The sequence below is a fragment of the Amblyomma mixtum genome, chromosome 5 (assembly GCF_055824585.1).
Source record: "Amblyomma mixtum isolate Tamu chromosome 5, ASM5582458v1, whole genome shotgun sequence".
Lineage (NCBI taxonomy): Eukaryota > Metazoa > Arthropoda > Arachnida > Ixodida > Ixodidae > Amblyomma > Amblyomma mixtum.
Genome location: NC_143016.1, coordinates 104,698,340 through 104,842,518, shown reverse-complemented (window position 1 = coordinate 104,842,518; position 144,179 = coordinate 104,698,340). Strand labels below are relative to the sequence as shown.

Genomic DNA, 144,179 nt, shown 5'->3' with positions numbered 1-144,179 from the left:
TTATGATTACATTGGCTACTGTACAGATTTGTGTAGAACTCTTCGGCTACTTTAGCTATCTTATCCATATTACTAATTACATTGTCCTCTTTGCGCAGCAGAATCACTGCTTCAAAATTAGAATCAGCCCTCCGAAGCACACTTCCGTAACAGAATTCTGTACACAGTGGTCTGGTGTGCGGTTGCATCTTCGAAGCGGCTCATGCAGATTGCTCTGACACACGCCGCTGTTGCAGTTAAAGCATAACTACCGTGCTGCAGCGGCATTGCATTTCGTGTGCCGCAGGAAATCTTTTTTTTTTTTTCATTTTGCAGCTGCAGAGGTTATTACCTCTCACATTGGTTTTTCGGCATAGGGCGTCCGCAGATAAACCTATCATCTCCCCAATCTCCTGGCAATAACCCCCCGCCTACTTCCCCCTCAGTCGTCCTCCGCAGCCGTCCACTGCACCAACTGCAAGCTTTCTTCAAAGAACCGCCCACACCGAAAGAAGCAATGAAGCACATCGAGCACAAAAATACGCACTACAGCGATCACAATTCTATTATCCTTACTCAAAATAAAAACTCCCCTCGAACTATGCCCCGTTTTGAGAAAAACTCCCATCACCCGCGCCAGCTCACTCTAACCATTCTTGTTACTCGTAACCGTTCTGAGAGTTAATTTTTTACAGCGAAAGCTGTTGTATCTTTGGTTTACCCATATAGTCCGGGAATCTACCGTGGAACGAAGAGCATCAACAGCCAGGCCTCAATCACTTGGCGAATTTAATTTCATTTTAAGCAATTAATGGTATTAAATTTCCACCTACCAACCATGGCAAGTGGCAAAGCGGAGAGAGGGAAAACCTCCTCTTCATGTTTAGGGGAAAGAGAGAGAATGTAAATGCGAGGGAGAAGATAGTGAATAAACAGCGCTAAAGACGACGACGAAGAGCAAACAGGACGAGCGCTGTATGTCACCGTACCAACTAGCCCAGATGTCTCTTCTTTTGGAGATGATGGACAGTATTGGGGGCGAAGAGTGGCCCTGTGGTTTTGGAGTTTGCGGCGAGAGCAGCGGATTACGCAACCGTAATGTAGCTGCCCGAGAAAAACCCAGAGGTTGGCGACTTTGGAAAGAAAAGGCAACGACGAGGGTGAAGAAATGCACAACCTGATGGTGGGTTCTACGGCGAAATCCAGGGCAGTATGGCTAAACAATAGCTGTAACAGATTTTGGTGATTAATACACTAAGCCTACCTAAGCTAAGCCTAACTCTACGAATATAATTCAACAGTACTGCATATTGGGCGATGTTATCGCGCCTTCATCCTTTATATTTCTACGTGTTTTCAAATAAACTTCCAGTTATTAGTCAGCTCGTGTCGTCTACTCTTTCTGTCCGTGTTTTTCGCGCTAAAATTTTGCAAGCTCTACGAATGTTTTTACCTGTGGAGATGTGCCATGAGTTTCATTAGAAGGCTGGTTGGATCAGTTGGTGCTACATGGCTACTGAGTGTGTAGTGTTGTAGAAAAGAGACCCTATATCTCTCTTGTGCTCTCTTTCTCCCGCGCTTTATAGCCATCTAGATGAGCCATGCCACAGAATGGTTCATCGCTGACGCGTGGCCAGTTATAGCCGGCGCGGTGGCTCAATGGTTATGGGGCTCGGCTGCTGACCCGAAAGACGCGGGTTAGATCCCGGCCACGGTGGTCGAATTTAGATGGAGGCGAAATTTTAGAGGTCCGTGTAATGTGCGATGTCAGAGCCCGTTATAGAACCCCAGGTGGTCTAAAGTTCCGGAGCCCTTCACTACGGCGTCCGTCATAGCCTGAGTCGCTTTGGGGCGTTAAACCCATGAATCAAATAAAATGCGTTCTAAATGCAAGAACGGAGCGACAACGAGTAAAAATCTTCACAATGTTTAGGAAACTACTGCCTCCTCTGTCTTGACTTCTCAACAAGGCCACCTATTCCGATGCACACATCTACTGAAAAAATTCTTAGCACACCACCAGCAGTCCGTGCTGAACTCACAGTTGTTTGCCAAGCAGGGCCAGTAGGGAACTACGGATGTGGCAGTGGCCGCACAAGTAGCAGCAGCGGCAGCATTAACAAGAACTACACATGGATCCATAGTATACGCGTCCGCCACGCTTATGAGCATACATACCACCGGAGGACATCAAAGCCGCCTTTGTCTGATGCCGCGATGCGGATGGATGTATGAGGCAGAAAACATAGAAACAGGGAGAGCTCCGATTCTCCAGCACCTGAGTACTCGGGAGCTGCCGGAGGCGTCTCGATTTACAGCACCCTAGAGGAACCAGCTGCCTCGCGTAAAAGGAAGGAACGTGTATCCTCCAGAGTCCTGTGGGTAAACAGAAAAAGAATGTATACGAGGAACGCCGAGGAGGAACCGTAGTGCATAAGTGTTACAGCTGAGGACCCGGATGTTTCTTTTTGTTGTGGGTGAATACAGAATGAAGGAGAACGCCGGAAATGAGAGGCAGAGTGTGCGACCTAAAACGGGCGGTGGAGTGCCCCGTCCGGAAGAAAGTTCTGGACTGTAGTACCAGAGTTGGATTACTGATTCCCGCTTTATATATGCGCCTTTTGTGTCAGTGAATGAAATGTGTATACACATATACTCGCGCTTACTTTTAGTATCCTTTCATCCCATTCGTAGCACCTTACTTAGTTTCGAAGCTTGCAGAAATCTTCCGTATTGTGCTGCACCTGGGTTGCTACCCGTGCTCAGCATCACGGCTTTTTTTTTTACTTTTCACCTTCACCTTTTATGTTTTTACCGGTTTTTACCTTTTTTATCTTACATTTCATCTGCAGTGGCAACGTAGGCTAGCATCAGGGGCTCTTCATAAAAGGTGGCTTGAGCAGAGGAGCTTTTAAATCTTGTCACAAATAGCGGAGCCCTCTTCATCGACAGTAGTTTGAAACAAGCTACTCGTTCGGGATTACAAGCCTAGCATTTTTTACACAGAGTGTCTTAAAGCTGGGCTCCGTGAACGAGTCCTCATCCGAGGTCACTTGGGCGTGACCAGTACGTACAATAGTAAGAGGCGATATGATGCAAGTGGAAGGAACTATAAACCAATATAGATCATCTGGTCAAACATTATATCGATAACACCAAGCACGTTTTCTTCTCTGCCCGAGTCATGCCTTTTTTTGTCACGCCCTGTTTATCAGCCCACTTAACTTCCTGTGTATTTGCTCATGTTCTGTTTTTCCCCGTTACTATTATGTCTTATTTATATTTTAATTTTTTTGATCCAATGATTTTCTGCATGTATTTTGTACAGTCGTGATAATTTGTAACCAGCTTTTAGAACGTAACAGTGTTTGTTCCTACGCATTTCTGGTTTTTTTCTAGCTACTGTTGCACATATTTATTGCTTCCACTTTACACAAGGCCTCCAGGAGCCCTGTAAGGTATCTGTAAATAAACAAAATAAAATAGGTTCCTAAAAAATAAAACCAAGGTCCGCGTAATGATCATTCCAGAAACTTACTTTGTCCAGGCTTCCACTACACAAAATGAAAATTAATTGCAGCAAATGACATTCGGATTTGCGCGATCTTCCAAAGTCATTTCCTCGCATGCAATGCTTAGAAAGTTCTTGTCCATTAGGAATCTTCAAATCTGAGAAAGAGAGACATCTGAATTTACTTAGGGAGAGAATGTTCTGTCTTGTTTCTGGAACTTTGGCAGCCAGTAAAAGCACAGATCGGACATTAAAGCAACACGAAAGCATAGAATAACTTTTTGTAGCTTTAAAAATTCTTGTAGAATTTAAACTTTAAAATTTACAAAATAAACGGGCAGATTTGGTATGCATCAACATCTTTGGAATCAAAATACAGGCAACCTTTCTCGCCGCGAGCGCATCAAACAGTGCTCACCACTGTTCCGCACCTTCATCGATTTCTCAGCATGATCGCCATCTGCGTAAGCATAAAAGGCAAGCGAAATTCAGCGGAAGGCTTACATGCCCCTATCTGCCTACTTGTCCTCATTCTTGGCGGTTTATATTTGAAGAAAACTGCGCCATTGAACGACGTGTCGACGCATTTTTGGTTCACTGTGTTTTTGGGAGGAACCAATGCAACTTAGTTCAGTGCAATAGGTTGATATTATTTCAATCTAATTACAATTGAAGTTAACTGAAATTAATTTGCTTTAATTAGCCAAGAACGCTGCCAAATTATGCTGTATGCCGCCGCGTTCTAGTCTACGCAATCCGAGAAATAACGTACGGAAAGGCTTTCATGTTGCTGCTTTCTCGCGGTTCAGCAGAGAGTACACAATTTTGTCCGAGACATTTAAATTTGTCTTAGAGTATTTTACCGAAGCTGGTTATTTACTTGAACCCCCTCCCCTTCACGTTTTTATAACGTGTCAAAAATTAAACTTATTGAACTTTTGCGCTTTCCCGCCGCGAATGGTACATACAAGGCTGTGCCATAGATCTCCTTCCTCATATTGCCTTCGTTCATATTCGCGGTTGCCAGAAGCATCAACCATATCACCACAGACATAACATTCTCGCGAGCTCATTAGGAAGAAGACACCTTCCGAATTATAAGCTAGAAGGCGATTTGCCAACGAAAAGCGATTTCCCAATTTTGACAGGCGCTACGAGCAGACGTTTAGGCTTATGTTCATAAGACACGCTTGGATCACATTTTTTTCCACAAGCAGGCGCCTGCGAGTGCTTATAGCTACGACATAAACGTGAACAACAGAAACAATTCCATTTACACCGAATAATTTTCCTCGTGGAGCTATGTCTGTAGAAAAATAACATCATTGTATCCAGAATAAACTACTGCACATTAAGCGGCCCGCCTCAGGAAGAAACAATTTGAAACTCGAGATTTACCCTACCATTTTTCAACGCTTGCCTGTACTTTAAAATACGCGCCAGCTAAATAGGCCGCTTAGGTACAATGCCGGGAGTAACCGTAGCGAAGTAAATCAGTGAGATGGGAAAGAGAGTTTCAAAAAAATAAAGTGAAGCATGAGTAATAAATGAATAGAAAATGTTCCGGCTCATATTCACGTCCACCTCACGCTATGCAAAACGGACAACGAGCTACCTAGAGCTGCACTCCTTTCAACATCCCTTCAAAGTAGAACACAGCCAAAAGCTTCGAACTTAATCAACGAATAACAACAAAAGCCAGCCTACCTCCTTGCTCTTATAAGTTGAAAAATAAGAGCCGTTCACGAACAGCTTTTAAGCCAACCTCGTACGCCGTCATGTCAGGCGAGCGGAACGGGCCGCTGCGGACACCCTGTCCATTAGCCTGAACGACCGAATGGGTGAAAACATTTAACGAGATGATATTGATCCCCGGCACCAATCAGTGCCTTCCGTAGGAGTCAATATAAAATAAAAAAGAGAGAAAAGAAAAAATAACTGATGAGTCGGATCGAATCCACCTACAAACTTCGCTGACTCTGGAAATTGATTCTTTTTGTGACATGTTTGAACGGCACCCTTTATGCAACTTTTTATCGTCCTCAAGAGAAATCGCCCTGACCTTGTTACAACCTCGCTTCTTATTTAATTTATTCCTTTATCTTTTTCTTCCCTTTTAATGCAGATCCTCCTTTTTTTTATTGACACAGACATAAAAGGTGATGTTGGTGCCTGATTATGACGTCGGCCACTCGCTTGTACATTACAGAAGAGAAACATCTGAACTAGCTACGTAAGGCTCGAAAAGCACAGATACAACAGACACAATATAGAAGACAAATAATACAATAAAATGGACATGCTATAACTGATAACAGAAAATAGGAAAAGAAACCGAAAGTAATGACATTACAAGTGCCATAAAATGAAAATATAAAAACTACAAATTCAGGAAATGAAAAAAAGCATGGATAAAAGTAATTTTATTACAAGTGTCATAAAATGAGAATATAAAAAATACAAATAGAAAATAAAAAGAAGCATGGAGCTGCAACAATAACGATATCTCACACATCAGATACGTAATAGGAACGCATATAAGTGAATGCCAGGAAACTGCTTTTGAAGTATGTGGTACATAATGGCGTCAGGACCGGCAGCAGTCTTTGGACGACAAGAGGGAAAGCACTTTTAACTTCCCCGAATATGAACTCGTGCTGCAGATAAGCATGTTGCCCATGAAAGCAAGCGCATACGTTTTAATAAGCAACAGCCTGCCTGCATTGAAAGTACTGACGTTCCCCGGCGGGTTCTGAGGTCAGAGGGCCCGTATGGACGCAGTACGCAGCGATATATTAAAAAAGCAGATGTTTACAACACTAAGAGCACCTCAGTGTACCTGAACATGTTTGTTTACGGAAGTGAAATATGGCAGAAAAGGGTAAAATGACCGAACAATAATGAAGTGCTCACAATGAATTCCCCAGCTTTTTTTATCCTTTTCTTCGCTGTAATACTTCTTCGCTTCTTAAAACGTAAAAAACCTCCTGGAACGTTTGTTTGCCATGAGAAATTTGCGTTCACCGTAACAAGATCTCCTGGGACTTAAGAGCGAGAAGATAGAGATTTGTGGAAACAAATGCAGTCTGGGAATTAAACGAAAATAACTGATTGGATGATGGCAACCCAAGCGACACGCAAGAGAAAGTCCGAAGCATGCGTTGCTATGTAAGTCCGACTATTTTTGTTAATTGAAAAGCCCTTCTTATGTCTTACAACATCACTTCCGAAAATCCACCTCCCCTGCGACTGATCGCAGCCTCTGGCTGCGTAATTCAATGTATGCATGCAATGTTTTTCAGTTCGACTACCCTGTCTTTGAAAAACAACGCCACCCTCAAGCGGGAGAAATGTAGGCTGTTTTCTGGTTGCTTAGTCTCACTGCAGCAAGTTGGTTCTCACCCTGGCATAAAGAAACGCGGCAAATGAAATGATAAGCTCCTAAACAAAATTTACGTACCTGGGTATTTGGTGTTGCTTTTGAAATGCCTCGCGGGGCGCTTCACTGAGCGATTTTCTTTTTTTTTCGTCGCTTTCCCAACTTCTCCTTTCAAGGCATCACCACAGTCCCTTGAGTGGCAGACTTCAGGCGCTTGTTTTCCAGTGGAAAGGTATTTTCATCCTAAGCAGAGTAAACACACGGCCCCCCTTTCAGGCAGGGAACCACCTTTGTTTTCGCTTGACCGCCCTCCATTCCATGCTCTCCATATGCGCCACGAACGCTACTGCGTCGCTTTTCATTGGACTTTTTTTTTTCTGGCTGTAAGCGATGCCATTACTGCCTGGGTTTCGCTTTTTCAATGAGATCAAATATAGCAGAAAGGTGGAGAGATGGTTTGACTGGTGAGTCTAGTGAAGGAGAGGAGGCCCGGTTGACTGGCAGTGTTTGCATTCAAAACACACTTGACGGCCCTCTGACATGCTCCAAGAGCGGCGAGCATTCACACCCTGACCAAGGCTCCTATTTCTATTCAGGGAGAAATAGCAGAGAAAAAAAAGTTGCGGACTTAGCTCTCGCCTTGCTGAGGAAATCATCGGAGAAACGAAAGAAACTGCCATCGAATAAAAAGTACAAACAAATAAAGTGAAATCCCCAAATCAGATGTTGCACGATAACAGCTAAGTGTGCGAGCAGTAAACGCCATTATGTTAAGCGTGATGACGTCAACTCGTGGCGAGACTGGTGAAGTGTGTATTGGCGTGGAGACGTCTGCCGATATATTCGGGGTCCGTCTGTCAGAATCCTTGCTTGCTTGGTAAAGAGTATGACTCGAAAAGAAGGAGCTGTGCTGCTTGAAGGTCGTACGTCTGCCCTGTGACTAGCGCGGAACCACGTGAATACGTTTCTGCCTACGGCTGATATCAGTTTAGGACGTCGCATTTTTCTCCGACTTCTAAAAAAGTTCCGTGGAGCCCACCTCGCGAATGCGATAAGGAAAGCCGTGAACAGTGCGCCAGACATTTGTTTTTGATGATAAAAACGATTTGACAATTACTCGCGCACTAATGAAAAAAAATACGCAGCGGGTTGTGCTTGCTCACGGAAGAGGTACATTGCAACTGGGATCTTTGATGAGAATACACTTTGTGTTTGCGTACAGCGTCTGTCTGTTTATTCTCTTGCTATTATTCGTTTCCCCGCAAAAAAAAGGAGAAAAAAGATTTAACGCACCTACGCTGTCCCGCAGCATATGTGACAGAAACTATTGTGGCTCTCGCCACACAGTTGGCGCAAAAATAATCATGAAATTATCCGCTGGCTGATTTTATGTAAATCCAGGCGGTTGTCCGCTAACTACATAGCTTTGCCACGGACCTCTACCTAAATGCCGTGTGCGCTCAGTATGTATTCATTACTGCTGATTACATTGGACGATTTTATAATCTGTGCGCTCTAGGTCTCATCGATTGGTTTACTTATCTGTGTTTTTGCTCTGGCTTCTTCTGCTCCGAAGCAACGAAATGGGATTTCTTCCGATAATTGTCCGCACTTTACGTATAATGGTCACACTTAATTCTTGGAGAAAGACTCCAGATTCTACCAGCTTTATTTCTTTACCCTTGATGGTGATTAATTAACGCGCGTTTTATTTTTTGCGTGCACACGGAAGGTACCATTTATTTTCCTGCAACACTTTTGGCGCGGATTCATTAAAGGCCCAGGAGACCGGGGTACATTAGCTAAAAAAAGCTGAAAGTTCTAGAGGTGCTTCAGGGCGCTTTAATCTACACGCCTTGGTCCAGTGAAAGAGACAGGCAGAATTTGTGAAAACACTCTTTCTGAGCGAAAAAAAAAGTAGCAGAAAAGGGAGATAATAAGCACCAATAGTTTATCTTGCATAGAATTGTCGATTACATTTTATCGGAACTGGCTTCTGGGCCAAGAGTGACCATCCGCTACTGCTGCGATGATTCAAAACTAAACTCACCTAGGTGAAAACCTACTCATGCTTTTCATTGGCGCGCCTTTCTTGAAACTCTAGATTTTATTTTGTTGGACTGCAATAATCTTATGCAGGGCGAGAAAAGAAAAAGCCTTCCTCCCGGGGAAAGAAAAAGAAAATCATAATGAAATCGGCAAATCAGCTTTTATTTTATCACATTTTATTCTGTGGCACGCTGTTCATTAATCTCTCACAAGCTATTGCTTGTGAAGTTATTAATTGAATGTTTACCTCACAAGGCATGCGCGCACGCATGCATCCGCCGCAAGCCTGTTTGTTTACATTATCAGGTCTTCTGGCATTCAATCAGGAAGGGATAGCCCGGACAGTTTCCTTGGCTTCGGAAACTGTTTTGGGCATGGCTCGAGTTTCAGTAATCGATTTCAGAAATAAGATGGTAGTAAGAAATGGCTTGAAAACAACAATAACAACAACAAAGAATTATCCCGCGGCATGAGGCCGCAAACGAGAGAGGCAGCAATTTAATCTCGCAGTCCAGCGCACAAGCCATGTTCCCATCATTCCTTTCCAAACACGCCACGGAACTGATGATTACGGCAGTTGGCTTCAGGGAAGTCAATTCAGAAATCTTTCGTTTGTGATGCCAGCCAGCAGGGTAGAAGTTTCGAGGAAAGCGTTGTAAGGTGTTTGATACCGGGGGTCACAGGCGGCGTTTATTGAGCATCGTGCGCATATTTTTGGGGTGGCTCTCGCAACGGTGCGGCTCCCCATCAAGTACGCCACACGAACACAAATAGCGTCCGTGTGCTGTGCGATGTCAGTGCACGTTAAACGCCCCCAAGTGGTCGAAATTATTCCGGAGCCCTCCATAACAGCACCTCTTTCACCCTTTTTTCTTTCACTCCCTCCTTCTTTTGATTTCCTCACGGCGCAGTTGAGGTATTCACCAAGAAGTGAGACAGTTACTGCGGCGTTTCCTTTTGTTCAAAAGAAAGCCATTAATACACGACACGATGTACCGATGGCCAGCGGCTTTTGTATAATGGCGTGCTTAGGCGTGTCATATGCGCTTTATTTCCCATGCGGCATACCATAGCGTTATTCTTTGCCCAGTGTTCGCGTGATTCGTAGCATTTAGACCAAGGAGTTTATATCAACAAGAGGTTGGGTTGGAACGAGAGCGTCCGATTTTCGGAACCAAAAGACTGCGGGAGAGAGACTGACTTCGTTCGCGGCTCGAAGCTACTAAACGGTACGCAATAAAAGAATGAGGCCACTGCCGCGACTGTTGTTCTGGAGGAAAACGCAAGTGCAGTAGCAATAGTTCACAACGAAGGAAATATAATCCCCTGTGAATCAGTGTGCACGAGCACTACACAGGCATCGGAAGAGGTCGCCATAGCTCCAGCTTTGACTAAGGCCAATCGGCAGGGACTGAGTTACTAGATAGCGATGGATTCTCAGGCTGCAGCTAGGGCATACAGAGATGGAAAGATCGGCCGTATAGCCGCTGGGATCCTCTCCGAAGAAAAGCAACGAGGACACGGAACTAACAACACACTCATTCAACACAGCATCGCATGATCATATGGGTCCCTGATATTGGGGTTGAGGGAATTTCACGATAGACACCGAGGGTTCACGACCCAGATGGCAAGTGTTGCCAGCCGAACCCTTCAGCACGCCTGAATCTTACGGGTAGGCAGTGAAGGCGTTGTTGGGAGCGCGCAATAAGTACTCGGCTCCGGCGGACAACCTCAACAGGTTGTCAACCTATGGACAACCTCAACAGGCCACCACGCTCCGATGTCTTCAAAGAGACACCTACCCGAGCAGAGCCATATATCATAAAAAGTGGCCGAATAGATTCGTTAAAGATTGCGTATGTGGGGGCTACGCCACGACGTACCACGTCATCTGGGGCTGTGAAAAAAAAGCCCTTTACTACGCAAGACAACTAGCCCTAGCCTAAAGCAGTGGATGGCCCTCATGACTGACTCCGACCCGAGCACACAGCTTATTCTGGTGACGAGGGCCAAGGCGGCGGCGGAAGCCAACGGGATCCTGGAATAGGGAAGACCGACCACTCCAGCTCAAAATCTATCTCTCCCCCAGCCCCTATGCCCTTACTCTTCTCTTCCGAAATAAATGTTTTTACTACTACTACTGGAAACACTGGCCAAGGATGCACTAGCGTCACTACTACGTTGGCACTGAATCATTGGCCTCACTTGGCGGCTCTCATCTTCAACTCTAGAACTGCTTTGTCCTGAATCCAAACCTTCAATGGGTTCGAGAAGCACTCGCTTGGAACTACATTTGGCATTTTGTGTGTGTTATTTCACTAGAATAACTTACTTTTCTGTCTGTCCGTTCCATCCAAGTTCACGGTCACATTATGAAGGTTAGGTGTTGTGCACAATGGCGTGGTTTGTCTGTTATTGTCATAACGCACTCCTGCATAGATACATGAAAAAAGGGCTCGTGTCTGAGGTGAGCAAAATTTTGTTGGAAAGCCTAATTTTTTAGGAGGTCTGATTTCAGCTTTTATTGTCAGCAACAAGCAAAGTTGAGAATAGAGACCTTTTGCAGGTTTACATAGGCATAAGGCACCATCTTTATATTATTTCTAATGTAAAAACGACATTCGTTTTTTTTTAAGGAGCCTGCTTATTATTCTTCAAAATGTGCCTGCGCATCCTGCAACTCCATAAATTCACAAACAAAGAAAAAATTTCTGCAAGGCGCTTACTTATGAAGAAATCTAAATTGGAGCATAGAGCATAGACTTTTTCAGAATTTGGTGATAATTTTCCTTTTATGCGCGGGTGTCCGATTGCTTTTCCGGTAGCTCTGAAAGCAACCCGCATTCGCGCAAAAGCGCATATATTCTACTTCGTACCTATGAAACCTCGGAACGGAGAGTGTAGGAGATTTCACCTCTACCTGTACCTTCGATCCCGCGGCGCCACGGAAGCTTAGATCACATCCTCCTTATTTAACAAGCGTGAAGTTTTGGAGGCAGATCTATAATTCTTTTTTTCCCGCAGACGTCGCGACACTACCGTTGATCTGGGCCGCGGGAGTCGTCAGAGGTGCAAGCTGAAGGTGGTATACAACTAACTGAGATGCACCTACGGTTAAATATTGCCCCAGGTAAAGAAAAAAAAGATGCCCAGGCTTAGCTTGGTTAAGCCAAGAATGCGTTGCATATTGCGCGGGCTTTTTGCGCGAGGTATTGCTTGGCGGCACTCGACTTTCTCAGCAGCTTTTCCTCCGTGACGTATGGATGGATGGATGGATGGATGGATGGATAGGAGCGCCCCCTTTGAAACGCGGCGGTGGCAACCGCAACCATGCTCAGGCGTCCTTTTTTTCTTTTTTGCCCCTTTGTTTCTTCTTTTTCTTTTTCTTTTTTCTTTTTTTTTCTTTTTTTACGTGGTTTGGTGACGTCACATCACCACGTGACGTCACCAAACCACGTGACGTGACGTCACGTGGTTTGGTGGCATGCCGGCCGCGCCCAAGGGCTGAACTGAGTGATTGCAATATGCTACGCATAAAATACTACGTTCTGGCTCATTTCCTGCTTCCACTCGGAAAGGTAAGGGGAAGAAGTTGTATTCTTGAAGCAGGCATGAAAACCTCCCAGCCTAAAAGAAATAAAGACAGGGTCTAAAACGATATGGGAGGGGGCTTAATCACGCCAGTGATGAGAAAAGTGAAAAAAAAAAAACAAGAATAGAAAAGTTATTTTCCTTTCTCCAGTAACGCCATTCAATTTGGCAGCCGTGTCAAGAAGGAAATATTTTTCACAGTGTCCTCGCGTATAGGGCAGGAAAGAGAGAGAGAGAGAGAAAGTGAGGCTGCAAAACCAGAGCGCAGCCAAAGAACGCCGGAAGCCGAGGCGGCAGAGGTTCGCCTTGGGTGCCGGCGCTTCGATGTCAAGATGAAACGAAGAAATAAAGCTGCAAGGAGACAGTGAATAAGACAGAGAAGAGAAAAAAAGTTGCGGTGGTGTTCTCTGCAAGCATATCGAGGCTAACTTTCATCTCTGTCTTCTTCTCCCGTTCTTCGCATTCGTTCATTCTGTCAGACACTATTATTTTCTTTTTCTTTTCCTCCTCACCTACTACACGTTCGCTGTCGGTGGCAGCGGAAGGATGGTTGTATATAACTCTGCGTCGCGGCTTTCGTCGCATCTGCAGCCAGTTCCCGCCAACCTGCCCGAAGTGCGAGAGAGAGAGAAAAAGAATGGCGGCTCCTCTTCTGTGAGATGTGTGCGAGGCCTTCGACACCGAGTAGCCGAAATGAGAATGCCTGGCACGCCCGTCTTCTTCCACGCCGGCTAACTATTTTCCTTCGTCTTGCTTGCTTGCTGTTCTTCGACCGAACATTCTCGTTCCTTACGGTTTTGAACTGCTGCGGCTTGGAGCACCTCCTTTCCTTCTTTCTTCGATTTGTCAGGCACCTCTTTCAACTGTTGTCGTCTTTCTGTCAGGTCATGAGTTTGAGAAGCCTCGAAGTTGCAGAAAAGGAAAAACGAGAAAGCTCTTCACTCTAACCAAGTCCATCCCCAAAATGAGGTACTCTTTCAGGGTGCAGGCGTGCTTTTAATGAATGAAAAAGTCAGTTATTTTTGCTCTTTGTAAATTTTAAAAGAACACATCCTTAAGTTGTGCTATATGCGTCGAACAGCCCATGAAGATGAGAGCTTCGGCTTTAGAAATCCGACCAAGGCGAAAAAGGCAAGTTGTTCTTGAATCTCATTTAGAATAGATACACAAAGCCGCGTTGAAACATTTTTCTCACGTAATTGAGAATATTGTTGGGGAATAATAACTAATTAAAGTCTACCTTAGCATAGCCGTATTGCTACTCAGCAAAGCTATGCAGCTTTCTGAGAATCTTCGCGGTTCGAGTAACTCGTCCCGGTTAGGTGTTTCCCTAAAATAGATTACAGTGCTTTTAAATATTGTAACTCTCCGCCTGTGGCCATCGAACGAATGCAGAAATGAAAGTAAACATAAAAAGTGGCTTAGAAGATTGGAGTAAGGGATCGCCACGTTTGTGAGAAAAAAAACCTCTTTAAAGTTGTACCACTGGCATCAGTTGGCTCTGGTTGAGGCAACCATCACGCCGACTGCACGTAAAGGGTTTACGACCAGCCCTCACAGGGGTCCTGCTAAGGACAAGTCAGTTGAGAAACTGTAGAATTAGGGAGAAAAGTTTCCTCATTCCGTTCTGTTGCACACTGCACCAATATACCGGCGGCTTTGCAACTTTGTAAATGGAGTTTAAAAAAAAACGGCTCACTAAAAACGTGACGTGACGCAGAAAAAAAACTTTGCTAAAGCCTTCGGCTTCAAGGCTTAGGCATCGAAACTAGTTTCATCATACACGCTGGTTCATACTTGCTTTATTTTCTTCTTCGGTGCTCTTCAGGAGGGCATCGCAGGTGTATCTATCGCGACTCTAGTATTTGCCGTGGGACCTCCGCCCTGCTCTACGTGAAATGGAAGACTGACTAGGAGCCGTAATACGTTTTTCTGCTGCCAGGAAGAAAAAAAAAAAGAAGCGACCATGCGAGTGAAACAGCTATACACCACGGCTGGATGCTCTGCGAACTTTGCTGAGGCAGAAAATTCTGCCTTGCTACGCGGATAAGAGTTTCAAAGCAAGGTGTGCTCTCTTTTGTGACGCCACTTTTTCATTCCTTTGAACTTTTTTATATGATTCAGCATCCAATGCTTCTTGCGTTGGGTCTTTTTGCCGCATAGACCGGTGGCTGATGCGGTCTGCGGTTAGCAGGTTGCAGCTGCCAAGCTCTTCCACGCAATGTCTACTTGCTTTCGATGTTAGTGGAATACCAATGCTATTTTGAAACCCCATAGGCTTTAACTTCGATCAGGTTGAGAGTAATACTTTTTATGGCACTAGGATGCGAGATTTAAGTTCTTTTTTGTCGTTTGCGTAGGTTCAGGAACAACGAACTTCTAATGGAACAGACTCATGAATTATAGATTTCAAACCAACCAAACCAAACCAACCAAACACACAGCATTTTTTTATCGTTTAGTAATTTATTGTTTTCCTCCTGAAAACATTTCTCCCCAAACATGACACCAAAGCACATAAAAAAAGAACAGCTCAGGCGCTCATCAGATTTCACGCACTTCTTGGTTAATTTTTAGCGTATCATTATTCTTACAGAACTACTGCCACCACCCACGCAACGACCACCATAGCACAGAATAAAACTTTCCCAGTGATCCAAAACAGGGTACGAACCAATTTTGGTGAAAATTAAGCAGACCGTTTAACTCCACCTCAAACCATTTATGGCACTCAGCGCAGAAGGCTGCATTTACTGGCGGCTAAATCGACGTGCGAGTAAAATATCTCGCTTTTTTGAGCGCGCTGATGGATGGTGTGTGAAGGCTAAGGTACTGTAAGTTAAGTCACCTTGTTTTCGCACTTCCAAATGCTGCAACGGCACAAGGGAGCTCCATGAGTCAAGAGCTAAGGTATTATGGGTTGAAAGCACTGCGCGGATTTCATGCTGAAAGAGAAAAGGGCTCGACTGCGTTTGCAACCGTACGTTTATGTGACCACACATCAATGTAAGAAGGCAGCCAAGACGGCAGAGAGCCTCACACTGGAATAAGATAATGGGGCGAACGCAGCGGCACGAAAACCATTAAAAGCGGCGAGGGGCGCCGAGCGCACTGTCTAGCTGGAAGAATAGAAGCGGCTGATGGCAACTACTCCCACAGAATACAAGCTCAGACAACACAAGCCAGTAAAAAAGCGGCGCATCAAAAGCTACAACTACGGCCAAGACGTATTGAAAGAGTACGCATACGCGCACCTATGAGACACTCCTGGTTCACCATTTCACGCATGCTCCTACTCCCGTCATTTGGGCAAGATCCAGACGATTTGCCATAATTAAATCACAGCAGAATGTAACACAGTGAATCACTATTGACAGTACACTGACGCACACCATCTCATACCTAGGGGTTGCTTGCAAAAGGTTGCAAACAGCAACAATATGGGATAGTTTCTTAAATTACATCTTTCATATTGCTGTTTGTTAATCTGTCTACAACAAGTGAAATTAAGAGCAGGGAATAGATTTGGGCGGGGCATGAAATGTGCACTACAGATAACTGTTTCACACGATAACATAGAGGATAAGTTTGAATGGAAGAGAGGGGAAAGCAGTAAGAAGCCGCAGAGATTTAGGAGATCAGGTAAATTACGGAAATCTGCTACGATGGCGTCGTCACGGCTCATGAAGAACGGGGAAAATTTAAGACCGATGAGAGAAGCCCTCGTCTGCTTCTTTGACTGAAACACGCCCTTTATAAAATGAACTTCATCTACACATTGCCGGAGGCATTTGTGCAGACATGTGACCCCACCGCTGTCATGGAGGCAGAGGCGGGTGCTGATTCCATAGTCGCCAACTGCCGTATAGCTTGGTGCTCAGGATTTCTGCCACAAATTCCCGAGCTTTGCCGACTTTGACAAAGTAGCCGCGCAGTGGGCTAGGAAACGCAGTAGGCTAAGAACTGGGCTAGGTGAGGAGTAAGCTTTCCTCAAGCGTACTCGCTTCTATAAAAGGAATTGCGCTAGAGAACAGCTTACTCATTTTTTTCCCTTTTATTTATAGTGCAGGATGTTCAGCACCCAGCGCTATTGACGGCGCAGATTTGAGGTCATGTATCTCCGGTTAGGAGGAGATCGCCTCAGATATGAAGCGATAATGATATTTCACGTAATATAGCTGCTTTTTTCTAATAATCAATCGCGCAGAGGTGTAATGTGGAAACACAGTGCACCAGAACGTCAGCTGCCAATGCATATATGTTTGAAAAAGTTTCTAAAAAGAAAACAGGGATGAATACGTTCGTGCATGAAGCTTATTCTCTCACGTTCAACGATCGCAGTCTTCTAATAAAACGGCCATTAAGTACGCAATGACTATTACCTTTTTTGGCAAGGCGCACATTGCAGGCGAGGAAAGAGGACGCAAGAAGGTTAATTGAGAGAGCTTTTAACTATGGCTAGGTTGGTTAGGTTAGGGACCCAGAAAAAGAAGTCGGCCTCGGAAACACTTTCACTCTAGGTGAAAACCTGAGCCGCGCCATGCAGGACAAGTATAGGGTGGGGAATGGGGAGGAGAAAGGCAGCTACCGTCATCAAGGAATGAAACATGAACAACAGCACAACTGTGCCACGAGCAGTAAATTAAGAAGCTCTTAGCCAGGGGAAGCTCATTACTAGCAAATGGGCATTTCACTTCGAAAGCTCAAGGACTCTTCTTAAAAAGTGTTGATCAACTTCGCTTGCACTTGCTCCCCAGGAGCTAATCTGCTCTTGTTTTGTGTTTCCACCTCAGTTTTAGAGCGCAGCTCTTTGGCGTCCGTTCCTGGGTTTCGCGTCGTCGTCGGCGTTGTCGTCGGCCTCGTAACCAGCTCCGCCCCCCTTTCATCCCCCCAGCGCTAGCAGCGACCGACTGATACCGCTGGATGCCGCTGACGCCGCTAGAGAGTCAAGATAACGTGACTGCATAGAACACCGTCGCCGCCATGCAGAAAGAGGAGGAAAGGGTCCCCCCCCCCCCCCTGTTCTTGTGTGGCGGATAGGGTGCTCTTCAGTTGCCGACGCGCCGGTTATTTCACGTAGGCCCCGGCACGTCGACGAATACGCGACCACCTTCCCACGGCTAGACCTGGTTCTTAGCGCTGCGGAAGCGAGGGTATCATATTGTTTGTGTCGGCATCGGCGGCGTTGTCCCTGAAACCAACTCCGCAGCTGGGGTTGACTCACTATCGGCGTCAGCGGCATCAGTCAGTCGCTGCTATCTCTTCCCTTCTCCCTCATGACTGTCAAGAACTGTTAGTGGAGTCTTTGTTAAAGGAATACGTGTGAAAAATAAAAAAAAAATTCTGTGATAGCGCATACATGTGTTGCTCGATTTCTTTGCCTCAATCTATCGAAAAGGTGAAACAGCTTATTTGCTGCGCTCAAATTTCGCATTAGGAAGTAACGTAATCGTCGGTAATTTTTTTCTTTCACGTTTTATTCGTAGCTGATCGTGCACATTACTCGCAGTCAAAGGTGCGCGTGAACGGCTCCAACCCGAGCGCCGTCCGGCATTCGCTACTGGGTACAGCGCCGGCTATCATACCATCAACGTACTTAGCGCCCTGTCTCCGCAATTTTCTTCTTCACAGCTAGACTCTCCTCATCGGGCCGCTTACGGCGAGGGATGTTAGAGCGAGCACTCAGGCTGAGAGAGTAGCTTGCATTCCTACATTTTCTCTGGTATTCTTTCTTTCACTCCAATTCTTTACTTTTTTTTTCTTCTTTCATGTTTTGCTTGCCACCAACATAGCAGCAGCAGTGAAAGGGGAGCACTCTCTGGTATGAACACACTTTTACGGAGCTACAATACATGACACGCGAAAACAACCACGGCGCCAAATTTGAAAAATCAAAATGGTTTATTGAGATAAAAGAAGCTACAATCAGAGTAAATAAATCGATCTTTAGTTAAAGCATCAGATAATTACGCTAATTCAGTAGTTAAATTAACAGATAAAAATAAAACGATAAAGAGAAGCAAAGAGAGGCGACGAGTGCCGAGGAGGCGTCAATGCTTTCGCATTCTCAAAATGCGAGCTGCCGCAGTGATCCTTATAAGTATTCATACGACTCCAGGAGCAGCGGTTAAGCGATGTAAAACTGCGCTGCGATCTTAAGGGCAGCCACTGGCGGAGCTTCTCAGATCCAGGTTGCTCATCTCGAGCAACCTCTCGCGACTAGTTATTAATGTAACTGCAGCTTGCCACGGTGGCTAGTTTGCTCACAATCCGCTGGGCGCGTTGTGATGACGTCAAAAGGTCACGTGAGCTAGGTGGCCGTCCTGCCATCTTGGTTGCTTCCCTTGCGGTTTTTTGTGTAGATTTTTCGTTCAGGGCCAACGACGCCACCTTTTCTGCGACCCATGGTCCTTAACGCTGTCGCATTAAAGCTTGAGTCAGAAGTCGTACTATGAAAGCGCTTCATGCGAGACTCAACCTTGAAGCGAAGGGCGCTATCTATCGACCAGCGGTTCACCCAGGTTCGTATCACCGGGACAGGAGCGTGGCAGCTGATTATCACACGTCACTCTCAAAGTTCGTTATCTACGCTTCCGCTCAGGCTTGCATTTTCAACAGCACAATAGGGGTGACCCCGCAGGCCTCAGGAGCAGCCACAACAGCAGCATTGCCTGGTAGTTAATCGGCTGGGCGGCGAAATTGATCGGTTCCAGAAGACGAGGAGAAAAACTACGGGTGCCAAACTGCACCGCGACCGCAGTCCTTTCTCTAACGTCGCATTCGTTCTCACCGCACACACATACAAAAAAGATAAGACGTCGAGGGGACATGCCGTAAGATCAAAGGTGCGGCAGTATGAAAGCACCACTGTCTCCTCATTTAGGGGCCGCAGATAACCACTAGCCCGAGGAAAACCTGAGCACCAGATCTCTCTTTCTCTCTCTCGCTCTCTTTCACTGCCTGCCTTATCTTTTTGTCCATTTCCAGCTGCCTGTTCAGGATAATTACTTTCGAGCAAAGATCCACAGACTGCGAAAACTGTGCGGAAGGTGAAAGTGACACGCTAAACGAGACACTCAGAATGGATAGAAAAACTAAGGAAGAAATGAAGATGACTAGAAGGAGGGAGTCACAAAGAACGTATATATAGGGACAGAGCGGGATAGGTATATATATATTTATACCTCCGCACACGCGGCATACGTGAGGCAATCCCTGGCGAATATATTGACCCGAAATAGATTTCCAATGATGAGCCGAATCAGTTATGAACGGGAAGACGGCGCTACTACGATCCTCGCTCATCCCCGAGAAACTAATCGAGTCAGCCACGAAACCCATCGCTCGGGGACGAGACGGTGGGGAGGCGGGCCAAGATAACCGGCGCCACCACCGCCACCGAGGGCTAGCCGCGAGCGAATTCGGCTCGGTCTCGACTCGCTGCCGCCGGGGTGGCCGCAAGCTCCCCTTTTTCCCTCCTCCACTCCCTTCCCTTCTTTCCTCTCATCTTCCCTTATTGGCACGTCGTCCCTGGCCCTTTCTTCTTCTCGTTTAACTTCTTCCGCCGGCGCTCTTTGTTTTCTTATTCCAACTCCTTTCTTTCCCAGTCATTCTTTTGTTCTTCTCAGTCCTTCCCTTGGCCAGCCAGTCAGACCAGGCCTTTCCTCGTGAGAATTCCTCCCATACAGCTTTTCCCACTGGCTATGCCGACATCGGTCCCCATACTGGCGCGGCGCGGTGAAGAGGGTAGGGACACAAGAACGGTGCCGAAGAAGGGGAAACGTTCGGCGAATTGCGGATCGCTCTTAATTCTGCCGACTTATTTCTTTCGCCCTTCCCCTTCGTTCTCCTTTCACTCGGCTTCGTCTAGAGGAGGAGGAGGAGAAGGAGGTGCGGCCTGTCTGAGTTCGATGCCGTCGACGAACAAGTAATGAGAACACCTGAGGAGCAAACCTCTTGGCCTGCTCCGCTGTCCAGCTTGGGATTGGATTTTCTATGTGTTTGTAACGAGGTGGATAGCGAGAGAATCGGTAAAGGAGAGGAAAGGGAACAGCAGAAGGTGAGGAAGAGAACAGAAAATTGGGATTCGCGCACACTGCAGGTTGAGGCGTTTGTTTCCCGCTCGCAAGAAGCGTGATGCGTTCAGTCGTAGGAGAAAGGTATAAGGGGGGCGGGAGTGAGAAGAAAGGGATCACGAATTCCCGAGTGGGTTCGCCTGGGTCCAGGTCTCATTTCAAGCTCGAAGGTTCGCCGCGGGCCCTGGACATTGGAGCCTTGCACCGCTTAGTAAACTGCACGGGAGTTGATGCGTGCGCTTGTATGTATCTATCGCACGTGTGTCTCTGACCTTTTGCTCTTCACGGCTAGACAGAGCTTGCACACAAAGGGTAGCAGGAAGGCAGGCTTGTAACTGCGGGCTCCTCTTAGAGATGCTGCAGCGGTGTGAAAATGCGTGTTATCTACTCGCCTCCCTTCGATCGGCATCAAGGGCTAGGTGGTGCTGGTTCTGAATTGCACAGCGAGAACGATATTCTTGGTGTCAGCGTAATGGCCGCTGCCTTCTAATAAAGTTTACGCACCCGCGAACCCGTCTGCCGTTGCGTCACGCTGGCGAAGAAACTCGTTTCTCGCCGATTAGACGAGTCCGTAGCGGTTCTTTTCTGGGCGAGCCGAAGGGCACTTCTGGCGTTGCCTTACAAGAGGGACAGTCTTTTTGTTGTGGAGTGGTTATAATTTTGCCGGGCACCCTTGCGTCTGACGAAGCGCAAGGGTGCCGGAGTATCAATTTATGATGAATATATGCGAATGCTAAAGAGGTGGAACCCAGGCTCCTCTCTGGACGCATGAAGGCAAATACATTGATGTTGCAATGACTCGTTTGATCGCCGTGGTTCCTCTTAGACATGGTTAGAGAAGTGACGAAACGTCGAATCATGTGATTGTCGATGAGTGAAGACGGGGTAACGCAAGGTCACTGCGGCTAGCTGTTCGCAGTAACCTGGACCTCAAGTGGTGAAGTATTGCGGATATGGTGGGTGCGTACTGGTCAGCGTTTCGGAAAATCTCATTTGTACACTTCACGCGCGAGGCCTTTATGGCGGAGTTTTTTTCATGGTCGGCACCTGTGTCCGAAGTGTCTTGAATGTCTTACCTCGTCCATCACTCGTAATGTAAGTTCTTCAGAGATACCATTACCTCACCGCTTCTGGACCAAGTGAAGGCTGAAAAAGATGGCCACTTGTGTCTGTTTCATAAAAAAGAATCTCAGCTACGACATTTACCGCAATCCAACTAAACAAACTACTCCTTCTAGAAAAAATACCCCAGCTGATTTAGGCACTGGCGTGAAGGAACGTGGGCACTATAACAAGGATCATAAATTATGAAGTTCAGACGTTTAAGCATTTTATATTTCATAACAATAGCACCTTTAAGACGCACAAAACCCAGTTTCGTATAAACTTTGGCGGTGCACACGTATTCCAGGTTCACCCTGTTAGTAACTAACCTTGCGATGGTTTCTCTGGTTCAACTGGAATTTTTTAGCTGGCACAGCTACTTCTCCAGCTAGGCGGTGGTCCCAGGTCGGATCATGGACCAGTACGAATGTTCTTTCAAGTGCGAAGTTTCTTGGAAAACTCTACCGCGTTCCTTTGTTGCCATAAGGCAACGCTTGGGTGGGTGCTAAAGAGTAACCGTGCCCTTATTTCAATTTTACTTTACCTTGGAGAGATCTCAGCTTAACTAAACATTGGACTATTACGCGGGTCCTAACCACACGTAAGATTTAGCGCCAGCAGCGCATTCGGTGTAGCCCGTACAACTGTAGCGACTGGGTTGCTTCTGCTCAGCCTAACTTAACTCTTGAAATGAGTTTAACTTTCCACAACCAAGCTAGTTTGGCTTAGTGATTGGTCTATTTGTTAAGCTTAGTAAAGGTATATAAACATTTTTCGAAAGTATATAGCCCGCAGGGCGTGCTTGGACTATGCAGCGTGCCTCCTTTTGCATTATCAGCTTTACAAATCTTTCGGTGGTTCTAAGAACTGTATTGTTCGCGATCATAAAGCTTAGGACTTAACATACACCTCCACTTCCCGGCTTACAATTGATTCCCTTGGGCTGTATATTTTGGCAAATACTGAACGTTGTCATGGAAGCTTCCTGCTGCCGCGGTTTTACTTATGCACGCGAATTCTTGAGAGAACGAGACAACCTAGGATTTAGTGTAGGGCCGTCTGGACAAATGAATGTGTGTTTTTGTTGTGTTTTGAAATAAAATCTGTTTTTTCCTCCTTAACAATTATTTTCCCAATAATCTATCAAGTTGGGTGTTCCGAAACCAAATTTCTGGTGATATCTGTGAAAAAAAAAAACAGAATGAAAAATAAAGAAAACTACAAATAAAGTAGCAATGTACATCGCATAAGTTTTTCCTGCTTTTAAATATATACACTATCATGGGCGAGTAGTTTTTTTGCGTTCTATACGAAGTGAAGCGCCTTATAAAATGCACTGCCACATTATCCTGATATCGATGAGGGAATGAGATTTATGCGACTATAGCAACGCAGAAATTCTCCATTCTGACTTTGACTTTAGTGGAATTTGATGGCCTTCGACTTGGGGTGCCGCTATCTAGTTTCACTTCCCAAGTATGTTTTGCTTTACAGACTAAAACACTCGCCTTTATATTGCGTTCGAAGTATTCATAACTAATATAACGTGACAACAGCTTACCTAAAAATCAGCAAAGAAAAGCGCTCTGGGTTGCAAAGAATTAGATAACAAAATTGGTTTTACCCTTTTTTACTTTAATCTCAGCAAAAAGTTCTCTTCTTTGTGTTATCTCGCATTTTACTGGAATCTGATATTGTCTCTACACAAGCCTTTCAATTGACATGATTTTTTTGCACCGTGTTACCGCGCCCCAACTGATCAGTACAGACTGAAGAATTCTAATTCAGTCAAGAACGCATACCTTGAAAGTGGCGCATATCTCACCACGCCTTGACTGGCACCGAAAGACGTGATATGCACTCGATCAAAGACACATATCTCAGAACGACACCATACATTGTAAAACAAAGGTGCATAAATCCATGCGCTTGTCAGTTCCATACACAAAAAGGCATTATCGACGCGTGCACAAGCAAACTTTTTTAGTTTCTTGACACCTCATCATTTATTCCGGACAGAGGCCATTCCGATCTCGCAAAAAAAAAAAGGATAAACATGCAAGAAAATTGCCGGCGGGTCGTCGCAAGGCTGTATCTTGGTCTTGCTGCTGGGAGAACTTCCCTGCACCCTCGAAAAGCCTAAAGTTCTTTTTTTTTTATCACTGTGCCAGAAAGCTGAAGACACGTTGCTGCTCCTTCAAGATCCAGACATATGTCGGCGATTTGCAAACCGAGCACGCCAGTTTTTTTTAGTCCCGGTCGCCGAGACCGCGGTCCTCGAAAATAGATTCTCTCCCTTCTTGAACCTCCAGCAGCGGCTAACAGACGCCACTAGTATACGCGCGCCATGCCCGGCAGAGAGGACCAATGAGTCGGGGAGGGGCTTAGTGGGACAAGCTAAGCCACTCGGTCTTGGCGCAGCGGCAAGATAAATTGGCGCCACTAAACTGCTCCGGCTTCCTCTGGGGCTATCTATCTCTCCACGGTCTCCGTCGTGTATGCGCCGGCCTATATCCCCACGCCGCCGTAAGCTGCGTCGCACGATGCACCGCTGGGTCAAGACAATCCAGGGTGAGCCCGCGCGCTTTCGTTCACTCCGGCTTGATGCGGGCCATTGGACTGAGCGCTGAGCTCGGAAGGACTCATGGTGGAAAGGAATAGCAGCTGTTCGAACTGGTGCGCCGCTCTAAACGGCTGTACTTTTTTTTTAATATTCGGGATGGTTTATGCTATATCATCTTGAGACTGCTTGAAGCTTCCACATTGAAATGAGCTAGAAAACTGAACCCGACGGTAAAGTTCGGGGCTAAACGCAGGTGAAAATCATTGGACGTAATGATAAACAAAGAACGGTCGCTGACTGTCACGCGATGTTTCTAAACTCAAGTAAGCGTGCAAGAAAAGGCTTACACTTGCGGTGCTCCACGCACAGAAACGTCGCGAAGGACCGGAAAAATTCGGCTTGCAGCTTCAGGAAGCTTTTAATGTTGTTATTCATAGTTACTGTTATTGATAGTTATTGATAGGTCAGCTCTGCATCTAACAGGTTCACGGAAGAGGTATTTGCACAAGTCGGAACTGTTACCTCTGTAAAAGGCTTTGTTTGCTCTCTTACTGGCGGCTTTTTGCACCGCAAGTACCAGTTTGGAGAGCAGTTCGGCGTTGGGAGCAGTAAGGAAACGAGCATAGTCGGATAAAAGCGTGTAAAGCGGCCATACTTTGCACTTGCAAAACTCGTGCCACAAAACACGCGTAAGTGCATGCTGTCAATAATACCAATAGATATATTGCCATGTTCACAAATTGTACGTCATCTGCACTAGCGGCTGCTTTCGTGGGCAGGCTGTTCCAATCCCTAATCGAAAGGAAGGGCGGGTAATTCCTAAATTTCTTAATATGTGCGAATATTGTGCTTAACTAGGCTGTATGATATAGGCAGATTTTTAGCACACAGTGGTGGCTGTATATATGAGCGACGAAAAGATGAGCAAGTATAGAAAATAACGGACACAGGCAAAAAACGAGCACTCTATGCGCTGTGGAGTCAAGTGGCATATAATTAAATCGTCCTACGCTGGTTGGATGGAAATAGTCACGGAATATGAATCCAGATGCTTAATCGTGGACTAATTCTATCAAGATTAATTGATAATTAACCTTCTACCGCAGTGCCTAAGACGATTCCTGTCTTTTCTTCACTGTTCTTAAAAACTGGAAGGTCTCACTCCACCAACATCTTCATCGTAATGGAGTACAGGCCATTTTTTCGTATTGGTTCATCCGTGGCCTCTACTTAAAAGCAGTCCAGTAAGCAAGTAAGCATTTTGCCTTCGTCGAAATCCAGAAATGAAGGGGAGCAAACCATGAACCTAACGCTTTATTCTTTGATTAAAAAATCCTTATTCATCCCCCCCCCCCTCCTCCCGGTGATAGTGATCCCTTTTTGAAAGAATTGCGAAGGCTCTCGAAATAATAATTATGAGTGGAAAGCACAGCTCCGGAGAAACAGCGTCAGGCGTTGTGCCACGATCGGCGGGTTTTATCCTGGGATAAGCGAAGGTCATAGCGTCGTCTTACCGATAACCAGCGTATCGAGAAAGGAACGATCGAGGCTGGGACGTCCCATAAAAAGCGCCAAGAGCGTTTGTCGGAACGCGGCCAGGGAGGTGATGGAGACAATGCTTGACGGCCGCTCGCAGATGCCTAGGGGGATTCCATTGGCGCTAAGTGCGTATCCTTGTCGCGGCTCGATGGCAGCGGCAGACAGCGGTGCCGAAGGCCCATCACGACAAGGCTCGGCGGAGAGCTCATAACGTCATCCGTCACCTCCACCGCCAAGGATGGCGGTCGCGACGCCCACTGACGCCTGGCACGTCAAAGGCGGATACGCGGTGGGCGATCGGACTGCCGCTTCGAGCATCTTCGTTCGGAATTCCAGCGTCTTCATTTATCTTTCCGTCATCACGAGGGGGAATGAATAACGACCGCCACTCGACGTGTGCAGGATGTAAACAAAGCACAGCTGTCAGGAGGCGGAGCCCGAATGACACTTTCTTGCGGTCAGTGCATCGAGCTCGGCTCATATAGTGCAGCTACGCAGATGCGGAGCGCTGCGAGCTTTACGGCGGCCGCATTGTGTTCGGCGAAACGTCCATAGTTGGTCACTTCGCCTCAGCTGATGATTCTGATTATGGGGCAGGATGAGCCAGCAAGAAGGCTGAAAAGTTGGACGCGGAAATGTGTACACTGCCTGCTTTATCAGCATTGGAAGAACTGTTCTCAACTGACAATACACATCTAAGGTGGGAGCCAAATTGAAAAAAAAGTACTACAAACACGATCTCGAAGCCGTTCTTGGTACGACCCATCCCTTTCGCAAATATTATTAAGCAATCGCAATGAGAGTTAGCAGGAAAAAAAAACTCCACTATGTTATGCATGCACTCCATGCGTAAGAAATGTGCAACATAACCCAGTGCGACGGCAAACTTTAAACAAATCGCTACTTTGTGACTGTACTGGACTGTACGGGAGTCTTGCACAACGAAGAAAAAAAATTACGTTTGGAATTTCTTTACGGGCTCTGGAATCAAGATCTTGACATTAACCCTGCCCCATATGTGTCGCTTTCAACGTCGGGGTATACACGCCACCATCATCCTAATTCTCTGACGCCGCATCTTGCACGAACAGATTTATTGAAGTTTTCATTTTTTCCTCGTACTGTAACCGACTGGAATGATTCCTTATTGCCTTTCGCCCCACTTTAGTGTTTATTAACATTTTTATTATTGTTTTGTTTACGATTTAACCTACGCTGCTTGGACGTGTACAAGGTTTGCAGTACTGAATAAAGAAAGACTTAGCGATGAAGTCTTCGTGGCAGCTAGGCCTGTACTATTTGATCTAAAATCACAACTAAAAAGCATTTAAAGGCGAAGGTAGTTGTTATTCGTATGGATAAGAACCAGATCGAAAAGTGCAAATAACAGCCAATGCAAATAACTGCCAATCGACGGACGAAAAGAATCGTGAAGGCACAGTAAGTGGTTCGGTTTGGTTTGGTTTGGTTTCTGGGGTTTAACGTCCCAAAGCAACTAAGGCTATGAGAGACGCCGTAGTGGAGAGCTCCGGAAATTTCGACCACCTGGGGTTCTTTAACGTGCACTGACATCGCACAGTACACGGGCCTCGAATTTCTCCTCCAAAGAAATTCAGCCGCCGCGGCCGGGATCGAACCCGCGTCTTTCGGGCCAGCAGCCGAGCACCATAGCGACTGAGCCACCGCGGCGGCAGTAAGTGGTTCCTACATACTTTTTTCCTAGAAAGAACACAGAAAAACAATATGAAAACTTTAATACAGTATATTCCAACCCCCGCACGGGAGCGATACATTTTGTCTTAACAAGATGAACCACCGATTTCTCTGAAACATGCCAGTTCAAATAAAAACGCCAGATAACTAAATCATGAAGACGGGATGGGGCAGTAGCCTTATGCTGTTTTGCATACGCGCATACTTTGTTTAAAGACAGCCTCAAAAAATGTAGGTAAACAGTTCAATTCCCGTATCGAAACCACCAAGCGACCACGCGTGCGCCCTCGCAGGTGGTAAAACAAAACGACGAATGGTATCCAGCAGATCTAGAGCGCTGCACTGAAAACAGGTCACTCAAAATAAAATACAAACTCGAGAATAACCTCTCCTGCTTCGTACAGTATTCCCCGTCTGCAAGCATATCGTAAATCAATTACTGTGACGAGGATACTAGAATTTTTCCTGATATCGGATTAAATGAAGAACTCTTCAATCAGGATAAAAAAAACCGTTATATTAAGCAATTCTGGATATTTCCAGAATAGTTCGGAACTGGGTGGCACTCACAAGCAATTATCTCATCAAAGGTGGGCTGCAACCATCCCTTAAAAGCGACCTGAATTGAAATACGCCGTATTCTAGATCACTGGAATGCATTTCGGAAAATGCGTAATTTCTCTGAACGCTTGAAAGGACTTTGATACCTTATTTTTTGTCCACCAAATTTTTCACATTGTTCTTTCTCGGTTGCGATAACAACAGTCATTACAGTGAGCAATTATGGTTCGTTGGTCTATGATTTGGTTTTACAAAAGAAACCTAATACAATAATATTGATGAGGGAAAAATATTGTTCCTTATTGAAAGTTGCCGCCATTATAATAAGTCTCTGGAAAGGTATTAACGTAGTTATGGGTTTTCTAGTTCTAACATGCATTGTTCATCAAGCTTAATTCTCAGGATATCACTATCGAAGTGCATTCAATGAGGGCCTGGTTGGAACTTTATCTGCCTATTTTTCCCATCTCGTCTCAGCAATCGAATACAACCACTGTCACTTCAGAAATAGCGAGGAGTGTAGGGCTTCACTTCGCAATCATCTTAGAAGTTAAAGGTCAGTATTCTCAAATGCCTATGGTGAGCTGGTACCTTGGGCTGCTTCAAACAGAAACATTGCAGTTTTGTGCACTTTGAGACAGGATTTTAATACAAGAACACTGAAGTAGCAGTCACGCCAAAACCTCGCGGATAATAGCTGACATAAAATTCGCTCATTAGTCGAGAGAGGTCGCGAGACCACATGACGCCATCACAACCGGCACACCGTGGCATGTGGCCACTTGGCCACCCGATCGTGAGCAACCTGCCCACTGTGGCGGGTGTAAAATAAATTAATGACTTTACGAGAGAAGTCACGTGGTCTTGTGACGTGATCACAACCTCCCTACCCAGTTAAGAGCAACGTAGCTTCTAGACAGCAACTTAGATCAATACCTGAAATAAAAAAAAATAAGAAAAAACTGGAGAGAACATTTAAGCTCCGCTTGAAAGGGAAACTGCACAACTTTTAGAAATCAACGAACTTAAGAGGGTCGAATGTGTGAAACTTGCAGGTAAAGCATGCGAAGTCTTTTTGAGCTAGGACTTGAAATAGTGAAGTAATCGCCGATTAAAATCCGGACGCCCTTCAAGCTTCTCCGCAGCGCACAACGCCAAGGGGGGGAGGGGGCATGATGACGTCATCAAAGGTATCTGTACCTTTCTAACGCCCAAACGCCTGCTTTGAAGGAAAAAACCAACGCCGCCGAAGGCAAACCCTGCCGAGAGTTGTTTGCGGCGTCTAACGGGATAGGGGAAAGTGTGGCCGACGACAGCGGTAATTTGAAATCATACCTTCCGTGACGTCACACTAATTTTCACTGCAGCCCTTCGGTGCATTGAGGAGAAGTGCAAATTTCAATCGTCAATTACGTCACTATTTTAAATGCTAGTGCAAAACATTTGGCACGCTTTACCTATGGCCTATATAGATTTGAATCCTTGAATATTGCGAATTTCTCAAAATTGCTACAGGTGGCCTTTAAGTTAACGCCCATATACGCGGAACAGATTGCTGGGAGTCCTCACACGAGTCCTTGAAGAGTGGTGCAGCAGTTAAAAGATGAGCCACCTCCCAACAATGGCAGCTACTGCCACCGCGGTGGGGCTTGTGAGAACCAGGTTGCTCTTTCTGAGAAACCCCTCGCGACAAATCATTAATTAAACTACCACGTACCACAGTGGACAGTTTGCTCACAATCCGGAGGGCACATTACGTGACGTTACAAGGTCACCTGACCTAGGTGGCCCACCTAGGTTGGTTCTCTGGGGATATTTAGCTCAAATGCCGCCGCCTTCTCCTCCTCCTCCGACGACGACGAGGACGGCGAGTCCGGTCAACGGGAGCTTTAACGCTATCGCTTTGAAAATGGGGCACATGTAAAATGCCGGCACCGTCTCAGCAACGCAGATACCTGCTACTGCAGCTTACAGTCCAAATATGGCGGTTCATGGAGAGTCAATTGCAATGAAGCTGACGCAAATACACACACGACTTGCAAAATAAAACCCCGCCTTATGTAAAACCTAATGCGACCGCATTCCACTTTTCAAGTAACTTTAGCGTTACCATAGTTTTTTTTTTTCGTGACAGCCATAAAAAAAGTAGTGTCGCCAAAGTAAAAAAAAAGAAAAAGACAAATTTATCTTTTGGGACTCGAACGGGTCCCGTGTATCGAAGTTGTTGTTGTCTGCACTGAAGGAAGGATGAAAGCACGGGCCTGCCCACTGGATCAGCTGAGCTACAATCTCTGCCACGTGTAGACAGAGGAGAGCTGAAAGATGTGAGCAGAATGATTGAAAGACCAGGCGCGTCGCAACGACCGCGTCAACCGAAGTGACGACGCTGGCTGTAACAGATACCCAGGTCACCCCCTCTTGTTCGAAGTTAAGACGGAGAGCGAAGGCGATGGCTGAACTACGACATAGTAGGCGCAATGAACGCGCGTACAGCATCGAATGGTTTCTCCGTATCAGATTTAAAACATGCGTTGCGGTTTTAATCTGAAGTGACAGATAAAGTAGGCGTGATGACTTTATTTCAGGGCACCACCACTCAAACGGCGCGCAATGAAAATAATGCATGAAGCAAGTTTCATTTCGCGCGCCAGAGGCGGGAGACAGAGGATGGAGAATGAACAGCTCTTTTTTTCTTCGTTTTCTTGTCGGTTGTCATATATTATGCAGTGAACAGAATGCGTAAAGAGAAATGTAATGTTACATGGAGGTTTGCTGACTTGACTACTGCCCACTGATGTGAAGCTGGCATTTCAATCGTGGCAGTTCAAGATAACTGTCCTTCTGTGATCCCAGGATATTAAAGCACGACTTGCATCCATGCATGAAGTGCCTCCCTCCTAATGAAGTAAATTCTAAGAAATTCGACAACGATTGATAAATTCGTCGCCGTCTTTTCTCGGGCCTTCATGTATCCATCTCTTCCTTACCCCGAAGGCTGAAGCAGCGCTGCGAGCTATGATAATAAATGCGTTCATAAATAAAACATATAGAGCGTTGCTTCCAGGTTCCTGCAAACTCTGTCGAGAACCAGACGGGAGTCCGAAGAGAATACAGAGTCCAGAAGCTTCTCCCGCTGCAGGCTCGGTCCCGAAATCAGTATACGTCGAGCATTTTTCACACGAAATGGTTTTGGCAGAAAAAAAAAAGGAAGAGTTCCGGCTGAGGAACAGTCGAGATGGATGTGTTTTCCATTGATTTAATACGGTGCGCTCCCTTTGGCGTCCATGAATTATTCACTCGGGCCGGATAAGCGGCCGCGTTCGTATCCGAGGCGCCCTTCGAAGGTGGAGCCGCTGCTACGTGGTGTCCAGTGCGCCGCTTGTTCGATGGTGAACACTCTTGTGCACCGTAATTCCCCCTTAGCTAAGCGCCTCCGTAAATCAAGCGCGAAATGGTTATCATTACCCGAATTCTCCGTGCCTGTGCCCTCATTATACCTATCATTCAGGCCCAACTAGAGTACCTTTTGCAACACACGACTGGCGCGTCTTTTTATCGATTCGGGCAATTAACTTTTAAATTAAACATTGAACAATTAAACAACACCACCGAACGTGATCAGTGTTTGATGCACCTTGTAAAGGGACATGCGTGCAAGCATCTCTTTAATTCTGTTCCTCTCCAATTCTCTCTCTCTCAGTCTTTGCACTTGTTCATTACATTACACGCGCCCTCGTAAGTCTGTGCAGCGTGACTTTGGCGAATAAATTTAATTTCTTTACAACACGAGCACATTATTTCAGATTCAGTGATACACTCCGTGATTTCTGCATTCAGAATTAGGCTGCATATGTCTCTTTTAGGCCGCATGCAATTGCAATCCTGAAATTAAGTTTCTTCGCTAACAATGTGTTTTACAACTCTGTACTGTGTATACGTGTGATTCTGTCAGTAGCCGTTCACTGCTTTATTATATTGTTCGGTTTTAATCCACGCGCACACTTGTTTTCTTGGCATAACTGCTTTACGCGGAAGGTTTTTTTTTTTCTTCCTCGGTTACCTTTACCTAAGCCATTAAGATGATGACGGATGGGTGAGTGGGTCGGCCACTTCTAAGAGAGAAGAAGAGTACCATTATTGCTTTCAGCTTCACCCGATTACGCTTAATATGCAACGCAAATGAAAGGATTGTTTTATCGGAGGTTTAACGTCCCAAAGCAACCCAGGCTATGAGGGACGCCGTAGTGAAGGGCTTCGGAAATTTCGACCTCCTGGGGTTCTTTAACGTGCACTGACATCGCACAGTACACGGGCCTCTAGAATTTCGCCTCCACCGAAATTCAACCGCCGCGGCCGGGATTGAACCCGCGTCTTTCGGGCCAGCAGCCGAGCGCCATAACAACTCAGCCACCACGGCGGGGCGCAAGTGAAAGAAAGGCATCTCTTAAACGTAATTTAAAGCATCTCTATTTAGTGCAAATACACTACCCAGACGTACCAACCCTTAGCGAGAATCTTGTTCTTGTTTTTCCTTGTGCTCCAAACTACCCCAAGCTTACCGGAGTTACTCGGGTAAGCTCGGATAAGTTCCGAGGAGCGTCGCGCCAGCTGCAGGGTTGCTCCGGAATTGCGACTGGCATCGCACAATCCTTACCGGTGACAGTGATGGAAACAGCCACCGGCCAGTGCAGTGGCGCATTTCTTAACAACTGCGGCACTGCTCTGGTAGTGGTATATGAGGACTCGCCGCGATCTATGAATGTGAAGTAGAGAATCACCAATCCCGCATATATGGGCATTAACCCCCTATAGCTAACGCGTCACACCCTTAAGGCGAACCTTAAACGCCTCCTCCGATTTGAGGGCCACCGCGATGGCTCAGTAGTTATGGCGCTCGGCTGCTGACTCGAAAGACGCGGGTTCGATCCCGGCCGCGGCGGCTGAATTTCAATGGAGGTGAAATTCTAGAGGCCCGTGCGCTGTGCGATGTCAACGCACGTTTAAGAACCCCAGGTGCTAGAAATTTCTGGAGCTCTTCACTACGGCGTCCCTCATAGCCTGAGTTGCTTTGGGATGTTACTAATAACAAGAACACTTTATTGGTATGAATAAACAGTACATACATATGAACATAAATATATGTGCGTAAATATATGTAGCATAAATATAAAGTAGCGAAACGGGAGTACAGGAAACGAAAAGAGACGCCCATAAACCATAAATTCAATGAAAATAGTTCAATATTTACTACAGCATCAAATACCAACTTGCACAGCTAGTTGGAGCGCTATCCGAAATCCGCTGTTTGGAATGGGGAAAAACGTGGAATGCAGCGGAAAGTGTGCAATATGGGGAATATATGAGGCGTCTGTGCGATTTTATGTAGGGTAATACTGTCAGGAAAACAGAGAACAGAGCAAAAAACACCCGTAAAGCACTATAGTCTAAAGATAATGGTTGCGAAAATTTCTGTTATCCGGCACACAATCGCGGGGTTCGAAATATAGTTTCTCTTAACGTCTCCAAATAGCCTTTACAAAAAAAAAAGGCTTTTCCTCCCGCACTTCGTCTTGACTACTTATCTCACATAGCACATTTTTTTCACAGGTAGAATATGCTTCTCACTGACCATGCGTATGAATAGAGACCTTTTCGGTTATATTATCGCACACCTCCCAGCCTTACAACCTTCACTGAAATCTGGTCTATTAGAACGTCACATTGAAGTCCTAAGCACACACGACAATACATGGTTGACGGAGTAGTTTCGTAACAATTACAAGCTCCAGTCCGCGGTGCTAGAAGTATTTCGAGCACTGTGGTGCAGTCCTTTAACTCATTCTTCCGTCCTCATTAAACAAATATAAGCATACCAAAAGCAAATGCCTGTTCAGCTATCATAGCTTTTTAAACATTTGCAATCGCGTTCTATTTTTAACTGTATAGATTTTTTTATGGCATTTGCTCATGCCTTTTACTGATTCGAACCTGCTTATAAGTTGCTTCCATAGTGTTACGATATTCACATACGTAGGCTGTTATCTGAGGAGTGCATTTTTCTAGCTGAGTTGCCTGGGTGTGTTCATGCATACGTAAATATCTGCTGTCATTTGATAGCCTTGCACACTTTTTTTTCGAAAATAATATATATTTATGTTTGCGTACCTTACTTATTTTGTTCCCCTGGGCCTGATTTAAAAGCCACCTGGGCTTTGTTAAGCTACTGGAGAATAGCTTTTAGACTCGTAACCCACAAATATTTCTGGGAAATAAAGTTCAACGTTGAGTGTGCAATGCAGTGGCTGGCGGAATTCAGTCTTTTTCGTTGTTTGTATCGTTCCTTATCCTGGCGACTAATAACTGACTAACGTTGGTAAACTACTCAAGTCTTGCGTAAACTGCTGCAGTTCATGACGTAAGACTTGTCAAATGCTAAACCAATAGATATTGCATATTGCTTTGTAGCGTCTCACTATACAGTCGAGCAGGGAAGCAGGTGCGATAGCATATATCGTTATGACGTCGTCATTCCAGAGTATTGCGCATAGTTTAGTGATTTCATTATTTATTTATTTATTTATTTACAGAATACCTGCGTCGCCTCGAAGGCATTACCGCAGGGGAGACAGTTTCAAAACAACGCATTCATTTTCACACAAAAAGCAACAAGAACATTAAGCGAAGTTAACATCAAAGTAAAACAAAACAATAAGTGAAGATTATTAAAGGTAACAGAAATATTGAACAATAGTAAGAAAGGATTAGATTGTCAGGAATACAGTCGACAGTAAAAATCGCGATTATCAAAGACTGAAACACACTCTTCCGGCAGCAAGTTCCAGTCTTTCACAGTTTGTGGAAAGAATGATTTAGAAAAACTGTTTGTGTTAGTATTGTATTCGCGCACCTTCTTGGAGTGGTCGTGCCGAGTCGAGACGTAAGTTGGTTCCAAAAGGTAGTTACGGCTATCAATTCCTGTTTGATTATAGAAGATGCGGTGGAAGAATTTAAGTCTCAAATTTTTTCTTCTGTTGTTTAACGGTTCCCAGCCCAGCAGTGATTTTATCTCAGTGATACTTTGGAAGGGGTTATAATTATTGGATACGAAGCGTGCAGCCTGATTTTGGAGTTTTTCAATTGCTTCAATCAAGTATGCCTGATATGGGTCCCAAATAATGGAGGCATAATCGAGGATAGACCTGACGTGCAAGAAATAGATCCCGCCTTTTTTATCAAAAAATAAAGTGCGTAACCAGCATAAGTTACGCAAGTTGGCTTTTGCACAGTGAGGTGGAGATAGTTTTGTTACTTGTTTACTTCACTGCCATGCGGAACGCCCGCGCCTAGGACATATATTTTTGCTATAACGCTTGCGGTTGTACGCCTCAAAGGAACTCCTGAAGCATTCGAGTGCAAAGCAGAGTTTTTTATTATTCTCCTATACAGAGGTTAGAAAAAAGTAAACGCATAATGCGTCAAACAGCCTGTCTCCGAGAATTTAATACCTGAGTGGCAGTTTTAATTCTTCTTGTATATTCGTCATGTAGACATGGCTAAACGTCGACAGCAATTAAACCTTAGTTGCTTTCTCTATCCGCGCATCCTGAGAAAAAACCTTACCGAATACTTCATAACATTACCGAACGCCATAGCATTAAAGTCAAGTCCTCATCGGTCTGCTTCTCCTCTCTCGTAATTTCTGCTCGCCGCGTACGCTCAGCCTGAGGAGCCGCCGATGCTCCCTCTTCAGCGATATACTTCCGTGGTCGCCCTCTACGCTGGCGGGGATTATCCAGAACGTTAGACACACGCGACGTTGATTCTGGCTCCATGTCAACCTGATGCGCAGGGCTGTCTAGACAGGTTTTAACCACAGCCAAGCGCACCTACCACCGCACTCAGCCATGTCCCGTGACCAGCGCACCTGCCAACTCGGCCAAGTCACGCCTACCGACATCACTTGCTGTTTAGTGACGTCACTGCCGGTCGGGTGATGTTATAATGGTGTTCCAGGTCCTCAACAAATCACCGGTTTTTGTGACACCCCGTGCAGTTTCTTTCTCCGATCGGGCTTCTCATTCTATCGCATTAAAAAAAAAAAATTCTCGGCCTGAAAGGGTAGGAGAACAGTGCTACTTTCTAAGGTCTGGAGCCTTATTTGGGTTAATCTGGAATATAAAGCGCTGGTAGAGGTTTCGTGAGGCGGTGTTCTCCACCACAAATGGCCTCACAGCCCATGTACTCTTGTAATCGTCATGATGACGTCGTACTCATCAGGACAACTCCACTGCGGAACAGTGGCTTTTACCCCTTTTGTCTACCAGTTCGCCCTCCCCTGCACCAGCCAAGACAGCATTAACTCTCCATAATTGGTAGCCTCATCACTTCACACGACTGCTATAGCCGCGAACTACATTTTGCTTGCCGTGATCCTATTAGCGAGACAGACTTTCCGATGTCTGTTCTCCGTGTTGCATGTCCAGAAGAAGTGCGTTACATCCACTTCGCTTTCTCTAGAGCACTAATAATTCGCCTTGGCTCTCTAATCAAAGATGGCCTTTTCTGTTCCTAATGCTACATTGCCGTTCTTTTCCTCCTAAGTATAGAGATAAATTTATGTTCGCAAGAGCGGTAAGCACATCTTAACTCCTCATCCTTGTCTAAGCTGTGAACAAAGACGGTGATGTTGTTATTGTTTCTGTTAATACTATAGTTACCTATAATGAGCTCGCACCATTACGATCATGTGTTCTCTATTTTCACCCTTACGCATTAAAAGACTTTCCTGTTCCATTTCCCAGTCTTTACATTTTGAACCGCTGGGATAGTGTCAGCAGTCCGGAAAATGGCTAACGTTGGGTCTTGATACTGTGGGAGAACCAAATCGTTTTCGCCATCTGTTGCCTTTCAGCTTAATGGCTGCAGCGAGGGAACTCGGCTGCATGCAGATTTCGCTGTGCTGACACTTGATTAATGAATCCCCATTCGCTTGATTAATGAAACAAAAAGCTAGGGAAGCGAAACTTAACTAACGAAGCGCTGTTACGTCGATTACAAAACTGCGTTATAATGGCAGTGCACTTGCAATATTGTTTCACTTGTGCCTGCATGGAGCGAAGATAGATCGAACTCTAGCCGGAAGTTTTCCTGCGAGAAGTCTGAAAGCCGCTGCTTAACGAAGCAACGATCATTATGCTGCAGTGAACGGATCATTCGCTATCTATAAAGCGAGGCACGTAGCAGAGAATCACAGCGTAGTGCAGGTGGTAATATATGTGCGTCTAAAGAAGAAAAAAAAAACATTAAAGAAAGCTAAAGAAGCAATCCGTACAGGAGGAAGTTCGTTTAACAGCAGTTTCCATTCAATTTGGCAACAACATAACTTTGTTTTGTGAGCGACTGAAGCAATCAGAAGAGCAGTGCACGAGAGCCACAAGTGCACTTCAGTTTCCTCCGATAGCCGTGTTGAAGTAACAATGTTAGAGATTGTACACGGGTTCCATAATGCTCGCAATTCTTGCGAGCAAGAAACTGAAAGCGTTTTTTTCGGGGCAAAGATAGCTAGGTAGCATGACAGAAGGGTTAGAGTCGCACGTTAGAAGCTCTACTCGTTTATTACCTGAGTTACCCGGAAGATATAACGAGGCGTTCTACACTGTGCGATAATTTGTCACAGGGACGAAAATTCGCGCTTAAATGCTGTGGTATTTTTCTTTAAGAAATAAGGTATTTTTCGCACACACTGTAATAATTGATGTTCCGAGTTGGTGTACGGCGAATGTGAGCTGGAGCAGTAAGCATCACGAAAGATTCGACAGGGGTGGACTCTAGCGATTGTAGGAAGTGTATTTGTTTTAATCTTACTAAGGGTCTTCTGGCACTAAGAATCCCCTTTCTCCATGAACAACCCACAACCGCCTCCCGGAGTGCCCGGCTAGCGTTGGCTCACATGGAAGCCCAGCCCATGGCCTTGGTGTTCGAACCTCGAAGCTATTGTCATTTCAAGCACTTCATATATGCTCTTAAACGAAGTAAACGCTCTCCCTTTCTTGGCACGGAACCTGAAAGACCGGTGCCCATATTCTTGCAGAGCCTATTCTTCACGAGAAGAACGTCAATGGTTGGAAACTTTTCGTGCGATTGTGAAACAACCACGCTCATTTCTTCTGCGTGAATCTTCAATGCCAAACTTGCACAAAGGTGGCACGTTTGCTCTGTTGTCCGCTATGTAAGGCTCAGTTTACTAGCCCCCTTGTAACGGCTGCGAGTGCATGGTGGCGTCGATGCTATGGCACAGTTGGTAGCGACGTAACGGTTTTGAAATACCGAGAGTAGTAGAAAGGTATTCACCCCGAGTGGAGCTCTTATCATTAAAACGAGACACCTAACGGCAGATAATGAATGCGTGGGCCGAAAGAATAATTTAGACGGAAACTAGTACGTTCATCGCGAGGCATCGAAGTCGCAATTAAAAGTAAAACCAACACCGAAATGAGCACCTTAGGAGTAGTTGCCAAAAATGCTTCTATCCGTTGTCATGACCTTCTAACAATCTGCTAAAAGAGAAAAGAGATCAGTGTCAATTCTCAGAAACCGGAAAGGGTAAAAACCCGCCAGCAGTGGTGCACCGCTGCGAAATTTCTTTGCTATATTTCAGTTCATTGATGATTTGATGCTATTGCACACGTTGCATTCTCTTTCAGCAAACAAAAGAATTTGTTTTTATTCTGCTCAATGAACAAACACGCTAAACGTCCCAAATACATCCAGCTACGTCGATGACGGGATCAGCGGTTTTGCGTGGAACCGCCGCCGATCACCTGGGACATACACGCCGTGAAGAACCGTCTTTCCAAAACGCCAAGCGCCCTCGGCTCTCTTGACTGAAGAGAAGGCCGGTGTAAAATTTCTTACACAACAGCGCCTGTGCAGCCACGCGATGAAGAGAGGTACGGTCAGGAGTCAGGAAGCTTTCAGCAGGAAAGCAAAGCAAAGCAGCAAAACCAGGAGCGGAGAAGTGCAGGGCGAACACCAGCAGCAAAGCAGGAGAAAGGGAGAGAAGGAGCGTCCCACAAGGCAAAAAGGAAATAAGGAAGGCTCTTGTTGTTTGCGACGGTGAAAGACCTGAGACGCTGCAGAGGCGAGGAAGGCAGTTTACTCTTGCGGTCATTCTTCTCGATAAGTGTCCGTCGCGGTCCTCTCGCCTTCTCGATCGCGCCGTTGAGGATCGAGACACTCGCACGGCCCATATACGGCCGCTGGCCGTATCTGTACACACGGGTAGCGCGGGCACGTCGCCGGGAAGATATAGGGACACGCGTCGACGCGGATATCCCGAGGAAGGGATCGAACTTCCTCTCCTCAAGTACGAAGATAGACGCGCCTTCCCTGGCAAATAAAAGTAAATAATTTTCGTCTTCATCCTCGGGCTTATCTCCTTAGCGTCTTCCACTCGGAACACCTCTTCCCCAAGAGCCGTTGCTTTTGACTCGCTTAGGCTGGATTTTGAAGGGTGTTTATCTCATCCTGTTCACTTCCCCATTATTTGTTTATGGTAGTGTGTTTCAGCTTCCTTTCGTGTATTCCTGAATGCCTTCCAAGAATGCGGAGTGTCATTTTTTTTATTTTGTTCGTGTTGAGAAAGTTGGGCGGCATGTCACGTTGTTGTTGTGTTTTGTTTTGTTCCAGCGCCTCTTTCGAGCAAGGCTTTTTTTATTATTTCAATTTGCACCCTTTTTCATCTTGCCGTGGTTCATACCGAGATGAGAGCCGCTTAGGTTTCGCCGTCTCGAGGGGGAAAAACCGGCTTGCGAAGTTGATGTAGCCGTGGAAAAAAAAAAAAAAAAACGTTCGAGGGCAATTCGGATATGGCTATGACTGTAAGGCGCTATCTTTTGCCTGGGGTGTTTTGCCGGACGTGCATTAAAGATGACTAGTCTCCGCATCGCCGAATGAGTGATTTTACACCGATAGTTGTGCGAGAGATTTTTCTTGTTGTAAATCCTGCCACCGCTGCAGTGTATGTTCAACCGAATGCTCTCCTGTTGATCCGCTACGCAAATAGACCTTTCCCAGATATGTTGACACTGAACAGACTTACCGGCTAAAGGGGTAAGTAATTACGAAAAGTGTCATTTCTGAATGAATTTATTTATGTTATTTGAGGCGCTTTTCCTCACGAGGGCGGAAGGTAGAAAAGCACGCGCTTCAACCTATCTGAATTTACGTTTCTGTCTGCACTCTGGTTCGGCGATAACCTGCGATCATGTTAATCGAAGATAATTCGAGCATGTACAGGTGCGTATAGTGATTTCTTCACATACGTGGGCAATAATCGGCAGTTGAAGTCTAGCGTCTCTCCTATGTGTATCAGCTCGCTGTAATTCTGTCATTTGTGTGTATTTTAGCGCTAGTACTATGTTGCAATCTGTGAATCTTGAAATATCATCCGCTTTAAACTGAGCGTGCCCGGGAGCGGCGATGATCCTCTTCTTCAGTGACCGGCAAGCCCATTTGTTGCTGTCGGAATGGGGGAGATTTTCAGTTCTTTGGGGAAGCAAGAGAGCCCTATAAAAAGTTTTTTTTGAAAGCCTTTTACTTTGTCTTCCTGACTGCCGCACTGCCGTCACGCCCACGGGACACTATATGTAGAATTGTACTCTCCACGTTGGTAAAAAGCAAGACTCCAGCTAATTACTTCAGCAGAGCGAAAACAGCAGTATACAGGTATGTGGCCGTTCAGACCTATAAAGGAAAGCAAAGCGATAACATGCGTATTATTTTTCTAACCTCGGGTGTGCGAAAATCAATTCGTCCGGAAGAATGTGTTCATTTATTTTTATCACTGCGTTAAACCTGTTATGCGTAAGCTGTTGAGGTGGGGGCTGATTATATTTTCATCTTTTTAGTCAGCACCAGCCTAACTGCCCCTAAAAACTGTATTGTTCACGATACTAAAGAGCGAGAATCCGGCTACTAACTTCAATCGACTGAAAAACCATCTTGTGGGGTGCTTTGGAGCTACAGAGCAGAACAAAGAAATGACACAGTCTGAACACAATCGACGTTCTCAGCTGTCCAGGACATTTCTCCAGAAAACTGTTAACGCGACCAGTTGCCAGCATAACACATCGCACCTGAAACGAAATATTGCCTGCCAGAATACGAAATAAAAAAAAAACTTTATAGAGTAAGTTGGGTGCACATAAATAAGTGTAAAAGCCAAATTGTACTTTAAGGCTTTTTTAAGTCAGGAAAAGCAATGTAAGTGCACAGGCACGCGATTGCAGTTTAATGGGTCGACCGAGCCGCTCAATGCGGCCGAGACTATTTGCGCAGCGCTGGCGCTGCTCACAGTAAGGTAGAATTTGTTATGCACATCCAAGTGCGTAGTTTCCCTTCGTCAATGGTCTCTGTGGGTTTCGGGAGATCCAACAAAAATAGACCTAACGTGAACAATCAGGCAAGCTGTTTAATTCCTAAACGTTAACACTAACCAGAGCGCAGTGTTTTTGCTTATTTTAAGTTACGTAGACCAGCGCCAAAACAACGCGGAAAATCGCTGCCAAAGCTCTTTGCCTGATCGTCTGCAGCAGCTCGTTTCGGCGAACGTGCGCACAATTTGCATATTTAAATGGCGACGACAGGAACCCTTTGGCAGGTTGCCATTGCTCCTAATTTAGACCGGAAAACACGAAACGCATCTCGCTGCTTTTAAACCTGCACCGGCAATGCCCCTACTTTTTCTCTTTTTCCAACCTTCCTATTCCACGAGATCGGGCTCCGTTTTCTCGTCCACTCGATTTTTTTTTCCTGTTGCGTCGCTATTTCTCTTACGATATGAGCCGTGTGCTTGGTTAGTGATCTCGGATGAATCCCCCGGGTTCAATAGAGCGGCTCAAGAGCAAAGTAAAATGTTCGGCACGCTTCCGGAAACACGAAGTGCTTCTTCGGTGGAACAACGCCGGAAACGAGTTTGGGGAACGGAAAGGATAGGCTCTCGGTTTGCTTGCTTCCGTTTTCGAGTAACGCCCGATCCCCCCACCGACCAGATTTCTTGAACCCGTTCGCTAGGAATATAAAGATGGAAGAGTCGTGAGAGAACAACGCCAGGAGGGAGAAGCGCACTTGAAGACGACGCCCGAAAAGATAACGGTCGAGTAGAGAACTATCGCACCGCCCCTCCCCCACCCCCCCCCCCCCCCCCCCCCCCTTCCACGCATTTCCTTCGTGCACCATCCTATTGCCAAATGCGAGCGCGCCGTCGCGACCTGTTTGGAGAGCCACTTCGTTTTTTGCAGCGCATGGTCAACAAGGGCGAGCAGCAGAAGGTTCCGCCCACTCCCTCCACTCCGTCGAGCCACCTGTTTTGAAAAAAGAAAGCAGAAAAGTACGAAGTCGGAAGAAATTGTGTCTAAATCGAACGAGACACAAATGAAAACGTGCACAGTGCCCTGGTGGGAGGGAAACGGGTGGTAAGGGGTTTTAAAATAAACGCAGAAAAGAAAAATTAACTGGCTGACACTGAAACTTTTAAACCTGGTGAAGTCCGGCTTGTGCTCGCATTCCCAAGGCTTTCTTGGCAAGCACGTACGCACACACACGTGCACACACGCGCGCACACACGCGCACACATGCGCACACAAATATCATTGAGGTAAATACAGCCACAAGCGAGGAAGACCTGGGCATAAAGCCTGGTTATGTTTATCTTTTTCTTGTCATTTTTCCTTTGCTGTAAGGATAGAAAGCAATTCGGCACCCTTTTCTTTATGAGCTTTCGGACCTCCTCCTTAATCTCGAGGCCATCTCTTGAGGCTGGCTGCACCACTTCGGTCGCGAAAACAAACGATGCGTGAGAAGTAGGCAATCCCCATTCCCACCTTATGTTTTTCACCCTTTTCTTCTTGTTCTTTTGTTATTTCGACCCTCCAGTTATGCTGTATTGTCTCCCGCTGCGCTATTCCTCATCACGCCATCTCCATTCAGGCTGTTTTTCGCAAAGTACAGCATAATAGAATTGGGATAAAGCACCGTTCGATAAAAATGCGCTCCTGCCTTGTTGTGCACGGTGCTTGTACGCAGCGCCCCTCCAGTCACACACCCTCAGTCGTGCTCATATTGGCGCCTCCAGGCGACGATGAGGTTTAGCACGTCAGCCGAATGCGTGTTGAGCAAAGGAGCGGTCGTGCTTTGTCTTCCTATGATGACATCTGTGTAGGTGTGAACTCTACGGTACGGTATGGCACGGTACGGCACGGTTTGGTATGGTATGATATGGTATCGTGTGTAGGATTTAACGTCAAGAAACTGAACATCCAATGACAGGGCACAATAAGGCAGGGAAGCGTGAAATACGAATAATATAATATAATATAATATAATATAATATAATATAATATAATATAATATAATATAATATAATATAATATAATATAATATAATATAATATAATATAATATAATATAATATAATATAATATAATATAATATAATATAATATAATATAATATAATATAATATAATATAATATAATATAATAATGGTTTTATTTGCGCCTAATGAATACATGGCGCGGGAGACCCGCAGTAAAAGCTGTCACAAGCGACAGCTTGACAAAGCCGGAGGCCCCCCCCATACACTTGACAGCATCATAGGCGCCATGAAATGGCATGTCTTATCCAAAAACAAAATAGAACAAAACATGAAAACATCTGCAATTACGATGACTCATAAGAACTACATAAAGTTATACAGAAAATGGGTTAGAATGAAGTTAGAAAGCACTTACAAAAGCAATGGAACATTCATGTGCGATGGCAATGAGTTTAGCGAAAGTAACAGATAAATTAAGCACATTTTTGCTTCAAATAAAATTCAAATCAAAGTGAATACAGACAAGCGGTACAGTCAGGGTAAACAACAACGTGACAAAGTAAACATGAATGGCAAGCGAAGTGTCCTAGTACATGTTGAAATACCGGCGGAGTGTTTTGAACGTCACCTTTTCAAGTTGGATATGTTTATGATTTAAATAATTTAGTAACCGGGGTAGTTTATACTGTAGTGTTTATAGGCCGTATGTTGTGCGAAACGTCCTTACTTTCCAGAGCTCCGTGTGACGTGTCTGGCGTGTAGTAGTGTGTTGTTGTAACCTGGCTAGATGATGTAGAAATGAACTGTTGCTGGCGTTTTCATTCTTAATTGCCTTGCAAAGGATATAATCAAACAGTTTGGTAACAGGAATTATGTTGTATTTGGGAAAAAGATGATACGTATGTGAATAAAACAGCATATTTTCTATTACTCTTACAAACCTTTTCGCAACTTGTGAAGCTTCTCCAAATTTCCGTAAGTTGTCGTAGACCAAACTAAGTGACAATAATTGAGTCGGGAGGAGAATAAGGTATTATAAATTAACAGTGAGATTTTTGGTGGTAGTAAATTGCGATTGCGGTATACTAGCCCATTTACTTGTGGTAACTTAATTAGCATGCTGTCCACGTGGACATCCCATGACATATTCTGCTGAAAGATAACACCTAATGTCTTAATACTGGAAGTTATTTCGAGAGGAGTGACATTTAAGTAGATAGACTTTTTTATTGTTATGTTTTTGTTTTTACTTCGAAAGAATACGGATTTTGTTCCGTGTGGGCTCGTATTTCGTGTTTCGTCGTTTTCGGCAACGCCCGATCGGTCGAAACGTTGGAAGAGGATGTTACGACTCGCATCCAGAGAAAAGTGCAGAAGAAACCGGACGATGACGGCAGGCACATATGGCCCGATCCCTAACAGATGCTGAAAGACCTCAGTGAGATGGATAGCCAACATGGTGGCGCGCTTTGAGTGAACTCGACGGTGTTACTGCGTTTCTCGGCACGTCATCTGGCTATATACGGGGTACAGGGCTTTCGAGTCGTTTATTTTGCCTATGACTATTGGATGGACAGTAATGATAGCCAGACTTTAATTTCGTAGGATGATTTAGTAGCTCCTAGGCCTTGTGAGAATAATCTCTTTCTTTTGCAGAAATGGTTCAGTTTATGAAATCAGGTGGCGCCACTATCAGCGGAGTTATCGCCGCGTCGGCGTTTTCGTAGGCTGAATGATGTGACATAAAGCATATTCTCCCGCAAAATGCTAGTGTTTGCTGAAGGCAAACGTGCATTCACTACTCAGGAACTCTCTATTAGCGGTCCAGACATCCTGCATCATGATCGTGTGCAGTGTCTGGCGGCATGAATCTGCTTATAACGTGGACGGTCAGCCGCCAGCGACGCGTCACTACACCGAAACGTTTGACATGGTCGAGGTGGTTTCTCGGCGTCACTCCTCTCAAATGCAGCGGTGATGTGGCTCAACTTCACTCGAAACTTAGTTTTGAGGAGTAAATGGACATGAGTACTCTTCGTGCCATGGCTAAGCTCTGAAAGGTTTGGTTTATTGGTGTTTAACATCCCGAAGCAACTCAGGCTATGAGGGACGCCGTAGTGAAGGGCTCCGGAAATTTCGACCACCTGGGATTCTTTAACGTGCACTGACATCGCACAGCACACGGGCCTCTAGAATTTCGCCTTCATCGAAATTCGGCCGCCGCGGCCGGGATCGAACCCGCGTCTTTCGAGTCAGCAGCCGAGCGCCGTAACCACTGAGCCACCGCGGCGGGGCTAAGCTCTGAAAGCTTCGTCTGCTATGTCTCCCAAGTTATACATGCGAAGTTATATATGCGATGTCAGTGCACGTTAAAGAACCCCGGGTGGTCGAAATTTCCGGAGCCCTTCACTACGGCGTCTCTCATAGCCTCAGTCGCTTTGGGACGTTAAACCCCAATAAAAGAAACCAAACCAAGTTATACATGAAGAGGAACGAAGCAATATCGTTTTTGGCTCGTTCCTTTTATCCATTCACTGCACAAAAAAAGAAACGCCTAACAGCGCATCTCACGGTTTTTTCAGTGTGTGTATAAAAGGAATGAAAAACATACATTACCGTCTGGACAACGCTCCGATCACAGCTGTAACTTACGTTCAGCTAAATTAAGGATGGCCAGTCGTACCAGCGGCAGTGGGCATGACATATGTAATGCACCGAGGTGTGCTAGTATCGATGATCAGTGGCTTCAGCGGTCACCATCTGTCAGTGCGAAACCATGTATATTTGAGTACATTATTTTCCTTTTTAAGTGCACCTGTAGCCTTTACGGTGCAGAAGGTAGTATCTGAAATATGTTTTTATTTATTCAAATACGCTCGGCAAATGAAGTAACGTTTGATTACCTGTTTCTTGCCTCATCTGTTGCGCAACTAGAGATGGGACCGAATTTTTCTTTTGTCATGCTCGGTTTATCGACAAAGGGCTATAGTGGTCCCAGGTGGAACGCAGTAACGTTGTCCTGCCGCTAAATGTCGCAGCCGAACCGACATCCGCTTCCGGCATTTTCGTCAGACAGATGCAGCTGAAAACGACGGTTTCGAAAACGACGGTACTTAGAATACGGGTCGTGTTGCTTCATCGCTCCACGAAAGAGCGACAGATCCGAGTCTGCTTCACACAGTGCATTTATGGACTCGCTAACAAAACTATGACGCAAGACAAGATGGCGCGTCATGATATAACAACATTTCTTCTTTCTTCTCTCACGAAACAATGCTGGCGGTATCGTCAGTTTGCGGGTTAGGGCTACTCCTTGCCACGCGGAAGACAACGGTAGCTGGAGTGATTCCGGTTTTTCCGTAACTGTCAAGTGAAATGAATGAAAATACAAAAATATAATGCGATACGCGAATACTCTATGAAGCAGCACAAGGAAATCGTTCTGCTTCTGAAAACGTAGCCCTTTCGCCACAAGTAGCTCACCCGTCAACGCCAGGATGTGTAAGTAGCACAGACACAAAACCCCTAAAACTCAAACTTTAGAAACTTCGCGCCCGGAAGCAGGACCTAAACCCATCCCGTAGAGATGTATTGAGTGTTTTGTCTGTATATAGTTTTGTATAGGGCGAATTTGGTCGTCACACAAGGTGTCGTGGACGGTGACAGCCCGGTCTGTCCTACGAAGATACACGAAGCTATAGCGTGACAAGGCTTCGCCGTGCACCCTGTCTGTAGATGTAAAAATCCCTGTTGACAATCCAGCGAAGGAATTTCCTAGGCATGTCGGGCGCAGGTGTGAGCAGTACAAAAAGGGAACAGTCTGTCCGCAGTCAGGAACAGGATTTCTCTTAATTTTTTAATCTAACTTAGAAATGGAGGGAAGAACTTGATGATCGGTCAAGGAAAACAATGCTTACATAATAATGAATTGCTTGCTTCCCATTCATATCAATGAAATAATAGTTAACTGAGTAGTAAGAAAGATTTCTTTAATACTTCTTCCTCCTATACATTATTATTTTGCAAAAAGTTTCGATTACTTTGAATCCCCTAGTGCTACTAAATAGGCCATTCAACAGATCATCCAGAAGACTGCTGTCCAAGACAGCCTCTATAATGAATGAAGATCTCGAATACTTTGATCGTATTTCAGGGAAAAGTTTGTGCGGCAGGCAGTCCAGGGAATGTAGGGTTTGGTTTTTAGCGTACAACGTCCTATAGCGACACAGGTTATGTACGACGCCGTAGTGAAGGGCTGCGGATAATTTCGACCACCTGAGATCTTTAACGCGCACTGACGTCACGCAGTATACAGGTCTGTAGCATTTCTCCTACATCGGAATAAGACCGCCGCTGCCGGGACCGAACCCGCGTCTTTCGGGTCAGCAGCCGAGCACCATAACCACTGAGCCATTGCGGCGGCTTATAAGGTGCACAGATATCTATATAAATTGGGTGCATGAAAATTAACAATAACAACTAATACCTTCACCACACAAAGTGTTCTACGCTGGGAGTCTTTAATTTGCTTGCGCAGTGTTCGAGGATTCAGTATAGCGAAGAAACGAAATTAGCCTTCTTGAACTGCTTGATCCCATCAACAGTTTCACTATCGTCTACAGTTAAAACATAATAAGAGATATAGTCAGAGTGCTTGCTGCAATTAACGCTGGCACACGAATGGGCAATAATATTACTGTAGTGGAAGTATTAAAAAAATATCGAAAAATTAAATTGTCCTGACACGGGCTGGGAGGCTTATTTTCGTAGAATTAACTGCGAGAACTTGTGTGGTTGAAGAGTCCCGTGAATAAATTTGTTTTGAGGTTGTCCTTTTGGTGGATCCTGCGGAATTCAAATCCATCCAGACCCACTAAAGCTGAAAAGACTTTAGACGCAGTGTTCATTTTTAGGCAGTTTGTATGAGCTGGCTGATGAAGACCGAGATGAGGATCGATTGTGACCTCCACTGTTGCCGCGGCCTTCATGATAGACAACTGAAAATTAAGTTTGTTTCAATATACAGAACAACAGAAAAGACATGTCTGAATCTCCGCGTATGCTCGGTTTTCGACAAGTGGCATTGTTGCCCTAGACCCACCTTTTGGAAAACAGTGTAAAGATGTATAACATGACAAGGCAGAAAATAAAATGTTATTAATAAAGAACACTGCGCGAAGCATCCGCGTCCATGGTGTACAGGCAGAGAGGCAGGGCACGAGGAATATTTAAAAGGTAACGTAGTGTGCAAGAAGATCAGAGGAATACACCCGCCCATTGTTCACTACGAGCGCAAAGTAAAAGGCAAAAAGAAAAGCAGTCTGAGGAGAAAGCTGAAACCTTCAAAGAATAAAACACAGCACAGAGGCTTCGATGTTTCTGGATCGGGACAGCGTGTGTAGCACAAGTTGCGGTGGAACAAGCGATATTTTACCAAGCCGAAATCCAGAACTCACACAATCATGTCCCGTATGAGATTTTCGGTAGTTCTTCCAGAGTGGCACCCGCATTCTCCTAACTCACTGAATGAAACTGTGCGCAGCCCATTCGCTTTTCAGAAGGATATACGCTGCCACAAGTTTAGAATTAAAAGCTGAAAGTACTGAAAAGAGGAATGAGCAGGATTGCGGCGTTTTCTCGGTATAGAGTACACCAGATTCAGATTTTACTCCTTCACCATTACCCACTGGATGTATCGGTAAAAAGCTAACGTCACTATAGACCCAAGTAGTGTGTGTGTATGTGCGTGTCTCAGTGGGTTGAAATAAGGTTGCACTGCGGAACGACAGATGTGAGAGAGGTGATGGTGCAATTGGTTCAGCACAACAAGCTGCAGTTCAGAAAGCGATAAAAATGTCTAGATAGCATGGGTGCATTTTTTTTATCGCAGGTATTATGTCCACCAGCACCCTGTTGTACATGCATGTGTGTATTATAGAGATTGATGTCGGCAAATTACTAATAGCTCAAATCTAGCGAAAGTCGGAGGTAACAACAGTGAGAGAGGAAACAGTAGGTGAAGAGGTGTGGGTTGACAGGGGAATCTTTCAAGTCAAGATTGTCTATGCCGAAGGAGCAGCTATGGCAAAATAATCATCACAACGGTCCTAAGAGTTCAGCCCTGATCTTGGGTACGATATTAGCAACAGTGGGCGAAGCCGCATCTTAATACCTTGATGGCTTTTCTTAATACCTTGATGCAATGCGGCTCATTTTCGGTCGAATAAAAATTTCTCTTTGCACAAAGAGACACCCATCACGCCGCATACTGACACGCAAATCTTGCGCCCGAGCGAGAGGAATCCAGCGCGGTTGCAGATTTGCACACAGGCGTACAGGTATGCGCACACTAAAAAGCAGGCACACGAAAAGACAAAAACAAATAAACAAAAGAGGAATACACGTGAGGTCGTAGGAAATTTTGAAGATTCAGCATTGATGCAAGCCATTAGGCGCAAGCTATACTGCCTGCGTCAGCAGCACACACAAGAGCGCTGATTCGAGCGCCCTAATGCATTCGAGAGAAGCCAATAGTGGCGCTGGCGTCGCATGGGCATCGTTTTCTGGTACCGATCCCCTGCACACTGCATTTGTAGCCAAAACAACTTTTTACCCGCTTCCTCCTTGTTACCGCCCTGATCGCAGGCACAATTTAGACACCATTAGGTCGACGCGCCACCCTTCATCCTTCAGGCGAAACTAAATGAGGCGGCCAGCACCGGCAGGGGAAGAAGTAGTGTTCTGTCAGAGCCTGGACAGATAATGTTACGAGCGTCCTCTTTAAAGTGGGGCCAATGCGGGCGCCACCGCTCGCAGATTTATATATTCACATTTTCAACCCTCTCATTGACCTTAATCAGTATTGAGGAATTAACCCTTCTTTTAAATACAACTTCTACTTGCTTCCCGAATGTGGCAATTTTTACTCCTAAAAACAATGTACATTTTAGACCACCAATTTCTCAGTCATTTTTTACTGACCTCTACCGTGGACACAGTCGCGGTACCTCGATATCCCTGAATCCTAGGGCCTCACAGAGCTGATATGGAGTTCACAAGAGCCGGATGTCGGTCTAATTGGCACTCGTGTACGCAACTAGCTAATAAAGTGACTTGCTGGGTTACTTGGTTCTGCATTGTCCGAAACAGTGCTAGAAGACATGGACAAAAAGATGAGACGCCCAAACGCACGCTGCGCTGAACTGTCCAGTGACGCCAGTTGTCAGTTCAGTTCAGCGCAGCGTGTGTGTGTGATTCTTCAATCATTTTGTTACAGCGCGGTTTCGGATAGTACCTGTATAGCTGGTACTCGTGCACGTACCTAGCTAGTCGTTTCTAGTGTGCGTACAGACTTTACCAAAAGTAACCGAGCGGCCACGCCGGCGGCCGGAGCAAGCTTCCAACCGGGTGACGGCGCTGCTCCTTCAGCTGCGAGTGTAAACTGGTTGACGTAAGCCTGCGCCCTCACTCAGTATAAAAGCATTTCAAAGGCGCAAAGTTGCTGGCTTAACATACTGTCTGCTTATATCTTATTATCTTAGGTATGAGGGCGTGAGCGCGCGCTTATGTCACCGAGTTTACACTGGCAGCCGGGCAGCAGGGGCCAGCGCCGGGGACTGCAGGGCCGCCGATTGCGAAGGAACTGACCACAGTGGTAGGTAGCAGTTAAGCTAATGATTGTTCTCACGGGAAAAGCAACCTAGGTCGCGCAAGTACCCCCAGCGGCAGCACCTGCCATCTCAGGACAGTGACGCATCGCTTAACCGCTGCACCACTGTGACAGGAGTGGTATGATTACTCCCTGATATCGACGGATGTAAAGTCGAGAAAGGCCTATTCCGCAGATATCGACAATAATTAACCCACTACGCTATCGAGTCCCAGCCTTAAGGCAGATCTTAGGTGTCCCCTCCAATTTCTTCTTTGTTTTCGTTGGTTGCGCGTCGCATACTGCGTTGGCTGAGTTCTATGGTTGTAGAGCCTGTAATGTTTTAACATTGCGTCGGGCTCATAGACGCAGAGTGTGCTTTTTTTAAAGTGAGTGTATGTGTGAGCGTGAGAGGGGATCAGGCTGTTGATGTCCTGATCAGTGCTCTTTGTGACACTTGCTCAACCGACTGCGTGCGAAAACTTCACTATTTCGGGGAACTGTGGCGAATAACTACGGCCACTCAAATTTCACGCATAAGGCAAGCAACGATTGCAGATGTTTTTCAAGAAATAATGACATGCGTATGTCGGATACATTGTTATATTTCTTCGGCGCTCTGAATAATTCGACATTCAGTTTATTATTTCATTTTCTCCTTTCCAGTGTAGTTAGAGCCAGCAGGACTTTACTGTATATCCTAAATCAGATTCCTGTAGCGTTCCTTAGACTTTCATCATTGAAATCAGCAATAGCGACGGTGATAACGGCAACCGTGCTAATTGCCTGCTAACCTCGACTGCACCTGCGTTGCTCACTCTTTCACATGCTAGTTGAACTTAATTACACCGGTACACCACTTTTATTTGAGACAGAAATGGTAATAGCGCTGCAATAAGACGTACACAAGAAAGACTGACACAGGACATGCGCTACAGGACATTAGCGCATGTTCTGTGTCAGTCTTTCTTGTGTACGTCTTATTGCAGCGCTATTACCATTTCTGTCTCAAATAATGCACCATCTAGCCCAAATTGACGTTCTTCTACACCACTTTTAGTTGCTGTGTCAACTAATTCCCAGTTACTTCTTCTTTCAGTACGTTACATAAGCGCACTCTACTTACGCTGTCTAACACCGCACTGATGTCCGAGAAAGCTAAAGAAAAGTCTGCTTTCAGCCCTGGCTTTATCAATGCATCGCGTAAGCATGAACAAACTATCGTGGAAGCGCTTTGCGTTTCTGAACTCACTCTGCAATTCACACACTATGTTATTATTTTCTGCCCATGGTTTCATTTCTACTTTATTGCTTCCATTGCCAGCCTGTCTATTACACACATTATCGTAATTGGTCAGTAGGTTTTAGTACATCTTTTACATCATTTGCTGTTGTAAATCAATTTATTGGTAATGTGCCGCTAGCTTTCCTAAATTTTTATATCTCTTATTGCTCTCCGAGTGGTTTTAACGATGTTTCCTTACTTCGTGGACTCAGTACATCAGTTCGCCTAATCGGAATTTCATGCAATCCTGCTGCTGTATCACACGGTATATTTTCTCCGTTTTTTTTTTTTCACTTAAAATCGCTCCATTATATCTGCCTTTCATCATCGTGCACTTTCGCCACATCCTAAAACCTAGAGATTGAGCCGTTGTCTCTCTCAAACCACCCGGTTATGATTTCTTTATTGTAACTCAATGCTTCGCCGCCAGCTTCTCAGGAATTGCCATCAGAAACTTGCATCAGCTCCTGCTTGCTTTGATACTTGCTCTCTAACAGACTGATGTGATTCTATAATTTTCTTGATCCACTCTTACTATTTTCAAGCCCCGCCGCAGTAGCTCAGTGGTTACTGCGCTCGGCTGCTGGCCCGAAAAACGTGCGTTCGATCCCGGCCGCGGCTGCTGAATTTCGATGGAGGCGAATTTCTAGACGCCCGTGTACTGTGCGATGTCAGTGCACGTTAAAGAACCCCACGAGGTCGAAATTTCCGGAGCCCTTCACTAAGGCGTCCCTGATAGCCTGCGTCGCTTTGGGACGTTAAACCCTAATAAACCCTAACACAAACTTACTATTTTCAAGTACTGTAGCGGTCGAAAAATCATTATCGAGCTTCAGTTTACATTGAAAGAGGATCGGTCGATACCTGCCGTTTCTTTTACCTATGTAGCACCTGTTTTCTGCCTATACTTCACTCTCAGAAAGATTCGCCTTCTTTGCCGTTTCGTCCTTCCCCGGAGCCTTGCATCAATGTTGGATGGCCTCTTCAATTTCATTATTCCATCAGCTCCGTGGCCTACTTTTGCTTTCCAGTGGTTTGCCTCTTTCACCTGGCTTATTTCTTTCGCATTATTGGCTGCAATTTATTATTACCCCCCATTTCCAGAAGACGTTTCTCTACTACGTCCTCAATACTTGCTGCTCTTTCAAACAATTGCAGTTTAATTGTCTGTGATTACGACAGAGCGACATCTATGAGATGTTCTACAAAGTTCCACAAAACGAAGCATTATAGTTAAAGTACGTTATTAGTAGGGTCGGCTCTACTCATGGTGCTCCGCAGTCACCCGTGTTCGGTAAGCTTTGCTGCAGTAAAAAAGAAAAAGATAATCGCTAATACAAGCTACAGTAAAAATATGTGTGCACCAAACGTCTGAACAAGAAGTACAGAGTTCGTGCAACAAAACACAACGTGGCGCAGTCAATGTGTTTGTGCTTTGGGGGAAATAAAAATCAGTTTCATTGAACAAATATTAGGTCGCGTCATAAAAGCTGCCGAAGACAGGAACCGACTTGCAGAAGAACGCAAGAGAGGGAAAGAGACAGCCAATTAGCGGCACTAAAAATCGGGAGACTGTACTGGAAAGTTCTGGCGCAATCGGCTTTCTAAAGGAGATTAGTGAAGTACGTGCTTACTAATCGATTCCTATTTAAGAGCAGTTTAAGCTCATTTGACTTCAGCTCGGAACTATGTTCTGTTATGGCGGCATGTGGGCCGTTAATGAGAACTTCCGACGACGGTTGTTTAACAGAAGTTTAAAAATGTTTAAGGCTTGTCCATTTGGCGGGTGTCTGTAAAGTGGTTAAGCCGGTAGAAAAAACTGTAAGCTGTGGGAAAACTTTCTAACTTCTCTATCACATTGCCTCCGGGTTGTCATGACGAAGGAGGCAGCAAACAAGCGCCAGCGTTTTTACCCGGAACTGCGCTCGCGCGAAAAGTTCTTTTCCAAAACTTGTCTTCTTTCCCTTCTTCATACTTTCACTGTTTCGAAATTTTAAAGGCTTAGAAGACTTCGTGTAAATGAAAACGGACTACCTATTCCTCTTGTCTCTAAGGTGGTCCAGATATTTAGTCTGCTTCACAGAGGGAGTGATTAGTCTGTCTGAATAAAACTGTATAATTCCCTGGATTCTTCGTCTTGTTATTCAAGCTTAGTACGGAAATGAAATCGTGACCGCGAGTATTTTTGTATTTTTTTCGAATACGGACCTCATTACATGGGCAGGACAACTCTGGTAGCATAATACAATCACTGGCAGTGATGTAGAACACCGCAGATATCGAAGGCCAATCTGGAGAAAGCCCTTTTCATCCGACAATGATCTGATAGTTTAGTTTGTGCTTTCGGCGCGAGGATAGCCAATCGCTGGAAACTATAATCAGGCTGAGTTGAATAAGGCTATAGGTGTTTTTTGGTCAGCAGTAGCCAGTCATGTCTGCATTGTATTTCACGGAAAATTACCTCGTGCACAAGTGATCTAGGCTTAGCCGCTCGCTTATACTGGTCGGTTTTTCAAGAACTCAAACAATCCCCGTTGTTTTGTTCAACGTCGAGGGAAGGAGAGAATCATAGGAGCTAATGGGTTCAAGCAGCCATAAGTTCATCGTGGTGCAGCAATATCCATCTGCCCTACATTATAATTGTCGTAAGTTTAAATTTACGTTTACCATGTGTTAGATGTGGTTCTCTTCGGTTACAGCAGCGATGACAATTTCGAGGAGAGTGGCACGAACAATACCTGATTGAGCACTGTCCTAGGCTTTGAAATAAAAAAAAAAAACACGCAGCGTTGTTGCAGCCACCACAGCTATGCTAGTCTTGCTGAAATGCGGGCTCTCGAACAGACTTGGAAGTTTTCGTTGCATTTTTCATTCTATTCTTTCCTCAACATTTCATTACCCTTTCAGGCGTTTCATGGGCTTCTTTGCAGCTAATTTTCTTCCCCACTTCGCTCCGCTTGTTCTGCCTACAGGTGCAAGCTTTATAAGTAGACAAGCTTCTCATGGAATCCTCGCTTAACGTCTTAATTCTGCACGTGCACACTTATAAGAATACTTCTAATCTCAGTAGTGGCCTTTTTCACACTGCACAAAGACCAATACTCATTTAAGCTGCAGGATAGGCGCACTAATTTTCACTAAGTTTTACGGCACCTTGAGGTCGTCTGTAAAGATCGAAATAATGTGCTTAGATAAAGGGGCAAAAAAGTAATGCAAACGCCAGGTTGCCTAAGCATACACACTTCAGCAATGCACATTGAGTGACAAATACACGAATGAGTGCTCAACTAGTTGCGGGTAAGCCCTCGGAGCAATAGAGTCCCCTGAGTGTATAACAAAAATCGTGCGCAAAGCGCACTCCGGAAGCCCAGGAAGATGGTGCCTACATTGGAGACCCTTCTGGTTCTGAAACATGTCCTTTCTTTTACTTCATGAGCTTAAGTGCCAGGAAGAATGCCTGCAGGGGTGAATTGAACACGAGAAGCACTTCACGGCGTTTGACATTGTAGCAATGCTCGTCCTCTGTCCTTATGTCACGTCCTCAGTAATGAACCAACGAACAAGTTACCTACCGCACTATGGTCTTCCATTCCTCTCATCGCTTTCTTTCTCTCTTCGTCTCACTCCCCACGTGTAGGGAAATAAACTGTGTATTGCGAACTTATACTCCCTTTATTTTCCGCTATTCTGTCTCTTTCCTTGTCACCACCCTCATAAACAAGAATCTGCGATCAGGCGACCATTCCGTGCATATAGCCCATGCCTCGTGCGTTGCGTTAACATACTTGCTCTCAATTCGGGCGTGGGTTCGTAACAACACACCGCCGAACATCTTGAAACTCAGCTAACAAAAACAACATGCTGAAATGAATGGATGGCGAGTAACCTTGCACTCTTAAGCAGTAGCAGCCAGCCGGCAGTGACATAGATGCAGGCATTGAGGAGCGTGGTGCTCTAAACGGTGCCCCCCCCCCCCGGTATTCGGGAGGCCAGAGCCTCAAGATTACAGGGGGGGGGGGGGAAGGGGGTAGAAAAAGCGCGATTCGTCTTGAGATGTTTTCCGCAAATGCGCTGCACGACAATGCGCTCAAGTCCATGCCAACGTATTTGGCGCCCCATAAAGCAATCGTTGCAATCTCCGAAAACACAAACACTGATGTGAGGCGAGAACATTCAAAAGGAAATAAAGTGCACCAGCTAGGGCTGATCGTTCTCATTACCGGGACGTAGTCGCCATTCAATGTATTTATTTTACTGTATTGCCTACAAACAGGCACAAGAGATCACTATTAAGAATAATACTGGGTTCAAAAAGGCATTCACGAAGCACCTCTTTAACGTTTCAGTGGCTGACTACACGATTTGAAAATTTCTGTACTAACCGCCTAGTTAGTACAGTTCAACTTGCAGGAAAACATTTATTAAAAAATTGTGATTTACTTCTTCCAAGTAAAACCAATACTTCTAATAAGCATCCAAGTCTTCGTGATCTCCAGATTTACGGACTGAACACACGTGTGCCAACATTATTTATGGTTAATAAGGTAAATTTTTTGCTTAGTTCCATTATGTCAAGACCATCCCATGCTTCAGGTATCGACTGTCCACACAATACCCTTAACACCAAAGCCTAAATGAGAAGAAAACGCAGAGCGCAAGAGTGGGGTAAACTATTTTGGCTGCACTTTGTAATACACGCATGTATACTTCATAGCAGAGCCGGTTCATTGAGCTATATTTGGAATTAAGCATGAAAGTACACTTAAAAGAAACGTGGCTGTAATGGGTGGGGGGATGTGGCTTTATTACGATTAAGTATGCGGCCACATCCGATGGAGAGCCGCTGAATAAAGAAAAAAAAAGACCGTACGCTGAGCTTCCGGCCCTATTAACAAACAGAAGGAGCTTAATAGTTCATCCATAGTCCTTCACCATGGTGTCGTTGAAACTTTCATGAGAGTGCCGGTGGCTGACGAATTCATTCGTTAATTTTAAGTGAATGAAAGAAATAATGTCATTTGCGCAGCCCCTACCTTCCTTGAGCATTTCCTTTTTCTTTGGTGCAAGCCATGTTCCTGCCAGAAATACGCAAGTGAACGGCATGTCGGTACGCGCCTAATCCCCCCTCCCCCCTTTTCTTCCGAACTTCCCCAAATCACTTTTCGATCAGAGGAAGCGAAAAAAAAAACGAGGCAAAGCTACCGTACTTGTCAGGAAACGGCGATTGCAATTTCTTTTCTGGATCTTCATGTTCGTCCTTTAACTGTGCCCCAAATTAACCTGACATCAAAGACGGCATGCTCCGTTAATTATCTTTCTCAGCGAGGTTTCATCCAGGCGGAGGATGGACAAGAAGTAGACAGCTGCCTGGCACAGAAGCATCTCGTCTGGCATGACAACGACGGGAACTCTTAATTAGAATTGGTGGCCCGTCTCTGTCTCCGTAGCAAAGTTCCCCGGCAACGGGAAGCCTTGGGAAGGCATGCGGGATGGGAGGACTTGGTATCCGCGCTGCCGGACATGCCGCATCTAGTTCCGGCCAGTGCATCGCTTTATTATTATTACCCTCGGCAATTCCCCACTTTCGTTCACTTCCTTGGTGCCCCGAATGCGAGGAACGGGCTCTCATAATTATGCAGCAAAATTCTCGGGAAGTTTGTTAAATATGTACACCTATCCGCTCGCTATGCTAAGTCGGCGGTAATTTACTTTGTCGCCAAGTCATATTCATGTTCGGAGCGGTAGGAGACAAAAAATAATTAATATCAGATGCTTACCCCCCCCCCCCCCCCCGCCTCTCCACCCCCTCGCCTCTATTTCTCCAAGGATTAGACACTATGTGCAAAATTAAGGCTCTTAACTTACCCATCATAGTCAGCTTGTAGAACAAAGTAGTCTTAGTTAAAGAACAGGAAGGTATGATTCTTGATAACATAAAACAAAGTAAAAACGGCAAGGGAGAGGGTCAGGGTGCTTAGGCAACGTTTCGACAAGAGGACTTCTATTCGTCTAGTGGAAGCCCTCATATCAAAACGTACCTTTAGGCTCCCCCTTCATTGTTCACTTTGTTTTTTATTGTAATGTAGTCTGAGAGACGGTTTTATGACACACCATATTTCAGTGGCCAAAAGTGAAAACGCCTATTAAGCTACTGACTACTTTGAGAAGCTATCGCATGAAGTAGTTTTGAATAAGTCCTTTTTCGACGGGGAAAAACGGGAATGTTGGCGGAAAGCCGATTTAACTGCTTTGAGCTTGAATAACTTTGAATTCGCTTTCGCTGTTTAATAACTGCAATTTCAGGAATGTAGCGAATGCGATTGCCTAGACCGACAATGAAAGCAAAAGTGAGGGTATGCTAGCAAAAGAACCTCACCTCTAGAAGTTCCTTTACACATGATTTATTGACTTGTTTCGCTTCGGAAGTAAGGTAAGTCCGGGAAAAGCGGTCTAAACGAATCCTTATGTATAGCAGGGAGGATGGGGGAGGAAGGATTTGTGCAAGGTTCTGAAAAGTGGTATTTAAAGTGAAGTATGAAAACAAATGCCACATGGTCAAGTTTTCATCAGTAATAATGTTCGTCCATTAAGCGGGAATACTTAACGACCGCGCCGACACCGTGAAGTGATTTAAAAAAAATAAACATGCACAAATGTGGCAAGTTGTCGAAGTAACAATTAGTACAGAAAAACAAGGCATGCTAGGAGGAGAAAAATGACACAGCACTTTTTCCGCACTCTGGAATGCAGTGGGTGACTCTCCGCACCCGGTCGCAGTGGAATATCCTTTGCCATATTGCATCGACTCCGCGATAAGTTGTTGCCGGTTACGCGCCATGCACACCCGCGCCACCGGAGCGCGGCTGTGCGCCGCGCCATATATTCGAACAAGCCACTCTCCACTTTCAGCTCCATTTCTCACTGCTCTATCTGGAAGTTTCTGGGCCAGGGTACTGCTCAGGAAATATGCATAGATGCTAACGAAAACAAAACAATAGTCCAAATGAGAACCTCAGAGAGTAAAAAAAGCTCATAGATGATCCTCAGTGCATCGTATGAAACAGTTAGCATTTTCTGTTGCTGCTGATTCTGTTGTAGCCCCGCCTTGAGCGTATGCCACTATATGCTTAATGGGTAATGAGGAACTGATCATTATCTACATTCATAGATCAACCACTCCTGACGCAGTGATGCAGCGGGTAAACGGTGCGCCACTTCCTCGGCACGAGGCGGTTTCAGACACAGCCACCGGTGGGCCTCGTGAGACCCAAGTTGCTCTTTTCGGGTAACCTTCCCGCGACCAATTAAAAAGTTACGTTCGATTTGCGTAGTTAGCTAAAATGCGAAAAGGTGCGCTAGCGCGTCGGCTCTGACTCCAGTTCCGCTGTTCGAATCCATTGTTCGCGGATAGTTGTTCGGATAGTGATAGTGGGTTCATGCCCATATAGGCGGAATTGGTCATCCTTTACTTCACATTTATAGATCATTTGCGGTCCTAACAACCGTCCTGGCATAGTGGTGCAGCTGAGGCGCGGCTCGAAGTCCGGCAGTCGAGTACGTAACTTCCTGCCTTGGGATATTTCTCCTGGGGCGCGTCCCTCGTCCAGTGGATTCGAGCAATAGCCGAGCAGACCCAACCAAAAATCCTCCTTCACCTCACCTGTCTTCTTCATGACCCTTTTCACGGTTTAGACTCCTTACTCGGCGAAGCCATTGGACTGTGGGGCTCTTTGGCTCGAAGTCACATACGTGAAGTCATATCTGGATACGAACAAAGCAAATTGATGAGATGAAAACTGGGGACCATTGTCTGTGCAGACTTGCAATGGAATGCCGTTCTTTGCAAACATTGAGCTAAGTTTAGCCATTACAGTGCCTGTCGTTGTGTTCGTAAGCTATTCGAGGCCGGGAAAGTTTGAAAACGCGTTGAGCACACGTATGTGCTCGATCCCGCCGTACATAATTATGTCAACGCAACTCTGCACTAGGCATGGTCTGGGGTCGGCCTGAGAACCAGTGGTTCGTTTTGCTCCTAATATGAGTGATCTTCGACAATCTGCCCAGCCTTTAACCATGTTTTCGATGTCCCCTTTCAGTCCCGGGCAGAATACCAAACGCCGGGTTTTTGCTTTGCACTTACTTATTCCTAAGCGGCCATCATGAATGTGACTGAGAATTTCCGCTCTCAGGATCTTCAGGATGACGACTTTTGTTCCCTTCATGGTTTCATCTAGACTGTCATTTCTCCTTCATTCCTTAAGCAGTGCAGCACAGTTTTCGTCAGGGTGACTGGCGGTTGATTTTGAAAGTCAGTGAAATATTTTCTTGCTTACCAGCTCTGAAGTGACGGCCACGTCGACGTCAGCTGTGAAGTTATCGGTGCCGCTTGGTCCGACTGGGGACACTCTAGATAGCATATAGGCCAGTAACAGTTTTTTGCCTGGAACGAAGTGAACGATGTAATCGTATCGCAGCAAACGTAAGAAAAAACGTAGTCTTAGTGGCATATCCCCAATGGCTTTCTAAGAGGTTGCTATTAGTTGTCTGTGGTCAGTGTCGATGACGAATTTGCGACCGTAACCAAAGTGAAAAAATTTGTTGCACCCAAAAGCGATGGCCGTTCTCTCTTTTTCTATTTGTGCATATCGCTGTTCTGGCTCAGTCATTGTTCGATATGTGTAGGCTACCGGCCGCCAACTGTCGCCATAACGCTGAAGGAGGGCCGTACTGAGGCCATTCTCTCAAGCATCCGAAACAACCTTGGTTTCTGTGGAAGGATCAAAAATCGCTAGTAAAGGCACACTACTCAGTAGGTCACAGATAGCCTGACAATCGATGGAATGGGCTTGAGGCCATTCGAAAACGATGTACTTTTTTAACGAGGCTTCGTAGGAGCGTCGTCCTTTCTGCCATATGATGCATGTATTTCCCGAAGTTGTTGACGACCCCGAGCATTCTGTGGACTCCTGCTTTGTCCGCTGGTCGCAGCATTTTGCTTAACGGTGTCGTCATTGCGGGGTTAGGTCTTGTCCCGTCTTGGCGTATGACGTCACCCAAAAAGTCAAATTCGGTGACCCCGAATTAGCACTTCGCAGGATTCAGCGTTAGGACAGCTTTGTTGGCTAAGTGCAAGGCTGTACGCAGACTGGCGCCGTGCTCTTGCCTTGTGTCTTCCCATATACATATATCGTCGATACAGATTCGCCCACCTAGGGCATGGCCAAATATTTCATTCATAATGCTTTGAAATACCTCAGGCGCCTAAGCGATCCCGAATGGAATTCTCAAAAACCGGTAGGGTTCAAAGTGCAAGCCAATTGTGCACACTCTTAATGTAGCGTCATCTAACGAGATTTGATGAAAACCCGAGTACGCGTCGAGGCAAGAGAAAAAATTGGTCCCGGCAAGCTCATCCTCGATGTCTTCATTTTTGGGCACTTGATAATGCTCTCGGTGCAGGCATTCGTTATGCTCCTGGGGTCAATGCACACGTGTAGTTTGCCAACCTTTTTTCGTGCTACAACAAACGGTGTCACCCAGTACTTCGGCTCACTGACTTTCTCCACGATGCCTTCACGTTCCATGCGGTCCAGCTCTTCCTGAAGGGGCCCTTGAAACGTCGGGGGTACCCGTCGCACGGGCTGGACAACCGGTGTGTCATCCTTCCGCAGGACCATGTTGTGCTGGCGTGCTAGGCAGGTGATGCCTTGAAACAACTCGGGAAATTCTTTCACCACATCTTCAGTGCTGTTTTTGTTTACAACGTTCACAGAACGTGACACAAGTCCTAGCCGTTGTAGTCCTAGGGCCTATGCGAAGAGCGCATGCGCGACTGCTATGATCCAGATCATGAATGCAATCCTTTGTTAGCAGGTATGAACCAGCGTCGAAGCATACAGACTTTCGACCGTTATCCTGCACAACACCCTAGCGTTTTCAACACTTTCTTTTAAGCTTGCGACTGTAACCTGAATCCTTTACCAAATTTTCTTTCTGTTTTTCACAGTGCCAATAAACTTCGGACAAAATACGAAATACTTTATAACGCATAGCCTTCCTTTGAAAAGCCCCACCTTCAAGCCCGCAATTGTATCCGTGGCGAGAAAATGTTAAAATATCATAGTCGATCTGTGAAGTCGCTGCGCAGAAGTCTAAAGCGATGGGCGGCATGAAAGGATCCCGCTAATTCTATTCCTGGTGTTGCGTTTTCTTTTTTTTGGTTAATTGGCAATAAATCGAAATTCAGCCTCTGAAACATGGCAGCAGTTTTCTTCAATGGCTGTTTACAAAAGACAGGACCCATTCCTTCGCAACACAGCAGGCAACAGTGATCGTTTTGGGGGTGTAGAATTACTGTATAAGTACCTACTTATACAGCGACTCTAGCGGGATGGAGGGTTCAGCGTCACGATCCGTTCCATTCATTTATCGGCATTCATGATTCTCATACATGGGCTCCAAGATTGGGCGATGTGTTAGTGCTCAGGGAGATTTATCTACCCCTGCCTTGATGCCCTATCTCGTAGGCTTTGGCTCACATGTATACATGCATCTCCTCTACTGAGATGTGGCGCTAATGATTAGCAGTCATCATCCATAAAAAAAAGATTATTTTCTTTACTAATGACATAGCGGTCACAGAATTTCTATACCGATTCCCTACTGCGTACCTCCCCGTGGCATTCAGTGTCGCGTCTTCTAACAGTTATAGTTATAACTACATAAGTTATAGCGCTGTACCGCCGCACCACCACCGGTATTGCAGAGCCCTTTCGGATGATTATTCGTTTTTTCGAATACTCGTACAAGTAGCGCATATCAGGAAATATATTCGATTCCTACTAGATTAAATTCCACTTGGTTGCATATCTATTTGATTTTGAAAAAGTACTATTCGCACAGCTTTAACTAGTAAACTGACAGAATAAAAAATGAAGGCTTCCTTGTTTGATGGATTACAACTTTCTAGTTACAGAGAAGCTCCTTTAAAAAAAAACTCTTTCAAGCAATAAAAGTGAGAAAAAATAGGACACATGTCGCCACCACCGTTCATTTACACCCGCGCACTGTGTCCGTCAAATCTTACTTCATTTTCATTAAGAGAACTAAAACACTAAAGACATCGCGCCCAAGTATCGCTGTAACTTTTCCTTTGAAAAGGCTAGCGCAAAGAACAGGCAATGAAAAACTAAAATGTGTAAAAACAATGCAAACCTGCGTCACTCGACGTCACCAGCAGCGCCACGTGTTTGAAATGCGGTGGCAGGAAAGAATATTTCCTTTTAGCTGAAAATTTTCCTCAAGAATGAAAACGTCCTTTCTTGCCACAAAAAAATCTAGGCAGAATCAAAAGCCACTTAACTATAGGGATTATACAATGAAGGAAGTAGTTCTAAAATTGGTCTCTCTTTCTGGCTCTTGAATGGACGAGCGCTACAAATTCCGCATGCCGCTGTTGGCAAAAAGCAAACAAAAGAAAAGAAACTGACTTGCCAAGTCAAGGTAGCCACATTGAAATCATAGACCAATAGCTAGGATTTGGAGGCAGGTAGGGAGATTACTTCCCCAGCATCCGATCTGAAAATATACTCAACTCGTTGCTTTCATGAGAAGCGCATTTACAGTTAGAGAGGCTTCGAAATGCTAATACTGATGGGATGTAGCTCAAACGAGTACACTGTTCATTTTTTCTGGCAGCAGGGAACAGATGCTCAGCATAACTCTGTATAAAACGGCAAAATTATAGCCTACTTCTCTCCGGAGTTAGTTTCACACTTCCCGAAGCATTACAAGGCCTGAAAAGAAAAGTCGCCAGCAAACTCGGGAAGTTTTGTTTTCGAACGCATCTACTGCATCACCCACAAGCATTCGTTTTCTTTTCAATTTCTAATCAGTATAAAGACTGGAGCCGAGGCACACTATTATAATTAATAGACAAACGAATTAACTGACTTTCAAAGACTCTAGATAAGGGCAAAATTGGAGTATATTTCGCTCGGGGCAGGCAGCCGGCTTTCATCCACTCTCTTTCATGTCCACTCCTCTGCTGCACCCAGCGTCTTATCTTCAAATCTAAATAAAAAACAGAAGAAAGCGGGAAGCGACCTTGCTCACACCCTCGTGGCAAGACTTGACACTTCAATCACGCCGCCTACTCCCTGCTCTGCGAGTTGAATATATACGAGCTTCATTTCGAAGAAGGATTAAAGGAGTCTTTCCGAGGAGCATATCTCCGCTGCTCACAACGGCGCCCGCTCCATCGACCCAAAAACTTTGCGTTGCCAACTCGTTCGCGCTCATGCTTTCGCGTTCGCAAGGGATTTGAGCCCGCAGTAAAGCCGGATTTCTTAGCGTTGAAAGCACGCAATGGCTGCGGAGCGTGGATTTCCTCTTGCTGCGTAACTGCGTAGGCCATGGTCTCACCACCCGGTTAGGAGTTTGAGGAAGTAGTTAGAAGATTATGAGTGCATGCTAGACACGCAATCTGAGCACGACATAAGAAAGGACATCACAGCTTTCGGCAAATGTTGCGCGTTGGGCGTAGCATGCCTACAAGAAAAGCCACTGCAAGTACTAGACGCGCTACAGCCAGTTCTTGCAGCTCTACAATAGAAGACACCATGGCTCCCCCGGAACTATCTTTTCCGAAGAAAGTCAAAGAAGCTTTTATTTTTCAGTGGAATGCCCGCGGGCTCCAGTCCCGGATTTCAGACACAACAGTTTCCCATTCTGGTGATCTGTGAACTGAATCTGCCCAACATTATACGATTATCCCCGCCCTTTCGCAGAGGCCAAGATGCTCGGCCCGTGGCCACAACATCAAGGCTCATAAGGCACTGTTTTGTCTTTCCGAGAGACTGCCTTGCTTGCTAGATTGTGAATTTGTCTCTCGTTCCTTCTCTCTTCTCTTCCCTTTTTATCCCCTCATTCCCTTCTTCAGTGCAGGGTAGCCAAACGGAAACCTTTCCGGTTAACATCCCTGCCTTTCCCCCTCTCTTTATCTCTCTCTCTCTCTTGTCTTGGTTCCAGCGGCAAATGACAACGATTTACTAGCAACTTCTTTGTGTATTAGATCACTATTCTCGCGTTGTGCGACAACAAGCGGCGCACACCCTGTGATGTATAAAAGGGAACGGAGTATTTTCCTATAGCGCAAACATGTTGAAAGAGCCAACGTTATAAGCTTCACCTTACTGCCGCCTCAATGAGTAGTCGCATTGTATTTCTCGTACTGTAGGTTACAGGAGAACTGGAACCTATTGCGTTGAGCAGCTGCGTCGCCAGTGTAAGATTAAAAAGGCAAAGCGAGTTGAGTATGACATGCCGAGGCTCGGAAGTGGCGCATTGCATTCAGAGTGGCACCGGCCCACGGCATCGTTATGTATCAGGCGCAAGGATAAAAACAAACGGGGGTGAGTTTCACACGTTAGCTTTGATCACATTGAGGGGCCTTGTCCAAAACAGTGAAAAACGTTCACTTCGGAACTTGGAACAGAAAAACTGCGAAATAGGGACTAGTGCTCTTCGAAATGCTCACTGCTGCTGGAGATCTTGAGAATATTGTTGATCTGTTGTCATATTGCACGGCCTCGGTCACGAGTAGCTTTTTTTTTACACGGAGACCTGTTCAAGAGAGCCCACCCATAGTGTAACTGAAGGCTGATGTAGTTGGAGTGGTTATAGGTGTAGGCTTGGCTTGTCTAAGTTTGGCGTCTAGGTACATCCTCACACAGCCAAGGCAAGTCAAACTAAGAGCCAAGCCAACCCAAGAGAGAGAAGAAGAAGAAGACGAAGAAGAAAGAGAAGATGACGAAGTTGATGGTTATGGTTTATGAGGTTTAACGTCCCAAAGCGACTCAGGCTATGAGAGACGCCGTAGTGGAGGGCTCCGGAAATTTCGATCTCCTGGGGTTCTTTAACGTGCACTGACATCGCACAGTACACGGGCCTCTAGAATTTCTCCCCCAAAGAAATTCAACCGCCGCGGCCGGGATCGAACCCGCGTCGTTCGGGTCAGCAGCCGAGCACCATAACCACTGAGCCACCGCGGCGGCATGACGAAGTTGAGAAAAAGGAATGGGGAGAATCCTACCTTGCGCGTATGTGCCATTATAAAGAGGATGAAGAAGAAGAAGAAGGAACGGGGAGGAAGAGGTTGGATGGGCGCCGTCATGAATAGAAAAGGGGACATACCGGTTCTACTGCTTATTGAAGCAACTTTTAATTGTCGACTGTGGGTGTGCGTATCTTTCAATTAATAGACGCTAATAACTCATCCCACGGCGGCATTATGAGCAGAAGACCTGTGTGGTTAACCTCCTTACAATCCACCTCCTCTCTCTTTCTCGCTAGTAAGATCAGCCCTCTCGATGACATGGCTTTGTTGTTCCCAAGAAAACTTTCATTTCTCGATGCCACTTTTCACGCGGTCATTTTTGAGAGAGGTGGTAGAAGAAAAATATTTGCACTCATTCCGCACGGTTGAAAAAGGCTTGCGCCTGCCCGTTTCGTTATCGTGATTGTCCTCTAGCGTTTTGGCACCACGCAGGTCAAGCATGCGGCCTGGTTTTGACGTGAGCTCTGAAATAGAACCGGAGGCAACTCCTGATTGCGACAACAGCGTGCTTCCCCACCTCCTCTCCTCGAAGGGCATCCACTTTTTTCGGTCACGCCGATTCTCATTAAATGAGGCACTGCGCTCAGCATTATGCAGTAAAATTGTAAATAAAGCACCGTAAGCCCGATGTAACCGCTCTGGCACGTGGCGGTGCAGAACTTCCCGCAGGCGTATTTGGTTGGAAGGCACATTTGAAGCTTTTTCAGAAAATCTCTCATGTGAAAGTAGTACACGTGCTCAGTTCAACGCAACTCCCGAGCCAAGGTCCTTTCATGCCAGAGTTTACATTGTCGTCTAAGCACCGGTTTCACTGTGATGTTAATGAAGTACAGACGCCAAATATTTGGTTGAGTGTCTGTTTTTCTTTATAATGATGCGCAAGACATTAAAATGCATGGATCACCACACAGAATCCTCCTGCGATAAGAGAAAATATTTATGATTGAAGTTTATCTCGCATGCTGTCTCGGTTTTGATTTCAAAGCTGGAACGGTGGCTGCGTTCTTCAGATTTAGTTAGTTCATTGGAAGCATAAAAACTGCAGCACCATCGTTTAATCTTCGTTCGTTGTCATTTTCACTTTCTAGACGGGTTTTTTAAGCGTTGCAGTGAGTTAAAACGCTATAGCAACGATTGTATAAAAGTTTCATTTTAGTTCGAAACACATCTACACAATCTCCAATCGGATGAAAGGTTTCTGCGATGCTCGACCTTGAGAATTAGTTCGGGCAAACAATAAATAAATAAATAAATAAATAAATAAATAAATAAATAAATAAATAAATAAATAAATAAATAAATAAATAAATAAATAAATAAATAAATAAATAAATAAATAAATAAATAAATAAATAAATAAATAAATAAATAAATAAATAAATAAATAAATAAATAAATACTGCCACAACTGGGATGCGAGCCCGCACCGGCTTGAACAGATCAGCTCCGCTGGCCACTGCACGAGAGCACTAAGCTAACACCGCAGCCGATACGCCTGATGTTACTGCAACACGCACTCACACAGTGCATTGCCCACCGTCTTCTTCATCAACTAATACTACTATCAAACTATACTATGCTAACGCTTTGAGCTATGTAGTGGTAGTGACAGAGAAATGTGCGCTGCATGCGTTGGCGTGGACAGCGTTATAGCAGAAACACGGCACTAGAGTAATACGCGTTGGGGTTGAAAGTGTACGCCGGCGGTCAACGCTGGCGTACGTACATTGAGCGGCATTGTCGTTGGAACAAGTTGAAGACGCGCATAACTGGTTCCCTCGGTCAGTGGAAACCTCAACCGCGCTTTCAGGTACGTGGTGGTGATACCCACCTGCAAAGAACTGTGCTTTCGCACAAAATTTCATGCTCGCAATTGCTGAACCACCATCCATTTTTTTTTTTATCTCTAACGGGATTTGTACTAAACTTTGAGATCACCGACATCGTTCGGCAGCTGAAACTGCAGATGATGAAAAAAAGTAATTCTTCCATAAATTATTTACTGATTGTTGACGATTTTCAGTTGGTGACGTTTGCATGCTAATGCCTAACGCATCATTGCAACGAAAAAAAGACCCAACCAAAATTGGTTTTCAGTGCTTATTTAACCAAAACCAGCATGAAAGTGCACAGCCTCTGTAGATGATTTGTCTCCCTTGTAGCTGATCATCAGGCACATGGTTAAAATGGTGGGATTTGTGGAAACGGAATTAGCACCCGCTGGCCACTCTTGCTATACATTGCTTCTTGGTGAATACTATTGTCTGACAGGTTTAACTTATTACTCACAACGGTGCACACAACATTAGCACTGCTAAATCCCTCCGCACGCCTAGCGAACCTCACAGATTACTCATGGCGTATTTTTATCAGGTGGAAACGCAATGCCCGGCTGCATGCGTCAGCGAGAACTGCTTTCTAAATTAGTTGCGGCCAGAAGAACAGAGGCAGCGTTTTTACGGAGAAACGAAATTCCCGGCAAACATACAGTTAGAGGTTGCCAACTTTGACCAGAACAGCTCTGTCTTGGAATTTTTTTTAGCACGAGTTTGAAGTTGAGAGCGGCTCTAATTAGAAAAGACCGAGATTTCGCTTGAAGCTGTACCTCATACGAGGCAGAGAATTAGAAGCGCGTGTTTGCAGCATGAGCATGTTGCTGTGTAATTAAGATGATTGCGTCGCTGAAATTCACTCCACAGGTGATGTGTCAGCGGGAGAGGAATATTTTGCAAGCTTAAGAAATTCCCTCCGCAGCCAGAGTGGAATTCTTCTCCCCACCGACGTTAGCTGCAAAATAAGTTTCAAAATCATATTCAACTGGTTTGAAGTTTAGCAGAGCTTAGAAAGCTTCTGCGAAACTCCCAGTGCCCGATTCCTTCCACATTTGCGCTACTCCTTAAAGATTATTTTCGTGGACGTAAAGCATTCGCGCTTAGCTGTTTCACGTCCAGGAAAATAATCTTTTAGGAGTCTCGGTCACTGAGGGTGGAAGGTATATGACACTGGATCTTTCGAGCTCATATTTCATGCGCATATGATATCCAGAGTTAAAGTTTTAAGGAATACCTCATCCGAGTATATTAAACCCGTATATATTTTTCAGAATAATGTAGCTTTGTCTGAGGCACCCCTGTGCCAAGGAACAGTTCGAACGAGTAGAATATATGGCGACGTTGGTCGTTTTTGGAATAAACCAGAGGAATTTATTGGTTATAATTGGTTACTCAAAGCGCCAGATGGCTTCTGCCTTTCTTTAAATGAAACATATTCGGCGCTGTGGTGGAATTTGGTTAGCAGAAAAGAGTCAATGTAAAAAATTCAAGGAATGTATTCTTAGCTTCCTGATTACTGGACTCGACCCTCTATTGTTTGGAACCAATTTGGAGAGCTGTGTGAAAGAACTTTCCGCCTTTCGGTGCCTTGGGCAATCTGAAAGCTTTGATGCTTTGTCTAGTTCAGGTACTGCAGGAGGTGCTTAAGACAACTTTCGTAATATCGGATAAAACACCAATGGCGTGCGTTTTCATCGTAAGAATTTTTTTTTTCAGTTCCAAAGGTGGGTTGTGCCTGCAAGCTCTAAAAGGGTGTTATTGCGTGGAGTTGCAACTTAATTGTAACATTTGGAGCATGACGTTTCGCCACATAGAACTTATTAAACCTCATTTGTCCGCTGCAGCGAAATTACCTTTTGCCCCGTAGTCTTGAGAGAAACCGCATAAGAGGAACATAACAAAATCGTTTTGGCTTCCATCTGCGTAAACAATAGTTTCACTGTTGCAAGTTCTCTTCGTTCACGTGGCCATGGTTGGAAGGCAGAAATTAGCATTTTTTTTTTATAACCAAGATACAAAAGCAGTACTTTATGCCAGAGGTAATGCTGTCCCAATTCAAAAAAGAATCGATTCCCTTTGTATGCGTAAAATGGCCCGATGACACGCAACAAAGAAAACATTCAAGTGCAGCAACCAATGTTATAGTACCATCAGAAAGATGATTTTGCAAGTTTTCATTTCTGTTGTGTCTTCCATTGAGTTAAGTTCCCAAATTTTTTAGGAGCAGATTTGAAAACAGTCATCTGAAAGGTTCGTGCCGATGTTTGGAAAGGAGCAGTCTTTCATACCGAATACCCGGTGTTATTAGACTTACAATGCAAATTCTGCGGGGGAAAGGCGGACCTGTATCATATGGTATGGGCCTGCCAACGAAATCAGGCGGTCGCTGTCAATAACCAGCCAACGCAGGAGGGGTGGGAGGCAGTTCTGACCAGCTCGGACGAAACGAGTCAAAAAGAACTCATCGAAAGAGCCCGGACAGCAGCCTACGCCAATGGGGTTCCGGACAGAGAGATCCGCCCGCCGCTACAACCTCCTACACAATTTCATTAAAATATTTTCACCGTAACCAGCCAGCATTCATGCAGCAAACCCTCGACAAAACATTGCTAAGAAAACATCGTATTAGGTGGATATCTACCTCCCTGAAATTTTCTAGCGTACTTACCAGTGCGCACAAGTGGCCCCCTTTCGGCACAAGAAATAACGCAACAGCCAAAAAAAAAAAAACGGCGCCGTCCGAGATCGCGAGGCGACACTGATGCCTCGGCAGAAACGACTATTCCCTAGTCGCAGATGTCCGCTTCTGTCCGATCCTTATAGCTTCTGAGTTGTCTCCCAATTGCGAATCCTAATTGTCTCCACTGGTATGTCGTCTGTATAACAGCGTTTTTCTGCAGCTTTAATAATTTTAGAACACAGGAAGGCGCTGTTTCCTTATGCCTCAAACCAGTTGAAGCGATGGTCCTCGATGAACATTTTCAACCAAAGCTTCCTCGATGTCGATCAAGGGAACTGGAAGAATGACCTAGATTTCAGCTCGCAAGAGAACATTGCTTCTTCCTTTTATCTCGTCGGAGTTTCATGTGTCGAATATGGCGCTAGGGTGGCTAGACTGGCCACCCAGACTTTGAGAAATCTGTTTTGAGTAAACACTTTGTTGGTACATCTACGCTTTAAGAAATCTGTTTTGAGTAAACACTTTGTTGGTACATCTACGCCTCACTTTTGCAAGCAATTTTGTTCCTGTTTGTCAGCGCCCTAAAACGAAGACTGGAAGCTGGACTAACTGTTCAAGCAGTAATCCAGTTTTGGCGGAAAGTTTCAGCATCTTTTGGGGACACTTCAAGGAGAAGGTATCCAAGCGAGAGAAGAAGAGGGCGAAGGAAAGGGGGGGGGGGGGGGGGGGGGATTGTGAGGTAGAGATGATTTAAGATTGTGCGGAAACTGTAGAGGCGAAAACGTCGCCTCCAGTAGGCTGGTCCTTTTTCGTCGTTCGCAGGCGCTGCACAGCCTTCGGCGACGGTTCTGGCGACAGCAACGAATCGTTCCACTCTTCTTCCCAGCGCTCGGCCATATTTGCTCGCGAAGAGCGGAGCTTCCAGATGCTCGCGAACCTCCCTGTTCTGCTCCGCAATTACTGCATGCGTCAGCTCAGTAAATTTGTTCAGGACCAGTATACCTGGAACGCGTACACGGAAAAAAATTGAATTCGTGGGAGATAGCGCACGGGAAATTAACAACCCGTCAGTCGCTGCGGCGAACGATCTCGAGCTGAAAAAAGGTTGAAAAATATAGGTGCGGTTATTATTTTTAGACCGATTCCACCGCCAACCGTGATCAACGGGCTGTAGGGGAGAACTTATGAGTACGAGAACAACAAGAAGACGTGAACAAAGACAAGAATAATGGGGCTTCTCTATAACAAAACTCTCGACGAACGCAGATGGAAGACTCTGGCAGCCGTAAAACACAAGGAGGGAAGTGGAGGGTAAAACAGGAAAGGAGCTTTCCTTTACGTTTTCGCTTCTTTGACAGCCTTGGTTTACTCTTGTCTTTGCAAACATTTTTTTCGTCCGCTTCCTAAGCTGCATCCTTGTTTTTTTTTTGTTGATGGGTTGTTTTCTCAATCTTCATTGTTTTCTCCGTGGATTCCGCAGAGCGCCTGCTCATCTGTCTATCCTCTGACCGTGCAGCTTCTTAAACATGCCCGTAGGTCTTTTTCTGTACGGCCACTAGTTGACGTTCGTGTTTTGCTCGCCGACGAAAGCTAATTACTTCCAGGCGTTCAGTTCTTTCTCGTACGCCTGCTGTCATTTGTCGACGTCGTGGCTGTTCTATTACGCAATCCGGCTCTTTCGGTGCTTGTCTTTGTTGGCCTTCTCTCTCTATTGAAGACTGAGGGGGTGGGGGGGGGGGGGGGGGGAGGGTATTTGTGGGCCTCCAAACGCCCTACGGTGTGCAGAACCGCAATTTTCTTCGTTTACCTTCGGTCCCGAATTTCCTCGGGACGTTGAAGGCAAATCTGCTCGTGCTTTAGCTGATGCTTCTTTCCTTTTCTTTCTCTGGCTTCACCACGCAATTTGCGCAGACTTTCCGCACACACCATTCTCATTTTTTCTTCTCATTTGTCATCTTTTTGTGCCATCTGCAGCAGACAAAGCTGGGAAGGCTTGCATTGCCCTCTTCCCGCTATGTTTGCTAAAGTTACTTAGTTTGTACTAACCTGCGGCACATTATCAGAGTTGCAAACCGCAAGCCCTGAGAGCCAGCCTTGCCCCTTTTGTTTTCCTTCACGCACTTTACTTACTTCCGACGTCGTTGTGGTGAGCTCACATTTGCATGGTTACTCACATTATTTAACAAGTAATAAAACGTGTTCTACCCAACTTGTCAAGCTTACTAAAGCCGACGTGTGCATTAAACGCTCTTGATTAAATAAAGGGAAGTTTCGTTCACCTGTGTTTTAACCTTCTGTATTCAGACTCGACCGCGAAAGTTGAAGGTTTGTGAATAGTTTAAAAGAGAATATATGATAGTCTGTTTCGGTTCTGCCCAGACACAGAGCGCTTTAATATTTCAACTTTGTGGTCAGAGACGAGATAGTTCCAGTGGGTGCGACATGCTCATACAGGTTTTGCGAGAGCTGCAAGCATTAGAAAAACTGGCCTTCTAACCAGGTACCATTCCTACCATTTATTAATTCAACCTTGTTCGTAAACAAAACAATGGAGAACAAAAGCGGAAGCACTAATAGCGAGTAGCATGCAGAAAAGAAAAAAAAAACAATTTCGCGAAACATGAAACAGCAGCGGAGTTTAGTAACATGCAGAGGAAAATTTAACAACACCTTAACAAATTGAAATATTATCTGCTAAAACTCAACCGGATGCAGTAGGTTATGCATTGGACTGGATTCACCGCTAATCTTTCGTGGTGTCACCACTTTAACGGTCACATCTCCACTATAACGATGGTGTCAGAAAAACTTAGTTTTTAATGAAACTTGATTTTATCAATTGAGATCATTCTTAAGATGCAGTAAAAAAGTTTAATGAGAGAGTGAATATACCTAAACTGACGGCTGTGAAGCGAGCGGAGATGTAGACGAATAATCAATATTTTTCAAATTATTTAAGTCACATTCATCGGCGCAGGTGGGAAAAGTAAATGCGGAAGACGCATACGCCAGTCTATGTGACTTGGTTGTTTGCAGTGCTATGAGGTGCTTTTGGCTCACCTATATAGCTGTAAACGATAACACAAAAAAGTACCATCATAAAAACGTTGAAGGCTAATCCATTCTACGCATTTATTGGCCTACTACATAGATTATGTTGGGCATTTCCTTACGCAGTAGGAGCATTATCGTTGCTCTTTTCCCTAACGGGGCTCCCACACAAGCCTATGTATGTTTTAACGCTAGCACCTTACACCTTTCAAAATACGTGGATGCTTTGGTTAGCTTCGCCGTTTACATTGGAGATGGGCTTCCAGGGTCGCTCACTAAATATTGACACGAACCAAAACATATTTTAATTAAAAATCTCATGTTTCATGTCGGCTCAGCTCCATCTACACAGGTGACAACAGGCAGTCTGGTATGTAGCCTCTCTCCGTTGCATGTAGTTTCCCCCTTCGCACCTTTACCTCAGTTTTAAGCTCAACACTAGACTGCCTGTTTTCATCCCTGAAGGGAAGAGGACGGACATTATTAGCGGAGACAGGACATGGTGATGTCAAAATATAACCGTATAACACCTTTCATGAATTGAAATTATTGATTGCATACAAGCAAGCTTGAAAAGCCGTAGTAGAAAAAACTGCCAGCGTTTTAGCATTGCTCAAGTAGGAAAAATTCAGGGGGGCACTTTCTTGACCTAAAGTGCAGTGAGGCGAAAGCCTTAAGCGTGGTGTTCCTGCTTGTGTTACTGATGTGTGGTTAAGATGTTAAGCTTCGCCTCTAAGAGGGGGTGGTGGTGAAAACATTTATTACGAATGAACAGGAGGTATGTTTGGATCAGCCCGTAAGGGACCGATCATAAGAGGGGGTTGCAGCCTTCGGGCTACGGCCGCTTATCTGATTTTTCAGCCAGCGTCCGCTTCGGTGGACGCGGTTGTTGCGACGCGCGTCTTTATTCTCTCTGTTTTTCTCTTTCTTCTTATCTTTCAACTCTCTTCTTTCTTCACGTGGCAGCAGTGGTGGCTCGGCTTGAGCTAGTCGGCAGGCAGGCCCCGTGCACTTTCCTTTTCGTCCTTCTCTCAGTCGCAGCCAACCAACCAACCAACCCGCCTCTAAGAGCGGAATGCGACAGCGTCTTGCAACGCTGCCAGGGAGTCCATAGAACGCCATCGCCTGTTCGGTTCTACGCCTTGTTCGTCGGTAAATTGGTTTTTGAGGAAAGGAAATGTATCAGTCTCTCATATCTCGGTGGACACCTAAACCTCGCCGTAACGGGAAGGGAGGAAGATAGGAGTGAACGAAGACTCCGTATTCACTAGACGCGCCTTTGTTCATTCCAAACCATCGGGTTGGCATGGCGGAGTGGTAGCGTGCTCGTCTCGCACTGCGGAGACCGGGGTTCGATTCCCGAGCTCGGCCGATTTCCTTCTCGGTTTTATTTATTTATCTGGTCTGACTAGAATGGTTAGTTAGGCTAATTGGTTAAGTAAGCAATTAACTAAACTCAGTTCCACTTACTTGGAGCATCACTATACGGTCCCTTTAATTAGTTGCATGGTTAGCAGCCAAAGTAGAATTAACCCCGTTTGAAATTCGCGCACTGTGACGTCACGACCGTTTCGACCAATTGAAAAGCGTGACATTTCTGTCGACAACTGCTGCTTACAACGATGACGCATTAAAGGCTTCCGCCTTAATATATGCGAAAGCAAGTTTTTGCAGCACGCCACCACTGCTGGGAACCTCAGAGCGCGTTTGAGGTGTCCACCAACTCAGGGAGCCACTTATGGGCCTTCTGTCTCTTCAAAATGGACTCTAAATCTTTGTTAACGCGAACGCCTTGAGCCCAATGTGCGCCGGCGGTCTATTGCTCCAGGGCTGTGTTTCCGCCAAACGTTGTCAACGCAAACGCTAACAGCTATTACCGCCTTGTAGCTCAAAGCGGGATTGAGGTGTCCAGTGAGTCAGGTATGTGCGATTCCTTTTGTTTGTTTTCTTGACTCGATGGAGGTTGATGAAAACGACGCCATTCAATGCTTAGCGCGACAGTATGTATGTTCAAAACGAGGTGGGTTCGGCTGCGGCAGTAGCATAGTGGTCTTGTGCATTGACCAGCGAAGCTGTTCTGTTTGGGCCACCGCGGCTTCGAAACCCTGTCGCTGCAATATTTATTTTATTTCTGCAGGTTTCTCAGAGTCTTCAGAGACACCTCCCGTTTTTCCGGATTGCTAGTAAAATACTGATTTTGCAATAAAGCGAAGATAGCGTAGATGACAAGAACATGCTTACTAGAGGCGCTAGCAACACGTGCTGCCATTTTTATAGGGTCGGGATGCACGGCTTGCGAGGCAGACAGCGCATCGCCCGAGACCACGTGCTGTCAGTCATTAACGTGTCATACAAATAACACAGAGAGAGGTAGGATCCGCCAGCTCGGCACAGCGACCAGAAACAAGAAAGAAGCCGCCCATGCAACAACATGCGCTCCGCATTCCGTGATTCCGTGACTAACTGTTGATAAAAGGTAATGGCCGCAACAACGCGTCTCTGCAGACTCGACTAATCTCAAGTAACTTTGTGCACTGACGTTACACGCGCTGGCTGTGTCTTCCGACGCCTTATTGGAATAATTTCTGTCGTCGGTCACACCTGTCAGCGCTAATTAACCCATACCACACCAGCTTGCCTGTTACTCATACGAAGTGACACATTTTGCAGCACCACCAGCCTAAACATCTTTCGCACTGCTGCTCACTGCAAATGCTTGCAGTGCTGGAGGAAGGACACAGCTTAAGCGAAGGGGGTGCAATCGCGAAAGCAGCAGGCAATCGCTGAGTCTTGGTAGAATGGTTGCATAAAGCCTTGGGCGAAGCAGTCCTTCTCAGACAGCATTTACGTGCCAAGCCTGATATTATAGGAGTCGGCGTACACGTATGCCGAGACAGTGGTCGTGCGCGTCAGTGCACCGCCAGTCGTGGTGTTGGTTAGAAAGTTACGCTGAGGAGAAAGCCGCCTATGATTGGCGGTTCACTTGAATCTACTATGCGGAAATGTGCTGCCAGGAAGTTAAATATGCGAGTATGCAGGTCTTCGCTGCAGGTTTCCCATCCTAATGCTAATACCGCAACTTTTGCTGCATCATTCTTCTCTGGCTCAGCTATTGACTGGAAAGGCCTTCCACTGAAACCACCTTCCCATCCACATTTTTTAAATTTTATACCATTCCTATTCAACGGATAATATTTTTCACATAAGTTTATGTTCATTCCTCTACCCACACCGTATGCAATACAACAGTGAAGGGGAGGGGGCTGTTTAACGTAAAAAGTGATGTATATTGATGAAGCAGGGTGAGCAGCTGTGAACGCAAAGTACAATGTTATTAAAACGGGGTTGCTAAGCGGCATTCTCAGGTTCGGTAAAACACTTGAGTTCTTTCTGGTGCCACTTGTAGAACGAAATTAACTAAGGAAATAACATAAATACGAAAATCAGTTATATTCCCGTCAGCAGCAGCAACATCAGGGAGGTTTCTCGGATTAAAGCACTGGGTTGCAAGTGGAAACCTCGTTAGCGTTGGCTTTGGCGAATGAATGCAGTTTACTGTTAACGAATGCGGGCCGTCTATGCTCCTTTATATGAGAATGTGCCACATGTAACAATGTACCAGCTGCTGGTAACCATGGGTCATGAAGATTATGTGAACTTGGGAATAGATTCATATTATTATTATTATCAGTATTATTATTATTCTACCAACGTCTCGTTCAAATTACGGGAAACAGTGCTTTGAGTACACTATACCAACGCTTTTAAATTTTTATTATTCGGTCCGTTTTGATCTCTTTACGGCATCCAACGAAGACCTCCGAGTGCTGAGATTAGGACAGGCAGTTGCAGCGAATTTTCATTTCAACCGTGAAGTTGAATTCGTGGAGCTAAACCACTCGTTTTCGTGTGTTGGCAGCATGCGCAACAAATTTGAATAAGACAACATAGAAGGCTTTTCGTGGAAGCAATGTCCTGAACACTTTCTTTTAATATCACAACAATGACGCACAGCAGATATTGAGCTACCGAAAGGAACAAAAATTTTTTCACAAATAGGACGGATTAGTCTCATCGCACAAGATCGCCTTTCCTGTAATACTCATCAAATTTGCTTCGAAAGTAGTTGATTGTTTCTTTCCACGCTTCTTTTTTGATATAAGTGCGATGACACTGCTGGGTTTGAGTACCGTGTCACCCGCAGTGTTGCCTGCAAAAATATTCGGCATTAATCAATGGCAGTGCGCACCTTTCAGAAGAGGCCCTCGACCACCGACTGTATCGACCGCCGAGGCAGTTTGAGGCCCACTTTCATGCACAGAATTTTCACCCTGGCCAGGAATTCCCCTAGCTCATATTTTCACATCTTGCCCCGCCACCGCAGAAAGGCGTCTCTATGCGCCTGCTGCATAGAGACGCGTCTCACTCAGCTTCGTTCCCTGAGCCTCGGCTCGGTATCTCTTAGCCACGACAAGTAACGCCCGCGTGTTACAACTGCGCCTCAGGCTCTCCACGAACCCCTCTGCGCACTCACACCACCCATAGCGAGCGAGCTCGCGCGCCTCATGAACACTGCAAATTAAATTAGCAGCCCGCCGGTACGTTGCGTCCGTCGGCGCTTCTTCACGCGTGCCTGGGCGCGCTCACTTTTAGGCAGCGCCGAAGCAAAAAAGCGTGAATGTCGAGGCAGGAACTTGGCGCCCCTACTACAAAGCTTCTGCGCGTCAGCCTTTCTTTTCCGTTACTCAGGCATCCGTGCAATTATCATATTTATGAGGTGACGCTGCGCTACATTGATTGTTGCGCTCGGCGTCTGGTTTCTCACGTCACGTTTATAACCTCTGTTCTTCTTGTTCTTGGCTTTTCTCTTGGATGCCACGGTGCTTCTCAGCTTCACATGCAGGGCCTTGTTGTAGTTGTTCTTGACGGCATGGACCGCGGAGGCGCTGAAAGCGAATTCCAGTGTCACAAAAAAAATATAAGTGGCTCTGTGCAACGTACACTGCACCAATGAACAGGGTTGAGCATGCAGGCCCTGCGTGGTTAGGTGGGGGTCATAAACAACTCGCATAGCAGGGGTTGAAAAAGCTGGAGCAAAAAAAAAAAAGAAAAGCGGTTTTTCTCGAATAAAATGAAAATCTTAATGCATCAAACTTTACGAAGACCTGCTAAGCGTCGGGCCCGTAGTGCGCTTACAAATGGCGTCGTCTGGTGAATGTTCTCAATGCGCAATTTACGATGAAGCTTGGAAGAAGACGAGAACACGTCTGTTCAAGTTGTTTTCTTGCTAACGCAGGAGTAAAGCATTGGTTTAGACATCACAAGGTTACCATAAATGGTCTCTACACAAAATGAAAAATAGCCTCAACAGTCTGCTTTAGCCAGAAGAACTGAATTAAAATTTAACGATCAACGAAACTTTGCTAAACAGGCAAGTCAGAGTCATACGCTTACGGTGCGCAAGAATTTATCTAATATGCGCTTATCTAATTACTAAGAATTGCTAAGCCGCATCTCTTAAGTTCTGAGCGATGTACGTGCGACTTCTTCTAAGAATAAAAAAGGACACTAATGGAGCAGTATTTCCGAATAAGTAGGCAGAAAAGTTAGCTGAAAAGCTTAGGACTCTCATAACTTCTTTAGTACTAATTAATTATCTCCACCAAATTCGAGATTTTTTTCATTTTCCAGCTGCCTTGTGACTCCCAACACCACCAGTAACGAGGCAGTATGGCTATAGGCAAAGAAAATGGGATTAATAACTCAGCACTGTGTAGTTTCTTCGCAACCACCATTCTTAAAATGTTCATTTCATTCAACGCCGCCTGCCTCTTGCTTACTTCGGCAGAATCGATTTCCTTCCACATGAGTTCGCCGAAGTACATGAGAACTTTAACGACTAACCCTAAAACTTTACGACCGCCGGTATTTAGGTTCATACCAGTGCTTTGACAACACCGCTTCTTGAGAGCGGTGACCGGAACTGCCACCCCCTACAAAGGGTGGAAGATTGTGGGTGGTGCGTACTCAGTGATTGTGGCCCTGTATACACATGCAGTTCGCTAAACATTTCGTAGTGATTCATAACGAAGTGTATATGCTCAACATGAAGGCATAACTATGCGTGTTTTCATTCTCTGAATGCTGCAGGTGATGCTCGCAGACCGGCTGAACATACCAAGCGCACCCGTCGGCATCGCGGTCGATGTACCACTCTGCAAGAATCATGCCGTATCAGACCTCATGCATCGGACACTAGAATGCGGCTAACGAGAGCCAAACACGTCTTGAGCGGGTGCAAAAGAGAAAACTGCGCTTGAACAGAACACAGCCAGCGAACGAAGCCAGCCATGACCGCCAGGGCTGCAGCGGCGACCACTAAGTGGCCGACGATGCTTATCGGTGCCGATCCCCACTACGCCAGGGTACTAGAGGACAGCCGTCAGGACAACTGGAGCAGCGCTCAACAGGATCCGTGGGCAAACAACGACACCAGCAGCAGTATCCAGGCCAATTTGAGCCTGTCCTGGCACGAGAATCTCCCGGTGGTGGTCACCGTGTCCCTTCTGCTCTGCCTGGTCATCGTGGCTACAGTGGTTGGGAACATCTTCGTCATCGCGGCCATCATCCTGGAACGCAACCTGCGCACCGTCAGCAACTACCTAGTGCTCTCCCTGGCAGTGGCCGACTTGATGGTTGCCTGCTTGGTGATGCCCTTAGGTGCCGTTTACGAGGTGACCCGAGAGTGGCGCATGCCTCCCGAGCTCTGCGACGTGTGGACGTGCTGCGATGTGCTCTGCTGCACCGCGTCCATCCTGCACCTTCTGGCCATCGCCGTGGACCGGTACTGGGCCGTGACCATAGTGGACTACATGCGGCAGCGTGACGTGCGCAAGGTGGGAGCCATGATCTTCCTGGTGTGGAGCGTCGCTTTCGTCGTCTCAATCGCGCCCATCTTTGGCTGGAAGGATAAGGACTCACGCAGCCGCGTTCTGCACGAGAAGAAGTGCCTGGTGAGCCAGGACGCCGCGTATCAGGTGTTCGCCACCTGCTCCAGCTTCTACGTGCCACTCATCATGATCTTGCTGCTCTACTGGCGAATCTTCAAGGTGGCCCGCCAACGCATCCGGCACAAGCCGGGTGCCAAAGCGGTTCTCATCGTGCACAAGGAGCCCTCTACGTCATCGGCCGTCGCCTCCAATGAGAACACGCCTCAGCACAACGCCACCTCGGCGGCGAACAACAGCAGTAACCAGTCATCGCCGAGTAACGGCATGAACAAGGCCATGCACGGCGGCATCGGCCGCCTTCTGGTATTGACGAAGCGCGAGAAAAAGCACGTCGAGGAGACCATCGAGTCTCGGCGAGAGCGGAAGGCCGCCAAGACGGTGGCCATCATCACGGGCGTCTTCGTGATGTGCTGGCTCCCATTCTTCGTCATGGCACTAGTAATGCCCCTGTGCGAGACGTGCGACCCGGGAAAGCTGGTGTTCAGCTTTTTTCTGTGGCTTGGCTACGCGAACTCGATGATAAACCCGATCATATACACCATATTCAGTCCCGACTTTCGGAACGCGTTCAATAGGATACTGTGCGGCAAGAAACTCCCCATGAGATGACAGCAATGAGTGTGTCAATGCACTGCAGGCAACCATAAGTTGCTTTGCACGGTGTGGTGTTATGTCTAGGCCGGCCAGTACGACCGCAATTTTTGATCGAGGCTCAGTATCGCTGTTCAGCTGTTGTCTATTTTTGTAATCTCCCCATAGAAAGCAATGGTCTAAAATGAAACGCCTCCTTACGCCGTGCCAGAACATTTTACGCTTATAGTCCTGCTGAGGTGCGCTAAATTCAGGTTAGGGATACGGACTGGCTCCTGTTACTGGCAGTACATATACTACATTTGTTACACCGTGGTAAGATCAAGCATCGAAACACGCATAAAAGCATGTACATGTTTAGATTTTGGGGCTAATGATAAAGACGCATAGCTGTATCTCACAGCTCACGGTTAGCTGTTATATTGTAATTACAAAACACATCACGAAATCTCTCTTGATAAAATATTCGCCATTTGCATTACGTTTTTCTGATTCACCTGCTGTTTCTCGCTACATAGCGTTTCTCCACCTAATACGCGTAACGAAGGTAGGAAAAGAAAGCCCTTCTCAGCGCTCGTTGGGTAGCTTTGTTTAACGTTACTGTGGAAGGTGGTGCCAAGGATAAAGTCTTTGTTGTTCTCTTTGGCTCGGCAAATGTGCTTGAGTCACGAGAGTGCCGTTCAGTGCATGGGGCTCTGCACCGTTCGTCGGTCTCTAGCAATGCTGCGCGCTCTTTCGCTCAAGCATCGCGTTTTTCTGTAAGCCCAGTTTCTCACTATTGGTAACCTCTAAAGCTGACATTAATAGCATCGTTTATCAGCTATCTTACCTATCCCCTTTCCCCAATGTATCAGGAAATCAAGCATTGTTATTCTGTGTACATGTACATTTGTGCTGTGCATTCCTCGAGTATGTTCAAATCTGCTGAACTCAGCTAACGCACAGCATAGCGAACGCAGGCTTGAAGGACTTAAACAAGTACTGCTGCTTTTCCTACTTAACTACAGAGTGGGCACGGCCTTGTGACTTATCCTACGACAAAGCTCCCACTTTTGTGCGTAACTAGGTTGCCAACGGTAACGTGAAACTAGCAGGGAAGTGCTTCTGCTTCATAACAGTGTACAGCGTCTTTGTGATATTGATGTGAGTGTGTGTGCGTGTGAGTGGACGTCAGGAAGAATTGTGTAAAATGGTTGTCATGCTTACTACAGTTGTCTGTACATATAATCCCCGTCTACAATGGTTCATGTTTCCAGAAAACACAGCGATATCCAGTATACATAGCCACATCTTTGTCCTGCACCAGCTCTATGTATTTGTGTGGTATGAATTGACATGCTGTATACACTCTTGTAAAGGTACTAATGTGATACATCGTTTTCAGAACCACGTGAAACCGTGAAAATCTTACCTTCATTGTAACTTGAATTGAATGTCTTTCCTTTCGGCCAACTAGTAGTTCTTTCAGTGAAAACAAGAGGAAAATCCTTGTTTTATTCTGATAGCGATAGCTTCACAGAAAAGAACGGGATCATCTAGATGAAAGGTAGCGTGCACATGGAAAACTGTCCTGTTCCTATAGTGAAAAACAAATATAAACCAACTTTCTTTGGAATTCCTACTTGCAAACAGTAAATATAGATAAGAATTGAAATAAAATAAGCATTTAATTATGCTTGAGACACCAGGTAAGGCTCACAGTGAATTTCGTACTCATTCATACGTAGTATTGACTCAATTCTTTATTGGGTACACGTGACCATGTCTGATAGTTCACACAGGAAAGCTAAAGGAAATACTGGCATGTTTTCTCCCCAGTTTCGAAAACCGACCGGAGCTAATACGCCGGACAGTCGTCAACATAATTTCTAGACTGAAGTGTGCGATCGGCTTTCTAAGCTCTTTTAGAAGTTTGTTTTCTCAAGATTGTTTTCTTGCTTAACTTTTTTCGCCTCTATACTGCTGGCAGATACCTACCATGGCATCAGCACTGAGAGCTCGCAAAAACAGTCAGTGTTCTGCTTCGATAACGAAAGTGGAAGAGGCCACAGACAGGTAAAGCAAACACTGAATCAGAAACACCTTTACTCTTAATTTTTCTCTGAACCAGGGTAAAAATTTTATGAGTTGTTCGCGCTTCCTATCCTAGGCTTTATAATTTGCGTGTCCTAGAAAAAATCAAAGCAAAGTAAGAGGACACACGACAAGGATGGAACCCACTTCTACAAGACGTGTATTTCTGCCTGTGAAGGTGCTTTTCGTGGGACCCAGACTCGTCATTTCTTCGTAAAAGTTTACATGGACGCTCGACAAGCCTTGAAGCGCAACTGTGAGCTACATTTTATATTCCGGTACAACAAGACAACAGCTGAAGAAATGGCCATTCGCAAACAGTGTTAGCTCATGAATTTATATATTTTCTTCATAGCGCTTTTGTTAGATATAAATTAAAGAAAATTTTCTCTGCGAACACTTCTCGTTATGCTGCTTCGGTTTCCAGTTCCTCCCTCCTGAGCCATCAATGTAAATTACTGCTCTTCTCATTTGTTCATGCTTTACGTCCTCGTATGATGAACCTTGTCATGTTCCCCAACTTCAACATCTCCACAGGTACTAATACTAGAATCAGGTCTACACTTAGCAGCCTTTATCTCCAAACCGAAATACTCAGCTATACCAGGGAATAAAAAACTAATGAACAGTAGCAAAAGAAAAACACATATCCTAAGAACCATTACCGCTTCGATCGTGTTTTGCTACTCTACATATTCTTGATCCTGATATTTCAGTTACGTCTTTGTAGGCGTCATAAAAATTCCTGGGTTCACTTTTCTCGAGCAATCGAGTCTAGGTGCATTACTAGAATAGACACGTAGAGGTTAGAAGACGCAACTTCCTAGAGGGCACTTGTAGCTGTCGACCTGCATGCAGAAGAATCAGCAGGCTGTCACTGGCAGAGACTGTAGGCTCGCTGTCGGAAGTGGCCAGCCATTCTTTCCTTTCACAAGATTCCCATTGTCTTCCCGCCTAGTAAAGACCTCTTAATGACGTGTACTCCCGAATAAAAAAAAAGAGCGCGCTTAGCAAAGTGAGCAGTACCTAAGTAGCAAGACTGCCAAGGCTTTTCGCTCAAGAAATCTCAAAGCAGTCGCGCTATGTAAAGTTGGCATTGTCTTCGTAGAGTAACCTAGCTGTCAGTACTCGTGAGTTTGTGCGTCTGAGTGTAAGGATGCGTGTGCCAACGAATGCAGATTTTATTTTTTGGTCCTTCGCTCCCTGTTGGTTATACTTTGTCGCCTCACCGTCACATGTCACTGCTCAAATAGACACGGCTGCAATGAGGAACATATCAACAAAACCAGAAACAGAGAGACAGCGTGCACAGTGGCTCGTCTGTGCAAAAAACTGAGTCCCCAGAAGAACTTCGGCGAAATATGTGTTCTTTGCAGAAACATCCCCAAAATAGCACGTCTGGAATAATCTTAACTATGGAGAAATTTAGGCTGCACGCTGTCGGACATGCGTACAAAAATTTGCCCCTTTTTCTCTTTCGAATATTTATATGTGTAGAAATAGCTGCACAATAGCTGAAAGTTTTCGGCACCAGCAATCATGGGAGTGTCATGTATTTTGAGAAGCTAGAGTCGCATAAGTGCACTCGCACTTTTTTGGTACGAGTAATTACTAGCCCAAAAAGAGGAAATGTATAAAGGCCTGTTTTACTTCATTGTCAGCATATCATGAAATATTTCAGAGTAGATGAAACCTCGATTACCACTTCACGACTACAAACAGTGACCGCGTACTTATTACTATTCCAAGGTCTGCTTTTTCAGGCTAAATTACACTGTTCTACAGTGCCATGCAGTCGGTGGGAAATCAGAGTGATACGGGCACTGATATCATGCATAGCCTAGTTTACTAACGTTTTTCCACAGGAATAATATCTCCCCACCAAAAAATGAAAGATCTTCAGTTGAAAAAAAATTAAGCTTTTAATGACCTCATGAATATTTTTTAAAACGCGTTTGCACTATGTTTCTAGAATGGAGACTCGTTTGAGCGACGGATGCAGGCAGGCCTAATCCGCTGAGAAATAACTGGATTCCACGTACTTTAGTGCTATGATGTAACGTTACAAGGTGAAAATATTATTTTGTAACTCTGACAAGCTCAATAACGGGGTCTGCAATCTGACCTTGTGGGGATCTGACATAGTGTCTCACTAGGGAAGTGATGGTCTGTCTCATCACAAAACAAAACACAACGCATGCAAAAAAATAGTCATACATACTGGCAAAGTGCTCAGGTGTTCCAGTGGTACCATGTGTGTTCTACTCGAGCCGGCAGACACATATCAGGCTCAGTGAAAAAGCTATGTCTCTGTCAACAGGGGTCTGAAATTAGGTTATAACACAGGGGAAAGAAATCTAATTTCATTCAGTCTTTGACAATTTACCAGCGCAAACTTGAGAACTGGTGCCCTTCTGTGAGATAAAAAGCTTACCTGACGAGACATTTTAGCGGTTTAAAGGACTTGCTTACCCTAGGTTACGCTTTGCCATGATCAGTGTTGTGCAAGACAGCGTCTTCCAACGTTTAATGTTACAGGCAAATACTTTATTGTTAAAACTGAAATATTTTGGTGGCACTGATATTTCTGAATGGAAAAAGGAAAACAAACAAAATTTCAGCACTTGTTAGCGGTACGGCGGAAAACTAATACAACATTGCTCAAAAACAACTGTTCCGGCATAGTGACTAAATGCATGTTGTTCTCACTAATTAGCAAAAAAAAAACATCAACAGCACTTGACAATGTAAAGTTCACAGTGAAAAGAAAATAGTGACGAGCTGCGTGTCGATGAAGAAAAGAGAGAGAGAGATAAAGAGAGGGGGAAAGGCAGGGATGTTAACCAGAAAGGTTTCCGGTTGGCTACCCTGCACTGGGGAAGGGAATGAGGTGATAAAAATGGAAGAGAAGAGAGAAGGAACGAGAGACAAAGTCACAATCTAGCAAGCAAGGCAGTCTCTCGAAAAGACAAAACATTGTCTTATAAGCCTTGATGGTAGTCGGCTGAAAGTAGCTACAAAAATGTATCTTAGGACTTCAGTGCATTTAAAAAGCAAGAAGTCTGCAAGTTTTCTTTCAGAGAGCACTTGCCAAGCGACTGCTTAGCAACTAGCAACGTTATGTTTTGGAAACTGAGGCTTTGTTCACAGCACTTCAGCTTACATTTCTCCAAACTCTTTGCAACATAGAAATTGCTGCCACATCCACATTTATGACCAATGTTCACTAGAATTGAAATTGGTTTCTCCGGTGCCTCCATTAGTCGTCGAATGAGTTCACTACAGTCGTAACTATAGAATTTCCATACATGGGAATGTAAATATGAAGATGGTTCAACCTCAATGCATGCCATTTATTTTTGTGAGAAAGTACATTAGCATATATTATAATGTATGCATATAAAACTTGAATGTTAAGTGTGCACAAATGCTTGTGTAAAATAGGGTAAGCGATGTCAAGCTTACTGCATTTCATAAAATTTGATCGTGCACAGTGTACATTTCACAACTATAACTTACTGTATAATATTCCTTTAATAACGATTAAACCTCCACCAATACCTTCTACAGCGTACGAGTGTACAGGACGAATGCATGACAGCAGTACTCTCAAGTTTCGTGTAGAAGTTGGCTTGAAAGTTTGTCCTTCTTGAGAAACTGTGTGTACAAATGCCGAACCTGTGGGAATACACGCTTAATATATATTCGAGCTTTTGAGTCATGAATAAAGTTTGATTTCCTGTTGAATCTCAGACGGCTTGGTCATTTCATTTAGTGCAACAAAAGGTGCCGCTCCTCGAAGAATAATATCCCAGCGTTGGAGGGGTGCTACTGAGCATTAAAAAAATATTGAAAATATCGCCCTTAATATGTGGCCAAAGGCCACATATAAGGCATGATCACAATGGGTTTGCATATCAGGCGTCATGTGCCGGCAGGTCTAATCGTAACGGTATATTGCTTATAATTTATAAAATTAGGTGATACTACTTAATCAGCATGCCACCTTTATGTGGCCCGCAAGTCACACGTGCCTTTATTCGCAGCTATATATAAGTAGTTATTTTCGAAAATTAAATGAATGTACGAGAAAACGGACGGATTCCAAGTACGCTAAGTTGCCTGCATATTTTCTTGTTCCTACTCTTCCACTGAAGCTAGAAAAGAAATGCATAACGATACTGATCACAAACCAGGCCAGCTGCGTGCGTTAGAGTCTATGTCAATTTCTGCCGATACAGTCCGTGGTGATCTACATCCTCTTGGTCTAGCCAATTGCATTGGCTAGACCAAGAGGATGTAGAGGATTGGCTAGACGAAAAGACTCTTCCATTTAGCTGGTATCTCACGCCAAAGCATTGGGCTAGACAAAAAGAGTTCCACTGAGCTAATATGCGGCAGGTGGCCACGAAACCAGCTACTAATGGCGACCAGCGGGTGGCCACCAACCAGTACGGGGCTGCCAGACACATGCCCCACAAACTGAGGATGTGTGGCACCACGAACACTGCTGTAGTTGCCCGCCTCATCTTATGGGGAAACCATCGAGACGATAGGGGCCAAAACATTTTCCGTCCCCCAATTCACGAACCGACCCGGTGTTTTCAAGAAGTGCTGTGAGCCGTTTTTCTCTTTGTGAAGCTTGTGCTCGCCCCCCTCCCCCCACCGCCGTCCCAGTTGGTAAATACGCCTTCCAATTTTAATTTAACGATGCCAGCAGAGCTTTTCGCAGAAGAGCCGCGCTAGCACTTAGCCCAGCATCAGATGGAAGAAGCGCATAGGGGCTTCTACGGCTGTCCCAAGTGTTGTCCCGAAACAGCCGTTCTAAACTTGCCAATTTCTGCTTCAATTACACTGAAGCACTACGCTCGTTGGCAATGCAGCTGGTCGCCTGCACACTCAACTTACTCGGGCAGGTTCCAATGGGACTGCCTTCGCTGGTCTGCTCTCAGCAATTCCTAATAATCTGGGCTGATTCGAATTTTCAGCTGGCTTCTTCATGCCGATGGCGTCGTTGACCTGCCGTCGGCTTCAAGCACAACGGAAATGCTTACCATCTTCATCAACGTTCTCTTCTTTGAGGTCTGGAGATAAGCCCCAGATACGGCGCGACAAAGACCTGATACCAGAGGGCTTAAAATTAACGTAAGAAGCGTGACCTTTCGCTTTGTACCACACAGTTCTGTTTACAAAAACTTAATATGCGTTTTTACTTCGCTTTAAAGCACTGTAAAGCACGCGCCTATCCAACTTCTGTTCAGATGCGTGTCGTCCCCTGCATGCTTTCACAATCAGCATACAGCAAATTGAGCAAATTCAGCCTTGAATAGTCAACCGATTTCTGCCCGTACCTTGCATAAGATCGACAGTGCTACCTGTGTAAAGTACGTGTGACTTCGGGCATAACGGACGTCGGCGCTAAGATGTGGCTACAGAGCGCCAGGATGAGAGGGGTAAGGTATAGTAGCCTCTACCAAATGTAAGAGGGAGTTGTGAGTCAGCTGCATCTACAACACGCTGAGTTTGCAACACGCTGCAACGGTTCAGCCAAGCGTTCGGGCTGCGAACGAGCTTCACACCACATGGTCGTCGTTTTCTTTTTCATCACAGTTTACCACAGTGAGTGAGCGTGGCTGCTGCACTACAAAATAAATAATTCTTCTGATAGCACTGTTAACCAGCAGATGTGGAGTACAAACTCAAGATAACAGGACACATATTTCTCTTCTCTTCTGACCATTTCGCCGTCACAGGCCCCATCAAGCGAAAATAACTGACCGTGCATTTATACTTAGTTTTAATTCTATCATGCCTTTTTCTTCGCGTCTTAAGAAGCGCTTCCAAATTACACCATGTATAACGAAAATCTTACCATGAAATACAGCTTAAGCAAAAGCGCATCATGTGCCAAGCCTAGACAGGCCCTATAAATATTCGTTTGCATGGAAGCGAATAAATCCACGCCCATGCAGCGCTGCCTTCACGTGGCTGGTCCGGAAAGGCGACAAATGCTTGTTGGCCTGCTGACGACATCTCCGCATGTCAGCGGAGTAACCGTTCACGCTGAGTTTCAGGATCGGTAAAGGCCTGCTCACACTCTGTGCGGAGGAGTAGCACTGTGTCCTTGAATTCTAGCTACGCAGGTCTGCTGCCGCCAGTGGAGCCCTGGACTAGCGGTTCTGACCACCCGGGTCCTGAAAATTAATCAACTGTAAATAAAAGGTTTCTATATCTCTGTCTCTCTCTATCTCTCTCGAAGTAACTCCGACTTCTTTCTATACAGGCTGTGAGTAACATCCTACTTCAACCGTCTTCTCTCTTTTTCTTTTATTTTGTTCGCCTCGAGAACAGCAGGATTCCGAATGCTGCAACGACAATGCTGCAAAGGTAAAATGTGCCAAACCGGTAAGCAAAGCACTCTTATTCGAAATTGTGTGTCGGTTTTAATGGGTCAGAATATAGGACTGTCGCACACTTGGTTTGGTTTTATAAGTAGAACTTTTCAAAGCGACACAGGCTACTATGGACGCCGTAGAGGAGGGCTCAGGATAACTTCGAACAGCTGGTGTTCTTTATCGTGCGCTGACATCGCAATTCTCTAGCATCTCGCTCAGGCGAAATGCCAGAGGGCCTGTGTATACGTTGGTAGGAAGTGCATGTTAAAGAGCCCCAGATGGTCAAAATTTTCCGAAGTCCTACACTGTGGTGCCCCTCATAGCCTGAGTCGCTTTGGGACATTAAACGTGCAGAACAACACCAAATGTGTCATAACCCTACTGGCCAACCAATTCAGACCTATGCACATTTTTAAAAAGAGCCTCGGCGGTTTTTCACTCTAAACCATTTGTTTCGTGCCCCACAAGGTTTTTGTTTTGTTTCTTAAGGTGCGTAGAATATTGGCTGCGCTTTTTAAATAATAACCTTCTTTTATTTGCAGACCACTGTGGACAGAGATAAAGTACTTCGCGCTGCATCATCCTTACACTTCATGGCTCTACGACGTAAGCACGACAAAACCGCTCAAGATATGGGTTACTAATAGCTTTTTAACGGCGGTGTATTAAAGTGGAACAACTGCTAAATAAGCTAAACATATCTTTTGCGCTTTGTCTCATGCATTGCGAGTACAATACACAATGAGGTGACAACGCCTTGTGGTTTCCTCTACTTGGTATCCTTGCCACTTGAGAAAACGAATATAGCTAGGTGCCTTTCCCGCTACGGTGTAAAGAAAGCTCTAAACGTTTTCAAAGTTTGTTTCTCTTCTCAATTGCATGAAAGATCTAAACTTCCCTTTCCTGCTAGCGTGCGCGTTTAGGATTTATATTTCATGGCGGCGGACTCGTTTTAGTTCTTCAGGTGCTAAAATATTCACTGCTACCTCAGTATGTAGCTTTATTTGTGCGTGGCGTGGCTGCTCCCCGGAGAAAATAAAGCTTTTTGAGTCGTTCTTATACTTCGTAGTCTTTGCTGAAGATGTAAAAAGCACAAAAATTAAAAGCAGTGAGCAGCTTTAGCAGCTTGCTCCAGCCGAAATACTCTGAATGCAACGGACGCATGTTTTAATAAAATTACATATAAAGAAAAGCTCGTTCCTGCAAAAAGTAAAGAAATGCTTTAAAATATTATCACTATACCGGCCGCTGCAAATGTACCACCGCCTGGCGACACACCCTAGAACGCTGGAAATAACAAACAACAAGAACTTAGAAGCAATTAATAACAAACCCAGAAAAACGCGACTTTACAAAAATTTACACAAAAAACCAATTCAGGTGTCAATTTTTAGGTAAGATCAAAAGGTAAATTGCGGAGTTTAGACTCCCGAAGCTACACGTGGGTTATGCGTGATGCCGTATTCAACGGCTCTGAATTAGTTCTGATCATTGGGGGTTTTGAATGTGAGCTGACATCGCACCCACAGCTCACGGGCGTCTTCTGCTTTTCGATTCCATCATAGCGCGGCCGTCGCGCCCTCGAATGAACCTGGGCTTTGCGACACCAAAACCGAGCGTCTTAACTACTCGGCCACCGCGAGCAGTCAGTAAACCTTTTTTTGAGCAATAAGACTGGAAAGATAACGAGAATATTTCCTTCTTTCAGAAACTGCAGTCAGTTTGGGAGCGGAAGAAAATAAACAAGTATGGTAAGTTTCACACTAGGCGAGATTAGAGAGTAGGCCCTTGAATGCACTACGGAAAGATCCGTATTAATAGTGAACTGATTTGTATATCACAGATATCACCATATCCCCGAAATAAGCAAAAGCAGTATCTAGGTTTCTGTTTAAATAACATTGGCATAACACTGCCCGAAGGCAACAGCACAGCATTCGTTTACCATTGTTGGTCCCACAGTGGATAGCACTCTGGACTTCAATACGAATAAGACAACTCTGCTTTCAATACATTTTCCCTATTTCTGACTGTATTTCTTAAATAATCGCGCAACTTCTGGCTTTGGCTGTAGTTAACCCCATAGATGTACTGTGAGTTGCAATAGAATATCTGAAAATAAAACGACTAATACTAATGCTTTACCCAAAATTCTAATAGAGATATCTTGATGCGGTAGCTGATTAACAAAGAAGTTCACATTAATGTTCTAAAATAGCTTTTCTAGGAATAAACTTGTTTATTAAAGCTTATCTAGGTATGATGACAATGAAACGAAGCGTACTTAAGTTTTTACGGGGTAGAGAAACTTTTACTTTTCCTTTAGAATCCGCCACCGTGGTGTGGTGGCTTAGTGGTTATGGCGCTCGGCTGCTAACCCGAGAGACGCCGGTTCGATCCCGGCCGCGACCGTAGAATTTCCATGGAGGCGAAATTCTAGAGGCCCGTGTACTGTGCGATGTGAGTGCACGTTAAAGAACCCCAGGTGGTCGAAATTTACTGAGCCTTTCATTGCGACGCTCCTCATAGCCTGAGTCACTTTGGGATATTAAAGCCCAATAAAGAATGAACCATAAACTTTGAGAGTCAGTCCAAGTTTGTTTTGCGACGACGGATTTGAAACTAGCGCAAACATATTGTTTGTTCTATTGCCTTTGAGGACACTTATTCTTGCCGAACCATAGACGCTATTTAAAGCAGATGAGGCAGATACTGGACATATACCGCAATGAGTGTAAAAAATACGATGTGTACAGCATCAGAATGCTATCTTGTGTCTGAAACACGCGTAGTTTTCATGCCTCACTCCTTCCGAGGACAACGCGTGGAACAGCCGGCCATTTGCCTCCGAGAGACTGTGCGCCTGGTATAGAATTCAGGGCATGCGACGATAGTATTGAAGAGCACCGTCCACGCCGTTTTATTATTATTTTGTTACGTTTGCAGCGCAGAAAAGAGCTTCCACAGTGGCTGAGTGGCTATGGAGTTGGGCCCTTGAGCCAAAGGTCACGGAATCAAATCCAGGCCATGTTGGCCTGGATTTCTGCGTAGGCCAAATGCAAAAATATCCGTGTGCTGCGCGGTGTCCTTAAAGATCAACAAGTGGTCTACATCTATCTGGAGTCCTGCACTACGTCCCATTACCGACGTACAGCATCAAAAGGTTAAGGCCACACATGCCATACCGTATACCATATCAATGCCGTACATCATACCATACCGTCAACACCATATCATAACATGTGAAGAACACGAATACAAAAAATATATGATTGAAGCCGACAGACACCGAAACAAGGAATCGTAGAGGATTTTTTTTTTACATATGTGGTGTTCATCACTGGAAGATTAATAGGGTACATATTTGAAGATAACTGATCGCAAAGCACAACAAAAAACATGCACAAATCGTTTGTGGTATCCGAACTCAGGACCTTCGAATTTCGGGTCCGCTGCTCTACCAACTGAGCTACGGCGAATGCTGTCCAATCTTCTGCTATCGGTGGCACTAATGTCTAGTGTAACAGAACCTTGAGAGCGCTCACCAACGCCACCCTCGACCATAGCGGAGTGGAGGGCGTAGTAAGCCCTTTATTACCGCGGTTGCCACATGAAACGTGGTGGAAGGGTGAGCGCGCAAGCTGTGCGAGAACCCTCTTGCGCTGCCTATGGTATCAAGACTGCCAGAACCGAGGCCCTAGTTAGCTACTGAGCAGACAAGGGGTGAGAAAGGAGGGGCTGGTCATGACATAATTATAAATATAAATTATGAAGTGTGCAAATGTGCTGCAGTGTAAAAAAATTTCCATTCGATAGGCTTGATCAATGAACAACCGACACGCCCTTTAGGTATTGTCACCCGATCTGGTAATCTCCTCAGCCTTTCTGATTTAAAATCAACGTTTAAAAACCAGGCCTTCGGTACTGCCTGATCTCAGTGAAAAACTCTGGGGACAAACGAGGTTGTGGCAGTGAAGGTGGAGCAAGCTTAGAAAGACTTTCTGGGCAGCGGTTAAAGCACTCGCACCAGGGGCCGTATTCTATAAGGATCCATTCAAAATGAATATTCATTTTCTATACCATTCGGAGGGAAACAAGCCTGACGGCAGCATCCGACGAAAACCATAAAAGGTCACTCAGAGAATAAACAAGACAGCGGCTCCCCACGCAAACAATACCCTTCATCACGTGGCGTACGCGCCGCTTAACCATTGGCTGCAATGTGCAGCTGGCACCGAGGTGCGGTCATCAATCAGCCAAAGGTCCGGCCATATGCCGTGGACGATTGAAGGACGCAGCTACGTCGCCGAACAACAGTGTCTAATGCCTCTAGACATGTGGTTCCGAAATGAAAAATGAACAATGGTTACTTATAGAATACGGCGCCTGGACTGGATTTTGGAACCCTGGTGTGGAATCTGTCAATTCCTCTATTGTGACTAAACGGAATAGATTTGGATAATTAGTCCCCAGAGGATGCGAAGCACCCGACGGAGGTGGTGGTGAAAGCTGTGACGTTGCACATGACGCTAGGAGTCTACACGCATGGACAGTGTGTCAAGAGAACATGACAACTTTTACTACTAAAACCCATTATAAAGAGATTAACGTTCGTGCACTGTTGGAATAGTTATGGGACTATATATGGGACAAGGCTTAGTGCTTTGCAAGGATTTGAGGACGGAGCATTAAATTTTAAAGGCAGTGTTCCCCACGAAAGAAACATGACGCGTTACAGTGAAAGATCAGATACCTAAGAAATTTAAGCAGAACTGTTGACCCACAAATAGATATTTAATAAAACCAAGCGAATAGTGAAATGTTTGCAAAAGCAGTAATAATCAGCAGTGAACAATAAGATACTGGCAGTAGGTGAGAGGTAATTTTAGTCAGACCCAAGTAACGACGGCAGATTCAGGTTATACGAGGGAACTTTGCTGGCGAATGACGAAGAGATGCATGTTTGGCTGCCACCCGCACACGATCAACAACGCCTCAGCGATGTCTCTGAAAAAATAGTTAATTGATAATGGGGATTATAAATTTTAAGGCGCAAGCGCATCTGTGTCCAAAGAGCGCCATGGCACAAGGTGTTTTCGATTACTCAAAGTAAGGTTAAAGACCCGTTTCCCAATCATATCACCAGAAAGAAAGTTAGCACCAGGCTAAAAGAAATCTTGCACCCACTGTATCACCAGTAGGTAGCGAACCCCGTATATCCCGCATGCAAGACGGATGCTCAAATGACTAGGCACCGCTGTGGCCATGCTATAATCGATATGTCGTACGGATACTCATCCACTTCCCATAAATTCAAACCGATGAGAAAGTTTCGAAATCAATGTAAGAACAGAGCAGAGAGCGATGCTAATAAAAACACTCAGCAGAACATTAAAATAAATTAAAGAACCGGCATTAATGAGAAAGCAAGCATTTCTTAGCGACATTTTAGCACAAATTAACGAGAAGACGAACATATTGGCAGGACATGTAATGCTCAAAGCTCTCAACTGGAGGTCGACTAGGGTGTTATAGCGCAGATCAAATGAAGTAAACCGTTATCTGAAACTGAGAGACTGATACAGTGCCAAGATTAGCTGAAACTAAAAGACCAGTGGAATGATAAGATTAGAAAATTTGCTGGAATAATGATGCCGAGGCAAGAAAAAGAAGCGGTATTGAACACCTTCGGGAAAGGTTTGGTTTTTGGTTTATTGAGGTTTAACGTCATAAAGTAACTAAGACGATTAGGGATGCCGTAGTAAATGGGTCCGGACATTTGGACTACCTGGTGTTCTTTGTTTCTCGTGTACTGGCTCGACTTCATAATGACTACTTTAAAATTTTTCTGTTTTCTGAAGCGCGCCCGTTAGACGTATAAGTTTTCCTTCCTTTTATACCCATAGAAGCGTTCTCACAACCATCTATGCGAGGAGGGATCCTTCTTTCAAACTGCTCTAGGCGTTACTTATTATTAGTTTAAAACTGTAGGTGAATTAAGGGCACAATTATTCAGCCTGATTTTTTACCGTTGGCCTTCTGCGACAATAATCTTTAGCCGCAACATCTCTGAAAAAAGCAGCTTTTTTAATAAAGAGCCGAATTTGATTATATTTCTAGCTTCTGCAACGAACGCAGTTAAGCCCATCTTGTGGAATGCGCTAGTTTTTTGTTTTAATCACCCAGAAATTTGTTCAAACAGAAGACTAGGCAACCCTGATTGATAAGAGTCCCGTGATTCTAAAGAAGTCAGCCGGATCCTGACTGTCTAGAATGGAGTTAAGCCGCTTCACCCTAATACTGTATTGCAGTAACACATCTTACGTGGCTCTCAAATTATGTATATTGATCGTTTATTTTTTTAAGCTTCCCCTTTTCGGTACGTGTTCTTTAAATGTTTTCATCCTTTACACTTATTTGCTCCTAGCTGTTCTCCTTCGCTCTAAACTGTCCAAGGATGAGTATATTTTGTGTTTCATTGTTCAAAACTATGGCTCCGGAAGTAAGGCGAAACGTTTTTTTCCATAGTGGTGTTTTTCTCATCTCATCTTCTTCAGCCGCGATTACCATAAGTAAGCGCTTCACCCATTCGGGACATAGTCTTGTTCTTTCCCCTTTTAATCGGTGCGATAGTACTTCATGTCACACAGTCGTTCCACCATAGTACAGCTTTTTAAAAGCTCTCCCCCGGCCCAACATCACCCCCCCCCCCCCCCCCCCCAAAAAAAAAAAAAATTCTTTCTCGCGTGCTCATGCATCCTCCGAGCGAGGTCTGTGCCGAAACGCGGGAACAAAGGAGTCAACGTTCGTCTTTTTCAAGCATAGGTAGAAAAACAAGTAACAAATGGATACACAGTTTCATCAACCTGCTAAAGGGCGCAGTTTTTAGAGTACGAACGTCTAATAGAATGGCGATAACGCTTCGTTCAGGATGCTCTCAGGCTATGAGAGGCATGTGTAGGGCCGCGCTCAACGCCACGCGTAAGTGTGAAAGACATGTTCGCGTCCATCTCGAAAAGAAGTTACGATGAGTTTTCTCTTGATTGTGTCTAGTGCGTCGCTGTCGTACGTGTGCATAAACACGAAAGTAGTCAGATGGCATCAAATCTTGAAAACTGACACATAGCATCACGAACGCACCTGCGAACCACACTCATCGCAAGAACCCAAACCGCAGTTGCGGACGGCGTAACTTATCATTTTACGTTATCTCGGTTTTCATAACTCAGTGCCCTTTATGAGCTGTTATCGCTCGAGACAAAACTAAAATAGGTGTTTGAAGCCTAGAAGCTAAAGATGTGAAGAGTTTGGAATAAGCGGGGCCATTCAGAGACGGGACGGCTTTTACGACCTGCTCCGCAAGCGAGAAACAGTCAGGCCACATTGTGAGCGGTGGTAGCAATAGAAGAAATTACGATGAAAATACGTCCGGAAGTAGAGCGGCGAGCGCTTTGACGACGTATATCGTGATATCTGAAACCCATCAGAGTGGTTATGGGTGCTACCAGAGAAAAGGCACCGTCCTTCACACGATTTCAGGTTCAAGGGAGAAGCAAAAAAGCGGTCTTGGCTTTTGTCAGGAGACAGCCGCTTATAGGCCACCAGTGATACTTTGTCTCACATCGTTGAAACAGCGATGGTCACTATAGAGACATTGTGGGGTCTTCATTAGTATTTACTAAAGCGATAGTATGTATTCAATGGTTTATCGAAAACAAAATCTGTCGTCGGGCGCAAAATTCGCCCCTTGGCTCGAGGCGAATGACGTTGCCAAAATTGATGTCATCAAACCGAAAGTGACGTGAGTCACTACTAGTAAAGGCATTAGCATGCAGTTGCACTGCCAAAAACTAAAGTAGTTAGTTGTCCCTGTGAAATTTTATCTCATTCCTCGCTGATGACCTAGATTTACAAGGCAGCCGGCTTGATCGTAGGGTGCAGACTGTATTTACAGGTTGAGGACAAAGTTTCACTCTCTGAAGGTCAATGGTTAACCGAGGATAAAATTCCAGCAAACAGACAACGATGTGCCTATGATCCATGTTTTTGTGTGCTCCAATGAACCGAAATACCAGACAAACCATTTAGCGTGCTTTTATCTTTCGCTAATAACCATTCTTCGTGGTACGTGCGTTTTTACAAGACAATGTGCGCAGTTCGGTGCGGGCCATTCTGGCACGAAAGAAATTAAAAAAAAAATGTTTATATTTTCAGCCTTTTCCAAGACTGCATGCTCGTAATAGTTCTTGGAGCAGTTTTGATTTAAAAATACAAATTTTGTTTCAAACGGCGAAAGGTCACCGGAACGAATGCGTACCATGTTTGAGATCGTAAAGAAGTCAGCAGTAAAAAATATCTACCCATTTTTTTTTTTTGCAAAACAGGTGGAAACAGCATGGAAGTGATTTCGTACAATTTATAAAGTCATTTTTAGAGGAGTTTTACCATTTTTGGGCATGTTAGACAGTAAAATTTTATGCCTCACAAAGGGTTAAGAGCTATCACAGGGAAAAAAGAAGAGAAGCATGGAAAGAGAGCGACAGGAAAGGAGGAAGCGATTTGGTACCGTTCTTCAGGCGCCAGAAAATTCAGGATATTGTGTTCGTGGGTTTTGAAGGTGGAAACTCATCCTGCCCTGAATGTGAGCAACATCCGTGTATTTGCATTCACAGTCATGCCTGCACATGGACGCCAGTACCAATGTGTTCTGCCTCCAATATGCTTCTAACAATTCGTCAAAAAACCATTGGTGATGGTTGCAGATAGCAAAAGACTTCTCTGGTTCGTAAACGCAAAATGTTTCGCACACAAAACGCATATTTATTTTTCTCTATTGCGCAACCGGCTTTGGCATCCCGTTTTCTTTAAAGTGGTGAATTGCGGTACGGAAAAATTCACTTTCTCCTCATTATGATAGTGAACTGGCATGCACGGTAAGTAATTTTAATCTCGATCAAGCGATACGAGCTCCGGTTTTTGCACATGGGCGGCTGACATCTTGCACAAAATAAATGTTTCCTTCTTCATCTCCACTCCTGCATGCTCTCCCTCGAAAATTCTTTCTGCGGCATGGCCATTTTTCAAGTTTCGCGCCAACTTTTCTTCAACAAATGTCCAACTTAGTTTTTCTACCGACACCAAATATACAGCCAAGAGAGAGCGAGAAAACCCTATTATGCACCCATTGACTATTCGGGTCGCTAGTTAGGGAGCTTCGGCAGCATATCAGCGTGTTTTCGTTTTCTCTTCGTTCTCCCTCTGACATTTTACTTTAGAGCGAGAGCTTTACTCCACAAGGCACGAATACCGATTTTGATGTGGAGGAGACGATGGCCTTCAATGCCTTGCAAGGTCAAACCGAACTTTACAGCGTAGTGGTACGGCCCAAACTATGGCAGTATGACCACGTGATCACATGACTGACTTTTGGGTACCTTACCTTCACCTTTGACCTTGACCATCGACCTCGACAATTTATTTGAAACAGTGGAGACCATCCATAACTGAGGTTTCGCCCATGTAAGTAGGTTCAAGACACGTTGAACCCAGCTGCCATTTTTATCTCTTAAGAATCACATACTAAGGCAGCCAATACTAGCTTAATCCTCTAATAATGCACATCTAAAACGTGTTTAACTGCAAAGGTTTGCACTTATTCGTTCACTCCTGGCTTCTTACTAATCATGGCAATTAATGTTTTGCTACAAAGTTCGCAACAAATTGAAAAAAGAATAACAAAATTGCGAAATATGTGCCGCTCAAGATTTTGCTACCATTACGGAAAAAAGGTACTCAAACTCAGGTTAGAAGAGTACCTTTTTTCTCAGGGCCTTTATTCAGTTTAGAAGATTGTCCACAGTTTAAAGATATTACAGCGTATTTGAATCAAATGCTCCTATTCGCGTAATTGTTTTAGAAAATATTTTGCGTAACAAATCAATTTTCAGAGAGCAAAGTCCCCCCCCAAAAAAAAAAAATAAATACACCAAAAAGAACACCACCGAGCAAGCACACCAGCCCAGAGGCTCACGTTTAGCGAAATTTCGCTTCGACTGCCTTAGAGTCTTAACCTCTTTCAAGTGTGTCAAGGCTATGCTTGCAATTGGCACCTGTTGAACACTGCGTTACCAGGGTTAAGCCTACCCTGCCACGCTTTTCTTAAACCGAGCTTCTCTTCAACTCGGACGATCCCAGGCCCCATCCTCCTCAACCGCTCACCCTTGAGCGCCACTATCGCCCCTTCTTGACGCCGGCGCCCGCGTGATTAATAACGGACGGGCTCTCAGGCGTTCAGCCGACCAAGAAACTTCTTCCGGGGCCCCGTCGAGTGGGGGAAAAAGGGAGACCGAGGCGGCGGGGGCGATTACCTGACGTGCCAGGCGCCGCCGTACGGTATAGAGAAGCGAACGAAGCCGAGCACGTACGGTGGGGCCAGCGACAAGTGGAGGAACAACACGGCATGGGAGGAAGTAGGCGCGGAAACGGAAGGAGCGATAAGCGTCACGTCCTCCCATGCAATCGGCGGGAAAAGCTATTCCCCCTTACCCCCCACGCCAGTCCCCACTTCCCCAACCTTCCCCCACTCTCATCCGGGATATGGCGTTAGTGCCGGACGCGCCATATCCGCGTGATTAAGGACTCTAGATACGAGCCTGACGTCGTCTCTCGTGAGCGGACAATGTGACGGTGTGAGTGGGATCCCCCTGAGACCACTCTCTACCTTTACTTGGGAGCGGAGGCAGGAAAAAACGGAGGAAAGAAAGGACAGAAAGTATATCCGTTTCGAAAGAACGCGCAATCAAGAGAGGCGATCCCTCGCAGTTTCGTGAGCGAATTCATCGGCTCTTGCTTTTGTGTTCTGCCGATCTCTCCTTTCTTGGATGACTGGCTCGGAAAAGACTTTGTGACGAGTCTAGTCTGAGTGCAGATATGATACGAGATGAGGCGCTGCAGCCTTGACGTTAGATACGGAAGGCGTTCAGGTGGCAGACGAAGGAAAAGTAAGGAAGAGGAGGGGAAAGAAAGGATAGGCTTTTAGGGCGAGTAAAAGAGGTTCAGCGGAAAACAAAAAAAATAGCACCGTCTTTTAATAAAAAAAAAAGTATGTCCCTTATTCTGGGCTGTTCCGTTTACTATCATATTTCGTTAATAAAGTTTTAGCACCGCAGTACATGAATGCAGTCGGGCAAGCGTGGCAACGGTAGCAACGGCAACGCGTTAGCGTATTGGCCGTGTGGCTCTCCGGCTGTGGTAAAACCCTCTAATGATGGAAACGCAACAGATTGATAAAAATGTCGGCAGGCTTCCATCTTGTTCCTCTTAACGTTTTTGCCATCTTCAGAAACATTTCCCATTGGTTTTCTACGGCAGTCTGAACTGCGCGATATGAGAGCGATGGAAGAACTTTGAGAGAAATATTTTGCTACCCGCTTGAAGAATGGGCCATTACCTTTACTCTTTCGATAACAGTACCTTACAGTATTCCAATATTCAACATTTTTAACCAAGAATGCAGGACATGTGAGGGATTTGGAAACTATAAATGATGATATCATCTGGGTTGGTTTTTCTTGGTTTTCACTGCGGATTGTTTGACACTAAGGAAACTTTTTTTTGTTTTCTTTAGAATAACTCTGAAATATCTTAGATGCGCCCTGTTTTGTGCGGGTGACCACTTTGTGGAGAAGTGGGAGCCATGAATTATCTGCTTTGTTCCGTCGCTGTGCCCGCCGCCGATCACGGAGTCCAACAAGAAGATCAAAAAGGAGCTTGCGAGGAAGTCATAGCCACGACAGCTCTACACCCAAACTCCAACCAACTATCTTAACTCGGGGTTGTTAGCCATACAAGGTTAACCCTAGCCGCCAGGTAGAAGGGAATACCAAGTAGAGAAGAGGAGACAGGACAGCTGTCAGAAAGAATATAGGAAAGTTAAAGATGGCGAGGAGAATAAGAAAAGGCGACTCCAGATTTCCCCGGTAGTGTGAGACCGACGGTGCCTAGTAAAGTAGTGGGTTGCCTCCACCAGGATACCCTTTCCCCAGGACACAGCCAAACGCCACGCACTCCTAGACGTGGTAGGCCGAGCCCACATGTGCTCAGGAACCCGTGCTGTCGTAACTCACAAACATCTGCATGTTACAAATGACCCTGCCGGGTTCACTCCGGCATTAGGTTGCGCAGCATTTTATTCAGTGTGCACGTGCACATATATGTTCAAAACACGCGGGAATGCGCCAGGGATTGCGTTATGGGATTACAACGCAGCTTGAAATCATTTTAGATATGTATATAAGGAATTAACTGTGTCGAAAAGTGGACACTGCTCGAAACGTTGAATAAATTCGTTACGCTTTTCAAGCCGACTTCCTGAACTTACTATATCTATATGTATAGCACAAAAAGATAAATTTACTTGGTTGCTAGAGGTAAAATGCAAAATTGAGAAACGCTTCATTTAGGTAAATATTTATTGCTAAATTTTTACCTAAATTATGCGTTTCTATATATATATATATATATATATATATATATGTATGTATTGGGAAGGCTGCATATAATTTTAAACGCAGACTTTTTTTGAGCTGACAGATGGCTTTTCAGCTAAGTAATACCAGTGTTCGCGGACGTCAGATAACGGGTGTACCCCGTTAGCTAGTAAGCTGGTCAACTAAATTAGAATACTTCAGTAGAACTTCGTGCTAGGCTACTTATCACTTATTCTTTTAAACTGATGGTCGAAATTGATTATTATTCGAAACTGAAGAATGAATTGGAATCGTTAACTCTTTAACTACTATAGGTAGGCTCCCGCTTGGAATTCTAGATTTCTGGCTGGCGAATAGTGACACCCTACACTTGTTTTTAGAATTTTGAAAGCGCAAATAGCCCGGCGCTCTGGCTCAACGCTTTCTGGCCATTTCTCACCCATTTCAAAGTCCTGTGTTTGCGCTGAGCGCAAAGTGACGTCCACGAAGATAACTTCGCAGCGCATTTGACGCTCGACGTTCTCGTCCCGCCTCGGCAGGACCAGTGAACAGCGGCGAGCAGCGTGGCGCTGGTAGCGCAGGCAAACAGAGATCACGTGGCACCTGTTCCAGAGAATTACGCGACTGGACGAACTTCGGTATACTTCAGGCACATGCAGCACACTGCCAGTGACAGCACAAAGGAAAAACACAGAAGGCCGCATCCAGTTTCCCTATACCGACCATGCCTCGCGGTCGTGTTTGCTTTTCCTGTCGCTTCTCCAAACATAGCCTCCCGCACGTGTCCTTGCTGATCCTGGATCTTTCTTCCCCGTTCATCTCTTCCTACACACAAGCAAAAACAAAAGCTCATCACTGCCTGCGTCGCCGCCTAGTGGAAGCCGCGTCGAATCGCAGTGCGCAGCACTTTCGCAGAAAGGAGCCGTTCCCTCAGTATGACCAGAAGACTGAGCGCTGATTTTCCTTCTAAAAGCATAAAGAAAAGAACAACCTTTCTACCCTAGCATTAGCCCTTCCTCCCAACCCTTGCCCTCGTTCGTGAATCGTTTGCAGTTTCTTTTATTGTTTTCTGAGTTCTTTTTGGGCAGAGTTTGCGCGAGCACGCTGCGAAGGCGATGAAGCGAACTGCCTTCTGGCTTCGATGGCTGCGAGCGGGTTGAGGAGACGAGATGGCTCCTCATTTCCATCCACTTGCAACCATTCGACGTCGTCGAGAGTGCTATTACACGTCGAAAGTAAGGTTCGATCCTATTTTGCGGCAATTTTTTTTTTGCAGTTAACGAGAGCGAACGAATAAATGCCGCGGTATAGAAAAAAAAATCTGAAGCCAGCCAGCCAGCCTTGACAGGTCTGGCTCAGGTGTTCCTGTTTATTCCGCCAAAAAGCAGGCGGGGAGTACTAGAAAAGTATAACGATGATTTCGTGAAACTGGACGTCAACTACCCGGTTGCGAAGCCCTCCGCATACGGCATCGCATGCGTGCGGGGTTGCGCAAAGTTCGAGCACCGCTCGGCATCTGAAGAGCGTTTCGTGAAGGTGGCGTAATAAAGCCAACTAAATCACCCGTCTGGGCTGAAGTAGGGGCCCATCGAAAGCTACCGCTTTTTCCTTTTATTTCCGCTATCGCACGACGGGTCAGCGTTCTGGAAAACTGACGTGACTCGCAGAGGAAATAGCTTCAAAGGTTTCCTGACTTCGAAAGTTTTGAAAGTGATGCTTTAGCGAAGAAAACACGGCACGTCTTTGAAGACAAGCTGGAAGCCAAGGTTGAGCTGAATGTTAGCGCTTACTTCATAGTTACCTCAAAACTGAAGTTCGTGGTGCTTTGAAAATCGGTAAGACACTCGCAGAACCGCTCTTCTATATCATCTCCTCTGTCTTCACAAAAACTAAAGCTTTGCACAAGCAGGAAAAAGTCCCCGCAAAAAAAAGAGAAGAAGGGCCTAGAGTTTACACTGCCTCGGTATGGGATAAGGCATAAAAAGAAAAGAAATTGGAGCTATGGCATATCTAGGTTCCTTTATTCACAGCAGATCGCATACCACAGGAGCTCTATTTCATAAATAACAGTTTACTGCCTACATCAGACTGAGAGCTGTGTTGGTAAGTATGAATATTTCCTTCGTGCCAACATTTCCACAGCTGATGTCTTCCCATCTAGCTACGAGCTGCATAGTCTGGTAACCCTGCGCATGAGCTTACATAGCAGGTTTACACGTCTTTTCTTTATTCTTGTTTAACTTGCCAAAGCCGCTCAGGTTTCTCACTGAGCGCCTATCTTTTATTTGTTTAGCTTTCAAGTGTTCCCTGTTTCTCTCGTTGTGATAGTGAGTAAAGCAGTAATGGAAGTGTGTAATACACAGTCAACTATTTAAGTTGCGTTATTGGATTAAGAATAATTATCAAAAGGCATCAGCTATATTTCGCTATAGGCACAGATAGTACTGAAAAACTTGCCATCTTTACTATAGGATATACAGGGTTAGACACTGCTCACGAGTACAGGTCGATATAGAGGGCATTTTCGTTACGGTCATCAAGCCGCACATTGCAGACAGCTTCAGCGGCACACACCGAGGAGCGTTAGCTTCCTTTTCTGATTTCATTCCCGGATTTCTTGATATTGACCTGCACGATCTTACAAGACCTGCTACCGATTGCACTAATCTACCGACAGTGCAGCCTCCAGTGCTATTTCTGGTGTACAAAAATATTGCACGGAAATGTTTTGGACGAGCTTTATCTGCATTTCAGAGTGTCATTGCCACGATTCAACGCCGCAAACAAGAAGCTGCTCCATAGCTGCAGCCATGAGCAAGCAATTACCATGTTTGAGGCCAGGCCGCACGTTCGCACCATCACGCATCCCAGGATAACAACAAGGTATACCTCTCCTGTATTCATTAAAGTCTCTCTTTTTCCTTCTCCTCCTCTTTCATGAAGGGTTCCCATGCATGGCTGTTTAATAGGCACGAAATGCTCACACGCAAAGTCAGTTAGGTTACGGCCAAGCTTTCATGGGATCCACTAATTAGCATATTCGCGCGATGCCCGGCATTTCAGAGCGAAAGCTTTGCTTCACTTCGTTCCACAAAAAAATTGTGTGAAGCCTTGGAGTAACTCGGTTAAGCTCGGGTTAGTTCGCACGAGCGTCGCGATCGCTGTAGCCACTGGGAGGGTTACCTTTAGGGTGACCTTGGCCAACATGGAGAAATAAAATACGCTCATAAACTAACAGATGAGCTTCGCTGGCCACTGCGCGAAAGCACTATATGTTATCGCCGCACCCGATCACGCCTCGTGTTAAACTGCAACACATTCTCACGTTGTGCATTGCGCATCGTCGTATTCATCAACTTCCAAATGCAGCACGAACAGATCAGATGAGCTTGACCTTGATCAGAGCTTAGCTTAAGTCTGATATAGTCGCCAGACGTAACGACGACCCAGCAAAGCAATACCAAGAGCCAACCTGGCAAAATACATGCTTTCGCACGTATACTCGGCTTAACTACGTAAAAATCCTAGCATTTTTTTTTTACTCGCGCACTTCCTAGGGCCCCCGCCTTAACACACTCATATCACCAGCCTACGAAACGAAGCAGGAAAAAAAGTACGCACCAGACTCGGGAGCAGAAAGAACGACTTTCGTTTGAACTAACGGTGCTCCGCCGTCTAAGCCATGAGGACACCGCGCCAGTCTGCGCCCATGACAGCTGACTCTGCTGGCGTAGCGGGTCATGAATGACAGTTAGGGAAGAATCTTTATCGTCCTTTCTGGCATCCGAGATGCCCCCGACGGTAATGCTAAGCACAAATGACTCCGGTGCTGCATTCTTGATGCACTCTTGCATTCTTGTAATGCACTCTAGGTAGCAGCAGCGCGAGAAAGCGACTAAACGAAACAAGGAGCGCCGAAGGACTAGGCTTTAAAAAGCTGTTAAAACTTGGAAACTAATTTATAAAAAAGTTGTTCAAATTTATAGGACTGAAAGCCCCAAGGCGACTCAGGCTATGAAAGACGCAGTATTAGGCAGCTAAAGATCATTTCGACCAAATGTCGTTCTTGAAAATCTATTGACATCGCATATAACACGGGTCTGTAGCATTTCGCCTCATTATTTCGCATGTTCGCGTAGTCGCTCCCCGGCACACCACCCGGTCTCCCCGATGTTAATACGCTGCGCCAATGAGGGACCATGCGAATACACGAAAGACAAAAAATTGTTCACACCTAAATAACATAGTCACTCATCCTGCCGACTGCAAACCTCTAAGGCGTTTTTAAACCAGACCACAATCATGGCCAAATATAAAGATCGGGCCTCAAGCCTAATATCAAAGGCTTTTTGCATACGTGAACTAGGTGACACATGGTTATCGAATCTTCGGTGGCTCTATTCCCACAGGAGCTCGCCTTTTTTAATCACTGACGGTTTTGATAGCTCTCGGATGTATGTCACCATCCTGAATGTGATTCATTTGTGTTGCCTCTGTGCCTTGGCTTGCCCTGCTGCTATATATTGCCGCCTTTTTTCGCAATAAACCATATCGTTGCAAGTGAACACTTGTGTAAGTTTCTTCTTTTTCTCCACCGGCTTGTCAGCGCTGTTTCGTCGTTTCGTTCAACATGAACCAATCAGTCCGACTTAGCCCTCTTGTTGGACCCACCACGATGAGTAGCTGAAGTCATCCTACTACTCATCTTAGGCACACGTTTTGCTCGTAATAGATCTTCGATCTATAAGACAGGGCTTGCATCGCATCCGCTGCTTTCATTTTGTGGTGTTTGAAGTGGTTCTCGTCCCTGCAGAATACAATATAATTATCTTTTACCATCCCTGTGAACATCGGTTGTTACATGTTTTATATTATGCGTAGCATATTGCAATCACTCAGTTCAACCCTTGGGCGCGGCCGGGCAGCCACCAAACCACGTGACGTGACGTCACCAAACCACGTAAAAAAGCAAAAAGAAAAAAAGGAAAAAAAAGACGGCTGAGCATGGTGGTGGTTGCCCCCGCCCCGTTTCAAAGGGGACGCTCCTATCCATCCATACATCCATCCATACGTCACGGAGGAAAAGCTGCTGAGAAAATCGAGTGTCGCCAAGCAATACCTCGCGAAAAAGACCGCGCAATATGCAAAGAATTCTTGCCTTAACCAAGCTAAGCCTGGGCATCTTTTTTTTTCTTTGCTTGACAGCCAAAGTTTCTTTCGTTTCATGGCGTTGACACAACCCAAAGCTACTCGTTCTTTAACTCGAATTTTTTAACGCTGTTTCGTCCCATACTTTCGCACTCACTGCGAACTGCAATTATTAAAATACAAACTACCGGTCTTAGTAAATAAGCTCAGACATGAAGCCCTCAAATCGCCAAAGCAGCTATGAATGCACCTAAGAATTGTAAAACAAGAAGCATCGAGTATGATGATAAATCTTCAGCAGGTTTACTTCCTGGTACCTTTTACTACATAGTTTTGCAATTATTTTTTATACAACTCTGCAACCAACATCTGCTATTGCCTTAAACGGCACCATTGACCAGTCAAATTGCTGGTTGTAGCTTTTAGCACTGGAGAGTCTTCAGTATTCTAGTAAATAAAGAATTAAATTCAATTCGCAGCATTACTTTACAAGTTGTCCCGATCATAAGGGGGAGCAGTGAGTCCTGTCCGCCCCCCTCCATAGGGCAGGGGTGCAAGTCAGAACTCTGTACGACACTGTTTACCCTGAGGGACCCGGACAATTAGGAGGAAGGCTTCTCGCCATCCCCTACTATCTCTCCAGATCCCTCCGAGTTCGAAGGGGGGAAGGGGGGAATGCTATTTATTGAATAAAGTTTACGGCCACCATCACCAGGAAAGTGAGCTTGACTCCAAATGATCAGACGCTTTGAGTGCTTGTGTGCTTGGCTAGCTCACAAAACTGCGCCACAAAATGCTCCTCAAGTACTTCTCAGTGTGTCACTATGCTGGAGCAATTGCCGGCAGATATAAAGTAAGGCTTACTCGATCTGTAAACAACTATAGTCTCAAGTTAAGTTCAACTCAGCATAGCCCGAACACACTGTCGTCGCGAGTGAAATCATAGTGATGTCATGAGTAGTAAGCCGTCACGGCCCTTTTCTATTCCCTTACACTATCGCTAATACGCCACTAGAGCTAGTCTAATCTTATAAGTAACCAAGTGTAACCCTCTGTCACGATCTGTTTTGGCACGAACATATTACCAATATCATCTAGGCATCTAATGAAACATTGTGCTTCTTGAAACACCAGTTACAAAACGCTTCGCCACAGGTGAAGCTACTCGCGTACAAGACATTTGTTAAGCCGAAACTAGAATACGCCTTGCCCATTTGGAATCCGCATGAATCATATCTCACTGGCTCATTAGAATCTGTTCAAAATCGTGCTACCAGATTCCTTCACTCCCTAAACACTTTGTCGCGAATTGGGTGACGCGTCCCCGATTGCCGAAGGGGAACGCTTTCGCGTGCAGGTTGATACAAGAAAATAAAACCGATGAAACAAAACAAAATGAAGCCGTGTTTATGCTTTAAAGGAAAAGAGGCTATAAAAAAACAAACACGCGTACAACACAACAGATAACAGGAAAGAGTTCACCGAATACAGAGCGTCCCAGGTGAAGCGGAAATGCCTTGAAGGCAGCAAGGACACGGGTTGATGACTTGAAATGCGTCGCTCGTGTTGCGTCGAAGGAAACGGTGGTAGAGAGCCAGGTGGTAAGGCGGAACACAGGAAGACGTCGATGGAGTCGTCAGCCGACCCAGAAATTTGGCAGCAGCAGCAGCATCAGGAAAACCGTAGCCAAGTCGCGTCGAAGGCGTCCGACACACCTTAGACTTGTGGAGCCCGTCCAAGGAAGCCTCGGCAGCACGGACCTTCAATACGTCGGCTGCCACTTCCGAACTTGAAAGGGAAGCAGTAGACCTGCGTTGGTGATCCAAGGGAAGTCTCCGGCCGCACGGACCCAACGTCCGACGCCTGCCATCTCCACAACTGAATCACCAGACCTCCGCTGCAGTGTCTTGCTTCACACCTCGGTTGACTGACGCGTCAGCTCTCCGCTCCTCGTGCCCGCCTCGCACACACCATTCGCACGTGCATACGCGCAACGCGGGGCTGGCACGCGCGGTGCTTTGCTTTCCGACGCTCCACTGTCGACACGCCGCGTTCCAAAAATCCCTCGACGGTTTGGTGGTCATATCACACTCTTACAACGTCAGCATTTCATCTTTAAAATCATAATACGGCTTGTCAACGCTCTCCAGTTCACGCCGCGTTTCCATCCTGTCCTTGTATCACAACTTCTTCTTTCCTTCCCTTAATCAGGTTTAGGTTTACTGAGGCTATGAGGGACGCCGTAGTGAAGGGCTCCAGCAATTTCGACTACCTGGGTTTTTTTAACGTGCACTGACATCGCACAGCACACGGGCCTCTAGAATTTCGCCTTCAAGAAATTCAGCCGCCGTGGCCGGGATCGAACCAGCGTCTTTCGGGCCAGCAGCCGAGCGCCGTAACCACTGAGCCACCGCGGCGGGGTCTTCCCTTAATCAAACATCATACATAACGGCGGCTTCCCGCATATCTCACGGCACCAGACGTCAGCTTCAAGTTGCGCGCCAACGAGCTCGAACCGCTACATTCAGTGCTTCTTTTTTCTTCCGAACCGCCACAGACTGAAACGGCCTTTACAGACATCGCTGCTACCGCGTGGCCATCTTTGTTTTTACAGCTTTTAAATTATCATTTTGTTAAATGATTACGTGTCACGAGGTGTTTTTCTTCCTACAAAACCCACCCTTTATGCAATGCCCCTTACGGGGAACTTTAAGGTAATGAACTGAACCGAACTCAACTGAATAGTGAACAAAAAATGGTGTATTCACTGCCGCGAGCTTATCTGATTTTTTCAGCAGCGTCCGCTCCGGCGGGCGCGGTTGTTGCTGCGACGCGCGTCTTTTCTTCCCTTTTTCTCTCTTTCCTCTGATCTTTTGACTCTCCTCTATCTGCACGTGGCAGCGGTGGTGGCTCGGATCGAGCCAGTAGGCAGGCCCGTGCAGACCAATTTCCTTAACATCATGCTTGGGAAAAGTGTACGAGAGAGTTGTGCATCACAGGTTGCAGACCCACCTTGAGGACAACGAACTCATGCCGCACACTATGTTTGGATTTCGAAAATACCTATCGACACAAGACGTTCTCCTGCAGATCAAGGAGGAGGTGCTTACTACCGTTCCAAAATATGGAGAAAACATCTTGCTCGCTCTCGATCTTAAAGCGGCCTTCGACAACGTCAGTCATAGGGCTGTGCTGGAGGGGCTTAGCAAACTGGGTTGTGGGCAGAGAATATTCAACTATGTGAAAGCCTTTCTGACTAACCGAACCGCTACCATTGGAATAGGAGGCATCAGGACTGACACCTTCAACACCCCCGAAAAAGGAACACCGCAAGGCTCTGTGTTATCACCTATGCTTTTTAATATTGCAATGATTGGTTTAGCAAGGGCGCTTGAAGAAATTGAAGGAATCAGGCATGCCATCTACGCAGATGATGTCACAATCTGGGTGACAAGGGGATCCTTAGGAGAAAAACAAGAGCTTCTTCAGCGAGCAGCAGACACGGTTAACGCATACGCCCGACACTGTGGACTCGCATGCTCCCCTGAAAAATCTGAGGTGCTCAGAGTCTACAGACAAGGGTATGATCTGCAAAACTCCATAGATATCTACATAGGGGAAACGAAGGTTCCGGAAGTATCGAAAGTTAAGATTCTCGGCATGTGGATCCAAAGCAACCGTCGTATTGATCACACGGTCAGACAGCTAGCAAATACCACAGCACAGATCACCAGGATGATTGCAAGAATTTCCAACAGAAGAAGAGGTATGCAGGAGGAAGACACATGTAGGCTAGTACAGGCCCTCGTGGTCAGTAGGATCTTATACGGCGTCCCCTACCAAACACCGCTCGAGAAAGAAAAGGAGCAGTTAGAGGCAATTCTTAGAAAAGCATACAAATGCGCTCTCGGACTGCCGGTCAACACTTCGACGGAGAAATTCCTTAAACTGGGCATAAACAACACAGTACAAGAACATATCGAGGCCAACCTTCTCGCGCAGAAAACAAGACTGGTACTGTCCGCAACAGGCCGAAACACGCTGCGGTTGCTCGGCATGAGGGACGCTTTGAAAGAAATCAATAGCACAGAGAGCGTTCCAAATGAAATCAGGAGGATCATTGAGATCAGCCCGATTCCTAAAAACATGCATCCCGATATACATAAGGCGAGAAGAAAGGCAAGATCTGAATTCCACGAAAGAAGCTTCGCCGGGGCAAAAGACGTATTATACGTTGACGCAACAACATACAGACACCGATACGGCTCGGTAGCCAGCGTGGTGGATCACCAGCTCAGGGAAATCAACTGCGCTTCGATAAAAACCAACAACATCCTCGAGGCTGAGGAAGCAGCAATTGCACTCGCCATCACCCAGCAGAGTGACGAGCCCCATGCACACATCATTACAGACTCGCAAGAGGCGTGCAGAAGATACAGCAGTGGACGCATATCCACTGCAGCCGTTCACATACTCAAGGCGAGGACGATCACTTTTACGAGTTGCTTCATCACGTGGACACCAGGCCATGAGGCTGTCAAAGGGAACCAATGTGCGGACGCCAATGCCCGAGGATACGCCAACCGGGAGGCGCGCACCGAAGGGGAACTGGACGCAGTCACTAGACGGTATGGAGCCATCTTAGAACACCAACGAGCCCTCCGTAGGGCCTACCCTCCTCCCCACAAAGACCTTAGTAGAGAGCAGTCGGTTGCCTGGAGACAACTGCAGACTAATACATACCCCAATCTGAGTTTACTCAGCAAAATTTATCCTTCCACATATGCCAACAAATGCCCGCTATGCGGTGAACACCCAACGCTTTACCACGTTACATGGGCCTGTCAGAAAATGCAGGCAGTGCCGATAAACAACACACCAACACCGGAGCAGTGGGAGGCTGCGCTGTCCAGCTCGAAGCCTGAAGAGCAGCTCAAGCTGATCGACAGGGCTTGCAAGACTGCAAAGGCCGCTGGGGCCCTGGACTGAGGGCTCCACCTACTCTTCGATAAAGAACACTTGTTGTACAATAAAGTTTTTCATTCATTCATTCCTTTTCATCCTTCTCTCAGTCACAACAACAACAACAGCCGCGAGTAGCTGTGACCGACTGTCGTTTTACACAGAGTTAACCGTTTTGTGACCTTGCTTTTTTGTGCAGACATGTCTCCGCACGAAAAGGGATTGCCGTCTATTCATAGTAAGATAGGTTTCTCTTCAGTAACCTGGAGTGGATATTTTTGTTTCGTTTTTTCCTTGGACGTCCTCGCTTTGACTAGCGTACGCGAGGTTGTCATTTGCATAAATTGTTCTTTCAGCATAAAAAACTGCATATCTCCGTCAGAATGTGCCGCCCTTTATCTCCGTATCGTGGTTATTCAGTGCAGCCTGATACAAACGTTACTATACGTAATTAACCGAGCCACCCACTTGTGCTTCACAGTTATACTGCTGGCGACAGGAGCAGCTGCACCTTGCAATTTTTTACAGCGAAAGCTGTTATAGCTTTGATTTCGCCAAAAAGCCCTGCATTCTACCGTATGTATTCATTACTTAGTCAATTAATTTCAGTCGGAGTCAACTAGATTTTAGGCTTTTAATTTTATTTATGATAATTTATTTATTTCTATAAATTAAATTTAACTGCTACCTGCCATAGTTGACAGGTGGCCAAGTGAAGATAGGGAAATCTCTCTCTTCATTTTTTGGAGCGAGGAAGATAGCGCAAGTGTGAGAGAGAAGAAAGGCTGGGAGGCAACGGGTGGCTAGATCAGGTTTCGCTCATGCGCATGAGCACGGCTAGGCTATCTTTTATGGCTGAAGATGTAGATTCCACGGCCAAATACAGAGTTAAATGGCTGAACCAAAGCTACAGCAGCTCTGACTGATTAATACGCTAAGCCAGTGAGCTTAGTTCTATAAAACTCAGTGAACGCAATCTCATGGGACTTAATACGTATATTATTTGCAGAAAGGTTGAGTTATTTTAATCTTATATTTTAATTATGAGTTACAGCTGTGGTGGTGTCACCCAGACTTCGCGCACTTTTACGTGGGAAGCTCCCAGACACCCTTAGAGCGTGTGGGGGTAGCGGTCTCGGACTCGAAGGAGATGCCCTCGACTCAGCGTGGCAAATTCAGCGGAGACCAGCCACCTAGTGACAAGAGGTTTTTGGGCGTTCGGTGCCCAGCTTTCGCTGGTCGCAAGCCAGAGAATGGGTCGGAGCCAAAGGTTCACAAAACAAAACAAGGTTTATATAGCAAAGAGACGATACAGAGGATTTCACAATCACTAGTACAAACACATACAAAGTGATTAACAGAACAATGCAACTCGTGCAAAGTTAAATTAGAGAGAGAATACAATACAGAGGCAATATTGCACCTAAAGTGCACTAACGCAAGAGAGAGAGGTAAACAAACAAAACACAATTTGTTCACCGGGCACTGCGGCAGTCCGACGACCAGAGTTCCACGACGATGCCGTCCCGCAGACTGGCGAACGTTGCCTCGTTGGTACGTTGCTGGCCGAGTGGTGTTTTCCCGGGAGTCGAACGGGCGCGCTTCGACGAAGCTTAAACGGCGGTTCGGACTGACTGATAGTTGTTGTTGTTGTGACTGAGAGAACGATGAAGAGGAAATTGCACGGGCCTGCTACTGGCTCTAACCAAGCCACCACCGCTGCCACGTGCAGATAGAGGAGAGTTAAAAGATCAGAGGAAAGAGAAAAAGGAAAGAAAAGACGCGCGTCGCAGCAACAACTGCGTCCGCCGGAGCGGACGCTGCTCAAAAAGAAGCGGCCGAAGCCGCGCTCGCCGAATCGAGGACAGATACTCCTCGTGGCCGAAGCCGCGCTCTGTCTGACTGATAGCGGTCAACGCCTTCTTTTATAGACTCGCTTCCACGTCTGTTTGTTCTACGCGCCAGAGTAGGCGCGCACATACACGCAGCATTGGCAGTGCTGTCTCCCTTCCCTCTTCTCGCCGCCCGCGCGTCCTCATTGGTTAAAGTCAGGAGTCGTTTCGCGAAGGTTCCAGCGTGTTCTAGCGTGGCGCCGTCGTGGCGGCGTAGCCGACGTCCGAGTGCAGAGGAGGGGGACATGTCTTAGCGCACGCAAGGCTTCCCCCTCTTCCCCCCGTTAACAGTAGAAACAACTCGCATGTTCGAGAGAGATCGGCGTGGATGACTCATTCCTTCGGCGCACGCCGTGGCGGTGGAGAGAGAGGCACGCGCTCGGCGGGGGCTTTCCCTCTCCCCCGTTGGGCTCGCGCCGGCGAGACGCCGTGCGCGCGGCGGTTTTTCTTTGTTTGTTTCTAAAATGCGCCGAATTTTGTGACAGGTGGACGAAGGATTACATCACTTGCTTCTCATATGGGAGGGGTCGGTCTCTTTGCCCACTGCCGCTGGGTACCCGCCAATTTCCAATGGCTGCAAGCTTTCCACCGTGCTTGAGCTCTGCTTCTCTGCAGTAACAAGCTTGGTCCTACTCTCTACATCATGCGTGTCACGGCACAGTTCGATCAGTCAGCCCTTGAGCATTAGAACCAAACCAGCATCCCATTTATGACTTCAGTACGGCACCGGAGGCATTACAAGCAAACCATAAAAGGTGGCTAATTAGGCGTAACCATAAAACGGTTTTGTGCCAGGGCAATAAGGTCACCACTTTGGAAACTTTGCAGTTGTGGTAACACAGCCGGCATAGATTTCAGGCTTGTAAAGCTCACTGGTAACATGAAGCTTCGCTTTATTTTATCAAAAGCCACTTTATGACTCTTATGTGTTCATGTAAATTTCGAAGCTTAACTGATGGCGCCATTTTGTTATGTGGGCTGGTTCTGCCAGAGTGCGTTAGAAAGCAAGAGAATTATGTTTCACCGTGCATTTTTCGCGTTTCTTCATACACTAGGAAGGCTTCATGTTCAATGCACGACTTATGGGATTTATTTTCTCATTAGCGCAAATGGCAGAAAAATTGTTCTAATTACTCTATGTGATGGCAATAGCACAGAATCAGAAGCTGTTGATGCTTTTACTAGAATGTATGTCACTTCCTGTGTGGTGACATGCATTCTATCTAGCCAATGTGAAATATCCGCTCTAATGATATGGCATGCCTCCATTCAAGAGGAATTATCTGGTCTGGTGACGTCACCCTCCTTTAGCAAACGGGGGGATTTTATGACCGACGACACATCAACGATGGTCGACGTCATCGTTGATGACGCTTTTGTAGCTATCGCATTAGAGAAAAAAATCAAACCCTCACAATATAGTAAAAGTCTGTTTTCAACCTCTACATGGCCCATGAATCATCTGCGCATAGACCAGCGGCATTAGGCTGTACATGGTTAGTACTACGCACACGAGCGCTGCTATACGACCACAAAGGAGAGCTACACAGTTCCTCTGCAAGGTGGGTTCGTAAAAAATCTCTGCCTCTCCCGTAACCGAGAGCAGAGCAAGCATGAAATGTTTACGAGCATAACACATTGGTTGTAGATGGTACTAGTCAAAATCTTGAACTGGGTCTAGTGTTCAACACACCACACCACACTCTTCTTGTTTCGTCGAAGCGATCGCCTGCAATAGTGCGAGCTTAGGTAGGCAGCCTCGAACCAGGGCGGCCTTGTAGCTTTCGGGAGCGGCCGCATAATCATGGCGTTGTCGGCAGGGGCGAGCAGTCTTATGCTGTGGCGTATCACTCACAAAGCGATCGCTTTCCGCAAGACGCTTCCTATCTCTCCTTTCATCAGGCTCCATTGCTCGGCTTAAGCAGCTGCGACGGTGGCGGCAATGAAATGCAGGACGATGCAGAAGCGTACTCGGACACGACGATACGCAGGCCTTACAAGAATGTATCTGCAGCGCGTTCGCATACTCCGCGAGCGTGTATACATCTGCATGTCAAAGGGGGAAACTTCATGAGCTGAAGGCACAGCAGCCGGTCTTTTGCATGCGTGAGTGTGGGACCGCAGCGCCATCCTTGGGGACGGCGCGGAAGCGCGGCCCTTTCTCTTAGAGAGTCTCGTTAAATCTCGTACTGTGCCCGGGTGCTCTCGTTTCAGAGCCCGGATGTTGGCTCTCGGTCTCGGCGTGACGTCACCACACTGCCGACAACGGGAGCTAAAAGCATTTCATGCTGAAAACGCTCGTGTTCACAGCAAACGAAGACAAGCATCCCAAGAACGTTTTCCCATAACAATAGGCGACCGAGTGAATCTAGAAAACTTTCATAAAGGAAGCCAAGAGTCACCGAAACCAAGCAGCATAGAGGATGTTTTTCTTTGCCCTTGTTAATTTGGGGTATTCATCAGTAAGAGAATAACAGGGTAATTATTTCAAGACGATTGATTAGAAAGCAGAAGAAAAACAACCACATGCCGCCGGTGGAATCCGAAGCCAGTACCTTCAGATTTCGCATCAGGGGCTCTACTAAGTGAACTACGGCGACGGCTGTCCAATCTTCTGCTTTCGGGGGTATTTACCAGCGCATTTACCAGCACGACACTCGTACATAGTGATGCACGCATTATTTTCTGCATTACCGCGACTGTCATGTGAAACGTGACCGAACGGCGAGGGTGGAAGCTGTGCGAGAACCCTCTTGTGGTACCTATGGCATTAAGGCTCGCTCCTGCTTCAGCTGCGTTAGATTCCCTTATATCCAATTCGGAAAACCGGCACCGGTGCTCACAAGCACCGGTTGAGACGAATAACCGGAATCTAAGACCGGTGCCCTTACCTCCTTACTGTCGAATGTATCAGATTCCGAGTAGTGCTAATTCATATTTTCTCCATACATGTTCTAGTTATTTTAACTAATTCTTATTTCCTCGCCCTAAGAGGCACCAGTACTCCTTGGAGCCTGCTGTGGCTTGTACTATGCGCTAAAATAAATAAAAAGAAAGCAACCTGGGTTCCTTCCAGGTTCAGCTGCCTCAACCATCTCCTTTTTTTTTCTTTTTGCTCTCACCACGTGTTTTCATATTCGCTCCAAGACAGGCACATCAAAGGGTACGAGACCGATTCGGGCGCAACAGCAGCAGCTGGGTCGTTTATATGCGTGCACAGAATAAGATGGCCTTTCCCATTCCCTCCTCCACATATTCTCGTGCTCTCATCGCTCTGGCAAACAGAGGACGGGAATTTGGGAAGCACTCGGGCCGCCTTCGCGGGAGCCACGGCAATCGAGGCAAGCGGCTGCGCCCTGTGTCGGCACTCACGCGGCCCCAGTTCACGCACCAGCAAAAGGAGTGGAGGGAGAGGGTAAAGGAAAGGGTCGCCCCAAAGGAGAGCTGCTTGAGGCGAGGTTAGGAGAAGCAGGCAGCGAGGAAGATGCGAAGATGTTCGCCACGCGGAATGCGGCCAAGTTAGCAGCCTATATATACGAAGCGGCCAGAGAGCGCGATCCAATTCCCTGGCGAACGATTCGTGTCCGATCTCGAAACTCGTTCAATACCACTTCGGTTGCCGAGTAGAAGGTTTTTATATATACATTTTTCGCTTCGCTTTCCGCGTATGCGTCTTTTTTTTCTTTTTCTGGAGAGAAGCTGCATCAAGCAGTGGCCGAAAAAAGGTGGTTGCTTTGAAACACCTGCCGTTTAATTGTTTTTTTTTATGACCAGGATATTCGAATTTCAAACCATGTTCGCCGGTACGAAAAAAAAGAAAATGACACATTGAGGCATGTCAGCCCTGCTTAGCGTGCACAAAAAGCTTTTACGCCCCGAAAACTCTAACAAGATGCGCTAAAAGAAAGGTAAGGAAACATGCTTGTTCCTTCGGTATTTTAAAAATCAACAGCCTGCCTTTAATTCCGTGGTGTGGTAAATTGAGCACAACTCGATCATTCCCTTACATTTCTTCACTGGTTCTTGCTTGAAAATCAACAAAACACGTGTTTTAAGATTTTTCTTTCTGTGTCCATGTTTTTTTTCCATGTTTACAAAATGCGGTACCTTTCTGAAACTCCTTACCGCAGGTTCCGTTTGCCGCGACATTGGAAGGTGAGTATTACCCTCCCGTACCATTGCTTCCGTTGTGTGTCAAAATGAAACATTTTATTCTTGTACCGGCTGCGCTGGTCCAGTGTCCATAACGTTCGGCGGCTGAAACCAAGGTCACGGGTTCGAATCCAACCCCACTGGGTGCATTTTGATGGATGCAAAATGCACTTATGCCAAGTTACTGTGGGTTGTGAAGCATACTGCAGGGCAGTGACCTCTCCCATATCTCTCCGATTAACCCTGTCCTTCGCCAACTACGGCCCAGTATCCGTGCAAACTTCTTTTCCGCCAACCTAACCGCAGTGGGTCAAAGTTAATCCGGTTGCCACCTCTATGGCGTCTCCTGTAGCCATGTGCAGCTACGGCGCATTAAACCCAGAATGTTTTGGTTCTCTTCCGGGCAGTTATGGCGTACATGGCGGGAATATCGAAAAGCGCATAAGCCGTTCAATATCCAAATTTTGGGCTGAGAACGACGAATATATGCACGAAATTTCACACGGAAAATTTCATACGAAGGTTCCGAAAAGATTTTAACGCAGAAATGCACTCTTGGCCTCTTCCGTCTGCTTACTGAGTTCTCCAAAATACCCTCCGAATTCGCCAGGGCCATGGAAATGGCTGATAACACCCGTTTAGGCTGTTACATTATAAGCCATAGATCAATTACCTTACAAAAGCTACAAATATTTTAAATAAGTTCGTTACCGCTTTTATGTACTAATTTATGCGACAGCGTTCAGGTTATCGTCTCATTAAAGTTTTTTGGCTTCTCTGTCACGAAATCCTCTGATTGGTCGAGAGCGGTTCCATCACCGTCACCTCGTGACGTAATCAAAACCCAACCATTATGGCAGGTTACAATCTGCCAAAATCCCCCAAAATAACGGAGGGCACTTAAGACTACACATGTGCTTTGAATGCAAAAGCGCTATTTTCTTTATTTCCTGTATATTATTATATTATTATTATTTTTGACCACTTTTTGTTATTTTCTAATTGCACGCTATTTATTAACATATAGTTGTAAGGCAGAGCACATAACAGGTTTACCTTGTCCGCCAAGAAGAAATGCGGTTTTGATCGTCGCAACACTAAACATCTGCAGGCTCCCGTCTATAAAAACTGGTATAGTTGCGTCGATTGTTTTCAGGAAGTCGGCTAGACATTGAGGCTCTTTCAGAGGCTAAGAAAATGAACTAAATACAGTGACGGTCCTGCGGTCCTTCTTAGAAGATTACAAAGTCTATGTGTCACACTCGATGGGCCTTTCGGCGCATATTGTTTTCGGTTCTTCAAAAAGAGTGTTTCTGACTGTATGTGCCAGAATGACACACAGAAGGGTGCCTAATATGTTGTGACTTTGAGATGCATAACGAATCGCGGAGGTTCATTAACGTGTATGGTTCAAATAATCGGGTGCAATGAGCAGCTTTCATTGAGCATATTGCAGCTTTTATATACTGAGATCGGTATGCGGTATTCAGGGGGTACTTTAATTGCTTGTGCCACCAGCGCGACCGTACAGAGCTTAGCGAAAAGCGGATAATAGAACTAGTATCTTATGAGCTTAGAAAACCTAATTGAGGCCAGATGGTCATCCACCGTCACGCATGTTACAGTATCCTCGCATTCATATCTGGATCGGATTCACCTTTCTTGCAAATCTCCTTAAAAGGCGCATGCCATGCGATGTCATACTTCTTTCTTTTGACGATCATGCCGTGATCAAAGAACGGAATGGAGAATGTGCCCGTCCCAATTATGAGCCGCAGTGGGCACTATGAAACCTTAATCCTTCATTGCTAGACTAGGACTTTCAGCAGCGAGTCAGGACAGTTTTGGGATTTTGCTTGGTCATGAGAGTCCCATTACTTCCAGCTTGGGAGAGGTTTAAGGAAGAAGTTCGTGGCTTACCTATTGAGATCGGCTGCATGAAGTCACACTTTGATCATAGTGAGGAGGGACGGTATCTGCATGCGAAGCTCGAGTTTTGCACACAGAAGAAATTGCAACTGTGAAGAGTTCTGTGGAGAACATTTTCGGACGATCGTGTAAAATTCCTCAGATATCGTGCATTGCACTCTAAAGAGCCAACTCGGCAAGCTTTGCATGATGAGCCAAGACACGAGGCTGCCAAGCGAGCCTCCGACCTGAACTGTGAAGGCGCCCTGGACACCAGTACAGATGCAACAGCTACCGTGTTTACAAATCACTACACCCCTCCTTTTGCTGCCACTTCAAGCACTGCTGATGACATTGATGCAGCACGCGGGGGATGCCTACAATTACTCCTCTTTCTGAGGGTGACTGCGCGATAACAAGTTGTTTAACTTTGGGTGAATTGGAGGATGCAATTCATCGACTGCTAGTTTCGTAAACCCGCGGACCTGAAGACTTCTGTTTTATCCCCAGTCCTAATTCAAGTTATTTAGACTAGTTTAATGCTGGACTTTTGCCACCTCATTTACTAAAAGTCACATTGACGTAACGCCAGAAACTGATAAGTAAAACTTCGATTTGTACATGGCAACGGACTTTTCCCGCTTTTTAATGTTCATTTTGAGATTCCTGCTAAAGTACTTTGAAATCGGGCACAGGTTCCAATGCCTACTTTGATGGATCTCACTAAGCACATGGTTTGAGAGGACGTATAAAATATTGCATGTACATGTTAAGCGTACAGTGTTGCTGTATTGCAGTGACGCTCATGATTAACTAGCACTTCTGCAGATTGACCTGGTAGAGGCGTTCGATCGAGTGTGATATTCATTCCTTTTTTTTCTATTACAAATAACGTCAATCTTTGCTCAATTCTTTCTACTAGGATGCACCTTTGCTGCAAAATTGCCTGTCTCTCACAGCCAGTCTGCATTGAGTCCTCTGTGGAACAAAGTTACGCACTTCCCCTGCTCCTTTTTGCATTATACTTGGAGCCACTTTGCATGAGCGTTAAAGCAGTAGAGCCGTCAGTGGTTTCCGTAATATTCATTACAAACTGAAGGTATTAGCTTGCACAGATGACCTCACGTTATTCTGCGATGATAAGCCAAGTATCTATTACGTAATTTGTTTAACGGAAGACTTTTCTTCAGCGTCAGGAGCTCGGATTTTGTTAATCAAAATAACCACGGCGCCAAATTTTACATTTTTTTACCCTGTGAGAGTGTGTGGGGGGAGAGGGAGATTTTACAAACACTATGTCAGGCGAAGGTTGCTATGTGCATATATGAAGACAAAACAACAGGTCATTTTGTTTTAAAAATATTAAAATACACTGCAAGTACGAATCCCAAAGAAATGATAATAACAAAAACAACACTAAAACAAGAAGCAAGGAAGCTTGCGTCGCAAGTCCTGCTTACTACAGACCAATTTAACACAGATAAATAGCACTGCTAGATACATGATATCAATAATGAGAAAATGTTAATCAGCGCCTCTCATAGCCTTAGTCGCTTTGGGACGTTAAACCCCATAAACCAAACCAACCAAACCAATTGTTAATCTTTCAAAGTGTGGCGGTTCCTGGTTCGGCATGTGGGGAACGACACATGCTGAATACACTGGTGTGCAGTGGACACTTAGGTCACCAAATTATACCATGGCGGCGTACCTTTCAGTGCCCATAGGCATAGTGCACATTACTGGAAAGGCCGCGTGCCAACTGTTCAGCGCTGTGCTCAGACTTTGGTCTCCCATGTTCTCTAGATTTTTGTCAGGATGACACAGGTAATCTGTTTCTCACTACTAAAATTTATTATGTGCTCCAAAGAGTTCATTGCACAAGACTCTACATCTAGCGATTTAATAGGTTTCGCCAATTTGAGTGGGATTCGTCTCTTGAAACTAGTAGGCGTGATAACTTTTTGCGGCCTGTAAGCCCAATTTCGATCTCACTTCCGAGGCGTCGCGCCGCGCGTCACCGCGTGCCAGGCGTCACAGGCGTCAGCCAGAACCAGTCTGCGCATGCGCGCGGCGTCAGACGCGAGCAGCGCGAGCGCTGACGCTCCGATCCATGGAGGAATGCTCCGATCTGTCCCTGCCAGATATTTGCGCGCCGCGCGCGCCGCACGCGAGCACCAGGGTGTCGAACCGGAATTTTTCGGGTTCGGTTCAGGTTCGGGTTCACACCTTTCGGGTTCAGTTCCGGGTTCGGCTCCAGACCGACATTCCGTTCCGGTTCGAACCGGTTCGGACCATACTGAACCGGTTCAAACGGGTTCAAACGGGTTCAGGACCAAAAAAAATTTAGAATGTAGATAGGTTTTAATCAACCTTTTTACGCTGCTTAGTTTTTTTTCTGGCGCATCGATGTATATAAAGTAAAAATGCAAAAATTTGTGTAATGCGATATGTTCTCATTTTACCCACTTTGTTTTTTTTTCGTGGCAAAAAGACGTATTTACGGCAAGAGCCGCAAAATGCAATGAAATCGAAATTAATGTATATCGGCTGGGTGCGGTATAATCCGTCTGATTAGGTATAAGGCGAAAAAGCCAGTGGATTTTGCATCTACAAAACCCACCAGCTTGAGCACTTTCGGAGACCCCGTCGCGCGAGTGATTGGTCATCCTGAAGCTGTAGTCAGTCAGGAATTTCTTGTGTGCAGTGCACTTACGCGGGTGCCGACATGACCCCCTCACGCGGCCTCTGCGTTCCCGCGCACTATTCAGAAACGAAGCTGTCATGTATCGGCACCTCTATACAGACACCTTTCTGTCACCCCGAAACCGACTTGCCAGTCACCTCCTCCCCATCCTTTCCTACATGTTACGGGAATATGCGAGAACCCTTCAACCGCTCATCCCCCACCCAACGAGAGCCTTTTGGGAGCACTGGCTCTCCGTATCCAGAGCTTACCAAACATATTTTAATTCAATCACCTCTTCGATACCGCCTTTTGTGACTCGTGTTATATATCACGAGCCCCTATGGCTCAGTATCTTCAAAAACACAGCTAATCGTGGCTTCTCCCTAGCACAGGGACAAATTACAACTTTAGCTTATTATGATGACGTCGACGTCTTTTGATCTGATAAAGAGAGTGTTATAAAAAAAACACACTCTTGGATGGGTTGAGAACGCTTCTTTTCTGCACGGATGCAAATTGGTAACATCTTCGTTGGGCTGTTGTGTTGCATCATTCTTGTAAATGCAGCATTCTGCTTGGAAGAATGTATGCTTGCACTACATAGAATTTCTTTTTCTGGGGCGCTATCAAAGAGAGCCTGTGCGTCTTCAGATTTTTTGGGCCCTTGATAGAGTCTGGTGAATCAGCCGTGCACCATTTGTCCACACACTTGTTTCAGCCGATTTACTTTCAAACCTACGAAACAACCCCTTTCTGGCCACTGTGCTAAATAGCCCATCAAGTGCTTGTCTGTCTTTTCTGGACATGGTCGTGAGAGAACTTTATGCCAATACATTCGGGTTTCTCGCTATTCACTTTTCCTTCGGACACCTGTACGATCTCTCCACAAGGCAAGAAATGACTAAGGTTGTGATCGGTCATTGCTTCCTCTACCCATATATCTGCAGCCTTACCTAGCCTTTTTGATACCTGTGTAATATATTAAAGCGAATTCAGCGGATGTAGATCGAGCCCACTTATAACGGCCGCAGATATACGCTTCCTTATTACGAACGGGTACGGTGCTGCCGTCAAAATGCGCATTAGGGCAATGGCAATTCGTCGCAGATACAGTCAAAAACTTTGTCCACTCCACTCGGTTATAGCGAACGAGGACGAGCCGTAAACTACCCCCAGAGTTGAAGAGGTGGGTGGTGCTTCCAGTAAGCGCGGATATGAGAGAGCGCCTCTAAACCTTCACGACACCGCCCAGGAAAGAATATGTCGACCCAAAATGCAATAAAAGGGGGCACTGCAGTGCGCCGCGCTAACCGGAAAGTCCGGCGTCTGGAAACACTGTTAACGGTAGCGTAAACACGGTAACGATATGGTATAATTCTATTGAAGCAGTAAGTAATCGCCGGCCAAGCCCGCGTCGTTGGCCTACGAGGGCAATATTTTCCTGCGGGTTCGCCGGCTGGCGAAAGCATCCCAGGTGGAAGAAGCGCGGTGGGCGTGGTAAAGGAACATCACTGAAAGTGAAGCTACTGACCATGGTCATGGATCAACTAACAGCAGTGATTTGAGAATTTTGAAAGCCTTACTAGTCATGCTGGTCACGTGGTATGCATTGCCTGCCCAGTCGGCTCCATCTTTTGCTACCAAATGCAGGCAGCGTCATAGAGCGGGCGCTACAACTGATGCATTCGGTGCCACGAGCGCTGCGCTACTTTCGTCGCTGCATGAGCCCAGGAACGGAACAAGAAGCTCGAAACACACGTGACCAGACGCATGTAGATTTGTGAAAACGCTTCGTTTACCCTTAGCTGTCCAGATATTTCCTCGGATAACTAAGTTCCTGCGGACCACAAAATCGCAGAAGCGCGTGCTCTGACGAAGACGTTGAACACAAAGTACGAGCCCTCCCGTACTGCCAGGAATTTTATTTATGTGGCCGGCGTGCCACCAGCTGCCGGGGATACTTCAACCATGATTAGTTATACATAGTCCCTAAATTTGATAGTTGGCAACAAGGGTGTCGACGAGGATTAAATGACTGCCCTAGATAGCCTGCAAAGAGGCGCTGCAGGCTCTATTTTGCACAAGCAGGCGCGCATAACGCAGTTCTATAAGAAGTAAACGCCACTTTTAGCGGCCTTAGTATTTTTGGCTGTTGTACGGAGAGTCAACTTACCACGAGTATCGGATATAACGAACGGAATCCGCGTGACCGTCAGGTTCCTGATAAATGGGCTCGACTGTAGTTTCAAAAGGCCGGTATAACCTTTTTCACGCTTCAAACATGGACATTACGCGTTAGGCCGTACCTTCGCGCCAAGAAGGCGTCTGTGCCGTGGTAAGTGTGCCGTGGTCATTGAGCCACCTGTGCGAGCAACGAGAAATCATTGAGCCACAAAATGATTTTTTTTTTGTCGTGATGCTGTGTTTTTTTTTCACATAATTCAGCAGTCTGTTAAAAAATACATTGAGATCGTGCACTTCACTGCAACATTTCTGTCTGCGATGAAAGACTTCGGAATTCCGTGCGAACTCTTCGTGTTTAAGGAACACTTAGCTTGTGGAAAACCCGAATGATGGATGAACACGCAAAACTGCCGCGTTCAGCGAAGTCACTGTTGAGAGAACAGTGCTCTTTACAGCAAGAGGAATATACTGTGCAAGTTCAGCCTGCTGACTGGTTCCGGAATTTTTATGTGCGGGCGTGTGGAAAACCCGAATGATGGATAAACACGCGAAACTGCCGCGTTCAGCGAAGTCACTGTTGAGAGAACAGTGCTGTTTACAGCAAGAGGAATATGCTGTGCAAGTTCAGGCTCCTGGCTGGTTCCGGAATTTTTATGTGCGGGCGGAGTAAGGGAGTCTTGGTGGCGTAAGGACTTCTACCGAGATCTTTGAATTCGACGAGATCAAGCGAGGCACAAGGAGGGTCAGAAAGGTTGTTAATATGCCATGCAAACAAGACAACAAGAAGCCTAGGACATGGCCGAGTAGCCTAAGGCATCTCTAAATGGAGCTTTTCTGTTGCGCCGCCACTAGTACGAATCCAACTCGGAGTATGAATACTGTTTTAGTTGGTTTTTTTTTTTCTCACTGCGTTAGCATTATAGCCTCCTTTACCAAAAATAACCACACTGTGTTTGCGGGGTTGGGGGGGAGGGGGGGCGTGTGCGTGCGTGCGTGCGTGCAGCCTCCACCCTTGATGCACACCACACCCCAGTGGGCGCACATCCGGGCACTGACTGGTAAAAATGCACTTCCAACAACCTTCACCGTCCCCCCACCCCCCATTGCCCACCTGTGAGGCGGATTGTTGGGACTAACTTTCTGCCGCCCTAGCCTAGTCTCAGTGTCGTCAGCTGTCGGAGACAACGAGCGCTTAAAAAGTAAATGTTGTACTACCTACTGCGGTGGCTCAGACTTTAGGGCACTCGGCTACTTCTTCGATGTACCCGGGCTCGGACCCAGCAGCGTTTCGAAGGAGACGAAACGCAAAAGGCGCCCGTGTGGTGTGGGGTGTCAGCGCACGTTAAAGGTCTCTAGTTGGTCCAAATTATTCTGGAGCTCTCCACTACGGCACCCTATTCTCCCTTCCTTCTTTGACTCCCACCTTCCTCCCTTCCCTTACGGCGCAGTTGAGGTGTCCATCGAGAAGTGAGACTATTACTGCGCCATTTCCTTTACTCAAAGTCTATCACCACAACGTCGTTGGGTCGTTGCGCAAATGTTTTATAAATTTTTGGTAAATGACGCAAAGAACGGGAAGGTATTCTAAATAGGTGTTTAAAGTACTATACACAAGGAATTCATTGCGTGTTTTATTCTTTTAAATGGTGCACTAGATAATATAATACCTGTATCACCGTGTGGTATTCGCCTACGGCCGCTGAATAATTCAGAAAAGAATTTATTTTCCCATGCTGTTTCGGTATCGGTTTCATCAACCGAACGATGGCATAACGTGTAGTTGAACTTTAGGTCACGTGAGGCGCGGGAAAACTGTGATATAAACGCTGATACGTTGTTTTTAGTCACTACTGCACTTAATTCAGCGTGCTTAATAGGCTAGTATTGCAACAAACTACATATTAGCAGTTATATTGCCGTTTTTTTCGTGCCTAATGTAACCTGAACTCAACTACACGTCAGAGCCATCGCTCTGTTGATAAACCAAGAACAGCGTCAAGAAGAAATTCAAATATAATTTATTTGTTGGTAGTAGGCGAATACCACGGGGTGCTCCATGAGCACCAATGTCGAAAGCATCGTTTGAAAGAAGGAAACACGCAAGCAAAAATTTGGTGTCTATAGACCTTTATTGAGTTAGATCTGTGCTAACAATTTGATTACAACCTTACACAAACATATAAAGGGGGAGAAGTAACAACTCAAGATTTCATATAAACCTGACGTACAATGTCTCTTTATGTCTATATCCATTTATGTTTTTGTTTACGCCTGTTTCACAAAATCTACTTTTATAACCCTCATCTCAGAGACTCGCTACTTCTGCCGCCTTCATATATTTCTTCCCTCAGCGACCATCAGTTCAACGTTGAAGTGCCAAGCAGTCGCACCCACTTTCATTCTTCCTCATTCATCCCCAAGACAGCTAAGGAATGTAACCACCCTTCCGCTTCCATCGCATGCGTTACAAACTCCCGAGTTTCTTAAGAATGCTGTTAGCGATTATATAACCTGATTCTGTTGTACCAAAATTGTTCTTGTATATTTCTTATTACTACCCACTCCTCTCTGTAATACTTCGGCCCCTGCGAATAAATAATTAAATAAATAAATAGAAGAAATTGGTGCTAGTACATTACAGAAGCCTCAATTAGGTTTCTTCCTAGACACCCCACTCCATTCAGTTCTGTTGTCGAATGTACTGGGTGCCATTTTCGCATTTTCTAGAGCAGGCAGCTTCGGATGGGCAAACCTACGCACTAGACTATCTCTTTTTGTCTGAAAAAAAAAAGTGTGCCGGGTTGAAAAAAAGTGGGGCTGAACCGAGTCCCGAACCGGTTCGGAGCGGTTCCTTTGAATCGTTCCGGTTCGGGTTCAGTTCCAAGATGGCGAAAAAAATATGGGTTCGGTTCGGCTCCGGTTCCGGGTGAAAATTCGGGTTCGGTTCCGGTTTTGGGTTCAGGTTCGGTTCCGGTTCGACACCCTGGCGAGCACAGAGTGAGCGAGTGTCGATGGCGCTGCGGGTTTTGCGGTACAGCATCACAGTGAAAAGGCGTGCTTAATTATTTGTGTACCAAATACATTCCACACGCTTTAAAATCATTTATTTACTCGAATTACTACCTCTCACCACTCTTGGCAGTCGAACTGCTTTTAGCAACATCAACCCAGACGCTAGCGGCGCGAGCTAGTTCCTGGAGAATGGAGATGTGTACCTCTCTCGACGCCCGACGCGGCGCGGCGCTCAGCGCGCCAGCGCGCGGCGCGACGCCTCGGAAGTGGGATTGGAGTTGGGCCTTAAGCGCTAGCCGCCTTGGTTTAGTCCACCTGTATATCCAGCGGGATAACTTTTTGCGGCTGTGAGCGCTGGCGGCCTTGGTTTAGTCCACCTGTATATCCAGCGGGATAACTTTTTGCGGCTGTGAGCGTTGGCGGCCTTGGTTTAGTCCACCTGTATATCCAGCGGGATAACTTTTTGCGGCTGTGAGCGTTGGCGGCCTTGGTTTAGTCCACCTGTATATCCAGCGGGATAACTTTTTGCGGCTGTGAGCGTTGGCGGCCTTGGTTTAGTCCACCTGTATATCCAGCGGGATAACTTTTTGCGGCTGTGAGCGTTGGCGGCCTTGGTTTAGTCCACCTGTATATGCAGCGGGATAACTTTTTGCGGCTGTGAGCGTTGGCGGCCTTGGTTTAGTCCACCTGTATATCCAGCGGGATAACTTTTTGCGGCTGTGAGCGTTGGCGGCCTTGGTTTAGTCCACCTGTATATCCAGCGGGATAACTTTTTGCGGCTGTGAGCGTTGGCGACCTTGGTTTAGTCCACCTGTATATCCAGCGGGATAACTTTTTGCGGCTGTGAGCGTTGGCGGCCTTGGTTTAGTCCACCTGTATATCCAGCGGGATAACTTTTTGCGGCTGTGAGCGTTGGCGGCCTTGGTTTAGTGCACCTGTATATCCAGCGGGATAACTTTTTGCGGCTGTGAGCGTTGGCGGCCTTGGTTTAGTCCACCTGTATATCCAGCGGGATAACTTTTTGCGGCTGTGAGCGCTGGCGGCCTTGGTTTAGTCCACCTGTATATCCAGCGGGATAACGTTTTGCGGCTGTGAGCGTTGGCGGCCTTGGTTTAGTCCACCTGTATATCCAGCGGGATAACTTTTTGCGGCTGTGAGCGCTGGCGGCCTTGGTTTAGTCCACCTGTATATCCAGCGGGATAACTTTTAGCGGCTGTGAGCGTTGGCGGCCTTGGTTTAGTCCACCTGTATATCCAGCGGGATAACTTTTTGCGGCTTTGAGCGTTGGCGGTCTTGGTTTAGTCCACCTGTATATCCAGCGGAATAACTTTTTGCGGCTGTGAGCGTTGGCGGCCTTGGTTTAGTCCACCTGTATATCCAGCGGGATAACTTTTTGCGGCTGTGAGCGTTGGCGGCCTTGGTTTAGTCCACCTTTATATCCAGCGGGACAACTTTTTGCGGCTGTAAGCGCTGGCGGCCTTGGTTTAGTCCACCTGTATATCCAGCGGGATAACTTTTTGCGGCTGTGAGCGTTGGCGGCCTTGGTTTAGTCCACCTGCATATCCAACAGATAGTTTAACGTTTCATCTTTTCCCGGAACTTTATACGCCAAATATTGCGTGCATTCTTGCGGGTCAATTTAGTCCATGTTTTACCGAACCTCACTATGTCTTCTAATGTTTCTGATCACCCGTGTTTGTGGGTCTTAATGCATGACGTGTATTTGGCTGCTCGTTTCGTACTTGTTCTCTTCTCCCATTAGTTCCTGTTGGCAGTGCCGAGAAAACGGTTGTACAAAAATATTGTTACGAAGAAGAGGGCAGTGGCCCGGGACGGAGCGCTCGCGCTGGGCCCACAGCCATTAAATTATATTATCATCTGTCATCATGTCGTCCTTTTTCTAGGCTTGCCACCTCGTAACATTTGGTGTGAGGTGCGGGTTCCTCATCGTCATCCCGGTCCCTGGAGCATCGCCGCCTTCTGCTCGCCTTCGCCGTTGGCCGAGGGGACCTGGACTCCGCCGCCAGCTCAACCCGAGCCCGACCAGACCAGAACCGACCAGCCGCTTTCCCCCGCCCTGTCCCCAGCCCCGACCACAAGAGACGACGACCAGGACCAGACGCAGCATGACCCGACGACGACCCGAATTAAGACGGCACCCCCGCCCAAGCTGTCCGGCGAGTCCTTAATCCCTGATCTTCGTCTGTGGCGACCGACCGCTGGACCTGATGCTCCGGGGACAACTGTTCACCAGATCATCTCGTTCATCTTGGCGGCAAGCCTTTCATCTTCTTCTATCCTTTGTGATCATGGTCATCGCCACCTCATCATTGAAAATTTAAGCAATCGATCGGGACGATGGCTCGGAGGACCCGGGTCATGTTACGAAGAGGGCAGTGGCGCGGGACGGAGTGCTCGCGCTAGGCCCACAGCCATTAAATCATATTATCATCTGTCATCATGTCGTCCTTTTTCTAGGCTTGCCACCTCGTAACAATATGTTTTTATGTTGTCCCCTCCTCCCATGTACCACTCTGTGTATCTTGGTTTACCAGGACATGAGGTACTCAAAAGAGCATGTAAAATGACCCCTTCGCTGTGTACAAAGACATATTTCTACAAGCTACACAGCGAGACATTGCCTCTTAAAACGTGATTTGAGAAAACGGCAATTTTTATGTCTACTCTAAACTGCGACCTTTGTGATGCTCCAGTCACGATTGGGCACTGTTTCATCAATTGCAACGATGCAATACTCTACTGGAATATCTTGCGGACCTTAAAAAATTACTTAATTTGACACCGCATTCTGTATGATATCTAACTGCACTGTCATTTGTTGTGAACCCTTTGATACGTTCTTTCTGATTAGACTACAAAGCCTCTAAAAACACGCATGATAGACCGACAGCCTGAATATGTTGTTTCTGCAAAAATTCCCTTCAGAAGAAAGGTTATTCATCTGAAAGAAGTGTATGCAAATACCGATTTCTAACCGCAGTGGCACTCACTCCAAGTGCTGCGCTCTACGTTGCCTTCTTTCTAGTGCTGGATTGCTTGGATGTGTCGTATTATGCATCGTTTTGATTTGCTGCTGTTTTCCTCGTGGTTTGTAGAGAGTTCATGTATATAAAACACGGAATCACTATAACAAATACCGCCCTAAAAAAATTCATGGTTTGTGTTTCGTGTTCACCTTACAATGCGAAAGTCCTGAGTTCAATTCCCTGTATCTTCGGAAGAATTTTAATTTTTATTTGATACCATGATGGCCTCATCTGGGATATTTAGGACTACTGTTTCTCGTCCAGATTCCAGACGAATCCCACAGTATTCCTAGTAGGTACTCGCTTGAAAATGAAGTAAGGTGGTTTAGTTGTGATTTGTGCAGGATTAGGGTGGATTATTAGGTGGGATCATTATACTTTAACAAGATAATCTAATGCCAAGTAATAAAACATTTTAGAAGGTGATTATTCATCGATACCATATAGGGGCAATGGAACCGGTTCCAACCGAAGTGTTGGCTGGAAAACGACGAGAAGAACATTGGACACTTTTCGTAAACATCACAGCTAGCAATCTAAATGCTATAGCATTCTCTTCTTTAAGAATGTTGTTAATAAGGCCGCGAAGGTTATGTTTGTTTCTTTTATAGTAACAAAGACAGATATCCAGTGACACTAAAGATGTCATGGGCCGCCGCGGTGGCTCAGCGGTTATGGTGCTCGGCTGCTGACCCAAAAGACGCGGGTTCGATCCTGGCCGCGGCGGCTAGAATTTCTTTGGAGGAGAAATTCTAGAGGCCCGTGTACTGTGCGATGTCAGTGCACGTTAAAGAACCCCAGGTGGTCGAAATTTCCGCAGCCCTCCACTACGGCGTCTCTCATAGCCTTAGTCGCTTTGGGACGTTAAACCCCATAAACTAAACTAAACTAAACTAAAGATGTCATGTTTTGTGTTGAGGCATCATTTAGAGGCGCAGCGTTGCTATTTGTCGAGCGTGTGCCGAATGGCGCAGGATCTCTGCGGCGGTGCACGCAAGATTTTAACCCATGTTTTCGTCTACTTTCTCTGCCGCATTTCGAGGCAGCACTTCTCTACCCGCACTTAAAAGCTCACCGGTATAAGAATTTAAGTCGAAGTTCATTCGGATAACATTGTGGTCTGCCCACGCCTTTAAAAGCTTGTATAAGTGGTAGCTTAATGTTGGTCTTAGAAAAAGAGAAGAATGAAGAAGATAAAAAAAAGTAGGCGGCGACAGTAGCATCGACAAAATGCAGGGGCTTCTAAGGCAGTTAATGCAAATGCATTTTAACATCAGTTGCGCCCACCGTTTCACAATACGAGGTAAAGTTTTGCCTTTGGCGTCTAGTGTTTCACCTGTGTCTAACGTAATTAATTCTACGAAGAACTTTTGAGATAGTAAACTATCCCTCCAGCTTTGTGTGCTATCTCAGAATTGCCATGTGCATTAAAGAGCTCGCTCTCATGGATTTTTTGGCACTATCTTGGTGATTTAAAAAGTGTTTGCGTTCCAGAAACTTGGACCTGTGCTGTCCTGAAAAGATCTGAAGATAAATGCGGGCTTAGACAACACGCACTAAATGTCCGCTTTGTAAAAATAAAGGCTTTTATTCAGCCTCATGCATATTAAGATTCCAGGTACCGGCACTTAGAGGTTATAATGGAAAACCAGGTCAAGAGTCACACCACAATTCGTTCCTTCGATTTTTTTTAGAAAGACATACTGATGGAAACAGCAGATGTCTAGGCGCGGCATCAATGTTTTTGCAGCGAGATTTCATCAAAACACGACAATTGAATAGAGTATTTAGAAGCAAGTTGGGAAGTCTCAGAAAATAACTAAAAGCCTTTCATTCACTTATCTAAACGCCAGGAGCAGGTCCACTCATTATTCGTTTGTTAGAAGAACCGCACATTAACTAAGAGAAACAAGACGGTCTGTCTTAGAAGTTAATGCTGGCTGTTTAATGCTCTAAGTAACTGAGAAATGTACGCATGCCTCAATGCAGTTAAGTGCTTGGGTGTAAGTTACAACAAAATGCCACGGGATATCCTGGGAAATGCAATACATTTTTTCAGGACTGCAGATCTCTCTTGAAGACCAAAACAGCGCCGAAATAATCTAGCCGCGAAGGAAAGCTCGGTGATCGATGGCTTTTTGGGACGTTTTCCTCTTTTTTTTTAGAACACTGATTTAAACCGACTTAACAAGTTTAAGCGATATTCGCAGAAGCAGCCTTAAGCATTTATTTGTTTGTCTGTGGGCAATAATTCTCAAAGATCACAAATGACCAAGACTCACTGAAAAAAAAAATGCCTCGAACATAGTTGCTTTTGTTTTTCTAACACTTCCCTTTAATTGGAAACGAACCATTTGTTGACGTCGAGCGGCCTGTTCAGGAGGCCTCGATGAATGATTTGATTTTAGCACAGCGTTCTTTTTTATTAGGCAGCCTTATGGCAAAATCAGAAATCAAAGGGCTGTGTCCCTCCAGAGAGCGAGCAAATTTGTTATGTTCTACTTCCTTGACGCTTACTGCATTCCATTACCATTTTTTATTTGATTTGATTTCATTTGATTTATTGGGGTTTATCGTCCCAAAGCAACTCAGACTATGAGGGACGCCGTAGTGAAGGGCTCCGGAAATTTAGACCACCTGGGGTGTCTCTAACATGCACTGACATCGCACAGTACACGGGCCTCTAGAATTTTCAGCCGCCGCGGACATTGCCATTTTTATATGAAGGCAACACAAATGATGAATAAATACAATGAGGACAAGATTAAGTTAGTTCGGCCAAGCCGGTTGGGAGAGCGCCAGCACACTGAAATGTGCGATCTTTTCAATAGATACTTCGCAAGTGTTTTCAGTGAAGGCGATAACAAGCCAGCGGATACTAGGTTCGCTGCTGAAACACGCGCAATTGACGACATAAGCTTATCGATAGAAGGCGTACTGAATTTATCGTTGAGCCTAAAAACAACAAAATCAATGGGCCCTGATGACATTCCTAATCTGTTTTTGAAGCGATACGCAGAATGGTCAGCTAGATACCTCGTACTAGTGTTTAGGAAGTCACTATCAACAAGCACGGTTCCCGATGATTGGAAAACTACGAAAATAATTCCTATTCTCAAGACTGAAGATTCAAAAACGGTCAGTAATTATCATCCCATCGCACTAACGTCAACCTGTTGTAAGCTTCTAGAGCATTGTCTCAAAGCACATTGGACAATACTTAACAGATATTGAATTCTTGAATAGGTGTCAGCATGGTTTTCGACAGGGCATGTCGACGATTACACAATTGATAGAAACTTTGCATGATTTTAGCGAAATCATTGACCAGAAAGGGCAAATTGACATAATATTCCTAGACTTTAGGAAAGCCTTCGATCAGGTAATTCATAGAAAACTTTTAGGCAAATTTCAATCAGTACTCAAAAACTCAAATATAGTTCGTTGGCTGGAAAGTTTTCTTGTGGGCCGCGGGCAATTTGTAAGTATTGACGGGAGCGCATCCCAAGTGTGTGACGTGACATCGGGAGTACCACAAGGCTCGGTACTCGGACCGTTATTACTTCTTGTTTACATAAACGACCTCATTGAAGATTCAGAAATCAAGGCCAGATTATTTGCAGACGATTGCATTATTTATACTAATGTTAATTCAGTTGAAGATCAAGTTCAGCTTAATGGTTACCTGCTCAACATTAGCGAATGGTGTAGAAAGTGGCAAATGTCTTTAAACCCCAGTAAAACAGTATGTATGACAATCACACACAAACATCAGCCACTCGAATTTGACTACTCATTACAAGAAAACAAACTTAATCGAGTAACAGAATATACATACCTGGGAGTGACAATTACTTCAGACCTGCGTTGGAACACTCACGTACATAACATTGTTGCTAAAGCAAATAAAAGATTAGGATTCATTAGGCGGTCACTTAAGCATGCTACACAGGATACTAAACTTACGGCTTATAAGATGCTCGTACGCCCGATAATGGAATATGCGTGAGGTGTGGGATCCCTACACTCAGACACTTGCAGTTGAACTGGAGCGAGTGCAGCGACGTGCACTTCGCTTTATCTATTCTCGCTTCCGAAGACAAGATCAGGTAACCCCACTTTACACTTTAGCAAACTTGCGCCCTCTTCAATGTCGCCGGAAGCAAAAAAGACTCATTCTTTTCTATAAGATTATGAACAACATGGTACATATCGATAAGCAGCAATACATAAGCGAAACTACTTCACGTATCACTCGGGGTAAACATTGCAGACACGTAAAAGAACAAAAGTTTTCTAGGCACTGCTACAAGCATTCCTTCTTCCTGTCCACAGCGAGAGAATGGAACAGACTGCCAGAGAATGTGGTGCTCGCATCGGGTGTGGATGTGTTCTCTGCTGGAGTTGGTGATTGGTTGGTATAGTGCCTGATATAATGCGCCTTGCATTTGTGTTGGGCATGGTGTTTTCACATTGTTTTCTGTTTCGTTGCAGCGATATTTTTGCGCATTTTTATATGTTGCTTAGAGGTCAGTTCCATTTTTTGATATGTTAAAACTTGGCACCAACTGGATGGTGCTGGTGTTTTGTTTGTCGTGTTCCGCCTTTGTAATCTGTACCTTGTATCGCTCCTATCTTGGTCCTGACCGGACTGATAGCATCTCTAATAAATAAATAAATAAATAAACAAACAAGAGTTAGATCCAAATTTTTTTCTAGTGGGCAACTGAATGCATTACTCCTGCCTCATTCTCAAACGTTAGCCATTTCAAATACGAAAAACACATTCCGTTCGTATACGAGGGGGTACCCAAAAGAAACCGGACTAAATTTTTTGGTCGGCAAAGCTTCTGTGGTACCGCGTTTTGCCACTAGGAGCGCATAGAACGAATATTCCAGAGTCAGTAAGCCGAGTGTCATCGTTGAAGGAGGTCAGACTAGTTTAGGCAGAGTTTTAGAGTGACGACTGTTTTGTGTGAACGTCGTTTTTGCAATGGCTGATTTTCGTGAACAGCGTGCGCCGGTGAAATTTTGATTTTTGCACGGAAAAAGTTGAATGGAAACTCTTGAAATATTAAGAAAGACGTACAAGGACGATGCTATGGGGACAACTCAAGTGTTCCTGAATCGAATCCTGAATCAAAGCAACAATCATGCCAATGGAAAACTTCAAATTCACCTCGCCTCAAGAAAGCTCGTCAGGTGAAACTAAACCTCAAAACAATGCTGATTTGTATTTTCGACGACGTGAGAGGAGTCGTCCATTGGGAATTTGTTCCGCAGGGTCAGACAGTTAGCCAGGCTTTCTACTTGGATGTTTTGAAAAGATTGGGCAACAGTGTGCGGTGGAAGCGGCCAGATTTGTGGCGGTCGGGTGACTGGTTTTTCCATCATGGCAATGCCCCTGCTCACACAGTTCTGTCTCTACGACAATTTTGGACCAAAAATGGCATGACCCCTATTCCTCAACCCTCATACTCTCCCGACCTGACCCCGTGCTACTTTCTTTGTTTCCTAGAATGAAAAAATAGGTGAATGGAAAGCGTTTCGCTGATGTTACTGAGGTGAAGAAAAAAACGACGGAGGCACTCTCCAGCATCACAAAAGATGAATTTAAACAATATTTTGAAAAATGGAATGAAAGATTCGACAAGCGTATCATTGCAAGTGAGGAATACTTTGAAGGAGATTGAAGATCTTTGCTTAAAATGTGAACAAATAAGTTCAAACAAAAATAAGTCCGGTTTCTTTTGGGTACCCCCTCGTATACCAAAAGCGACCAAACTAACTTTTCGACCCTCAACAACAGCGAAGAACAAAATATTTAAATAATTTTGAAGCAGTACTGCGAGTTGACAAACCTTGAGATTGAAACTGTACTGAGGAAAGCACAGAAATCAAATGCTCTGCTCTATTCGCTTAGACATGGCACACTTATAACATGCAACTGCTGTGAACAAAAAAAAAATTAAGAAGTATAATATATGAAAAAGTGATGTTGCATTCTTTCCAATATAATGGCTTGAACATAGCATTTTGAGCAGTGTGGGGCTTTCGTTTATTTTACAAAACAATGTTTTACGTCGCTCTTGCCTGATCGCAGATCTCTTCAACAAATCGTATTATACTATGTGAATTCTTCCCACACCCGGCACATCAAACGCGGTCGAATGGGCATTTTAGTCTAAGCTGAAAGATTACTCGAAATTTCAAATTACGAGATGTTTATACCCCGTGGAGCTCCTCGCGTGCAGGCGCTGTTTAGGCACAGTACTTATTTCTAGCCTAGTTCCTGGGCTGTGCGAATATTCCAAATTTTTAAATAGCAAATTGAATAATGTTCCGTTCCATCCGTTCGATTCGTCTAACGAATGAAAAAGGGCACCTCCGCGCGTTGCTATTCGGCTCGCATTGAATTAGGTAGCAAAACTACATTACTCCGACTCTGTTCGGTTTTCGAAGAGTGCTGTTCACACACCCTTACTTAGTAGCCTACTTCAGCATCCTCGGCGCCGCTGTAAATCTTACCATCTTTATGCAGACTCTGCCTTCCAATGCTCGCTTCTTAGGAATTTAATATATTCACATGCACTTTCTTCTCTTATGCTTTTTTTATTACCGTCCTTCTTGTACTTGTTTTTCTTTTTGCACGAATATAAGCTTATGGCATAGTCCAGTGGGACTGGTAGCTCTCTTCCGCATTAGTCGAATACAGAAATTTTGCTTCCCTTAACACTCGCATGAAAAAAAAGATGAAAGAGTACGCACACGTATTGCCGGTCCTCATGACAGAAACCGCGACATCTTTGCGAGTCGACACGAATATAGATGCACACAAACGCTGTTCGAGAGCAACGCGCATTGACGATGCGATCGAGCTGCCTACATTACATCATATAATAATAATAGTAATAATAATAATAATAATAATAATAATAATAATAATAATAATAATAATAATAATAATAATAATAATAATAATAATAATAATAATAATAATAATAATAATAATAATAATAATAATAATAATAATAATAATAATAATAATAATAATAATAATTTGTTTATTTCCATCAGTGATGGGGGAGACTGCGGATAAAAGCCGCTTGACAACAAGCGACTTAACTGAAGCCCGCAGCCCCCCTACAAAGCAGGCAGCGATAGAACAACAACAACAACAAAAAAAAACTCACAGAAAGCACAATATTCAAAATTAATGCACGCACACTTGATAGTCAGAAGAGGTAAATAACAAAAAGCAAGATAACATTTTTAGTTGCTATTGTAAGCAAGGATTGTTAATGAAATGTTTGCGTAGGGTTCGTACAGAAATTGTATGCAAATCTATGCCTGATTTATGGAATGAATTTAAAAGGGTTGGCAGTGTGTATGACACTTTTTGCCTGGAATAATTTACCCGCGCAGTGACCACCTTCCACGCTTCTGTGTAACGGGTGGTGTAGGAATGTGTGTTTTTATCGAGATCTGATAATTCATGAAAAAACTTGAGATTTTCTTGATGGAGTTATGACACGACCATAAATCAACGCCTCCGTTTGTATCGCCCAGAAGATATCGTATTCATGAGGTTTGGATTTTATTCTGCAGAACAAATAGTTTCCGAATGGAATATCCATGCCGCAGAGCTAATGCTGTGTTTCTATAGGAGTCATTTTTAACACGACGGCGCTAAGGTTCCCGTTTCGCAGAAAATGCGACGTCGACGTTCTTGATCTTGAGCGAAAAATTCCCGGGGAAGCAACCTACACGGGCCACATAGGTACGTGAGCTCCTGGCGTCATCACAGCCTTCCCATAGGACTGATATAGAGCCTGTTAACAGATGCATATTAAATTTCTTGCTGGTACGTTTTGCTTATAGCCTGCGCTCCCCCCCCCCCCCCTTTGCTCTTACGACGTAATGACACTTAGGGTATACTAAAAAATAAATAAAGCAGAAACATGGCGGAAGTTACTCACTGCTATGAGGGGTGGTGAAAAAGGGTTTTTTTTTTTTTTTTAAGGATGTTTCGTAAAGAGGCCCTCCTAGTCGGTGTCCTCATCTAGGACGACGCTAGCTTCTGCTATCCTCCAGACCTATGCGACCAGCCGTTGACTGGAGCTGAACGCAGCAACTACTCAGAAGGAGGTAGCAGGGTGAGTAACAGGTTGCTTCCGGCAATGATATGGGCCCTCCTGTGTGGAGTGGTATAGAGTGGGTTCAGCCCCGTTGCATGAATTGAGATGGCAAATCATTAGAGACATGAAGTGGACGCGACCACAGCTGCTGATGTGTAGGCCTGTGAGAAGTTATATAAAGGGTGGTTTGTTTTATAGTTTGCAGATTTTTAAATTAAAATTGTGAGTGATATGTTGGTTCGGTTTGTGCAGGTGAATTGTAAGCAAGGCGGGCAGTATGTACCTGAACTGGATCAATAAGTCGGCGATTACTGAACTAGAATGCACTGAACACCTTTTTCACGTATTCAAATTTTTACTCACCTTTTGTTTAGGGCCACGATCCCGTTGCGGTACTGAGGGCAGTCAACAACGAAGGTTAGCGCTGTTAATTTTTTAATCGGCGGTGTGGCTCAGAATACCAAAAGTCAAGAATACACATTTTATAGCTCGTTGAATCCACTCTCCCGCATTGCATATTTATAAAATGGCGTCGCTTGAATTCCTGACGCATCAAATACAGACGCCCTTTGTGTATTTGATGATGTAGAATGAGCACTTCAACTGTACTTGCTGTACAATCCACCTACACAGACCAAACGGACGTATCTCTCGCTATTTTTTTTTTTAAATAAAGTTTTCTAAAAGTAAAAAAAAAAATCACCATGTATAGCGCATAGCAAAACAGCAATCTCAATGATACCCAAGCGTCTACGTACTTGACAAAAAGCTTTTAAAACCGACAAGCACTCTCCTTAGGATCCCTTTCAACTGAGTAGTCGGCTGGCCAATTCCATTAGATCGCTACTCGGCTTCCTCCTTTTGTCGAGTGCACCATTCCGCACTATTGATGCGCGCTTTGTTTAAAAAGCTGGACGGCCTGTTTCCAGCCCAGCGATAACAAAGGAGGCCAGAAAACAAACTTGTAACGCCTAATAAAACGTGTTCGTCTGTTGAGAAAGTGCGAGAGGAGACTTAGTAGGCTCCGTATTAATGCAAACACGATTCAAATACTCCCCTTCAATTCTGTCGTTTCTGGCATACATGCTAAGTGCTTTCATTTCCTCGAATAATGGCGGGATAAGATGGAAAAAGATATTTTTTTTTGTCTAGCAACAGTGTAGACCACCTGTTAGACAGAAGAAAAAGAAAGACGGAAGAATTGATAATTATGTTTTCTTTTTTTTTACTTACTTTCTTTTATAGTACTTACTGATCTGGCTTGAAATCGACAGATTTTTACTGCAAAAATATAGACAACAGCTTAATTGTCGAGACAGGCATTACTTGTTGCCGTTATGGACATGCTAATGCAGCCCACTGAATGCAGTGCACCGGTCAACATCGAATAAATACGCAGTTTTTGTAGCGCTCAGGAAAGTGCCGACTGAACGCTGATAGCATCATTTCCCCACTGCTTAATACAACGGAGATTCAGATGGCCATGAAGAAACATAGCTCACGCCAAGACTTAAGACCTGTTATTCTGATCTGCGCAAGCAGTCCAGCGCACCATTATCTAAGCAGGTAGGAGCTCGGGGCTCATCCAACAGCGTTCAATGGTAAGTGCGTGTTAACGTAGGCTGTGATAATAGTATTCCCGTATTATGTAGCGTAAAAGTCGTGCTGGCAGGAAGAGTGTTAGCAAAGTAATTTATTTCGCAATGTTCCATTAGGTAATTGCCGCCCTCAGAAAGTGATGTTCAGCGTAAATGGATCTAAAGCACGACTAGGCTCTATCTGTAACGCTTCCAGTCCATCTAAAGGAGGCAGCAGCCATTGCAGCATAGTAGAGAACAGAGGATTGTTTCTTTTTTAATTTGTAGCTGTGATCAAAATGTGAAATTTCTTAGTGTAATTATTTCTTCAAGTAGAATAAAACACAACCACATGTCACCGGTAGCATGTAGTTACCTCTTATTCTGCTATCTGTAAAATTATATTCCCCATAAAAAATAATTACGCTACAAATTTCGCACTTAGATTACCGCCTTAAATTAAGGAAAAAAAATTCTTCTCGTTTAAAACATCTTTCCTATCCACAAGAGCAAAAGGCGGGTCCTTAGTACGGGCGCAGTTGGACGAGGCTGCGTCTCAAGAGCCCTGGCGGCGAGCCATTTTTTGATGTACGCGTACAAGTTCGTCACGGCGGACTGCCATTGTTTGTGGTCGGGGTATGGGTGTAAGTTAGGATATTTCTGGCGTTTTCAAACCATATGGTACAGCGTGGCCATGTTTCCACGATATAGGAATTGTAGGTGTATAATGGAAGGCTATCTTAAGTGCAGTAAATGGGGAGACGGGAAGGTACACTTTCCCGTCGCCCCACTTAATGCACTTAAGGTAGCCTTCTGCAGCGCTCTATATGTGTGTCCTTCAAGCTTGAAGACGTCAAGAAGTGAATATGCAGGTGCGGAAGTGTCTGTCATGTGGCTGCATAGTGAGTTAGTATTTCGGACAAGGTAAGAAGTGGAGTGGTGTATGTGGCCCTTATAATGAGGGAGTCGAGGAGGAGCTCGCGAGCATTTCGGTGAATGGCTTCGATGCCGGTGATCGACTTGCGGCCAGGGGTTCATATCTTATGTAAGTTCTCTTCTGTGAGCGGAAGTATTCGAAAGCCAACGGGACATATTCGGCAATTGACGTACTTACAGCATGGGGAGCAAAGAAGAAGAAAAAGGTTTATTTGAGGCTCGTAATAAGGCCCAGTGAAGAAGAACGCATGTAATTGTTAAAGCTGCTTTGCAAACAGGTTTTCTTAACAGTGCTTTGCTCTACCAGCCGACAATCTAGCACGCTTCTAGTTAAAAAGCGATGAAGAAATTAACGTAAAAATCTCAATCCCGAAGAATTACATTCTAAGCTTTTCACTGATTCTAATTCTTCGTACGAGCTTCGGCTTTGAGAAACGCTTCCTCACTGACTTCCTTTCTTACAGATAGTGTCAACTCTGTGCTGTCTTTTTTCTTTAAGAAAGTAAAGAAGTAGTTTTTTCTGCCTTTAATGAGTGTCGATTTCGCTGGCAAAGCACTCCAGATTGGTCAATAATTATGCAAGCACACTTCGCAGATTCTTAAGTGCCCATTAGCAGCTAGAAGTATTATACAGATTTTTTGTCTCGCTTTCAAGGCTGCAGTGTTGCTATAATCACAATGGGCTAATTTGAAACGAATGGTTCGATCCAGTACAAGCTGACAGATAGCAGTACAAGAGACAAAAAAACAACGACCTCGTGTTGGGGATGCAATCATCCAACAAGGAGACAAGCTTAGATTAAGAGTCTACAATCAAAGCTTTGTTGCGAGCGTTGCTGCAAGAGCTTTCGTCTGTAGGCAATTTTGCAATAGTTTCACGCTACAAGAGAACCATTGTGCAAGTGTGAAAGAAAGAGCGCAACTTCGTTTCGCAAAATCTTGGGTAATCGCAGTTCATTGCACCAAATTTAACGCGCTCTTAAGCCAAGCTTTTAGGCTCCCAGAGAGCTTGCGAATTGCCTAGAAATTTGATACAGTACGCTGTTTCAAAACATTCGGCAACAAGTGTCGCCGTAGCGAGGCCGTCGGTGTCGCTTTGGCACTTCGAGCTCTTAATTAATCGTACTTGGTGTTCGGGCAATGAGACTAATCTGTCACAAATTATTTTTCGGGCTGGCCAGTGAAGGGCTGGCTGGGAGAAGCTTAGGTGGCCAGGATGAGGTCTGCTAGCTTCAAGGGCACCGTGCGACTGGCTTCATGCATTCATTCCTTGTGCCATTAAATGAAGTACCAGGAAATTCATAAATGTACCTGATGTCGAAAAAGAGTGCAAATTTTCTATATTGTCTGGATGAAAACATTCTGAACATGTTCCCGCACTAAGTTTTTGCACGGAGGATACGTCTGAACTAAACTTGCGAGGGCGTTCTATCTTTATAAGCCCTATTAAGACCCTGATTAGCTACAGCTCGCTCTCTGCGGCCCGAAGCACAGTACAAATTCATGGAAGATCATAGCTGCAAAAATAGAGAGGTTCCTTACACTCGCAGTATCTTTCCCGAACTTGGAAGAGATTCTGGAAAAAAAAAAGGATCTTTGTCAGCCTAAAACGCAAAAGGTGTCTTATACCACGCGTCTTGCAAACATCATGGGTCCGATGCAAAGTGGTTTGGTCAGACACATTCTGAACGCGAATAAGCCTACGTGAGAGTAAGACGAGAGTAAGCTGTTCTGCAGAACATTCACGTTTAGGGGCAGAGTGTGCTTTCCAAGCCCTGGGAAAGAGTTCCATCATGTACCGACATGTTTTGAATGAGACATGCCGTGGATAAAGGACCCGAAAAATTTTTGACCACCCGTTGTCCTTTAGCCTATAGGCTCACGCGGACACCAAATTCCGAGTGTGGGTTTGCCTTTTGCCGCC

At 45.4% G+C, this 144,179-nt stretch overlaps 1 protein-coding gene across 1 annotated transcript; it reads left to right on the top strand.

Moving 5' to 3' along the window:
* Positions 1-24,168: 24,168 nt before the first annotated feature.
* On the top strand, positions 24,169-86,546 carry LOC149343250 (5-hydroxytryptamine receptor-like). Its single transcript, XM_089545791.1, has 2 exons — positions 24,169-24,262; positions 80,204-86,546. The coding sequence occupies exon 2, from the start codon at positions 80,404-80,406 to the stop codon at positions 81,670-81,672; it is 1,269 nt and encodes a 422-aa protein (XP_089401917.1). The 5' UTR covers positions 24,169-24,262; positions 80,204-80,403; the 3' UTR covers positions 81,673-86,546.
* The last annotated feature ends 57,633 nt before the right edge of the window (positions 86,547-144,179 follow it).

Bases quoted from the DNA above. Each gene is read 5' to 3' on its own strand.
- LOC149343250 (XM_089545791.1), top strand. From the start codon at position 80,404: ATGACCGCCAGGGCTGCAGCGGCGACCACTAAGTGGCCGACGATGCTT.